The sequence below is a fragment of the Dreissena polymorpha genome, chromosome 7, assembly GCF_020536995.1.
Source record: "Dreissena polymorpha isolate Duluth1 chromosome 7, UMN_Dpol_1.0, whole genome shotgun sequence".
NCBI classification, from domain to species: domain Eukaryota; kingdom Metazoa; phylum Mollusca; class Bivalvia; order Myida; family Dreissenidae; genus Dreissena; species Dreissena polymorpha.
In genome coordinates, this window is record NC_068361.1 from 82,871,775 (window position 1) to 83,011,726 (window position 139,952).

The 139,952-nt window shown below is 36.6% G+C and overlaps 2 protein-coding genes and 1 long non-coding RNA gene across 3 annotated transcripts; all 3 read left to right on the forward strand.

Moving 5' to 3' along the window:
* Positions 1 to 15,389: 15,389 nt before the first annotated feature.
* On the forward strand, positions 15,390 to 18,320 carry LOC127839878 (uncharacterized). Its single transcript, XM_052368269.1, has 3 exons — positions 15,390 to 15,409; positions 16,642 to 17,046; positions 17,297 to 18,320. The coding sequence occupies exons 1-3, from the start codon at positions 15,390 to 15,392 to the stop codon at positions 18,318 to 18,320; spliced, it is 1,449 nt and encodes a 482-aa protein (XP_052224229.1).
* Positions 18,321 to 41,158: 22,838 nt separating this feature from the next.
* LOC127838093 (uncharacterized) lies at positions 41,159 to 48,885 on the forward strand. The gene is made up of 3 exons (XR_008029653.1): positions 41,159 to 41,439; positions 48,165 to 48,352; positions 48,636 to 48,885. It is a non-coding gene; the product is annotated as an uncharacterized LOC127838093 (long non-coding RNA).
* A 1,032-nt stretch (positions 48,886 to 49,917) lies between these two features.
* Positions 49,918 to 121,551, forward strand: LOC127839879 (discoidin domain-containing receptor 2-like). The gene is made up of 16 exons (XM_052368270.1): positions 49,918 to 49,966; positions 50,911 to 51,016; positions 79,577 to 79,718; positions 81,725 to 81,814; positions 89,863 to 90,010; positions 94,253 to 94,436; positions 97,073 to 97,416; positions 99,476 to 99,598; positions 100,958 to 101,278; positions 107,707 to 107,811; positions 114,375 to 114,541; positions 115,084 to 115,215; positions 115,753 to 115,880; positions 116,252 to 116,449; positions 119,556 to 119,790; positions 120,455 to 121,551. The coding sequence occupies exons 1-16, from the start codon at positions 49,918 to 49,920 to the stop codon at positions 120,785 to 120,787; spliced, it is 2,805 nt and encodes a 934-aa protein (XP_052224230.1). The 3' UTR covers positions 120,788 to 121,551.
* The last annotated feature ends 18,401 nt before the right edge of the window (positions 121,552 to 139,952 follow it).

Genomic DNA, 139,952 nt, shown 5'->3' on the forward strand with positions numbered 1-139,952 from the left:
AGTGGCTAGGTACGAATGAATACACTTCATTTATTTCATTGGCTGATTTGAGTATACCACCAGAACATTGGAAACATCCGCGTCTTTGTAACACTGTTTTACTGCATGAAACAATTTTATCTCTAATGAAAAGGCTTAAAGGGGCTTTTTCACAGATTTTGGCATATTTTGAAGTTTGTCATTAAATGCTTTATATTGATAAATGTAAACATTGGATCTTAAAACTCCAGTAAAAAATCAAGAATAAAATTAACAAAAGGAAAAACATTTAGCCGGTACCAGGGCTCAAACCAGTGACCCCCGGAGTCCTGGAGTTAAGTCTGAAGAAAAAACGCATTAGCCCTCTCGGCTATTCCGCCGGGTATACACAGTTTAAGTATTTAATACCTTATATAAGCAATTTTCGTAGTTTTGTAAATTTAAACGACAACAACAGAACTCTCCAAATTATTCAATCATTTCGCGTTGCAACGCTTTATAATTTTTAGGTTTTCAAATCGTCAAAAGATACATATAATGACTATATTGGACTATGGTAAATGTTCAGTAATACTGTTTCCTCACAAATATCATAACTAAAACGAAAATTTGCGAATCTGAAACATATTTTTTCAATTTTGTCAATTTACCAAACGGTGAAAAGATCCCTTTAATAGATAGAACAGTTTTACACTCAATTCTCGACATCAATACAGTTTGTGCGTGCACCTTTTATTTTCAGAGGATTGTCAGGGCAAATACGTTTATACTTAAAGGCTATGTTCTCATATTTAGTACTTACTGCCATATTCCTGTCAACATGTTAACATGTAAAAGTATAAAGAGCAGTGGAAGCGAGGCCTCACTTTAAAGCATTGCATTTCAACCCGCAAGGTATCGGGTCAATTCGCGGCCAGTGTGTGAATGTCAGAGTTTATATATAGGTCATTACCGGAGTTCGCGGCCAGTAAAATAATCGTTATATAATAAAGACGCTATCCGTGAACTAGGTGACCTGGAATTTTCTTTAGACCAGAAATGTGTAAATGAAGATATTCAGCAATATAATTATGGTATGTAAATAATAGATTCTTCATGTGTTTTCTGAACTTTTCAACAATACAATGATAAATATTATTTTTTATTAATTTAACAATAATTATTCCACCATATTGACTAATGTATTAAGCATGAGCGCGATGATTCTCGATACTGTTAATAATCGAATCAGATAGCAATGCCAGACAAACCACTAAAACAGGTTTGTTCGAAGAACGCGCCTATAAATACGGATACTTCGCGTGTGGCCGGTTGACTCATATGTTTTAATTTCACTTCCATTCTTCTTTTGGTTTTCTGTTTTGTATCTATAGGTCTCCCTTCTCAAAAAAGTGTGTGAAATGTACGTTTTAAGTACGTTTTGCGTGTGTTAAACGTAGCGGTATTGGCACTGCGTTTTTTGTGCGCTTTTTCTTACAGAGTGAGTTTTTAAGAAAAACAAACAAACAAGAAAATGTGCGCTTTTTGTGGATAAATGTGCGCTTTATGTGCGTTAAACGTGCGCTTTTTATAAGTGTGTTCAATGTGCGCTTTATGTGCGTTAAATGTGCGTTAAACGTGCGCTTTTTATATAAGTGCGTTTTTGACTACCATTTATGTGTGTAAAATGTGTGCTTTTAAGTGCGTTTAATGTGCGCTTTTTGTGAGTTAAATGTGCGCTTTTTTTATTTAAAAAGCGCACATTTAACTCACAAAAAGCGCAGTTATAACCCACACAAAAGCACACATGTGTGTTAAATGTGCGCTTTTATGTGCGTTAAATGTGCGTTAAACGTGCGCTTTTTATAAGTGCTTTTTGAATGCCATTTATGTGTGTAAAATGTGCGCTTTTAAGTGCGTTAAATGTGCGCTTTTTGTGAGTTAAATGTGCGCTTTTTTATTTAAAAAACGCACATTTAACTCACGAAAAGCGCAGTTATAACCCACATAAAAGCGCACATGTGCGTTAAATGTGCGCTTTTATGTGCGTTGAATGTGCGCTTTTTAAATAAAAAAGCGCACATTTAACTCACAAAGAGCGCACATTTAACGCACGTTAAGCGCAGTTATAACCCACACAAAACGCACAATTTACGCACATGAATGGCAGCAAATAACGCACTCACAAAAAGCACACATGTGCGTTAAAGGTGCATCTTTTGCCTTAAAAGTTGATTCAATTATATGCTGTTACAAGTTTTTTTAATTCAGATATGCAATAAAACCAATAATTATATAAACATATATATTTGTGTATTTTAATAATTACAAGATAATTCAATTTTATACTTTAATGTACACCAATATTTTTTAACATACATGAGTAATTAAATATCAATGGCAATTTGATGAAATAAATATAAACATAATTTAATTATAAATAAACAAAAAATAATAGCATACTATAATTACATGTACAGTATACACACAAGAACAGCTATACACATAAGAAAGATGCATATCAATCAAGGCCTGTCAGCATTTCTTTGAGGCGGCGGAGTGCAGCTCTCATCTTTCTCTCCAAGTCTGCCACCAGCCGGTCAAACTTCTTTGCAACTATTATACTGTCATGGCCTTTGCGCGATGCGTCTCGTGCATGATCTCATTTGATCAGGTCCTGAAAGATATTTTATAATGTAAGTGTTGAATATTGCTGTTATGGTACATGTAATCTTGTTGCTATAAAAATTATAAATTTAAATCAAAACTAGTTTGTTTGCTTGTTGTTTTTGGTTGTTTATTTTGCAATTTTAATCCCCTGATCACATGTGACTTAAAGCTTTTCATAAATAAATACGTTTGATAGAAAATACTGTTCGAAAATGTACCAAGATATGTGGTCTCATTTTGCTGTGTGGACTGGTCAGAAGTGTGACACCTTTAAAATGCAATAACCAGTACCCTGTATAGTTTTACCTCTAAACAAATCCAGCTTTTCTTGGTCAAGGAGAGGGCGCGGTTTTCCCACTCCTGTTCTCCTCATGTCGGCCAGCTTGTGCAGGGTAAAACCTCAGGTATTCAAGTCCATACATCAGGTAGTCTCTCTTTTGCTCCCTTTTTTGGCAGGCGATGCGATGATGCACATTCTTTACGAAGGATCTTCTGATCAATGTAAATTTCACGGTCACCATGGGGTTTAACCTTTAAATTTAAAAGTTCTCATTTAATATGGGGGAAAAATCTGTTCATTAATGACCAAAAATAGGTATAAATAACTTTAAGATGACAATAACCATAAAATGCAGCCGTCATAATTCAAATGGTGTTGTTTTTCTTTAAAATTGCATTACATTTACTCATCCTTTTACATTTCCCAGTGACAATACATAAATATGATAATGATCATAATTAATTCAATAAACTAAATAAAAAAGGGATGCAGAATTGAAAATACGAACCTGTTACAACAGACTGTTCTTCAGTATTCCAAAAATACAGGCAGTTGTTGAACTAGACCATATCACTTTATATGTCTTTAACCACCCACTTTTAATCTCCTTTGCAACAAACTTATTGTTGATTTACACATTGTAGTAAATACACATTTTTTTCATCACACAATACGTCATGCTGAAAGTATTTCAAGACACTTAATTCTAGCTTAAAGTCAGTTGCTGATGCTGCTTGTTTTAAAAAAATAACTTCCTATCTGTGGTTCTCAAATAGATGGTGCCTGAACAAATCAAAAGTATATCAACACCCCTTAGTTAGGCTTAGATGGAGGACTGATAGGGACTGGCTATTCTCTTATCTGATTCCATGCTGTGTCTAAGCCAAAAATTGCATAATTTGAGAAATACTGATAAGGCAGTCATTTCAACACCAAAATATTTATTGAATAACACACAGCACCCTTAACACATTATATTTAATTGTAAATATTTAAATATAACATACTGAATGGTTTTAGCAAATAATATTAATAGTATAAATATTATTTTAATTGCCTTTTAAAATGTATGTTTATGGTCAATGTGGTAGACATTAATTGTATTATGGTATAAATATCAGTATAAGAAAGTTCAAATACTTATTTATGTTGAGGAAATATTATTGATACTTTCAAGCCCGCATAATATTTGTTTTGACACTTTCAATATTTTTAATTAGTTACCCACAGTCTGATTCAGGTGGAAATTTTTAGAAATGTTTGAGATTAAAACGTAAGCAATAGGGTATGCATTAAAATTGTAAGATAAAGTATGTAAACATTACCGTAAATCCACGAATATAATACGCCCTCGTGCATAATACGCACCCCCGAGTTTGGTCAAAAATTTTCGGTAAAAATTGAAAATCCGAGTAAAATACGCACTAAAAAAAATCAGTGTCCGAAATTGGCCAATTCTGAAAAAATGTGTCAATATATTTTTGTGTTGTGAAAATAGCAAATCAATTTGGTGTTGTCAACTATCTGTTACCCCGGTATATTGATCGGGATGTGTTATAGTGCTGTTGTTATGACAGTTGCATAATAAATATCTGTTTGTTTATATTACCATTGATTGTTACCAATACACACGGGCCCCTTGCTGACATCCGGGTCAAGCAGTCATAATTACAAAAGAAAGAAGCAGAGACGCTGTTTTTTGTTTTCACATTTAATTCAATTTGACAATATTTGGGACGATAATAATTATAATAATAATAAAGTAATAAGAAGACAAAATGGTTACTTCCGTTTTTATAGTTGTCTAGATGAATTTCTTTTTCTTTTTTCGAGTTACAAACTCGATACTTTAATATAACTTAAAATACAATTAAACCGCTTGTGTTTTTCATGATCTAGTTAATTGAAATACGCTGCTGTCATTAAGGCTAGTTTGGGAGTAAAAAACAAATTAATTAATTACCACCTTTCAATTTAATGCGGCAATCGGCAGACAGGTGTAATAGACTCTATTAGCATCATAAAACTAATTATTTAATTACCACTCTTTACTTCAGATATGGTAAATATGCGGTAAAAAGATAAATAGTGGTCAGCTAAGAAATATTTACGGGTATTGTCTGTTGTTTTTTTTCATTTGCTAATCTCTTTATTCGACTTAGCGTCCAGTCGCTATTTTGTAGGCAGACGACGATATTTACTGTGTATTCAAAGTATACAGTGTCTGCGCATGGATGACCCAATATTATCCGATAGCTCCTCCCGTTCTCATGTTTCATTCGACAACGTCATTTCATGTGTAAGCGATCTCAATGTTGATTGGCCAGCTACCATGCGCACTTCAATAACAATAAGGTCAATCGATGTCTCATAATCGGGTACAGACAGGGTTTCGTTTACTGTTCGAATTGCGAACACTTTCATTAAAACAAAGAGACAAATATAGAAAACCAGTTTGATATAAATGGCGGATGTTTTCAATGAAATTTTACTAGATTTTCGCATTTTAACAAATAAGATTTTTATTGAGCCAAATTCTCAATATTTTCGCAAATGACTCAAATGGCCAACGTCAGTGCGAGCCCTGTTGCACCCCTTTGATGTAATGGTGTAGTTCAAAATGGCTGCCGCAAAGCGAATAAGAGCGATTAAGTTGAAAATTTTCACAGGAAAAATTTTGTTCTGCTCTAAACTCGTATATTATACGCACCCCCTACTTGAACAAAAAATCGGCAGGTAAAAAAGTGCGTATTATATTCGTAGGATTACGGTAAACAGGTTAATATGGACAACCAGTAATTATTCAAACTGCCCCTTATATTATTACAGGTTACTGAGATATATGTCTATGTTTATTCATTTGATGTAAATAAATTGTTAGAGCCTGCAACAATTTTGTTTCTTGATCAATTTCTGTACAACATTTGCTAAACGGTTGTTAAAACATTTTGTTTTTGCCCTGTCTGTTGGTCTGTTGTTTGGTTGGTCTGTTGGTTGGTTGGTTGGTTTGCGCCAACTTTAACATTTTGCAATAACTTTTGCTATATTGAAGATAGCAACTTCATATTTGGCCTGCATGTGTATCTCATGAAGCTGCACATTTTGAGTGGTGAAAGGTCAAGGTCATCCTTCAAGGTCAGAGGTCAAATATATGTGGCCAAAATCGCTCATTTTATGAATACTTTTGCAATATTGAAGATAGAAACTTGATATTTGGCATGCATATGTATCTCATGGAGCTGCACATTTTGAGTGGTGAAAGGTCAAGGTCAAGGTCATCCTTCAAGGTCAGAGGTCAAATATATGTGGCCCAAATCGCTTATTTTTTGAATACTTTTGCAATATTGAAGATAGCAACTTGATATTTGGCATACATGTGTATCTCATGGAGCTGCACATTTTGAGTTGTGAAAGGTCAGGGTCACATGAAATGTGACTTCTAAAGTGTTTACAAGGTTTTTCTTTTTTTTGACCTAGTGACCTAGTTTTTGACCCGGCACAACCCAGTTTCGAACTTGGCCGAGATTTCAGTGGGACAAAGCTTCTGACCAAGTTTCATGAAGATGGGACAAGAAATGTGGCCTCTAGAGTGTTTACGAGGTTTGCTCAAGGTCAGAGGTCAAATATATGTGGCCCAAATCGCTTATTTTATGAATACTTTTGCAATATTGAAGATAGCAACTTGATATTTGGCATGCACGTGTATCTCATGGAGCTGCACATTTTGAGTGGTGAAAGGTCAAGGTCAAGGTCATCCTTTAAGGTCAAATATATGGGTCAAAATTGCGCATGTAATGTCACTTCTGCAATATTGAAGCTAGCAATTTTATATTTGAAATGCCTGTGTATCTCAAGGAGCTGCACATTTTGAGTGGTGAAGGGTCAAGGTCAAGGTCATCCTACAAGGTCAAACATCATATAGGGGGACATTGTGTTTCACAAACACATCTTGTTTAGAAGTGTGTTAAACATGTGTCTTTTTAAAAACATCCGTTTAAAACAGATCATATGATAAAAACGCACTTTTGAAATAAAAAACTAACTTATGCTTAAAAAAGATGCACATCAAAATAGAAAAACGCACTTTTGTGAGAAAAAACCCACATCTGTAAACCTTAAAACACACTTCTTAGATAAAAGACGCACTTCCTAAATAAAAGACGCACTTCTTAGATAAAAAACACACACTTTGCTCTCATCTACACTCAAAAGCGCACTTACAGATGAAGAAAACACACGAGCAAATGTTAACGGACGGACGGACATACGACGGACAAAGACCGGTCACAAAAGCTCACCTGAGCAATCAGGTGAGCTTAAAAGATATATGGCGTTGATAGTTCAATGAATGAGATCAAGGATAGTGAATTTCTTTTTCTGTGCAGTTCTTAGCTGCATCACATGCAGTATGGGATGTTATGCGGAGTTTTCGTGGCTTATTTTACATTATTACATATTGCTGGTCATAAAAACGCACTTTTTACCAAAACACACATTTAGCGCACTTAAAAGTGCATTAATTGTGTGTTTTTTGTTAATATGTGCGTTTTCAGTGTTCAAAAGTGCATTTAAGTGCGCTTTTTGTGCGTTTTTTCTTTTCAAGTGCGTTATTTTATTGAAAAAGTGCGGTTTTTGTGTGTTTTCTTCATCTGTAAGTGCGCTTTTGAGTGTAGATGTGAGCAAAATGTGTGTTTTTTATCTAAGAAGTGCGTCTTTTATTTAGAAAGTGCGTTTTTTGTGTGTTTTCTTCATCTGTAAGTGCGCTTTTGAGTGTAGATGAGAGCAAAGTGTGTGTTTTTTATCTAAGAAGTGCATCTTTTATTTAGGAAGTGCGTCTTTTATCTAAGAAGTGTGTTTTAAGGTTTACAGATGTGGGTTTTTTCTCACAAAAGTGCGTTTTTCTATTTTGATGTGCCTCTTTTTTAAGCATAAGTTAGTTTTTTATTTCATAAGTGCGTTTTTATCATATGATCTGTTTTAAACGGATGTATCTAAAAAGACACATGTTTAACACACTTCTTAACAAGATGTGTTTGTGAAACACAATGTCCCCCTATATGATGTTTGACCTTGTAGGATGACCTTGACCTTGACCCTTCACCACTCAAAATGTGCAGCTCCTTGAGATACACAGGCATTTCAAATATAAAATTGCTAGCTTCAATATTGCAGAAGTGACATTACATGCGCAATTTTGACCCATATATTTGACCTTGAAGGATGACCTTGACCTTGACCTTTCACCACTCAAAATGTGCAGCTCCATGAGATACACGTGCATGCCAAATATCAAGTTGCTATCTTCAATATTGCAAAAGTATTCATAAAATAAGCGATTTGGGCCACATATATTTGACCTCTGACCTTGAGCAAACCTCGTAAACACTCTAGAGGCCACATTTCTTGTCCCATCTTCATGAAACTTGGTCAGAAGCTTTGTCCCACTGAAATCTCGGCCAAGTTCGAAACTGCAGGGTTGTGCCGGGTCAAAAACTAGGTCACTAGGTCAAAAAAAAGAAAAACCTTGTAAACACTTTAGAAGTCACATTTCATGCCCATTCTTCATGTAACTTTGTCAAAATGTTTGTCTAAATGATATATTGGTTGAGTTCAAAAGTGGTTCCGATCCATTGAAAAACATGGCCGCCAGTGGGCCGGGCAGTTTACCTTATTTGGCTAGAAGTCACAATTTTTGCCCAATCATCATGAAAGTTGGTCAAAACATTGGTTCAATTGATGTCTCGGACGAGTTTGAAAAATGGTCGAGATCGGTGAAAAAACATGGCCGCCAGTGGGCGGGTCATTTTTCTCTATATGTATATAGTGGCAGGTTTCCCTATTTGGCTATAGAGAAACCTTGTAAGCACTCTAGAAGTCACAATTTTTGCCCAATCATCATGAAAGTTGGTCAAAACATTGGTTTTATTGATATCTCGGAAGAGTTTGAAAACGGTCGGGATTGATGAAAAAACATGGCCGCCAGTGGGCTGGGTATTTTTCTCTATATGTATATAGTGAAAACATGTGAACACAGAAGAAGTCACATTTTTGGCCCAATTTTCATGAAATTTGCTCAGAACATTTGGTTCCTTGATACAAGAGTTGAGTTTAAAAATGGTTCTGGTCAGTTTAATAACATGGCTGCTGGGTGAAGGGCAGTTTTCTCACTATGCCCCCCCCCCCTTTCAAAGAAGAGGGGGTATATTGTTTTGCTCATGTCGGTCCGTCCGTCCACCAGATGGTTTCCGGATGATAACTCAAGAGCGCTTATGCCAAGGATCATGAAACTTCATAGGTACATTGATCATGACTCGCAGATGACTCCTATTGATTTTTAGGTCACTAGGTCAAAGGTCAAGGTCACGATAACATGAAATAGTAAAATGGTTTCCGGATGATAACTCAAGAACACTTATGCCTAGGATCATGAAACTTCATAGATACATTGATCATGACTCGCAGATGACCCCTATTGATTTTCAGGTCACTAGGTCAAAGGTCAAGGTCACGGTGACCCAAAGCAGTAAAATGGTTTTCGGATGATAACTCATGAATGCTTAGGCCTAGGATCATGAAACGTCATAGCTACATTGATCATGACTCACAGATAACCCCTATTGATTTTCAGGTTACTAGGTCAAAGGTCAAGGTCACAATGACCCGAAATAGTAAAATGGTTACCGGATGATAACTCAAAAACGCTTAGCCCTAGGATCATGAAACTTCATAGGTACATTGATCATAGCTCGTAGATGACCCCTATTAATTTTCAGGTCACTATGTCAAAGGTCAAGGTCACGATGACCCAAAATAGTAAAATGGTTTCCAGATGATAACTCAAGAACGCTTAGGCCTAGGATCATGAAACTACATAGGTACATTGATCATGACTCGTAGATGACCCCTATTGATTTTCAGGTCACTAGGTCAAAAGTCAAGGTCACGGTGACCGGAAATAGTAAAATGGTTTTCGGATGATAACTCAAGAACGCCTATGCCTAGGATCATGAAACTTCATATGTACATTGATCATGACTTGAAGATGACCCCTGTCGATTTTCAGGTCACTAGGTCTAAGATCAAGGTCACGGTGACCTGAAATAGTAAAATGGTTTCTGGATGATAACTTAAGAACGCTTATGCCTAGGTACAATGATCATAATTCGCAGATGATCCCTATTGATTATCAGGTCACTAGGTCAAAGGTCAAGGTCACAGTGCCAAATAACGTATTCACACAATGGCTGTCAAGGTCACGGTGACTCAACTTAGAAAAATGGTTTCTGGATGAAAACTCAAGAATGCTTACGCCTTAGGATCATGAAACTTCATAGTTATATTGATCATGACTCGCAGATGAAATAATGATGAAACTTGACCAGGATGTTTGTCTGGACAATATCTAGGTCAAGTTTGACATTTGGTAAAGATTGAATGAACCGACTCCTCTCAGGTGAGCAAACTAGGGCCATCTTGGCCCTCTTGTTAAAAGATATTTCTTGTTTACACTGTATTTGAAGAATTTAAAGGATGTTTCAAGGATATTTTTAATGTAACTGTTTTATTTATCAACTCTTTTTTAAAACACCTATAAAATGCTGTGTTTGTCAATTCATTTTTCACGGACCAGGGCTTATTGTATTTTGTTGTCACTATTAAGTCTGTGTTTTCTTAATTTTGCTTGTTTTATAAAAGCAGCTCAGGTTAATAAAAATGGCTTTGATTGTTTCTAATGAAAATCTTTCCAAAATAATAACAATATATTATGGGAAAATATTAAAGTTACTAAAGATTATGCGAGAGCTGATAATGCCACAGAAGTAAATCAGCTTGTTTATTAGTGTATATTCCTTTCATACCGAGCCTTTTTCCAACATAGATGTTAAGAAGAACTGCACTGTGGGAAAATGGGGCTTAATGCAAGTTTCCTCCCTTATTAGCCTCTTTTAAATGAAAAACGAGTCTAGACAGAAAGTTTTTTCCCTGATAAGCCTGTACAGACTGCACCTGCCAATCTGTTTCGACACTTTGCGAACATGCACTAAGCCCAATTTTCCCAAAGTGAGGCGCATATTAATATAGAATGTTTGTTTTGTGAAATAGTTTTCTGAGTACACTTCTGTGTAAGATGGCTGATTTGCCTGGAAATCTTATGTTACATTAGGTCCAGTTGCATTCCTCCATTTAATTCCTTACTTGCAGTCTTGTGGTTGTGTCTTCTTTATCTGTCATTTGTTTCTTTTTCCTCATTTGTCTTTGCCGGATCAGTGGCAGACAACAGTGACAGCTGGGGTGAGAGGGTAATAAATTCGCCTGATAGTAATCATGGACTGGGAAATGTTTTAGAAAATACCCACATTAAATATAGTTGCATGTAACCTCTTTAAAGGACAACATAATTAAAAATTATTGGACAATAACCAAGTCATTGTGATTTGTCTTTTTATGCCCCCCTTCGAAGAAGAGGGGGTATATTGCTTTGCTCATGTCGGTCTGTCGGTCGGTCTGTCTGTCGGTCCGTCCACCAGGTGGTTGTCAGACGATAACTCAAGAACGCTTGTGCCTAGGATCATGAAACTTCATAGGTACATTGATCATGACTAGCAGATGACCCCTATTGATTTTGAGGTCACTAGGTCAAAGGTCAAGGTCACGGTGACTCGAAATAGTAAAATGGTTTTTTGAATGATAATTTTAGAATGCATACGCGGCCAACAGGGCACACTCTGAACAATATTACTGAAGCAACTGGTCTGTAATCCTAAATCTATAATTATCAGTCCAATGAAACATCATCCTTTTAGTAAAATACAGTGGATCAGTAAAAATATTATCAGAATATGAGATTTTTTGTATTTTTTGTATATTAAATATTGTGTTAATGTTTAATTTTGTTGATTAATATAAATATAAGCAGGACAGGGGAGGTAATACACTACAGGGGAAACAAATGCAATAAGTTTAAATTTATTGTTACAGATTTGCCTCCCTTGTAATATATTTAAATTTTACCAAATGTAAGGCTAACTGCATTTTTGTAATGCATACTACTACTACTACTACTACTACTACTACTACTACTACTACAACTACTACTACTACTACTACTACTACTACTGCTACTACTGCTGCTGCTGCTGCTGCTGCTGCTGCTGCTGCTGCTACTACTACTACTACTACTTCTTCTACTACTACTACTACTGCTACTACTACTACTTCTACTACTACTACTACTACTACTACTACTACTGCTACTACTTCTACTGCTACTACTACTACTACTACTACTACTACTACTACTACTACTACTACTACTCTACTACTACTACTACTACTACTACTACTACTACTACTACTACTACTACTACTACTACAACTACTACCTACTACCTTACTACTACTACTACTACTTCTACTACTGCTCTACTACTACTACTACTACTTCTACTACTACTACTACTACTAACTACTACTACTACTACTACTACTACTACTTCTACTACTACTACTACTACTACTACTACTACTACTACTACTACTACTTCTACTACTACTACTACTACTACTACTACTACTACTACTACTACTACTACTACTACTATTTCTTCTGCTACCCACCACCACCACCACCACCACCACCACCACCACCACCACCACCACCACCACCACCCACATTGACAAAAAACGTATTCAGTGACAAAAAACGTATTCACACAATGGCTGCTACAACAACTTATAGCCCATATAGGGGGGCATGCATGTTTAACAAACAGCCCTTGTTTTCCATCAGATTCCAAGGTGCCTTGTATCAGTTATGTCCAAAGGTCAGAGTGTAATAAATTAGTTATATATTGTCCAACACAAAAAGCTCACATCACAGAAATTTGATGAACACTATCTCCGTACCTTAGGGGCCAATCCTCAATCTGTTGACCATTTGTTTTTTGAGCTTCATAAATCAGCACTGCCCGTATTTCCCAAACCTCTCTCCAAAAAAAAGGACTAGTTAGTATGCAAAATGACACTTTTCCTGTGGTCACTAGACGTTTTGCTTTGGTCCAATTAGACAGTCCCCAAAAGGTCACTCTCCACTATGTCCTCTGGCACATTTTGATTTAGACAGATTGAAAGCAGATGACAGTGATTTGTCATTGTCTGAATTATAATTTGATGACCTACCTGATGCCAATTGCCTGGATGTTTGGACACAATGGAGTGTCCAAACCAGCCATGGCACTAGTGGTTTTAGCCATTGTTTGAAAACTTAGTCCTGTCAATTTTTAATAATTTGATTTTTTATGCAGTCATGACATGCTGAAAGGGGATTTGAATAAATATGAATTAAATGACTTTCCCTGAAACAAATTATGACTGATTATTGAGACAGTGGCACATTGTCTCTGTTAGCAAGAGTTAGAGTGGGAATTAGATTGATGACTGAAAGGAGAAATAGTTTCTCTGTAAAAGTAGCCATGTTACTGTAAATCCAGCTAAGGAATTGTAAGCTCTCCTTATTTCTTCGGCTTATTGCTTTCCCTTGTTAACTATCTGACCGTTACTAATTATTTCTGCAAAAAATTTAGATTTCATGGAGTCTTGAAACTGGCTCTGTCAGAGATAATTCATTGTGTGTTTTTCGTTTTTTATCGAGTGCACCGGGATTGTCTCCCATATGGCCATCGCCCCCAGAAAGACGTGTTAGTTGGTTACGGGGGATAGTGCAAGATACAGGAGACACCCCGTTCCAGGGGTGACCCTGGGTCTTTTAGTGCCCGGTGTATAGCACCTAGTACACTGCACCTCGGTTTAACGTCTCATGCGAAAGACGAGTTAGTAGGTTAGGTGCAGCGGGGGATCGAACCAGCGATCTCTGGATTGTGAAGCCAGTGTGTTACCACTAGACCACGGATCCGCTACATCAGAGATAATTCATAATTATTAAAGATGTTTTTATGCATGGAAATGCCAACAATTAGTTCTAATTAATTTGATCAAACTGTCATCTTCAAATAGAATCTGTGTAATTCTGAGGAAAAAATTATGGCAGTGATTTGGCATTAACAAATGATAGAAAGTTGCAAGACGTTTTTATATGAGGCAAATATTTTCATTCAGAAAAATCCGTGGAAAAATATAACATCATTGGTTGTTTTTTGTGATGTTTTAATTGGAAATTCATCATTTTTTATATATACAGCCATTATAATGATACTAATTAAAAGTTTCCTTTAACAGAATACTTTATTCATTTGAGTTTAATTGTATTATCACTATGATTCCTGAAACTTAGGCATACTTATATTCGAAAGAGGGCAATATTAAGCAACCAAATGTGTTGTAAAATCAGGTGATTAACCCTTTCCCCAATAAGAAGCAAAGTGCAAAGGGCTTTTGCAATCAGCATAAAACCAGAACAGCCTGCGAGTAACCTTTTCAGGTTTTATGCTGTTTGCTGCTCATCAGTAACTTAGGGTTGGAAATGAAGCAATTCAAACTTTAGTAAGAAAGGTTTTTAATTAAATGTAAATTTTTAAGGGACTGCAAATGCGTCAAAATAGGTATCTAAGCGGCAAAGGTTTAAACCCCTGCGAAATGTTGTTCTGCAGTTCACGAATAATTCGTGAACAGTTCATGAACTGTTCGTGAACTGAGTTCATGAATTGTTCACGAATAGTTCGTGACCAGAAAATGAGCCACGTCTGTGAAAAGTTCTTGAAATTTTAGTTCATGAACTGTTCATGAACACTAATGGCATGAAGTGTTCATGAAATATTCTTGAAACCTAATGGCATGAAGTGTTCATGAACTATTCTTGAACCCTTATGGCATGAAGTGTTCATGAACTATTCTTGAACCCGTGTGGCATGAAGTGTTCAAGAACTATTCTTGAACCATTATGGCATGAAATGTTCATGAACTATTCATGAACATCAATTACATGAAGTGTTCTTGAACAGTTCATGAACAACACAATTCTTGAAAAATTATTCAGGGTTTTGCTGTTCACGAACAGTTCATGAACATTTTCCTTCTATTTTTCAATGGCTCATTGTCTGTTCACGAACTGTAAGTGAATAGTTCATGAACCATATTTCTTCAAGAGTTCATGAACTGAGGTGGCATGAAGTGTTCATGAACTATTCATGAACAAGAATTTGTCAATTTATGCAAAGGTTATCATAAGTGTTACTAAAGCTCAACAAACAGGTCAGGGTAAGAAGAAACAAGTCTTGTATTAGCACTTAACATATTGAAAGCAACATACAACAATAATTTAAATATAACACTAATAACTGAGATACAAGTGGTTTGATAATACTCTTTAAATTTCATAATACAACTTTGCACTATATGTTCATGAATAATTCATGTATTGAAAAGATTATGAATAGTTTCATTTTCAGTTCAAGAATCATTTACTAATCAATGGTTTCCCTGAAATGGTTACACTTACAGTGCCAAAGAACTTGAAATGGAACCAATGGCTGATCATTTCAGCCAGTAATTTATTAAAGACTTACATTTTCAAATATAACATAAACCATGTGCCTTCCGTTTCAACTTCCTGTGCACACAATATTCTTTCTTTTTAAAAACAGCAATGCAATGTACATTGAGTTCTTGATATCATCTTAAACTGTTCTTGAAATAAGATGTCCTTAAAACGTTCTTAAACTTGTCTTTTAAGTCTTCCAAGAACAATGACAGATCCTTTTAAGAACATATTGGATTCTTAAAAAGTCCATCATACGTTCAAAAACATTGTGTAGACCTGTTTAAGAACATCAGAAGGAAACATGTTGTTCAAAAAAGTTCTTCAAGTGTTCAAGAATAGTTTAAGAATAATTCAAGAACAGGAAAGGTCCTTAAAAAGTTATTGAAGTGTTCCTGAAGGCAGTTCTTGAACAGTTCTTGTACAAATGTTCTTAAAATTCTCTAGAACAGGTCAAGAACTCTAACTTACAGTGGTGAAAGTTCTATGCATATTCCTACTAACTTCACAGGTTTCACAAATCTACACGATTTGTATGCTAGACATTTCAATATTACTTTCAAAAATATGTATAAAACATCTAGCACAAAGGAATTCATGAATTATTCATGATGGATCCTTAAAGTCTGTCTCAGAAAAGTCATTAGAAATACTTGTGCATGAAATGTTCATCACTAAGTATTTATGGTTAGATGAAGAACTGTTCATGAACTTTGAAATGTTCAACAATAATTCATAAACAGTTCATGAACATGTCTTAAGAACAGTTCATGTCCAAAAGTTCATGAACCAAGCTCAGGAACTTTTTCAGAACCGTTCATGAACAGTTCTTGATTGGCTTGAAGTGTTCATGAAATCATGAACAACATTTCGCCGGGGAAGGATTGGTTTTAGCTCTGTCTAATCTGTAGTATCACAGTCTTTACAAGTCTTTATTCATATATTCATTTTGAAGCAGATTTAATTCTCACACAAAAAACTCAGTGTGTCAATGCATTCTTAAATCATTGTTTGGTCTAAATCTGTCAATTTTGTACATGGTGTGTTAATAGCTTTTAAGCTTAAAACAAAATGTTGGCCCTTTATATGTGAATGAAGCTATAAACTATACACAAGTCTATTGTGACTACAGTGTCTAATCAGATTTAAACCCTCTCTCTAACTACAGTGTCACTGCAGCTTAAAACCATCTATTTGACTACAGTTTCAATTCAGTTTGAAACCCTCTGTCTGACTACAGTGTGTATGCTTCTTCAAACCCTCTGCCTGACTACAGTGTCTGTGCAGCTGTAAACCCTCTGTCTGACTACAGTGTGTATGCTTCTTCAAACCCTCTGCCTGACTACAGTGTGTATGCTTCTTCAAACCCTCTGTCTGACTACAGTGTGTATGCTTCTTCAAACCCTCTGTCTGACTACAGTGTGTATGCTTCTTCAAACCCTCTGCCTGACTACAGTGTCTGTGCAGCTGTAAACCCTCTGTCTTACTACAATGTGTATGCAGCTGTAAACCCTCTGCCTGACTACAGTGTCTGTGCAGCTGTAAACCCCCTGCCTGACTACAGTGTCTGTGCAGCTGTAAACCCTCTGCCTGACTACAGTGTGTATGCAGCTGTAAACCCTCTGCCTGACTACAGTGTGCAGCTGTAAACCCTCTGCCTGACTACAGTGTATGTGCAGCTGTAAACCCTCTGTCTGACTACAGTGTGTATGCTTCTTCAAACCCTCTGCCTGACTACAGTGTCGGTGAAGCTGTAAACCCTCTGTCTGACTACAGTGTCTGTGCAGCTGTAAACCCTCTGTCTGACTACAGTGTGTATGCTTCTTCAAACCCTCTGCCTGACTACAGTTTCTGTGCAGCTGTAAACCCTCTGCCTGACTACAGTGTGTATGCAGCTGTAAACCTCTGTCTGACTACAGTGTCTTTGCAGCTGTAAACCCTCTGCCTGACTACAGTGTCTGTGCAGCTGTAAACCTTCAGTCTGACTACAGTATCTATGCAGCTGTATACCCTCTGTCTGACTACAGTGTGTATGCAGCTGTAAACCCTCTGCCTGACTACAGTGTCTGTGCAGCTGTAAACCCTCTGTCTGACTACAGTGTATGTGCAGCTGTAAACCCTCTGCCTGACTACAATGTGTATGCAGCTGTAAACCCTCTGCCTGACTACAGTGTCTGTGCAGCTGTAAACCCTCTGTCTGACTACAGTGTCTGTGCAGCTGTAAACCCTATGTCTGACTACAGTGTGTATGCTTCTTCAAACCCTCTGCCTGACTACAGTGTCAGTGCAGCTGTAAACCCTCTGTCTGACTACAGTGTCTATGCAGCTGTAAACCCTCTGCCTGACTACAGTGTATGTGCAGTTTTAAACTCTCTGCCTGACAACAGTGTGTATGCAGCTGTAAACCCTCTGTTTGACTACAGTGTCTGTGCAGCTGTAAACCCTCTGCCTTACTACAGTGTGTATGCAGCTGTAAACCCTCTGCCTGACTATAGTGTCTGTGCAGCTGTAAACCCTCTGCCTGACTACAGTGTCTGTGCAGCTGTAAACTGTGCAGCTGTAAATCCTCTGCCTGACTACAGTGTATGTGCAGCTGTAAACCCTCTGTCTGACTACAGTGTGTATGCAGCTGTAAACCCCCTGTCTGACTACAGTGTCTGTGCAGCTGTAAACCCTCTGCCTGACTACAGTGTCTGTGCAGCTGTAAACCCTCTGTCTGACTACAGTGTGTATGCTTCTTCAAACCCTCTGCCTGACTACAGTGTCTGTGCAGCTGTAAACCCTCTGCCTGACTACAGTGTGTATGCAGCTGTAAACCCTCTGTCTGACTACAATGTCTGTGCTGCTGTAAACCCTCTGCCTGACTACAGTGTGTATGCAGCTGTAAACTCTCTGCCTGACTATTCCTGCAACTCATGAGCTCCCAAAAAATTGTGGCCAGATTTTAAACGTGTTTAAAATTTGGCCAGGACCTCCAAGACTGAATTTAATGGCAGTTGACTCGTAACAGCGTGGTAGTGCATTCTTAGGCGTCGTAATGGAATCGTAGGTAATTCGTGACTCAATCGGGAAATCGGTGATCACATGATCTGTCTACCAATCAGCTACGACTTTGTCAAGACTCTCACTAGTTCACCACGAGTGAGTTGTGAGCCCACTAAGATTTTCGCGATTTAGATCAATATCAATAAATATTGGCGCCTAATTCATGGGTGCATTCGGTGAGGTCCTAGCTTAGTCGTGACCGATTTGCATTGTTTGTAGTACAGTCGCAGTAGATTCTTAAACATCCTAGTGAATTCGCGACCCTATTCGCAAGTCTTAAACCAAACTCCACGATTTGTCGTAACTCAATCTTACCAGTGTCGTAACTGAATCGTAGACTGTCACGAGTCTTCCCGATGCAATAAATGTGATAAATCGTAGCGAAGCGTGGGCTAAATGTTTTCGTTGTGGAATAGAACCATTACACCCTTCATAACTCTGTCATGTATCATACTTTTTGTGCCTGTAAGCCCTAATGGATTTGAAAGTGCACCCATGACAATACTGCTGTCTGTGTAAACTTGCTATATCACAATTTACAAGGCAGAGATTCCACAGTAATTACAGATCTACAAAGCTTGTACCAATCTGTATCAGAACAATCCCCAACAATCCTGCCTTAAATCAGCGCCTGCATATGTCGATATCACTCTTCCTGTCTTGGCAAAGCTGTTGGAATTGCAATCACAGTGTTTTAACACAGTCATGTTTTACCTCAGATCTTTTGTTCCCTTCTTGGGTGTGCTTTTTCAATCATATGAAGATATATGTTAATTTTGCCATGTTGAGCCCTTGATATATAGATGTGCTACCCAATTGGGCTTGGGTTTGGGCTCTCCATGTGCTCCAAGAGATGGCACCCAGGGGTCATGGTAACATCATGGTAACCTAAGTCTTTGTTTGTTAGAAGCTTGATAATTCCAAGCCTTTGTGGTGGTGTAAGGTTTCTGATTATGCAGTGCTGTAATTTCAATTTCACATTGGCTAAACCCATTTATGCCTAGCGTCTAGAAAAAAGGCCTTGGCAAACAGCGTAGACCCAGATGAGACGCCGCATGATGCAGCGTCTCATTAGGGGCGCGCTGTTTGCTTTAAGAAATTTCTGTAAGAAATATTCGAAACATAGAAATAAATATACTAGACATCACAAATTTTGGAAATAAATTGATCCAATTTTTAAGGATGGGAGAGTCCACTAGGCATAAATGGGTTAATCAGTCATAAATAACATAATCACAGGTCCTTGACTTTTGATGTGTGAATATTTTTTTCAAATGTTTGTTGAAGAAAATTCGTACAAATTGATGTATTTTGGTGAATGTCTTATCTTTTTCATGGTTGTACATATGCTGAATACAGGCAGGGGTTCCACTGGCCCAAAAAAAGTTGTCGCCACTTTTTTGTGGCGTGAATACTGTCGGTTATTCCGCCTTATTAATAAGAACAATCATTTTAAGAAACCTTACTACATTAATGTCATTGACTATATTATCACTTTAAAAAATATGTTATTTCATTAAAAAAACATAAGTACCTTCATAAGTCATACCTTCATAAGTCTTAATAAGCTTTATTTGTATATAAATAACATTTTTTTTCAACTTGATAAACAACACAGATAACCAAAATAATACAATAATGTTAACATCAATGTATTAAACAGTATGCTGCATAAATGTTTCGAAATTAATTATTTAAACATAAAATCACACCAATGTTCATCATTTGAAAGGGAATCAGAAAATAAAGCATCTCACTTCAAAGTGTTTAACAGTTATATTTGGTCATTTGGACATGATATACATCAGCTTCTGTTGTTAACAAGTTTTCTGTTAGTGGTGGATGATTTCAAGGTTCAATTAAATGACTGTTGTTCACGCCTTTTTCCTGACAGAAAGGCCCAGATAATTGCCACCATCCATTCTAGTTGCCTGAAATAACATAAAACATATTTTTACAAACTATCAACATCAAACCAACACATAAATGTCCCTTCTTTTAAATGTCCGAATTTAACATATCTGAAATATAGTACATCGAGTGAATGTTTTATATTTAATTCAGAAATTGTTGTTATCTTAATCAATTTATATCCTTCCCAGAACATTACAATAATGAATCTATTAAACAGAAATGCTCACAAATACCTGTTGAAACAAGTTTTTATTTGTTGATGTGGAGAAATTAAATGCTTTTGCCAGCCCCATGGTTTTGATTTTAACAAAGAAATAGCGGCCCTAATAATCATTATAATTATTGATCGTCATGAGAGTTTGTCCCCGTGTTACTTAACTTATTGCTCAATATCATAAAGGAGCCGTTAATCCGGTTAAAACTTGACAATAGCAGTAAAAACACCGTTTATAACACTTACACGCTTCGGTGATTTCTTATGCACTCTGCACTGTAGGTCGCTTACATCGTCGTAAATCAATATTTACAACTGACAGACGCTGGCCGCTAATGCTCGGTCACGTGCTTTCGCCTCGCAGTACATTTTCGGATAGGATTTTACCGATTTTTTGAAATTCGCCACTTAAAAAAATTTGGAGCCACATTAAAAAATTTAGCGCCATTTGGCGCCAATGGCGATCGACAGCGGAACCCCTGACAGGGAGTGGGGCATTTTAAAGGGGCATATCCCCCTTAAATTATGACATGTATTAAAACAGACGACAAACCATTTGCTGGAAAATTTGTGTATGTTTTCCTTTTATTAAGACAGACATCCAGATTTCTCATGTGAAAAATATGGTATATGACTTTGTTGCAGTTAGGTTCTTGACTACTTAGTATTGCACTTGCTTTTCTATTTCCTTGCAGTTGCAGGACCAACTCCCCCCTCCACTTATTTTTCCTGCTTTGGGCTACACTATCTTTTCTATAGATTGATTTAATGGGATTATCATTGGAAAAGTTATATGGTTTGGGCATGATTTATTTATTATGCCCCCCTTCCAAGAAGAGGGGGTATATTGATTTGCACATGAAGTCCGTCGGTCGGTCCGTCCACCAGATGGTTTCCGGATGATACTCAAGAATGCTTAGGCCTAGGATCATGAAACTTCATAGGTACATTGATCATGACTGGCAAATGACCCCTATTGATTTTATGGTCACTAGGTCAAAGGTCAACGTCACAGTGACTCAAAACAGTAAAATGGTTTCCGGATGATAACTCAAGAATACTTACGCCTAGGATCATGAAACTTCATAGGTACATTGATCATTACTGGCAGATGACCCCTATTGATTAAATTAAGTCACTAGGTCAAAGATCAAGGTCACAGTGTCTTAAAACAGTAAAATGGTGTCCGGATGATAACTCAAGAATGCTTACGCCTAGGATCATGAAACTTCATAGGAACATTGATCATGACTGACAGATGACCCCTATTGATTTTCAGGTCACTAGGTCAAAGGTCAAGGTCACAGTGATTCGAAACAGTAAAATGGTTTCAGGATGATTACTCAAGAATGCATATGCCTAGGATCATGAAACTTCATAGGTACATTGATCATGACTGGCAGATGACCCCTATTGATTTTCAGATCACTAGGTCAAAGGTCAAGGTCACAGTGACTCGAAATAGTAAAATGGTTTCCAGATGATAACTCAAGAATGCTTAGGCCTAGGTCAAAGGTCAACGTCACAGTGACTCGAAATAGTAAAATGGTTTCCGGATGATAACTCAACAATACTTATGCCTAGGATCATGAAACTTCATAGGTACATTGATCATGACTGGCAAATGACCCCTATTGATTTTCAGGTCACTAGGTCAAAGGTCAAGGTCACAGTGACTCGAAACAGTAAAATGGTTTCCGGATAATAACTCACAAGGGCTTACGCCTAGGATCATGAAACTTCATAGGTACATTGACCATGACTGGCAGATGACCACTATTGATTTTCAGGTCACTAGGTCAAAGGTCAAGGTCACAGTGACTTGAAACAGTAAAATGGTTTCCGAGGATAACTCAAGAATGCTTAAGCCTAAGATCATGAAACTTCATAGGTACATTGATTATGACTGGCAGATGACCCCTATTGATTTTCAGGTCACTAGGTCAAAGTTCAAGGTCACAGTGCTAAAAAACATATTCACACAATGGTTGCCACTACAACTGACAGCTCATATGGGGGGGGGGGGGGGCATGCATGTTTTACAAACAGCCCTTGTTTATTTTAAAATGTTCTCTAAAAATGTGTTCACAAAAAGCTGGAGTCTATCTTGACAGTTGAAAAATGAAAGATGATTTGTTCATTATAAGTGGTATAATGCAAATTAATTTGAGCATAAAATGAACCTTTAATTGAATGTGGCAATCTTTACCAAATTTTAAGAAATGAATTATGGACTTGTGTATTGTTTTATTAAATACTGCATGGTCATGCTCAGATTAGTCCACAGCGTGCATGGTGGCAAATATTTGGACAATGTATGGCAATCAATATCATCTAGGATTGTTTATCAGTTCACAGTTGACAGATATGAAGCCTTTTTGTTCAGAAGCGATTGCACTCAGTTAAGTAAAAAAGGTCAACTTATAAAGATGTTTGTAGTATGAATTGTATAAAAACAAAGTGCAATACATGTAAATGCTGTGCAAACAACAAAACTGTGAACTGTTGATCTAAAAGTTAATATTTTACAATGTGTTTTTTATTTTATTTTATGTAGGCTTAAAGGGCCATCAATAATTTTCATATCTTAAACAGTTGCTTTTCTTTGTTACTGTTAAGAGACACCAACAAAAAATTATATATTTCATTTAAATGACAGCCTGTGGAATTTAATGAAGATTTAATTATGACAGGCTGTCAAAACTGCAAAAAATAAAATAATCCAATTATTTAATGAGATTGTTTGGCCTGATGTAACAGGTATAATTGATAATGATTGCGGCACTGTTTTGATACCATCTCATGATTGGAAACATGTCAATATAGGTACCCTGGTGGTCTGCCATGCAATCAATTGATATCATTGTATTACATGCCACCCTATCAAAATGAACTGCCTGTCACAGCCAGCAAAATTTTTACGATTGGCTGACTCCTGTACCATTTGTCTCAAACCAATCGAGAACTGTGCAGCAAAGTACTTGAAGTGGATTTAAATCATTAAATACAAAATTACATGCATATATATGGGCATTTTGGGGGCTTGGTCAATATTGAAAAAAATGCATCATTTGGCCCACCCATTTTTAGCTCACCTGAGCACAAAGTGCTCATGGTGAGCTTTTGTGATCGCTTTTTGTCCGTCGTCCAACGTGCGTCGTCCGTCGTCAACATTTTGCCTTGTGAACACTCTAGAGGCCACATTTATTGTCTTATCTTCATGAAATTTAGTCAGAACATTTGTCCCATTGATACCTCGACTGAGTTCGAAACTGGGTCATGCTGTGTCAAAAACTAGGTCACAAGGTAAAAAAAAAGAAAAACCTTGTGAACACTGTAGAAGTAAAATTTGATGCCCAATCTTCATGTAACTTTGTCAAAATGTTTGTCTAAATGATATGTTGGTTGAGTTCAAAAATGGTTCCGGTCCATTGAAAAACATGGCCGCCAGGGGGCGGGGCAGTATTCCTTATATGGTTACTGAGAAACCTTGTGAACACACTAGAAGTCACAATTTTTGCCCAATCATCATGAAACTTGGTCAAAACATTGGTTTCATTGATATCCCAGACGAGTTTGAAAATGGTCCAGATCGGTGAACAAACATGGCCGCCAGGGGGCGGGGCAGTTTTCCTAATATAGCTATAGTAAAACCTTGTTAACACTCTAGAGGCCACATTTATTGTCCAATCTTCATGAAATTCGGTGGGAAGATTGGTCTCAATGATATCTTGGATGAGTTTGAAAATGTTTACGTTTTCTTGAAAAACATGGCTGCCAAGGGGCGGGGCATTTTTCCTTACATGGCTTTATTAAAACCTTGTGAACACTCTAGAGGCCACATTTACTGTCCAATCTTCATGAAATTTAGTCAGATGATTGGTCTCAATGATATCTTGGATGATTTTGAAAATAGTTACGTTTGCTTGAAAAACATGGCTGCCAAGGGGCGGGGCATTTTTCCTAATATGGCTATGGCTATAGTAAAATCTTGTTAACACTCTTAAGAGGCCACATTTATTGTCCGATCTTCATGAAACTTGGTCAGAAGATTCACCCCAATAATATCTTGGACGAGTTCAAAAATGATGCTGGTTGGTTGAAAAACATGGCTGCCAGGGGGCGGGGCATTTTTCCTTATATGGCTATAGTAAAACCTTGTTAACACTCTAGAGGCCACATTTATTTTCAGATCTTCATGTAACTTGGTCAGAAGATTTGTCCATATGATATCTTGGATGAGTTCGAAAATGGTTTCGGTTGCTTAAAAAACATGGCCACCAGGGGACGGGGCATTTTTCCTAATATGGCTATATATCATGCTTTAGTAAAACCTTGTTAACACTCTAGGGGCCACATTTATCGTCCGATCATCATGAAACTTGGTCAAATGATTTACCCCAATGATATCTTGGATGAGTTCCAAAATGGTTCTGGTTGGTGGAAAAACATGGCCGCCAGGGGGCGGGGCATTTTTCCTTATATGGCTATAGTAAAACCTTGTTAACACTCTAGAGGCCACATTTATTTTCCGATCTTCATAAAACTTGCTCAGAAGATTTATCCCACTGATATCTTGGATGAGTTCAAAAATGTTAAGCTTTGCTTGAAAAACATGGCTGCCAAGGGGCACCTTCATGAAACTTGGTCAGAAGATCCATCCTGATAATATCTTGGACGAGTTCAAAAATGATGCCGGTTGGTTGAAAAACATGGCTGCCAGGGGGCGGGCCATTTTCGTTATAAGGCTATGGTAAAACCTTGTTAATACTCTAGAGGCCACAATTATTTTCCGATCTTTGTGAAACTTGGTCAGAAGATTTGTCCTAATAATATCTTGTTATCTCAGGGCAGCAACTTTGGGCTTTTCAGGCCCTCTTGTTTTATTCATAATTAATTACCAATTACACTTACTCAACTGTGTTCTAATGCTCCATGGTTACATTGGGTCTGATAAATTGCTTAAATCTGGTAGGAGAACTTCATTATGCTAATGCTCTGTCTGCACTAGGGTAGGCTCTTTCTAGATATACAGGAAGCATTTGATCTAAACGGTTACTGGTTTGGGTTGAACACATGACTGTGCCTCTTTGGCTCCAGTTTTAGATCAGAGCCCATTTGGTAAATTGGGGGCTTTAATTGTGTGTTGATGTGTGAAACTGGTTAAACAGGTGTTATAGTAATATAGTAAATATTGTTCACAACTTGGGGTGCAAGTAGGTTGGGCTATATACAATATTCATGTACCCTTAATGATCTTGTAAAATGCAAATGAAAGAAATAACCATGTTCATTTTTGTAATTAAACTTGCTTGCAGCTGTAACAAGCATAATTATAGCAATTATACTCTCAACTCAATTTTGATAAATTGGAAAATTCCCAACTCTGCAATACCTTTCTAAACATTTTGATGCACAAAAAGATCTATAACAATTAATTTTTAGTTATAATTACATCATAATTGGCCATTCAAATTTAGTTATTTTATTTTTAAGGCATATTGCTCATTTTACAGATGCATGTTAATCTTTATTGGCATAAAGATATTTGTTAGTTTATTAAACAATTAAGTTGAAGCTGGGGAGAAACTTTGACGTAAAGTGTACAAAAAGCTACCAAAAACAAGATTGGTTGTGTATTTTTAACAATTGTCATATAAATCCTTTAGTCTGATATGTCAAACTGACATAGAGACAGGTGTAGTGTGTAACCCTCAATATTGTGGAATTGCTGAGATATAGTAGTTTGTGACCCACACCATTGTGGAACTCCTGTCAGATATACTCTTAATTGGTAGAATTTGTGAGGTAACATTTCAGCTGGAATTGATTCAATTGTTGGGAAAATTTTAAAATTACCAACATTCACTGCACAGCATTGTTAGTGTTAAATCTTACATAACTTTTTATGTCTATGACCACGGAGCGACGTATTGACATGAGTTGAAACAAGTATTTGACCCTTACTGTAGTCAATTCAAATATTATGCAAAAACTAATCATCTGATTTTATTGATTTATACGTTATCTTGTTGCTTATTTAACCTCTTTCAAAAAAATATAACTTTTAGTATATTTCCGTTGGATATATAGCGAGTTAAACACGAGAAATACACATTTTATGTTTTACCCACGCCCGTTTAACCTTGTCGATACTTTGTTACGTAACCAGTAGCTATCGATTAGCATACATCGAAGCGCCGAGGTTATACATTTTGATGTACCCACGAATGTCTTTTTTGTAATCTTACTTTTATTTCTCGGCCCATTTTGACAAATTATATATCATTAGAAAGCCTACATTTTGTAGTTTTCAGATATATAAATATATATGAAGTTTTACTTCTAATTTGGGCAGCCCGGCGAGTTATTAATTTAACTTTTGCAAATATCATACAGTTTTTGAATCTATATTTACGGTAAACATGGTCGTACTATAAACAGATTTGTAACGTTTATATTAGGAGTTCAGTTTTTAAAACTACATCTTGAAGAATTCTGTATATGATAGAAAAAATGGGTTTAAAAATGAAAGTAAATAAGTAATGACTTCGTACGAAAGTAGCTCGCGGTCATAACACTCTGAACTGATGCTACAAGCTATGTATAACCTCGGCGCTTCGATGTACGCTAATCGATAGCTACTGGTTACGTAAAAGTATCGACAAGCTATTTGCCAATACGGTCCCGTTTCATATCCGTCTCATCTAGAGTCCGTGCTATGACATTATGACATTTAGAAGGGATCCAGTCTAGAGGGTTGCCACTGAATTAATTGTAAGAATTACCTTTATAATACTTGATTTTGTATGCATTTATGACTTTTTCAATGTTATGCATTTTTGTTTACTAAAAAAATGAGTTTTAACAGTACATTAGTTGATGACAATCTCATTGAAGTGTTATCATTTTATTAATCATTTAACACAACTGCACGGTAAGGATGCATTGGTATACTTATGTTTTGTTCCAAGAATTTTGCTTGCGCTTTTATGTTTTTGTTCGAGAAAGGACCTTGAAACAAAATATTTGCGTAAATGCTTGCTCCCTTGCAGTTGTACAGAGCTGGCATATATTTATAATTGCAAATTGGCAAAAACTTTGTTGGGACATGCCCTTGTCATATATAACAGGGGTGGGGGTAATTATATAGTGCAACATTCATTCAACATCATCCAAATTGGTTCCCAGCAGTGTCAGTTGGGTGGAAGCAGATGTTATGCAACTGGCACAAACATGAATGCATCACTATTACTTACTTTTCTTTCGAAACAGCAATTCATTATGTTGCCACTTTTGCAGCAATACTAATTTTTCTTCCCATTTCTTAATGTCAAGTCAGCGGCAAATTCATCTGCCATTGTTGTTCACATTTTCCTGTTTTATGTGTGAAATGTCATGTCATACGGAACAAAAGCAGACAGTCTTGGTGTTCTTCTTTGCAGAAAGTATAATTGTTTTGTGGTTTTCATGTTGATTTCCACATAGATCTCCTGTAACCCCTCTCTTACAATAACTGTTAGATTCTCAAGGCACTTGTATGTTACATTAAGCGCTCACAAGTAATTTAGACATTGTGCAAAAATAACAACAACATATTTTATTTAATTTCTGAACATTTAAAAAATATTTTTTCCAGCTGATATAGAATAATAAATATTCACTTGGTTTTATTACCTGGAGCATTGCTTAAATCTAAATAAATATCTTAATATATATTATCCAAGTTTCGCTGATGTTAGCAAAATAACTGATAAAAAAATGTTCAAGTTTTATAATGCAAAACTTCATAAAAATACAAATGTTATTATATTTTGAGGAAGCAGTGTAAGAAATGCATTTTGTTATAAAAGAAATGTAAACCTTTATGTGATGGTAGTTTAAGATTTTATGAAATCTTTAATGATTGATTCGTGGTTGCTGCAAATTATTGATCGGGATCGAAATCAAAGATGGCTGTGATATCCCAGGAATTACCATCTCCCCTGAATACTGTAAGAGCTGCTAATGATCACTAATTAAGGTTGTCATGGGAAACATGTGTCCAATAAAATTATCACTTGTGACAATTTCAAAAGTGAGTCACAGATCGTGAGTGCAATTACAAATGTATTGGGTTTCATAACGTGCAATTAATTTCATGTATTATGTATCCTGATGGAAAGGGAGATGTAATGAATGAAAACAAAAAACGCCACTGAATGCAAAAAAAATGAATGAAAGAGTGTAAGGGTGATGTTGGATGCTTTGATGAATTACTGGACAATTTAAAGTCCTTTTTATTATTAACCCTTTGCATGCTGGTAAATTTGTCATCTGCTTAAATGTCGTCTGCTGAATTTGTAAAGTTATCATTTTCTTCGATTTTTTTCAAAGAATACTATCAGAATAGCAAACAGTTTGGATCCTGATGAGAGGCCACGTTCTGTGGCGTCTCATCTGGATCCAAACGGTTTGCAAAGGCCTTCAAAATTTGGTTCCAGCACTGAAAGAGTTAAGGGTCCATAGAATTCAGCTAGGTCTCTGCGGTAATTGTGGTGGTGGTGGTGTTTGAGGTGGGGGTAATGCTGGCTTGTTAGCAATAGATTCTTTGATATAAGAGTCCCCAAGGGCTTTGCAAAGGGACAAACTTGAAATTATTATTGAAAATCCTTCATGAAAGATTTATGAACCAGATTAATTGATCATGGCAGCTTTAAAGGCTATCAGATGATGATATACTAATTGAAGATGGCCTATCCATAATTTATGACTACAAGAAAGAATGCCTTGGTTTTGTGTCATGTGAATGTGTCTATAGAGTCATGAGAATTCATAGTCATGAGCATTCATAGTCATGAGAATTCAAAGTTAACAGATTCATGAAAGTCCTCTTAGTTTGTCTAATTACCAAGAGAACGCTTGTCCCTATAAGTTACCATTTGTTTCTTGAAAACTGAAAGATGCCATTAAGCTGTATTTTTTGACAGGTTCTCAAAATTCTATTTGAATTGTTCCTTACTGTGACATTGAAAAAGAAGCCTGTTTGGAATAAATGCATGTTAAACTACATATAAATATAGATAGCAAGCTTCTGATAACAGTTTCACAGATCAGATCACAAGCTTTTGATTTGATAAGTGGTCCCTACCCATATATTATAGATATTCTATATCATATACCGGTAGATGAAACATTTTTTTATGAAAACATGATTTTTATATTATCAGCTCAGAATAGACGTGTTTATTGCCGATATCTGAAATTGTCAGATATTTAATAGTCCATAATCTTGATACTGTGGGATTATGTGCTAATAAAACATGTCATAAAATCATTGAGTTGCAAATTTCAAGAATTAATTCAAGATTGTGTGTAATATAAAGTGACAATTAAGGATGAGTCAAGATCTGATACCCATACTTTGTGCTGAATGCTTTGCAACTGGGAGTGTGGTCTGTAAACAAGGGCAGATGTAGGGAGTGGGAGGGAGCTACCTAAGCAAGGGCAGATGTAGGGAGGGGGTAGGAGCTACCTAAACAAGGGCAGATGTAGGGAGGGGGAGGGAGCTACCTAAACAAGGGCAGATGTAGGGAGGGGGAGGGAGCTACCTAAACAAGGGCAGATGTAGGGATGGGGAGGGGGCTGCCTAACAGAGCCAGATGTAGGGATGGGGAGGGGGCTACCTAACATAGCCAGATGTAGGGATGGGGAGGGGGCTACCTAAACAAGGGCAGATGTAGGGAGGAGGAGGGAGCTACCTAAACATAGCCAGATGTAGGGAGGGGGAGGGAGCTACCGAAACAAGGGCAGATGTAGGGATGGGGAGGGGGCTGCCTAACATAGCCAGATGTAGGGATGGGGAGGGGGCTACCTAACATAGCCAGATGTAGGGATGGGGAGGGGGCTACCTAAACAAGGGCAGATGTAGGGAGGGGAGGGAGCTTCCTAAACATAGCCAGATGTAGGGAGGGGGAGGGAGCTGCCTAAACAAGGGCTGATGTAGGGATGGGGAGGGAGCTGCCTAAACATAGCCAGATGTAGGGAGGGGGAGGGAGCTGCCTAAACAAGGGCAGATGTAGGGATGGGGAGGGAGCTGCCTAAACAAGGGCAGTTGTAGGGAGGGGAGGGAGCTACCTATGCACCCTGTATTTGAGTTTTGCTTTGCAAAATCAGGGCTTAATGCATTGTCCCAAAGTCTCATCTCAGATTTGCCTGTGAAGTCTGTCCATACAAGCAGAAAGTGTTGTCCCTGATTAGCTTGTGCAGACTTCGCAGGCTAATCTTGGACAACACTTTATTCAAATTTCAAATTTTCTTAGATTGTGGCTCATATATGTATCTCTTGTAAAATGTCAATGATTCAATCTTCAACCCAATGCTTACAGTATAATAAATTATTATAATAACTGAGTTGTACCTGTACGAAAATATTTGGGCAGACTGCAACCAGATTATGTGCAGAATAAAATACACAAAATCTGTGTAGAATATGTGCAGAAAATATTTGGTGTCCATTTTAAATGAGTTGAACCAGATTTCTATTTATAGATTTTTTCAATATAAACAAAGAACGAATTCTGTACAGATTTTACGAATTATTTAAATTAAGCAGAATTTGTTCGAGGCAGAAAAAAATCTGGCAGAATTAAATCTGGGGAGAACCAAAATGTGAGAATAGAATTCTGTGCAGAATAAAATCTGTTTAATATTAAATTCTGTACAGAAAATTTTCTGTACAAAAAATGTATGCAGGAAGAAAAAGCAAAATAAACAGACCATTAATAAATAACATTTTTTTATGAGATTATAAAATGTAAACAATAAAATGTACACAATGAAATATACTGACAGTACCAATATTTTTGATGTTGATGAATTGATCACATTATGACAGGGTAAAAATTAAAAAATCTAACACCCCCTATTTTTAGTCTCAACTTTAACAAGACGATTTCATTTATTTCCTGGAGTAGTCTATTTGGAGTGTCACTGCCTTGTTGAAGGAGGTGTCATCTGGCACTGTTTTGCTGTGGTCTTTGCACCACATCCAGACATAACCTATCGGAAAAAAATAAATGTTTACACATTTACATATTTATATCATTCCTCAACAAGGGCACCGCATAACAGGTGCCAACGCTCAGCTGCGGGTGCAGTTTTGAATAAATAAAAGCTTGTCAGATATATATATTTATTTTTTTAGAGGCCACAGTGACCTTGACATTTGACCTAGTGACCCAAAAATGAGTGTACGTGTAGAACTCATCAAGGTGCATCTACATATGAAGTTTCAAAGTTGTAGGTGGAAGCACTTTGATTTTAGAGCAAAATGTCAAGGTTTAAGCACGTCAGAAAGGCTGACGCCGGACGGCGAGCTGGCTATGACAATACCTCGGGTTTTCTCTGAAAAAAGCCGAGCTAAAAAACTGATTCATGGTGAAACCAATTTATTCTAACTACTCAGTTTCAAACAGTAATGCCATACCTGTATTAAAGACATCATACATCAAGTGCCAGCCCAACAAAATTCACTTATAGCACAAACATCCAATTGAATTTCAAACCATTGTTTGATTCTAGTATTAATTAGACCCAAAGTTAAAATGCGATCCCAATAGTTTTTTGGTATTTAGTAAATGTTACTTTGACCTTGATCCGACTTAAACTGCAAACAACTAAATTTTCTACGTTTGCATTATTGTTTGATTTTGTTGGATTATTGGCTGTTGTCAACAGCATATCAACAATATGCCTGTCATATCATTAAGTTAACCAACTCAAAGTATCCTGGAATAGCTGGTTTACCAGGACCAAGTGCTTATACCAAACAGTGAAACTAATGTCAGTAAGTTGAGTAACAGACAACTGCACTACTTCATTCAGAGGAAGGGTGAGAATGGCTGTAAAAAGGATAAAGCTAACACACAATTTGTGTCCAATACCTCCATCCAAGCTCAAGTTAACCTTTTTTATGATAAATTTTGGGGGGAGCATATAGTCGCCGCTTTGTCTGTCTGTCCCTGTGTCCGTCCGTGCACAATTTTTGTCCGGGCTATTTCTCAGCAACTAATGACCGGAATTCAATGAAACTTTATGGGGAGCTTCAGTACCAAGAGGAGATGTGCATATTATCAGCGGGTTCTGGTCGGATGATTTTTCACAGAGTTATGGCCCTTTGAAATTTTCCATTAACTGTACATATGGTGCAATTCTTGTCCGGACTATGTCTCAGCAACTAATGACCGGAATTCAATAAAACTTTATGGGAAGCTTCACTACCAAGAGGAGATGTGCATATTATCAGCGGGTTCTGGCCGGATGATTTTTCACAGAGTTATGGCCCTTTGAAATTTTCCATTAACTGTACATATAGTGCAATTCTTGTCCGGGCTATTTCTCAGCAACTAATGACGGAATTCAATGAAACTTTATGGGAAGCTTCACTACCAAGAGGAGATGTGCATATTATCAGCGGGTTCTGGCTGGATGATTTTTCACAGAGTTATGGCCTTTTGAAATTTTCTATAAAAAAAAGTTTGTCCCCCCAACTACTGTGCCCTCAAGACGTTTGCTTTATCTGAATATATAGTGCAATATTGTGACAAAAAAAAACTTTGGGGAGCATCACCCGTCTCCGACGGTTTCTTGTTTATTTTTAGTGACACATTTGGGCTCTGTATGCAATCCATATCTTGGCCTCAATGCAAGGTCATCAATTGAGTCTAGGCAAACTTAAGTTATTGACCAGATACGCCCTACCCACATTTAATAATCTCATTTTTTTTATCTTCTTTGAAAACCTGGTCATAAATTTAAATAAAATTCCTACCACTGTTTCATAATGTTAAATACCTAGCAAAAAAAAAAAGACAAAATGTACCTTTGCAGGCAGAAATGATGACGGCATCAAGCACAGGCTTTATGTCATGCTTGTTCCCCGCCAGAACCTGACCTCTTGACCGTTCTTGTGTCTCCCTCGGATTTATGGCTGTTTAAAAATAAATGAAAGCATTCCACTTAACTAAAAAATATATTTTAAGACAGAAGTTGATCTAAATCAAAATCTGTGAACATTGCTAATCAAATGTTATATTGAAGCATTTGTCAAAGTTATGTATGCTTTATGATGATACAATCAATGTTTATTTCTCGAAAAGACTAATAAAAAAAGACTTTTATGAAAAAAACTTTTACTTTAATACCTTACATACCCGGAACTAAGTTTCACCATCAGGTAAAAGGCAGCACTGCAAAACTTGCCAATCCAAATCTTTTTATTGTGGTTGGATAATGTTCCATCAGTTGAACCATCTGGAAAATTATAATCATTTATCTTTATTAACTTGCCTGCTAATGCAAATAAAATGAGGGTCAAAGGAAAATATTGAGCTTACCAGTACCTAAGACCCAAAGTAACTCAATTGATTTGTGCAGTTTGTCACTTGTGTTCAGAAGATTTCATTATAGCAATACAAGGAAGAATTACCTTGGTGTCTATGTTTTTGTATTTATAGGAACCATTTCCGAACTTGGCGTATTACCATTAAAACAAATGTTGTTGTTTTTTTAAGATGAGCAAAAGTGCTATTATTTGAAAAAAATGTTCAAAACAAGTCTCATAAAGATTTGACATTAAATATTTCCACAACAGTGTTAAATTACATGGTAAATGTTTGAGGCACAATGGATAAAAGGCAATCACAAAAGCTTACAATAAGAACAACTTTGTGCTCAGGTGATCTAAAAGCCTCCTTTAGAGATCTTATATATACATACATAGACTGACATCATATAGCTCACCATGAGCATTTCGTGCCCAGGTGACTTAAAAAAAAAGTTCTGCTCAATAACTTAAGTTTGGATGGCGATACTGCATATATCATTTGTATGCAGATTCATTGCTTACATACAGACCTAGCATAGGAATTCATTCGGGGACCAGTCGTTTCAAGGTCAAGGTCATTGTTACAAAAACTAGGAAACTATGATTTATGCATTATAAGTTGAATATACACAACCAAAGTTTCAATTTTAAACAAATTTACAAAAAAGCCAAATACTGTCAACAGATTAAAGACATATTTTGATGAAAGAAAAAGCAAATTTTAACATACCTCTGGTAATAATAATTTTTTCCTCATAGTCTTCTGCGCCCCATTTCATGGAACATTTTGATTTTCTCTTGAAAACTTTGAATGTCAAGTCTCTGAGATTTTGTCACACACTTACAAGTGTACTATCCTTTTCAAAGTAGACTAAACCACCTTTTTAAAGTAGACTAAACCAAACATCTTTAAAAGCATATATATTACAACACTTTAATAATGTTATGTCTTAATTTCTTAATTGTTCCTATTTATAATGGTATTTTTATTTTTTTGTCACAAAATTTGTTATGTTAAAGCACTGGCATTCAAATGAATATTTTCATAAAACGAGAGCCAGGTAAAGTAAATGTGCTGAAATAGGAGTAAATTTATCACACCTGACCGCTGGTGTTTGGGTAAACTTGGGTAATTGGATCTCTCTCTATCTTGGATATCATTGAAAATGTCACTGCTGACAAACAGCAGACAAAATGTCCTAGCAATTTTCAGTATTTTGGGACAATTTATCCAGCAATAAGCAAAGAATAAAAACTTTGGAAAAAATTAAACCTTATTTCACTCCATTGTAGATTTTTCTTGAAGCCTGTTGGGTTAAATTGTAACTTTCTATGTTCCTTATGGTATGAACAATAGGTACTGCTGTTTGTTTTTTTTGCTAATAATATGCTGTATTTTTTGGTCATTTTAACTATTGTATGAATTGAACATAACTGTTAGTTTTCGGTGAATAGAGAAATGTTTCCTGCAATAAACAATAAGAAACTGAAATCAGAAGTCTGTTTCTTAAATTTTACAAGTCCCATTTTGAAATGTTGAATCTAAGTTTCTTCTAAGTCCAACATTCTGCCTCATTTTTCTACCAAGTACAGAAATTCTGCCTGGCTAAACTGCAAAGTGCTAAAAATCTGTCTTGTAAAAATCATAAGTGTTAAAATCCTGTCTTGTGTAATAATCTTTACAGATAAAATTCTGCTTCATTGTAATTCTGCTTAGAAAATCTGTACAGATTGCAAGGTATATTCTGTGTCTGTGTCCTCTTTGTACAGAAAAAATGAATTCTGTCTTGATTCTGGGCAGATTTTGTACAGACTCTATACAGAATTTGCATAGAATTTTTGTACAGGTATGAAAGTTGTAACATTATTAACATAAAGAAGTGAAACTCCAGGTGCTCCATCATTAACATTGTCATGTTGTCACACATGTCTTAACGAGAGCGCCGATGGCGCTGAAAGCATAGTTGCAAGATACAGGGAAGATGCTGCTGAAGTAAATGTTTAGGTCAAAATATACTAAATAGTTTCCTTATATGTTTCGATGTAAAAGCGACAACTTTGAGCGAAAATAAATACAACATTTTGCACATAGAGACCCCCATAACCATACCTTTTCTTGACGGGCATTCTTAGCTGAATCGATTTAAGCAATAAAAAAGATTTGTCATGTTCAAACCAAAAACAAATTCGACTCAAATCAAAATCGACTGTTTTTGCGCCTTTTTCGGCCGTTTTCTAGTGGATTGTAACCTTTTGCAGTGCCATTTTTTACTTTAATCTCCAACTTTATCCTATTTCAGGGATTAAGTAGTGAACACCTATGCTTCCCCTATCAATATCTCCAAACGATAAAACCAGAACAAAGTGTACAACATGCCTTCGAGGAAAATATGATGATTTGTTTAGAAAGTACAGCCCTTCATGACTCGATTATTTAGTATATTGTAGCCTTAACGATTGCTGACATCACGAGTCGCCCCCCTTGTTAACAAAATGCTATATTTTTAGAAACGGGAATTCCAAATAGTGACGAATGTGAATGGTTACAAAATGACATAACTATGAAAATAAATACGTAGAATTACATTATTTCACGCATACCATTATGCAACCATCCGTTTTCTTTTCCGACTTGATACATTTACAGCTTTCCATTTAATATTTTACAGACACAGCACTCGTCCAGAATTCACGCGAATCCATTAAATCCGATGCCACATTTAAACCGTTAACTCTACTCGTAACGTAAATTTCTGGCTCAAAGTAAATCATTTTAACTTCAATTAACACATCTCTTACTTTTAAACTCTACTTCATCAAATCCATAGAAAGGCACGTCAGAATCCATGTCATAAATCAGAAAACATTCATCGTACTCCGCCATTTTTTACACATTTTCAAAGAATAAAAGTGCTTTATGCCCCACTTCCTGCTGAGAATATGTTTTAATTTCTATTTATAATTAACCGATGAAATGTTACATATACTTTAACCAGGGCCTTATTAATTCAGTTATGTAAACATTTGACCTCTCACAGAACAGTAAACGAAGGAAATAGAAATTGGGATCCCAGATAAATTAGGTGTGAGGTCACTATCAACAAGAACAGAATTGTTTTACGAACGAAATTTGTTTTAGGTTATAAGAAGATTTTTTGACATAAAACGGTCTTAGAAAAATTCACTAAAAACGGTGTCAGCAATATTCTTGGAAGAAAACGTTAGAAAAACGTTTCCCCCAAAAAAATTGTGAGAATTACCATATGCTAAATTAAATAGATATTTCGTCTGATTTTTGATCAGGTAAGGCTTCATAAAGGGTAACCGACCGATGTGGATTTTCAAAATGTGGTATATACCTTAAGCATAGGTGCAAGCACCTATGCTAAAAAAGGAAAAACAGTTTTAATTTCGATGAAATGGTCATAGTTTTTCAATTGTTCAGTTCTTGTTTTAAAACCTAAATGTCGGTTCATACATTTGCCTGCAAATCTGTTTTTCCATGGTTGGAAAATGCTGATATGTGCCACCCATTCTACCTGACCTGACACAGAATCTGCAGCTGGTGTATGATGTGAATGGTTGAACAGGATCAGACACAGGAAGTGCCATGATTTTAGTGATATTCTGACAGTTGAATGCATAATGTGAGGCATTAATTTTTTAACCTCCAGTGACTTTAATAGCAAAAAAAGTAGATATCATTTCTGCTCTCCTTGATCCTGTTGGGATTTCAATATTAGTGTAAATGCAGAATATGTAAAGGATTTAAAATGTTCTTGCCATCAGAGAGATAAAAAAACAAATTTTGATGATTATTCTGCTTATATATGCAGAGTAATGTGCAGTGGTTAGGTTTTTACAATTAAGTGTCAAGGTCACCAAACAGCACATTAGACCAAAGCCAAGTACAGTAAAATCACCACCCTGCACACCTGTGTCAATTCCTGTCAACTCGATATTGACTCAGTAAACCAAACTACAAATAGGAGATATGTTTAATGTACCAAAACAACAGTACACAACCGACCATAAATAATTTTAAACTATTGTCAATGACAAAATATGTTTATTTCATTCCACATTACATAATTTTGATATGCACAAATACATGATTTGATCAAACACACAACATAACGACACAGCATTTCAAGTGAAAAATGTGTCATGTATCATTCAAAATAATGTTATTTATAAACATTTTCTCAGAACGCAAGATACATAATTATACATTAACTGGTAATTATTTTGAAGCATTTAGCATTCTGTCAAAAAAAACTGACAGATCTATAAAGTCTGTAGATTTATTAAAATCCTTTCATTTGCAAAACACAAAATGTACTTTGAAACATTTGTCTTGGGTATCGTTAAAATCATCTTCAGAATGTCATCAGACATAAGCACTGACAGTGTCAGGGCGATTCCAGATATTGCAGGTGACATTCTATTTTTGTTGGAGATGACAAAACGAGATGGAAACCAAGCAAATATAGCAATTAATTATTTACATGCTGACGTCTACAAATCTGCTTAATTTGTTGCATTTAAACAAACCTGTGGTCTGATAATGTATTCCTTGTCATGCACACTATTTGTGTTGCAGTCTATTTTAGCAACAGCACTTCATAAATACGTTATTTAAAAAAAAAAGGCATTATAACATCTTTTAAGGAAATTCATACATGCCATACGTCCCGGATTGTCCGGGACAGTCCCGGAAATGAAGAACTTGTCCCGCTGTCCCGGAAATCTGTCCAATGTCCCGGAATTTACAAAATCCATATATACATATACCTTATCTTAGGCTTAACTGCACCACGAATCTGTGTATATCTGCAGCGTCTCCATGACAATGCCTACCCGAATAGGCAGACTACGCTACTTGTCAAAATCGATCAATTAACAGGGGTCCTGTTATCATATCGATTGTCTCACGTTCGCGGTCAAACCGAAAAGGCGGCATTGTTTAATGTGGTTGTTAATTGACTTTAATCTACTACGTCATTATTTCCCGCTGCGTAAGGGCATAGGATAGTTGTTCACACTTCTGAAGTCCAACATCGCTGAGTAAAAAATTAAAAGCAGTTTATGTTCGCTAATGTGTGACTGTCCGGATTTTAAGTTGACGATCTACCGGTACTGTTTTGTTGTATTTGTTTTATTGTGATTGGTTGTATGTATTGTGAATTGATCTGAGTTGACGATCTAACGGTACTGTATTGTTGTATTTTTTATTACTGGTATATAAATGTTATAAATGAATAAAGGCGTATCAACAACTACACGTTACACACCGGTCTTAATAACAATAACGCAGTGACGTCACCATCTATGTTTAGAACGCTTACACTGAAAACACGTGGCTTGTATCTAGTAACGGAAGTAGCAATGTTTAATTTGACGTTAATAGATCATGTGTATTTCGGATAGGCTTTCGAACTTTTGCAATTAACGATGCGGAACAAAAAAAAACCTGCCAAAAAGGCATATGTCTATAAATATCGCTACATTTTATACATGTCCCGGAAAATCGGCAAAAGTCCCGGACAATTTAACTCAATGTCCCGGAATTGGTCTGAAAAATTATGGCATGTATAAGAAATTACTTTTATCAGATTTTTTGAAATGCATTTTCAAATTTCATGTTTCATTTTGTAATGTCAGCATACTTGCAAAAATTGAGTATTCTTCAATTAATGGTACATTTTGTGTGGTTGCTAAAGTCAAATTGATACAATGTCGAGACTGATATTACAGATCGAAATAATAATTATGAAATTCAACAAGAACGAAACATGGAATATACTTAATGTTTATAATTATCAGACTCTTGATTAGGTCCTCCAAAGATCATTGTAGAAAATATTCTACTATTCCCTGGCATCCCCAAGGATTTCTAAACAATCTCTTTGAATTATCAATTTTCTTTGCATCATTTTGTGACTCTTTTGGGTATAACATGATACTTTTGGGTAAATTTGATGGAATAGGTCTTTACATAATGCAGCCATTGGCAAGGACCAAACATGGAAACAGCTAATTTGTTGTTGGAGTTAAGTCAGATGGAATAATGGACAGTGGCATCACTTGCCATTTGCAGATGGACATAAATTGTCTGCTTTGGAAAGGGCATCATTTTAAACCAAATTTGAAATTTATACTTTTTTCACATCACAGTCTAATAAATTCAAATTTTTTCCACATAATTTTATTTCATTAACAAATCTATGTTGATAACTTCAGTTTTTCTTAATCATTCATATTTGCAGTAGCTAAGCAACAAATCACATTCTGCTGTTTATTCTAGGATTTAAAAAAACATTAAAGGATGTCATGCAATGTCTGTAATTTACAATTAATCTCCTCCTTGCTGCCACTTGGAACATGGCAAAGATTTAAGAGGGCTTACTGTCAGGATGAGGGGAGGACAGCAGAGGAAGACAGAGTGTGATAGAGGATTTAGTTGAGTGTGACCTAACAATGGCAGGGGTTTCAGTAGAGTGTGGTCTGTAATAGAAGATTTAGTGGAGTGTGGACTGGCATTGGCAGGGGGTCGTTGGCTGTCATGAAGGGGCTGGAAGGGGAATTAAGAGGCTGAAAGCGTGTGATGTATGTGGTATGCCATTCTTCTTCTTTTTTATGCCCCCCTTCAAAGAAGAGGGGTATATTGTTTTGCACATGTCGGTGGGTCGGTCCGTCGGTCGGTCTATCCACCAGATGGTTTCCGGATGATAACTCAAGAACGCTTAGGCCTAGTATCATGAAACTTCAAAGGTACATTGGTCATGACTGGCAGATGACCCCTATTGATTTTCAGGTCACTAGGTCCAAGGTCAAGGTCACAGTGACTCGAAATAGTAAAATGGTTTCCGGAATATTACTCAAGAATTCTTACGCCTAGGATCATGAAACTTCATAAGTGCATTGATCATGACTGGCAAATGACCCCTATTGATTTTCAGGTCACTAGGTCAAAGGTCAAGGTCAAAGTGACTCAAAACACTAAAATGGTTTCCATATGAAAATTCAAGAATGCCTATGCCTAGGATCATGAAACTTCATAGGTACATTGATCATGACTGGCAGATGACCCCTATTGATTTTCAGGTCACTAGGTCAAAGGTCAAGGCCACAGTGACTCGAAACAGTAAAATGGTTTCTGGTTGATAACTCAAGAATGCTTATGCCTAGGATCATGAAACTTCATAGGAACATTGATCATAACTGGCAGATGACCCCTATTGATTTTCAGGTCACTAGGTCAAAGGTCAAGGTTACAGTGACTTGAAACAGTTAAATTGTTTCCGGATGATAACTCAAGAATGCTTATGCCTAGGATCATGAAACTTCATAGGTACATTGATCATGACTGGCAGATGACCCCTATTGATTTTCAGGTCACTAGGTCAAAGGTCAAGGTCACAGTGACTCGAAATAGTAAAATGGTTTCCGGATGATAACTCAAGAATGCTTAGGCCTAGGATCATGAAACTTCATAGGTACATTGATAATGACAGGCAGATGACCCCTATTGATTTTCAGGTCACTTGGTCAAAGGTCACAGTGATTCGAAATAGTAAAATGGTTTCAGGATGAGTACTCAAGAATGCTTACGCCTAGGATCATGAAACTTCATAGGTACATTGATCATGACTGGCAAATGACCCCTATTGATTTTCAGGTCACTAGGTCAAAGGTCAAGGTCACAGTGACTCGAAACAGTAAAATGGTTTCCTGATGATTATAAATTCAAGAATAATTAGGCCTAGGATCATGAAATTTCATAGGTACATTGATCATAACTGGCAGATGACCCCTATTGATTTTCAGGTCTCTAAGTCAAAGGTCAAGGTCACAGTGACAAAAAACGTATTCACACAATGGCTGCCACTACATCTGACAGCCCATATGGGGGGCATGCATGTTTTACAAACAGCCCTTGTTTTGATTCCATTCTTATGGGGCAGAATGCTGTAATGAAGATTAATTAGGTACCAAAATACATGCATGAAATAGTATTTCAAATCGTACTAAATTTCTGTGAAGTGTACATAGCGTTTGCATTTAATATTTTGCAAGGAAAGGAGTTAATATTATGAGGACACAATTTGGAGACGCTTTACTATGCCATTCACAGGCAGGCAAAAATATTCATTTGTAAACATTGAAAGTTATATATTTTCATTTACAATAAATCATCCATCTTCTAGACTTATCAGGAAGAAAAAAAAATGTGCCCATTTTCAATACATATGAATGGCTTCTGACTGTTGGCAAACACAATTAGTGTTATTACAGACTGATAGTCAGCTGCCAAACAACACTGGTCAAGTGTCCAAAGCTCCTGGGCCTGACCACAATGTGCCACTTGACCTCTGTCCATTTCCATCTTTTATTCATGATTTATTCATTGTCACACTTTAAATCTTCCATATTTGCATTCACATCACACCCAGCACGTGCAGGCGCCCTTTGAGTTTTATGACAGCATTTAAATGACAATATGGGAGACTTAAATCCTTCCAAAGCGCCTGCCATCCTCACTTTGTTAAATTTTGACCAATGGTCACAACAATTGAGCCCGGTCAATTAATTGTGGCCTATTGCTGTTCACAGTGGCTGGACACATGGGGGACAAATCTGGTCGGGCAGCTAATGAATGATGGAAAAACTCAAAAGATGGCCAATTACATGACGGAGGCTGTCAAACTTCCCTTTAAAATAGCCTTGAATTTTATTGCTGTGTGCACAATGCATTCCAAATTCCAAATAATGTGTTACTTTCATTTTGTGCAGCAATTTTTGTATGATAATACTGAGGTGCTGTCCATCATCAGGGTATTGTATTTCTAAAATGTTATTATTGGTTATGTTCTAAACCATTCCAATGACTTCTTCAGGTTTCTTTACCATACCAAGATATTTTGTGTTCACATTTGAACCCAAGACTAAGAAATAGAGATCATTTAAAATTTTACACAAAAGAACACAATTTGTTCTTTTGTGTGAAATTTCTATTTAATTTATTTGATTTAATCACAGTTTAGGTCAGGATTATATTGTATATTAAGGATCTGCAAGAAATAGAGCTTTAACATTAATCAGTGATCATGATTAAGAATAGTAGCAAGTGTGATAGTGACCCTCATAAATCATCTAGGGCCAAATATAAATGCAGGTCCCAAGGGGCTAAATGAAGGGATATGCAGATTCCCTGACCCCATACTGGCCCTGGGGTCAATGAGTAGTTTGTGGAAAATCAATATATGGAAAGAGGGAGGAGGAATAGTAATGAGCCTAATGGAGCCATTTCTAAATACCAGGACAGTCAGTCAAGATGGATCATTGGCAAGTCTTGGAATAATTTTGTTAAATGAGCTTGCAAAGTTTGTAACCAATAAACCAGTCCATCATCAAAAAAGCAACAAAAATCGGCCAACCATCCAGTTAACCATTTCACCAATTAACCAAGTCCAACCAATCAACCACTTGTTAAAGACACCAATTTAGCAACTGTGGCAGTCAACCAAAGTCCATCACACTTAAATGTCCACCCATCATCAAGTCAGCAAACCAATAACCAATTTATTATAATCCCATCCCATATGCTTTAAGGTGCAATTAAGTGACTCAACCAAGGACCAGAATAAGGCCAAGTGTTACTTTTACCAGAGGTCAATATGTCATATGAATGAGTCCAGGAAACTGTTGTTAACTTTCTGCAAGTCTTTAATTTTCATTTGGTGACATTTTACTTAGTGTGTTTTTAACTGAAAGTTTGTCCGGACCATAACTATGTCATTTATCGTTAGATTTTAAAATGACTTGGTACATTTGTTCATCTTCATGGCACGGTGTGTCGTGTGAAAAATTATGTCGATATCTCAAAGGGCAAGGTCACACTTGCAGTTCAAAGGTCAAATGCTTGTCCGGGCCATAACTTTGTCATTTATTGTTGGCAAATTTGTTCACCACAGGAGGGTGTGTCGCGCGAAAGAATTATGTCGATATCTCCAAGGTCAAGGTCACACTTAGAGTTCAACAATCATAAATGAGCTTGTCCGGACCCTAACTATGTCATTCATTGTAAGATTTTAAAATCATTTGGCATATTTGTTCACCATCATTGGACGGTGTGTTGTGCGAAAGAATTACGTCAATATCTCCAAGGTCAAGGTCACACTTTAAGTTCAAAGGTCAAAAATGACCATAAATGACCTTGTCAGGGCCATAACTATGTTGTTCATTGTGAGATTTTAAAATCATTTGGCACATTTGTTCACATCATTGGACAGTGTGTGGCGCGAAAGAATTGCGTCAATATCTCCAAAGTCAAGGTCACACTTTGAGTTCAAAGGTCAAAAATGGCCTTAAATGAGCTTGTCCGGGCCATAACTATGTCGTTCATTGTGAGATTTTAAAATGATTTGGCGCATATGTTCACCATCATTGGACGGTGTGTCGCGTGAAAGAATTACGTCGATATCTGCAAGGTCAAGGTCACACTTTGAGTTCAAAGGTCAAAAATGGCCATAAATGAGCTTGTCCGGGCCATAACAATGTCGTTCATTGTGAGATTTTAAAATCATTTGGCACATTTGTTCACCATCATTGGACGGTGTGTCGCGCAAAGAATTACATCGATATCTTCAAGATCAAGGTCAAACTTTGAGTTCAAAGGTAAAAAATGGCCATAAATGAGCTTGTCTGGGCCATAATTATCTAGTTTATTTTGAGATTTTAAAATCATTTGGCTCTTGTGTTTGCCATCATTGGACGGTGTGTCGCGCAAACAAATTACGTCGATATCTCCAAGGTCAAGGTCACACTTTTAGTTCAAAGGTCAAAAATGGCAATAAATGATCTTGTCTGGGCCATAACTATGTCATTCATTGTGAGATTTAAAAATGACTCTGTACATTAATTTTGTTCACAGTCATTGGACGGTGTTTCATGTGAAAGAATTCAAGAGTTCAAAGGTCAAAATTGCTATAAATGATAATGGCATAATAATTCTTAAAAATCGCCATATATTCTCTTGTTTTGTGAATACAGTATGAAAAATAGTCTATGTCAATGCGTCATGTGGGGGTATACGTCACGTCTGTGACAAGGCTCTAGTTTTCATTAGTCGTCGGTTATTAGGCACTAATTCTGCTTGCAGCAAGCTCCTAGCTAACACAAGTAGCTGAATAAGCAATGATTGCTATTATTATTATGCCCTCCTTCAGAGAAGACAGGTTATATTGTTTTGCACATGTCGGTCGGTCCGTCCACCAGATGGTTTCTGGATGATCGCTCAAGAACGCTTAGGCCTAGGATCATGAAACTTTATAGGTACATTGATCAAAACTCAAGGTCACAGTGACTTCAAATAGTAAAATGGTTTTCGGATGATAACTCAAGAGTGCTTACGCTTAGGATCATGAAGCTTCATAGGTACATTGATCATGAATGGCAGATAACCCCTATCGATTTTCAGGTCACTAGGTCAAAGGTCAAGGTCACAGTGACTCGAAACAGTAAAATGGTTTCCGGATGATGACTTAAGAATGCTTACGCCTAGGATCATGAAACTTCATAGGTATATTGATCATGACTGGCAGATGACCCATATAAATTTTCAGGTCACTAGGTCAAAGGTCAAGGTCACAGTGACTCGCAACAGTAAAATGGTTTCCTGATGATAACTCAAGAATTATAAGGCCTAGGATCATGAAACTTCATAGGTACATTGATCATGACTGGCAGATGACCCCTATCGATTTTCAGGTCATTAGTTCGAAGGTCAAGGTCACAGTGACATATAACGTATTGGCACAATGGCTGCCACTACAACTGACAGCCCATATGGGGGGCATGCATGTTTTACAAACAGCCCTTGTTATTATTAGCATTAGCATGCAATGATTGCTTCTGTCATCTTTAATATTGTAATATCATTAATTATGTACTTACTTGGAATTAATAGTGCTGCATTATTGCTGCTCTGATCTTTTATATTGTAATATCATTAATTATGCATTACTGGGTACTAAGTGCTGCATGACTTGCAAACATGTGCAGCGAGGAAAGAAGTCTTTTTACATTTAGGGGTACTTGGAAATTGCAGCGCTGGTGCTTCTCTTTGTTTGTAACCATGGAGACTTTATGCAAACCAACTTGTGACACTTTGTTTTGAGTGTTTAAACAGATTAATATTTATGCCCCCCTTCGAAGAAGAGGGGGTATATTGTTTTGCACATGTCGGTCGGTCTGTCCGTTGGTCCGTCCACCAGATGGTTTCCGGATGATAACTAAAGAACGCTTAGGCCTAGGATCATGAAACTTCATAGGTACATTGATCATGACTGGCAGATGACCCCTATTGATTTTCAGGTCACTAGGTCAAAGGTCAATGTCACAGCGAGTCAAACAGTAAAATGGTTTCCGGATGATAACTCAAGAATGCTTACGCCTAGGATCATGAAACTTCATAGGTACATTGATCATGATGACTCGAAATAGTAAAATGGTTACCAGATGATAACTCAAGAATTCTTACGCCTAGGATCATGAAACTTTATAGGTACATTGATCATGACTGGCAGATGACCCCTATTGATTTTCAGGTCACTAGGTCAAAGGTCAAGGTCACAGTGACTCGAAACAGTAAAATGGTTTCCCGATGAAAACTCAAGAATGCTTAGGCCTAGGATCATGAAACTTCATAGGTACATTGATCATGACTAGCAGATGACCCCTATTGATTTTCAGGTCACTAGGTCAAAGGTCAAGGTCTTAGTGACTCGAAACAGTAAAATGGTTTCCAGATGATAACTTGAGAATGCTTACGCCTAGGATCATAAAACTTCATAGGTACATTGATCATGACTGGCAGATGACCCCTATTGATTTTCAGTTCACTAGGTCAAAGGTCAAGGTCACAGTGATTCGAAACAGTAAAATGGTTTCGGGATGATAACTCAAGAATGCTTATGCCTAGGATCATAAAACTTCATAGGTACATTGATCATGACCGGCAGATGACCCCTATTAATTTTCAGGTCACTAGGTCAAAGGTCAAGGTCACAGCGATTTGAAACAGTAAAATGGTTTCCTGATGATAACTCAAGAATAATTAAGCCTAGGATCATGAAACTTCATAGGTACATTGATCATGACTGGCAGATGACCCCTATTGATTTTCAGGTCACTAGGTCAAAGGTCAAGGTCACAGTGACAAAAAACGTTTTCACACAATGGCTTCCACTACAACTGACAGCCCATCTGGGGGGCATGCATGTTTTACAAACAGCCCTTGTTCATAATTCCCTTATAATAGTATATACTATCAGACTGACATCTACATCATAACCAAAAATTATGACAAATTTGGGGATTTATTGAATGTTTTTACACATTAATTATCTTTAATAAATATTCCAATCCATACTTTCTCAAGTGCATTACAGTGCTAATTAATGTACACCATCATACATGGAACAAGAGCATGACCATTGCATTAATAGATTCAATCACCTTTGGAAATCTCTTCTGTCAGGAATCATAACGAATGATAATGATTAACAAATTATGACAGAAAACTGTACAAAGAAAGGATGAAACACACTGCTATGAGTTGAAGGTCTTAATTGATTACTCAATTAAGACAGGTTCAGGAGTCTTTGATCTGAAATGGAGGGAGTGTTTGAGTCCAAGGTGATGCCATATGGTGAGAATTAGATCTTAATGATTAGGGCCTAAAGTGGACAATAATGAGAGAATGAAATTGTGCCTTTTGAAACTGTACATTGATGTTGAACCTGACTTGCTAAATAAATAAAAAGCCAGAGGTTTATTTTGTTGCTTGTTTATTTTCTTTTTGTCATGCTAAGGATGTTGCATTATTGTCCCCTACCAGTGAAACCGGAGGGGACTTATGGTTTGCCCTCTGTCCGACAGTCAGTCTGTCAGTCAGTCAGTCAGTCTGTCACACTTTTCTGGATCCTGCGATAACTTTTCACACTTTTCTGGATCCTGCGATAACTTTAAAAGTTCTTCATATTTTTTCATGAAACTTATTACATGGATACATGGCAATATGGAGATTATGCATGTCATTATGCCCCCCTTCGAAGAAGAGAGGGTATATTGTTTTGCACATGTAGGTCGGTCCGTCCACCAGATAATTTGCGGATGATAACTCAAGAACACTTAGGCCTAGGATCATGAAACTTCATAGGTACATTTATCATGACTGGCAGATGACCCCTATTGATTTTCAGGTCACTAGGTCAAAGGTCAAGGTCACAGTGACTCAAAATAGTAAAATGGTTTCCGGATGATAACTCAAGAATGCTTAGGCCTAGGATCATGAAACTTCATAGGTACATTGATCATGACTGGCAGATGACCCCTATTGATTTTCAGGTCACTAGGTCAAAGTCACAGTGACCGGAAACAGTAAAATGGTTTCTGGATGATAACTCAAGAATGCTTACGCCTAGGATCATGAATCTTCATAGGTACATTGATCATAACTGGCAGATGACCCCTATTGATTTTCAGGTCACTAGGTCAAAGGTCAAGGTCACAGTGACTTTAAACAGTAAAATGGTTTCTGGATGATAACTCAAGAATGCTTACACTTAGGATCATGAATCTTCATAGGTACATTAATCATAACTGGCAGATGACCCGTATTGATTTTCAGGTCACTAGGTCAAAGGTCAACATCACAGTGACTCGAAATAGTAAAATGGTTTCCGGATGATAACTCAAGAATGCTTACGCCTAGGATCATGAAACTTCATAGGAACATTGATCATGACTGGCAGATGACCCCTATTGATTTTCAGGTCACTAGGTCAAAGGTCAAGGTCACAGTGACTCGAAATAGTAAAATGGTTTCCGGATGATAACTCAAGAATGCTTATGCCTAGGATCAAGAAACTTCATTGATACATTGATCATGACTGGCAGATGATCCCTATTAATTTTCAGATCACTAGGTCAAAGGTCAAGGTTGCAGTGACTGGAAATAGTAAAATGGTTTCCTGATGATTACTCAAGAATAATTGAGCCTAGGATCATGAAACTTCATAGGTACATTGATCATGACTGGCAGATGACCCCTATTGAGGTCACTAGGTCAAAGGTCAAGTTCACAGTGAAAAAAAACGTATTCTCACAATGGCTGCCACAACTTACAGCCTATATGGGGGGCATGCATGTTTTAAAAACAGCCCTTGTTTTATTTTGTTCCTACGTCAATTATTCTGGTTGCTATGGCAACAAATAAAAAAAACAAAAAAACTATTTTGACAATGGTGGAGTTTCACCGGTAGGGGACAATATTGCTTGGCAATCTCTTGTTTAACCTGCCATGTGTCAGTTATTTGTATTTTATTTGTATGTATAACTATTAAATAATGTCATTATTATATTTTAGTATTACATAGCATGTTTATGACAATATTCACAAGTATATAAATGCTTAAAACATCTCTATTATGTTGGTGTTCAACGGGGATATGATTACAATCTCATTTACATTATTATACCCCTTCTCTGGAGATTTACTAACTAGACAAGATGACTATAATGTGGCAGACTTTTCAGTGTACATTTTATAGTAAAGACTGTCATCAAAATGAGACAACTAGCTCTCTATACCCAGCATTCACACACTGTTAAACCCACATTCATCAGTCAGGGAAATGTCTTCAGTAATAACATGTTTGAGACAGGGTAATAACAAGTCATGTCACATTCCATCACCCAATCTACTTAAAAACTTCCAACTCTTGCATCATGCTGTAGGTATAGGATTTCCTATATTGCATTCACTGGCTGTGTGCTATACTGGTCCTATGTGAGCATGTCCCCTAAATCTCATTCATGCTTCTGATCCATGCACATAATGGTTGATAAGTTAGCTTGGGTCACTGGCAAGATGTAATGTGCTCAATTCTGATGACAGCCTGGGTGATGGAATGAGGAACCTGCTCACACAAAGGACTGGGACCAGTGTTAATGAAACTGGTAAACAAATGAATGAGGCCTGCTAATAAGTATCATTTAGAATTGCTGTAGTTTATTTAGGAGACATATGACTGGCAGTACTAAAAACCAATTATTTAAAATTGACACAACAAGCTCTAACCTATTTTACAAACATTTTTGGACTTTAAAAAACTGTCTTTTGAATCGTTGTTCAGTTTCATGGATGCAAGAATTTTTGTTGATTTTCCAGTATACGATATCTTTTTAACATCAGGATATAGCTGCTTTGTTTAAAAACTGTAAAACAAATCTGATCGATACAGGGAGGTCACAACTCAATTGATATTAAATTTTGAACATTTAATTGAGCCTCGCTCTGTGAAAAAGGTGTCTAATACATGTGTGTAAAGTGTCGTCCCAGATTATCCAGTAAAGTCTGCACAGGCTTTAATCAGGGACAACTCTTTCGGCTTTTATTGTATTTTTCGTTTAAAGGAAAAAGAAAGTCCAGTTAAATGTCCTTTCTGATTAGCCTGTGTTGACTTTACAGCGTTATCTATTACCACACATGCAAGTAACCGCATTTGTTCAGAGTACCGCCGGCTCATGTTCTGGCTATTGAATTATGTCTTCAATATTATGCAAGTGCTGTATAATGCTTGGATGTGTCTGTTGCTATTTCCAGCTTAATGTCATGACCCTCTGGGCAAGCAGTCCGGCGCCATTCCTGACCCTACCTTCACACTATATATATGTAATAGTGAAGTGTAGCACAGTATATAATAGTATAGTTATACATGGCGCTGTATTACATGTTTCTGGTCTATTTCCAGCTCAATGTCATGACTCTCTGGGCATGCAGTCCGGCGCCATTCTTGACCCTTCCATCACATGATATATATATGTAATAGTGTAGTGTAGCGCAGTATATAATAGTATAGTTATACATGGCGCTGTATAACATGTTTCTCATCTATTTTCAGCTCAGTGTCGTGACTCTCTGGGCATGCAATCCGGCGCCATTCCTGACTCTGCGATCACAGCCAGCTCTTCTTTCGATGATGACACCGTCGGACCGAAGTTTGCAAGGTGAGATTTAACTATTAAGTGAGAATATTTTGTACGTGCAAATGGAGTTAGCAACTTTCAATTGTTTCCCAAAATATTTTCTAATACATGTATACTAATGTTTACTAACATGAATCTGGAATAGATTTACGTCTCTAGTTGAAGAGTATTCATACTGCCTAAACTCCATATGACTTTCTGCTTTTGAATTAAAAAGAACAAAATATATTCTTAATATGTTTTAGTATCATTGTTTTAAAAAAGTTACGCATACAATCAAACAAATATCATATTATAAATGTATATTATATCAGCCTGTTATTAACGTAGCACATTTACGGGTACGTGTATGGAACAACGCTATTTAGAAACAAAGCATTCATAAGCAGTATGCCCATCGCTGAAATATTAAACAGCACAACATGTATTTTTTATTCGCTTTTATTTTTTATGTTTCCCAGTCTATACTGGGGGACATAATATTTTTGCCCTCTCTGTTGGTTTGTTGCTTTGTTGGTTTGTGTGCGTCAAACTTTAACATTGGGCCATAACTTTTGCAATATTGGAGATAGCAACTTGATATTTGGCATGCATGTGTATCTCTTGGAGCTGCACATTTAAGTGGTGAAAGGTCAAGGTCATCCTTCAAGGTCAAAGTAAAAGGTCAAATTTTGCAATATTGAAGATAGCAACTTGATATTTGGCATGCATGTGTATCTCTTGGAGCTGCACATTTAGAATGGTAAAAGGTCAAGGTCATCCTTCAAGGTCAACGTTCAAAGGTCAAATATATGGGGGGGACATAGTGTTTCACAAACACATCTTGTTATTTAAGAATTACATGATGTATAGATACAAAGTTTTATATTCCATCAAGTGAACATAGCACATTTTGTGATGCAGCTGTTCCAGCCATACTAATACAGTATCTACACAAACGCCAGATTGTGTACAAAATGTCATCTTTTACTCAAATCAATTAACGATTGAGTCGACGATATGTTTGCAATTATAGCGAACCTTTAATCAGGTGCTCATAATCGATTAACAGCTCTATGTGACCCGAAGGGAGTTCAAGCCAAATGAACAAAAGCACATGTGAAAACTGTGACCGAGACTTCGAAAATAGTTTGAGCCATCCAAGAATTCGACCCTCGCAAATTCGAGCCAGCAGACATAAATTTATATGAATATATAGCAATAACAAGGGCTGTTTGTAAAACATGCATGCCCCCCATATGGGCTGTCCGTTGTAGTGGCAGCCATTGTGTGAATACGATTTTTGTCACTGTGACCTTGACCTTTGACCTAGTGACCAGAAAATCAATAGGGGTCATATGCGGGTCAGGATCAATGTACCTATGAAGTGTCATGATCCTAGGCAAAAGCGTTCTTGAGTTATCATCTGAAAATCATTTTACTATTTCGGATCACCGTGACCTTGACCTTTGACCTTGTGACCTCAAAATCAATAGGGGTAATCTGCAAGTCATGATCAATCTACCTATGAAGTTTCATGATCCTAGGCCTATGCATTCTTGAGTTATCATCTGAAAACCATTTTACTATTTCGGGTCACCTTGACCTTGACCTTTGACCTAGTGACCTCAAAATCAATAGGGGTCATCTGCGAGTCATGATCAATCTACCCATGAAGTTTCATGATCCTAGGCGTATGCGTTCTTGAGTTATCATCAGGAAACCATTTTACTATTTCGGTCACCGTGACCTTGACCTTTGACCTAAAAATCAATAGGGGTCATCTGCAAGTCATAATCAATCTACCCATCAAGTTTCATGATCCTAGGCGTATGCGTTCTTGAGTTATCATTCAAAAACCATTTTACTATTTCTGGTCACCGTGACCTTGACCTTTGACCTAGTGACCTCAAAATCAATAGGGGTCATCTGCGAGTCATGATCAATGTACCTATGAAGTTTCATGATCCTTGGCCCAAGCGTTCTTGAGTTATCGTCTGACAACCACCTGGTGGACGGACCAACCGACAGACCGACCGACAGACAGACCGTCATGAGCAAAGCAATATACATCTTCTTCTTCGAAGGGGGGCATAAAAAATCGTTGCTTAGGGGAGAGTTCAAGCCAACCTCAAAATCGCGCCAAGCGAATTCGAGCCATCAGGTTTCGACTGTATTTGATATAAGCATGAACAGCAAAGAAAATGAAAGTTGTCTATGTCTCCCATAAGGTGTTACTGAAACTTAACATTTTATAAAGTTTCCCAGTAATTGCATTGATCTCACTTCAAGATATACAAACCAGATAAAACTTGAGAAGAGGTTATTCATTTTCTGAAATCCCCATGAGTGAATTTCTTAACATTCAAGCACAAGTCTTCATAAACACAGGCTCATTATTTATTGTGTAGAATACTGTACTTGGGTAATAAAACCAACAGATTTTAGCACACTGTTGTTGAACAAAACATTTGGAGAGTAATTTATGACAGTTTTATTCAAGCAGAGCACTGTTCTCACAAGTCAAGTCAGGGTGTTCACTTCAGGACACACTTCTCGCTTCTTAACTTATCAATTTCTTTTTATAGTGAATTTTTTCGGCGTAAGCTGCATAAGCCAGCTTTTCACCCTGACTTGACCTTTGTAAGTGTCCAATAAAATTCAAATAAAATTTCCCGCGGCTAGGTACGAATGAATACACTTCATTTATTCCATTGGCTGATTTGAGTATACCACCAGAACATTGGAAACATATCCGCGTCTTTGTAACACTGTTTTACTGTATGAAACAATTTTATCTCTAATGAAAAGGCTTAATAGATAGAACAGTTTTACACTCAATTCTCGACATCAATACAGTTTGTGCATACACCTTTTATTTTCAGAGTATTACCAGCGCAAAAGCGTTTATACTTAAAAGGCTATGTTCTCATATTTAGTACTTACTTCCATATTCCTGTCAACATGTTAACATGTAAAAGTATAAAGAGCAGTGGAAGCGAGGCCTCACTTTAAAGAATTGCATTTCAACCCGCGAGGTTTCGGGTCAAGTCGCGGACATTCAGAGTTTATATACAGGTCATCACCGGAGTTCGCGGTCAGTAAAATAATCGTTATATAATAAAGACGCTATCCGTGAACGAGGTGACCTGGAATTTTCTTTAGACCAGAAATATGTTAAAAGAAGATATTCAGCAATATAATTATGGTATGTCAATAATAGATTCTTAATGTGTTTTCAACAATACAATGATAAATATTATTTTTAATAAATTTAACAATAATTATTCCACCATATTGCCTAATGTACTAAAGTGATATTATGAGCATGTAACAGTTTATAGGTGTCTATCGCAACCGTTGATTATTTTTGATGTTTCTACTTCATATACACTTATAGTAATTAATGCAGCATCAACATACTAAAACAATATACCAGAAAGAGAAAAATAATGCATTTGAATATTAACCGTACTTTCGTTTGACAACTGATCATGCGTTTACGAGTTGAACCTAAATTTAGTTTTAGTGCAGATTTGTTCATACGACACAAAGACACAATATTGTTTTACGGATCATTTCGGCTTACAGGACTGGGTGGGTCACGAAAGAATATCGAATATAAAATATATTTTTATAAACAACTGGTAGCAAGGTGAGTTGCAGATAATTGATCAGTAACCACATTTTAACTAACTATTTTGACCTGTTAATTCTTTTCAGCTCAATTCAACAGTGCAAAATGCCCATAATATCACTTTAAGCATGAGCACGATGATTCTCGATACTGTTAATAATCGAATCAAATAGCAATGCCCGACAGACCACTAAAACAGGTTTGTTCTCGTGTGGCCGGTTGACTCATATGTTTAAATTTCACTTCCATTCTTCTTTTGGTTTTCTGTTTTGTATCTATAGGTTTATGACCAGCAATATGTTATAATGTAAAATAAGCCGCGAAAACTCCCCATAACATCCCGTACTGCGTGTGATGCAGCTAAGAACTGCACAGAAAAAGACATTCGCTATCCTTGATCTCATTCATTAAACTATTTACGCCGTATATCTTTTTTAAAGATATTTCTTGTTATGAAATTCCTTCTGTCAAAAAATGATGAATGGTGGTATTGTGTAATTAAGATTCTGCTATTTATGTTTTTTGATGACATGTACAGCTTATTTATCCTGCTAATGGTTCCTATAGGAGATCAGATGTTAGTAGTTGCTGACTGCCCTATCTGTCAGTCTGTTGGCACTGCTTAATTTAAGAAGCATGCAGTTTTCTACCTTCCTGATATTTAGTTTTTTTCAAACTGAGATCTGTTCCTAAGGATCAATATTTTTGGAATACCAGGGGCAATGTCAGTGTTCAAACAATGTATATTAATTACTGAATTGCTGGTATTTAATTGTTTTATAGTTAAGATGTTGTGTAAACAGAAGTCAGTTGATACATTAGTATTACTTTCAGTACACACACATTTACACAGACTAAATTTTTGCAGTTTTCTCGCTTCTTCTGTTCATCGCTATTGCGCTTACTCCACTGGTATAGTTATTCTTTATATTTATTTTCTGGATGATTTTTGAGCGTGCTCCTTTATTGTTTAACCATTGTAAAAGTTTCATATGAGTGCATCTTTGTATTCTTTATTATAAATTTTCCCACTTGGAGCAGTAGTATATAAAATAAAGCTCTCTCTCCCCCTTTATGTTGTTGGGTCTTTCATTTGAGTAGCCCCTTAAATTCTAGAGCTATATTCAGTGATTTTATTTCTGTGGGCTGGATATTAAACTTTGAAAAGTGGCATTTTATATTTTGCCACTCATGATAATATAAGATGGTTTGATTTTGATCTATGGTTCACTGTCGGGACAGGGACAGTTGGATGCTGACCCATGCAGATTGATTGATTTAGGGCATCTGATTGTAAAATGATTTTTGACTGCTGAAGTTGTAAACCATCTGAAATGTGCATCATTGATGTTAATGGTAGTCATGATAAACATTGCCCTATCACCCAAATTTGATACATTTCATGCCCGAGGATACAAATGGAAGTTGGCGAACTCATTATTATAATAAAATATAATACATTCGTCTTCATATATCTGCTATCTTTAGAGCTATCACGTCTGTGTTTTGAAGTTAAGGATAGTTTTTATTCTTGTAATAAAATGGTATAAAATGTATTAAGTAGGAAGGAGGTGGGAATGAAAACAGCGGTAAAATCTGTTTGGAATTGATGGTTATGTCTCGGTCTCAAAGGACTGTTTGTGTTTTACTGTGAGCTAGGTGCTCTCACGTTATCTTGATTACGTTATTGTCAATTTTATCCATCAAATGATGGTAATAAATTGCGTTAAGGATGGCCTTTATTACAAAACCAACCAAGATTGAGATGTGTTTTGCAAAAATGAGTCTTATGAGATATGCAGCCAGCGTAACTCTATACCAGTCTGCGATTTCGCTCAATCTGGCCAAGGGTGGCTATTATTACAAAAACAAAAAAACTGAGCCATATCTTGCAAAAATGTGTCTTATGCCATATGGCACCAGTGTAGCTCCCGACAAGCCTGTGAATTCCCTCATTTTTGAGCCACAGTATCCACAATTTGGGAATTCATTAAACTTTTTTCTAACGCAAAATTTTGATTCAATAATTTGAGTCAGATAATTATACAAAATAATGTCAGTATAATAATTATTATGTGACAGTTGCATTTTAGTACAATCTAGATTTCTATACCCTTATTATTTTTCCTTGTTTTGATGTTGGATGCATAATACTATAGATTTTTCTTTTGCAGATAATAAAGAGCTTTTTGTCAGTGACAAAACTAAATAAGGAAAACTTGGGAATGAGTACGTAAAGGGCTTCAATTTGGCCTTTGAAAGACATAATTGGGTTCAGCCAAAAGTGACAGACTTTCTACACTATGTAAATGAGTCACAATGCAATTGTGGAAATTGTCATTATTGTCTCATTGGGTTGTTCAAATTTTAGTTTTGCACAGAGGAAAGAAATAAAACATCCATGGTTAGAAAGGACAATTAAAAATGTACGAGGAATAAAACAATAAAAATGTATACAAAATTAGTAGACAGTAAATATTCTCTATAAAGGAAGTGAATTTCATTGTAATTGTTGTTTTGAATTTCCTTCAGTAAATAAAAAAACATTTTGTTATTAAGAGACATGGGGGTTCCTAATGGATGAATAATTAAAGACCAAAGTTGTTGCTATAGTTTCCACGAAGTCACTGGACATGAAGATGCTAGCTAATGAGAATTTAATGCTGCCTTGGAATAAAATTGTTCAGACAAGAGATAATTTGGCATAATAAATTTTTTCTTGATCACTATAAATTACTTGTAACACTTGAAGACTTTACTAAGCATTGACAAAACAAATGTTCAATTATTCTTTCTTTAAATTTTAAATAATGTTGCTAACTTGTAAGGCTCTTTATGCTGTTAAAACTATGCACATTCGGGTGCTTTTGCACTTGCAAATGATATTTTATAACATCCTCTGCTAAATCTGGCCTCGAACATTGCATTTGCCATGTTTTGGACACAAAAGGCTTGTTTAAGCTTAATCAATAATTTTTTTAAGTCAAGTCTATCAAGTTTAAGAATTTCCAGGAAAAGATTCCCTTGTTCCTTTTGTGTTTACCTTGATTGACACAATCAATAATTAAGAGATCTCAAACTTCAAAAGAGCAGCCATCTGTATAACCTTGATCAATGCAATCTTCCAGAGGTTTGAGTAATGAAGGTGATTTAGAAGCTTTTTTTAGGTGATTAAAGCTTCCAAATGACTTGATTGCTGGATCAGCTTCTAAGTAAAATGATTAATGGGTTACGTTCTACTGATCACTGATGATTTATTTTGATAAAAAAAAATCTATTTCAAAAATAATATGTATATCATATTCAAGAAAGTGATAAAGAGCTAAAGTGATACTGCAATTTTTACCACATTGTTACCTGGTAATGATACAATCTTAAACTTTTATCTTCTAATTGCGCAACACTGAAGTGCATACAAATACATCTGTTGCCTGTTTTATGGAGTACTAAAATTTCAAACAGATTGGTAGATTTATTAATTACTACATTAATCTTAATGATCAATCATAATTTCAAATGTTTTTTGTCACACCTAAGCCCAAAGCCATTATTTTCATTCTCTGGTTAGAAATAAAACTGATTTGTACCATTTGTACCCACAGCTGTGTCCACAGAACCTTTCCAGAAATTTTGAGGTTTATAGAGCTGTGATGTCATTAGTTCTGACTTGAAGAATTATCCTGCCATCAGATAATCTGATCCATTTGTTTTTGAATTCCCATAGGGTCACTCTAACCACACCAATTTATTTTTCGTCGGCACAAAATTTCGCCCTTTTCATAAAAATGACTATTTCGTCCGCTCTTAAATTCGTCCATTTCTGGTTTTGAAAAAAAAACGTCCGATTTGTTTGTAATACATGTAATACGCGGTTACGAAAAAATCGTGCTGGGGAAAGAGAGGTGACACTTGGTAGTCACTCGCAGGAGGTGGGCCTTGTTTGGCATATGCCAATTAACAAGTCTGTTATTTTAGGTGATAGTAACTGTCCCTTATTATTTTATGTCATTGACACGTTCTTTGTTATGATGTCAGGTGTTGATCACACATCGTCATATTTTAATTGCGTTTAATAGTATTGTCTTTAATCCGGATTCGCCGCGTGTAGGCTGTATAATCTGCAACACCCCTGAAAAACACAATACACACAATGGGTAATAAAGTTATTAACAATTAGCGCTAATCAACACTATTTTACCTAAACGAAGTCGACGCATTTGATACAGCCTTATTGCATTCGCGTTTTACAGGAAATGTCAGTTGTCAGTACACTGTATAATGAACACCCCTTTGTGTCAAAACCGGATTTAACTTGAGTGTGAATAGTCGACTGTTTCATGTTCTTTGTATCAATACCATCTGTGTATCTGTATTATAAGTATACCAGTCAACAAACAAGGTGCGCGCTTCCGCATATGGGTATTCGGACGTTCAAAAAATTGACCTACGGTTTAGCGTTCATGCCGTCGAACGCATTAAGCAATATAACTCGTTTTTTTTCACTATTTCTTTATTTGCAAAAAATACTAGTGGCTTATAACTTACCTTGCAAACTTTTTTTCTCGCATTTTGCGAGTATGCGAGTGTTAATTTCGAGCCCTGTGTATATGCGTGGATTACGCTGGATTTAAATGCCTCATGCCTACGGTAATTCAGTCTTATTGGTTTCAAATATGGGACATGAATGTTCGTTAGGATCTTGAATTCGTCCATCGGTCGAAGGACGAAAAAGGCGAAAATTAATGTCGGACGAATAATAATGGTTTCACAGTAGCTTGTTAATACCCATGACATTAACATTTTTGCATGGAATGTGCTAATGGGTCACAATTAATTTATAGTTAATAAAAAATGGGAGTTTTCAGGAAAGGCTCAAGTGGCCTTTATCAGAATGGTGAAAGAAATATGGCCGCCTGGAACCTGTGGCAGATGAAAGAACTGACTCTCATTATCTACAATTATCTACACCATGTCTCTGGAGACAATTCAGTTTTGTTTCTTGCCGAAAATCAGTTCACACCTTTGACAGTGGGAATAAACTTCCAATGAGGTTCAAGATGCCAGAAGTGTGGAATAGTGTGATGTTTTTGAGTGGAAATTCCTTTAGTCTTTATTTTTTACAGTAATAATAGATAATATTATGGGCCGTGTCATGCAAAAATGGGTCTTTTACCATATGCCTTAAGCATCTGCATAGTCTGGTCAAGAGCTACCTTGTCCAATAATGTGACCCCAAAACCTTAAGTGACTTCATAGGAGACAGCCCCCTGACCAGAGTACACATAGGAGACAGCCCCCTGACCAGAGTGCACAATTCTGCAGGCTAGTCTTGAGCTACTCTTGTTATATATGGCATAAGACCCATTTTTGCAGGATGTGGATCATATCATTTCTAGCATACACGATCATTAAATCTGTCAACATGTTGTGCTTGCAACTTCACTTTTTTTTTTTTTTATAACATAATTGGTTTTATTTTATAGCAGTTATTACCTTCATGCATTGGCAGATGATTGATAAGACATGGGTCTGCATGTTGAAGATGCTTTCTAACTGTTTTGTCTAATCCTTATGTGCATTCTACTTAGATACACACTTCAGTTTACCACCGAAGCCTCATGACTGTTGGTTTTATGAAAAGGGTTTATGAAAGCATTGTTCATGCAATTGTACCAAGTGTAAACTGAGTTCTTTTTTTCCTGGAATGCAAAGTCACATTTAGATGTGTTATGTGGATGAGACTCATGGGAGAAGTAACAGAATGAAGCCCATGTATATGAGTCTGTGGATGAGACTCATGGGAGAAGTAACAGAATGAAGCCCATGTATATGAGTCTGTGGATGAGACTCATGGGAGAAGTAACAGAATGAAGCCCATGTATATGAGTCTGTGGATGAGACACATGGGAGAAGTAACAGAATGAAGCCCATGTTTATGAGTCTGTGGATGAGACTCATGGGAGAAGTAACAGAATGAAGCCCATGTATATGAGTCTGTGGATGAGACACATGGGAGAAGTAACAGAATGAAGCCCATGTATATGAGTCTGTGGATGAGACTCATGGGAGAAGTAACAGAATGAAGCCCATGTTTATGAGTCTGTGGATGAGACACATGGGAGAAGTAACAGAATGAAGCCCATGTTTATGAGTCTGTGGATGAGACTCATGGGAGAAGTAATAGAATGAAGCCCATGTATATGAGTCTGTGGATGAGACTCATGGGAGAAGTAACCGTATGAAGCCCATGTATATGAGCTTGGTTTCCCCAGAGACTGGCCTCTGCTACTAAAGGCACATGCATCAAGCCTAGTTTTTATCAGAGACTTGCCTCTTCTTCTAAAGGCACATGCATCAAGCCTAGTTTTTATCAGAGACTTTCCTCTTCTTCTAAAGGCACATGCATCAAGCCTAGTTTTTGCAGAGACTCGCCTCTGCTACTAAAGGCACATGCATCAAGCCTGGTTTCCCAGAGACTGACCTCTGCTTCTAAAAACACATGCATCAAGCCTGGTTTTCCCTGAGACTGGCCTCTGCTACTATAGTCACAAGCATCAAGCCTGGTTTTTCCAGAGACTGACAGGCCTCTGCTACTATAGGCACATGAATCAAGCCTGGTTTTCCCAGAGACTGGCCTCTGTACTAAAGGCACATTCATCAAGCCAGGTTTTCCCAGAGACTGTCCTCTGCTACTTAAGACACATGCATCAAGCCTGGTTTTCCCAGAGACTAGCCTCTGCTACTAAAGGCACACGCATCAAGTCTGGTTTTCCCAGAGACTAGCCTCTGCTACTAAAGGCACATGCATCAAGCCTGGTTTTCCCAGAGACTAGCCTCTGCTACTAATGGCACATGCATCAAGCCTGGTTTTCCCAGAGACAGGCTCATATATGTTTAATTCTCTGTTTTGTGTTTAATTCTTTCCTTGTTTACAAACATTTGGCATCCTAATTTTATTGAAAACCATCAATGTTTGTATTTATCGAATAGACATACCCATGTCCTTCAGTGACATAAGCAATGCTTTTAATGTCTGCAATGTTCTTCATTGACCTAAACAATGCTTTTGATGTTATTAAAAGATCTAAGAACAATCCTATGACATGGTATCTGCATATTTGCACCTCTGTGCCAACTATTATGTCCCAAATGTTATTGATTCTGCCTTGGTTATCTTGCTGTCCCATCTGGACTAGGGTACAATACGGTTGGGCCGAAGGCTTTGTGCCCTTCTTTATTCATTATATTTGTCCTAAGTTAATCAGAGGTCTACATTTGGGTTGTTTGAACTCTTGAAAAGATTTTTTAAGTTATCAAACTGATTGCTTAGAATTAGTTCATGTAGATGTTGCGAGAATTGTGGGTAACATTGGGCCACACATTTTACAACATGCATCTATAGTTGTGACGTTTCAATGATAATTTTTTATGGTGTATACAAGGAAAACATGACTTTTAGAAGATACATTTTACAGTCTATATTTTATGGTTTGTAATCAAACATAATGAATGTCATCATTTCTTACAAAAATAACGGCTGGTTTTCCTTGCCTATGATAAAAATCATAATTGTTGGTGGGACATTAATTTTCATTGATATTGTGACTAATGTACGATTTTTACACAAACACATCTGTAAATTATGAAATGTCATCCCCTTTTTCCATAATTAAAAATCAAGGAACATATCCATTTTTACAGTCATTTTTATTTAAAACGGCAAGATTAAATTTGGATAAACATAAATTATTTTACAGTATTTACTTATTCACAAAGGCCGGATATTATATTGTATATAGGCTGTATGGTGCAGGTTCCTTAAGGTAAAGGTAAGTATTAAGTAAAAAAAAGTTTGGCTTTAAACCACTTGTTTGAAATAACTCATTTATATTATAGATTTTTTGTGTTTTAAGATGTTTGAGGCATTTGTGCTGGAAATAATATGTGTTATTGTTGTTTTTGAATTGGCATTTATTTGGTCAGCATATGGTTTGCATTAACATTGTGGTGGTTTGTGGTTACAAAAGGTGAGCAAAGGTAAAAATCAACGGATTGCAAGACATTTATTGTGTTCTTTTATGTGGTACATGTATACCACATACGTTTGTTTGTTAGTGATAAAGTCATAAATTGTAACAGAAGTGTTGCTTGTAAGTATTCCTGTATTTCACTGTGCTCTTTTATGTTTTATCTTTTATGATCATTGAAGGATCACACCCCTGTGGTTTGGTATGTTTCTCTTTGGCGAGGTGCAGCAGTTCATTAGTCCATTTTTATGTCCCCCACTATAGTTGTGGGGGACATATTGTTTTTGCCCTGCCTGTTGGTTGGTTGGTTGGTTGGTCTGTCTGTTGGTCTGTTTGCGCCAACTTTAACATTTGCAATAACTTTTGCAATATTGAAGATAGCAACTTGATATTTGGCATGCATATGTATCTCATGGAGCTGCACATTTTGAGTGGTGAAAGCTCAAGGTCAAGGTCATCCTTCAAGGTCAAAGGTCAAATATATGGGTCAAAATCGCTCATTCAATGTACACTTTTGCAGTATTTCAATATTCAAGATAACAACTTGATATTTGGCATGCATGTGTATCTAATGGAGCTGCACATTTTGAGTGGTGAAAGGTCAAGGTCAAGGTCATCCTTTAAGGTCAGAGGTCAAATATATGTGGCCAAAATCGCTAATTTTATGAGTACTTTTGCAATATTGAAGATAGCAACTTGATATTTGGCATGCATGTGTATCTCATGGAGCTGCACATTTTGAGTGGTGAAAGGTCAAGGTCATTCTTCAAGGTCAGAGGTCAAATATATGTGGCCCAAATTGCTTATTTTATGAATACTTTTGCAATATTGAAGATAGCAACTTGATATTTTGCATGCATGTGTATCTAATGGAGCTGCACATTTTGAGTGGTGAAAGGTCAAGGTCATCCTTCAAGGTCAAATATTTGGGTCAAAATTGCTCATGTAATGTCACTTCTGCAATATTGAAGCTAGCAATTTTATATTTGAAATGCATGTGTATCTCATGGAGCTGCACATTTTGAGTGGTGAAGGGTCAAGGTCAAGGTCATCCTTCAAGGTCAAACGTCATATTGGGGGACATTGTGTTTCACAAACGCATCTTGTTTGATGTGGGTATTCCTAACTAAAGTACTAACAACAATATGTGTTTGACAAAAACACCCCCAAGTTGCTGGTGCTGCATTGCCCATTTAATAATTATGACAAGGTCATGCCAAATAACGATGTGTCTTTGAAGGGAGTATACATTTGCAACAAAGGTTATGGTATCACAGGGCTGTAACAAGAATTTTTGTTGTAAAACAGAAAATAATATCAATATAATCTGTCACAACTAAGGCCACCCATAACCAATTGTATGTTTAATATGACCAGAATGCAGATCCAACCAAATAGTTGTAACTATTTTGTTAGGTCTACATAATAATTTGTTTTGGCCGATTTCATATGGGGACATTTTGGTCTTCACACTCTTGACCAGTCTTTTCCACAACACAATATTTCATAGAAAGTACCTCTTCAACCAGCTGTCACTCTCATTGTTATATTGCTTATGAAATAATGAGGGCAGGTGTTATATGAATGAAATCAAATAATATGCATTCATTTCCTTTAATTTTCATAAATATCAATCAATAGATCATATTCATGTAAAAACACTATTATAAAAAAAATCACCTACCTACCAAACCACCTGCTTTGCTACAAAGTGTGATATGCGTAATTCCAACTAAACTGTTTTTTTTTTCAGGGTTGCCCAAATAGTTTGAATTATTTGAATGTTAAATTAGAGCAAATAGATGATGGTGGATGATATGTGTGGATTGGAGTTGGTCATATTAATAACAACTGTTTAGGTATCAAGGTGTTGTTTCAAGCTCTGAAGTTACAAAATGAAACTTCAATATTTAGCTTAACAAGAAAAAGCTTATGTAAGTGTGTCAGTCCAAAGTAGGTCAAGGTCAAAATAAAGTGACATAGGAAAATAGACAGAGCCAATAGCAAACAACTATTTAAGTATCAAGATGTTGAAGTTATGGTGTTTGATGAAAAGCAGATGCATGGCTAGGAGAATCTCTTTATGCCTCCAACATGGAGTTGAAGGATGCTACCAAATCTCTGCACCCTCTAACACTGAAACCTGGTTCTTGCAGTTTGCATCGGAAGTAGCCTATCTGGGGTCTCTGTCTTATCTATTGTAGCCCACCTTTGCGGCTACTCATCACTGTGGCGTTGAGTGACATGTAACCTCTCATGAAGACCCATCTATCAATACTTAATATGCACAGGGAGATATTTGTGTCCATTCTCATTAAGATCTGACAGATAATCCCAGGCAGATGATTTATGGCTCAAAATGCATGGTATTTGTAAATCACTTTTCAAATAGATTTTTAAACAATTATTTTCCTCCTCAAGTGACCAAAATGACCATATTTGCAAAAGTCATTAAGCTAAGAATGAAAAACAAAGGTAATTGATCATTTTCACTTTTGTCCGATCTACAAGAAAAGTGTTTCAAAGTTTGTTTTGGCAGCCTACGATACAGATTGTTTGATGTTATAGATTGGAAGCATTGAAAGGCGAAATGAAAACAGTAGTTTGTGATTTGGGGTGTCAAATGTGATGAATATTTCACCTGATACAGTCCGTCAGTGATTGATCTATGCCAGAATATCAGGATCCATCTTTGACTGGACCTTAGTGTGGGGGAGACATGTGCACATATAATCACTTATAGCCAGACTTGCATACTTACAAGACATCCCCCCCATCCAATACCCACAAAATCTGAGTCTGATTAATTATGTGGGCGTTCTCTGGCGTAACCCTTTCCCAATCAGAAGCAAAGTGAAAATGGCTATGTGCAAACAGCATAAAACCTGCAGTCTGTTCAGGTTTTATGCTGTTTGCTGCTCATCAGTATCTAAGGGTAAAAAATGAAGCCTTAGAAACTTAAATCTAGTAAGAATGGTCTTTAAATAAATTTAACTTTCTAAGGAACTACAAATGCGTCAAAATACGTATCTAAGTGGGAAAGTGTTAATGCAATGTGCTCAAAGTGTCATCCCATATTAGCTTGTGCAGATCCTTTTATTGATTGTTTCATGTAAAGGAGATCTCATCTTAATGAAAATCCACTGTAGGCGGAACATGTCGTCCTTGATTAGCCTGTGCACGTTGCAAATAACATAACACAATAGTCAACACTAAGACAAGAATGTTAGGATAAGCCATGTAGGCATGCTGTGGTAAAGAAAAAACATGTCCACTTTGTAAAGTTGGACTTCAGATTGATCTTTTGTCTCCTGTTGTTTTCACATCACTTTATATTATTGAACAATAATTTTGTATGGCCATAGATGTCAGCTGATGATTCCTAACTGATTATATCTCCTATTGTTTTCCCATTTACCTTTCTTTGAACACTGAGTGTGTAAAATATGTTCTTCAAATAAAGTTCATCTATGAAACCAATTAAAAGATAATTGAAACACATTGTCAAGGCAAAAACAATTGCAGATTGTTGTCCATTCCCTTTTATTTCAAGGATGAATTGTAGAAACCATTAGGGGAGGTAATTAAGCATAGAATACGAGTGATGACATATTGGAATCCATGAAATGCTTATCAGCTGACTGCAGGTTGACAGCTTGTGATGGATTGGTTTTCTGCTCATCTGGAGGCTCTACAAGCATCTTGATGATCATGATCATAGAAATGGATAAACCTAAAAATAAAACTATAATCAAGGGAGACTACTCATTTAGATAAAAGCGTAGAAAGATTTGGGCAAGGTCTTCGTTAAATTGGTTCACAGTGATTAAAAAGATATTGCTTTGTCAAGAGCAATTTGTACAGTGGCAGTCGCTGTAAACAGAAATTCAACATTTTCCTTCAAACGGAATGAGAATTCTTTGTGTGCTATAAAATATGTGGGGTAATTACAAATTATGTTGTTGTACTTGAAACCCCAATCATAGAAAGAGAAAGTTGCTGCTGTCAATTTTGTTTTAGATCTTTAGTTAATAAACACAAGCTTGACGGTGAACTGAAAATAATAAGAAATGTTTGAGGAAAAAAAATCATTTGCAAAGAAGACCTCATTTTTTTTTTTAAAGAATTCTAAAAACAATAGAATAGTTACAAAACTCTTTGAAATCAAAATTGTGTAGTAAAGAGTTTTTGACTGTGTATACTCTTTTCTTTGAATATGCTTGAGAAAAAAGAAAATAATTAGAGTTGAAAAAATTGATGGTTTATATAATTATACCATGTAGATATAAGACAATAATTGTTCATACTATGACTTTCAATAAAACAAAGTCTAAGTAAGATATTTGCATTAGGATATGGGAAAGCAATGTTTATTCTTTTTGCTAAAATTGTGTTGATTCTTACTCCATATTCATAACATTTGCTGCAACTGCCATAATTAAATGTGTCAGTTATGCGTATGCATTACTTGATTATCAGCTAGAAAGGGTTTTATATTTTCCATCTTTAATTGAAAGTAGACACAGCAGAGTTGATTTGTGGAAATGAAGCAGCAAGTTTATCTGTGATGGCATATCAGATGCACATACAGTTATACATTCAAGAGTTGCGCTTATTAAAGGCAGGCAACAACACAAGTCTATGATGGTGATACAGTGCACAAATGTTTGATGTAAAAGATCACATAGATTTTAGATGACATGGATAAAGATAAGAAATAATATAATAAACAGCTTCTTACAGTAGAACATATCGATACTGTATGGGTTGGGTATATTGAGACTTAAACTGGTCACACAGTGCACAAATTTTAGGTGTAAAAGATCACATAGATTTTAGCTGCCATGGATAAGGATAAGAAATCACAAAATAAAAATCAAAGCGCTGAAGTCACTGAAGTTGTTGGCTGTTGTCGTCCTTGATAAAGCTTGTGCCCATGGCACAGGCTAATCATTGTGCACAGGCTTATCATATTTGACATGCATTAAACCCCATTTTCCCTGAAAGCAGCCAATATTTACAGATTTCAATGATAAACACTAGACTGGCCAATGGCATCTTACAAGCTGGTAAATACACTCACTGAGTAGTAGAGCAGACGCTCCTAAGCATTCGTCGTCTGCAGTGCAGACAGGCAGTGGTAATCGTTCCTAGCATAGTGGGTTATGGTTCTTAGCATAGCTAAGGCTTCTAAGCACATACTGAATTGCAAAACATGGTCTGTAAATTTAGTCGGCAGCTAATGCGACCAACTAAAAACACATCTTATCATAGAAATATTGAAACTGGGTGGGAGAGGTATGTTGAGACTGGTTGGGTTATATTGAACCTGGGTTAATTTTTGGGAGAGATATATTGAGACTGGTTGGGTAGGTAGGGACTATATTGAGAGAGAGTAAGTGGGTGGGGTATATTGAGATTTTGTTATATGATGGGAACAGGGATCATATTTCTTTCGGTTTTGTCGGTCCTAGACCGATTGGGGTCATGAAAGATTGATTAAAAATCCCAAACATTTCTAAACATTCTGTTTGCTAAAATTCCCATGTCATGAAATCGATTACACAGTGCACATGCTAACACACCCTAATTACATTCTTATCTCGATTAGGTGTGACAAACCATTCGCTGCAGTCTCTAAACTGGTCAGGACCAGTTTAGTACACGTCAGCCGACAAGTATCAGAGTATGACTCCAAGCAGCAAAGATTCGCGCGGTTGTGTATTAGTCATGCGTGAATAACCCCGTGTCAATATCAATCAATAATTTCACTGGCTTATACCTAGCACAATGTGTACTCGTCCCCTGGCTCGTCAACGATAAAATCGTCGACAGATACTTTTGAGATGAAAACCTTGATGTAATCCTCGTGGAAATTGTGCATTTCATGCATGAAACAGTAAACTTTTATATAAACAGAAAATATAAACAAAGAAGAAAATCGGATATTCTGCAATAATTGTGGGCGGACCTTATACACTGAAAGCACGCGGTGTAACTAAACAAAGCATGCCGATACATTTTCCTCCAGCGTAATAATCCGGCAATAAATGAATGAAAGTCGCGGATCTGATCGACAGAACAGCCGAAGTTTATTTTTATTCGACAACAAACTATAACGTACACAAATTGTTTCTTAACTATTTGGTTTTGTTATTGTCAGTAGCCAACCTACGCACAGACATTTGTTTGGTTCACTGCATGTTTGTAAGCTATTATCGTGTCGACAACAATTTAAAACATCGGTATAGACTTACACAGATTAATAATATAATTGACAACGATAAAAAAGTCAGATGAAACAGCACACAAAACAACAATGAAATAGCAAATGATAAAACCAAGTGAGAAAACTCGTATGTTCCGTTAAAAATAAATGCCTAAGGGAATTTAACTTGTACATTTATTATACCACCTTCATTTATGGCAAAATCAATGGTATATATTTTAACGTAATTTGTCATGATTTCAAATATAAATTTTCGGACACTTTTTCCCCATTAAAATCCAGACCGATTGATGTTGCGGGAAAATATGATCCCTGGATGGGAATAAAAAGACGTTAATGTGTTCTATGGTAGAAGGTTGAAGTTAGTCAGTAATAGTTATATTTAGGAAAGTGTATCAAACTGCCACTGTAAATCAACAATATTGTAATAAAGTTTTTGATATTCAAACTTAAGCCAAATTGGACTCCTGTTCCCTATCTTCACTTACTTTCATTATATTATATAACCAGCTCATATGAACACATTATATAACATTAATGTAGCATTATAAAATTTGTCAACAAATTTAAATGTCATATATACGCTGTTTTAGATTCTTATAAGACAATAGTCACATTGTCACTTGCTCATTTTTCAGTCGAGTTTTAGGTTTCCTTTACATCGTCTGAATTTGCATGAATTCCTCATGTAAAAGCAAGCCGAGACATATTAAATATATTTCATCACACATAATTGGTCTTTCAGTTAAGGGAAGATTTTAGGGCGACAGTATAGTGAGGGCTTTCTATACTTGGGCGCCAATTTTGATAACGTTGAGGAGTTAAATATGTAAATTGCTGATCATTTTAAAGATACAGATGAGTTTGAGGAAATATTGGTTAGGGACTAAAAGGGATTTCAACTGAAATGGAATTTCAGAAGCTTTTTGATTGAAATGATTGTGTTGCCATGAATATTTGTTGTTGTTGTTGTTTTATTCAGTAGGCTGCAGCTAATGTAGAAAGAACTGTGCAACAATGGGTTCGAACGTCTGTATTGGTGTATAAAAAAATTGGCAGCTATGTTCAAACTCCTTGAAACATCTACCGGTAACTTTTATTTGTCCATGTCTTCAAGACACATAATTATAGATTCTACCAGTAGATTCTTTTCTCCAGGAATTCACATTACAATTAAAATTGCTTGTTGTAAAGTGTTTGTTAACATGAATTTCAAAAGATTTCAAGACTCAATTTTGTATTGTTGATGACTGTTTGGTTTTCAGACAGAATTGGGTGCTCAAAAGACAATTAGTAGGTTGGCAGTGAACAAACAGATATGTTAGATTAGAGGAATTCAATGAAATTGTTGGCGACTCTTCAATACAAATAAACAATTGAGCAATGAAGTATACAAGACAGGATATTTGGGTTTTGCGGATGTATGTGCAGCCAAAACAAACATTTTGCACCATTATGTAATTATTGTTTATATAATGTGATGATTTCTATTAAAAGTATCAAGAGCTGTAATCAGCAATATTTTCTCCATACTGAAATGTTGCAGCAGGTGAAAAAAGATAATACTTGAAGGTTTGAGTTTTGATTCTTGAGAGCTCTTAGGAACACTTTGAAACTCTGGAAACCTGACCAGCATACAAGGAACAGTTAAATGTGAGATGTTCTGAGATAATATTCAAAGCTCAGTATATTAAAGTCTTGATTTACAAGCTTGCATGTAGAGTAATGTGGCAGTTTAGAGAAGTTATTGCTCCGCTTTTTGTAGTTCCAGTGCATTTTTCATCCAGCTTTACAAAAACAGATAAGAAAGCCAACACATTTCATGCAAGTTCTATGTTTATTATGCTCCCCCAAAATTTGTTTTCGGGGGAGCATATAGTCGCCGCTTCGTCTGTCCGTCCTTGTGTCGGTCCGTCCGTCAGTGCACAATTTTTGTCCGGGCTATTTCTCAGCAACTAAAGACCGGAATTTAATAAAACTTTATGGGAAGCTTCACTACCAAGAGGAGATTTGCATATTATCAGCGGGCTCTGGTCGGATGATTTTTCACAGAGTTATGGCCCTTTGAAATTTTCCATTAACTGTTCATATAGTGCAATTATTGTCCCGGCTATTTCTCAGCAACTAATGACCAGAATTCAATGAAACTTTATGGGAAGCTTCACTACCAAGAGGAGATGTGCATATTATCAGCGGGTTCTGGTCGGATGATTTTTCACAGAGTTATGTCCCTTTGAAATTTTCTATAAAAATATTCTTGTCCCCCAACTACTGTGCCCTCAAGACTTTTCCTTTTATCTGAATATAAAGTGCAATAATGTGACAAAAAACCTTTGGGGAGAATCACCGGCTCCGACGGTTTCTTGTTAATTTGAGTGCTCTGAGAAAATGGGGTGAAATGCCTGTGCAGACTGCACAGGCTGATCTGGGATGCACATACATCAAGCCCCATTTTCACAGAGCAAGGATTATACAGCCCTTTGCAAGTTCTATGTTCATATTACAATTTATTGAATCGGTATCTAACTTAATTGTCTCACTTTAAGAAGATATTTGTCTCTTTTGAAATTAAAAAGTCTATTAATAGTAATACAAAAAAGAATTTATTGTAAATTCAGATATGTTTGTCTAGTACAAAACCATATCCATAGAGAATACTAGGTTAGCGTTGAATACAGAGTTAATGCTGCGAGGCTTAGAACACTGGGAGCGCGAGCCTTGGCGAGCGCTTTCGGTGTTCGAGCCGAGCAACATAAACTTCTCTGTATTCAACGCTAATCCTTGTATTCTATTATCCCATTTGATTTTTTTCAACGTGACATTTAACATAAATAGATCTAATAACCTTAACAATAATTTTAATTCAGTCTTAAAAGCGCTTAAAATCTAACAAATGTAACCATGCGTAGTGATATAAATGTATTTGTTCTGGTACGCAAAATAGTCTTTAAAAAATTCACATACAAACTGTAAAACAAGTAAAAATATTACCATATGCTTCGATTCAATTTTACGCAGTATCCGAATTGTAACACATTACGACCGCAAAAAGAAGATTTTACTTTACTATAATTCATTTTATTTTCGAAAGAAAATGATCAAAATCCAATATGGCGGCGATTGCTTCCTGACATAATGATGTCGATTTCAACATACATGTACACCGTCGATGACCTTGACAATTTCGACGAGTAAACAGACAATTGCAGCGACTGACACTTTATTTGACCTAATATACAGGGCAATACGTTTTCCGACTTCGGACGACGAATTTAAGTACGCGCAGAACGTGTTTTTTATATAATGTTATGGGTATGCCGTGTGTGATCAGGTGCATCAATGGCGTCCATGTTAAAATCAAATTTTTTCCCAAAAACAGGGAACGACAAAAGTAAAAAAAAAGCAAAACACGTTCGAACTAGTATCTTACCTTTAATTATCCTTTAAAATCCATCTAATAATCCATTTAACTCAATAATTGACTATTTTGCATCTAGGGTCTTTAATAATTATTTTAGCATAGTTAAATAAAGACCCTTATGCCATCCTATCACTATATTCAAATGAGTTTACAAACTCAATAAACTTTCTTCTTTGTTACACGCTACGTCATGTACTCTACATTACTGCTGTTAAAATGAACCGGAGCAGTTTATCAAATATTAATAGCTGTTGGTAAACTTGGTTGCATTTGCAGATTTCTGCATACAAACATAATTATGTTTAAACTTGCACACTTTTTTTATTTGTCTACGGTAAATGCGCTTATTGTACAAGAAAATAATTTAATATATAAATACACAAAGAATGAAAATATTCCATTACACAACAAATAAATGAGTGGATAATACCCGTGTACAAAATGCGACGCTCCGAATTCCAGTGTGGTGCTATTTTTACCATCTTATACTTTACACAGCTCTATGCCTAACGTGAATTAAATCGGAAAGCAAATATTGCAGATTATTTATGAATTGTGCAATATATGTATGGCTTGTTGTACATTCTTAAATCTCAAAAGTATATGCATGGGTTATAAACAATGCACATTACACGAAATAAGGAAAATGTGATAAATTGACAATTCAAATATGTCGATATATAGTACATCAGGGATCATATTTTCCAGCAACATCAATCGGTCTGGATTTAAATGGGGAAAAAGTGTCCCAAAATTTTCATCCGAAATAATGACAAATTACGTTAAAATACATACCAATGATTTTGCCATTCATGAAGAGGGTATAATAATGTACAAGTTAAATTGCCTTAAGCATTTTTTAAACGGAACATACGAGTTTTCTCAATTGGTTTTATCATTAGCTATTTCATTGTTGTTTCGGTAACTGTTTTATCTGACTTTTCATCGTTGTCAATATTATTAATCTGTGTGAGTCTATACCGATGTTTTAAATCATTGTCGACTCGATAATAGCTTACACACATGCATTGAATCTAACAAATGTCTGTGCGTAGGTTGGTTACTGACAATAATAAAACCAAATAGTTGAAAAACAATTCGTGTACGTTTTAGTTTGTTGTAGAATAAACCACGGCCGATAGTTAAGATGCGTAGGGATAAAATCACGAGTGCGAAGCACGATTGATTAAAAACCACGCATCTTAACTTCCGTTTGTGGGTTATTCAACAACAAACAAAACTAAAGATTTATACAATGTATATTATTTTTATTGTGTCGTGAAGTTCCGCCCATAAAAATAACTTTCGGCTGTTCTGTCAATCAAAACTGCAACTTTCATTCATTTATTGCCAGATTATTACGCTGGAAAAAATGTATCAGCATGTTTTGTTTAGTTACAGCACGTGCTTTCAGTGTATAAGGTCCGCCCACAATTATTGCAGAATATCCGATTTTCTTCTTTGTTTATATGAAAGTTTACTGACTGTATCATGCATGAAATGCACAATTTCCATGAGGACAACATCGAGGTTTTAATCTCCGAAGTAACTGTCAACGATTTTATCGTGGACGAGCACACATTACGGACCGAATAGTGTGCTAGGTATAAGCCGGTGAAATTATCGATTGATATTGACACTAGGTTACTCACGCTTGACTAATACACAACCACGCGAATCTTCGTTGTTTGGGGTCATACGCTGATGCTAGTCGGCCGACGTGCAATAGACTGGTCCTGACCGGTTTAGAGACTGCAGTGAATGGTTTATCACACCTAATCGAAATAAGAATGTAATTAGGGTTTGCTACATGTAGCATGTGCACTGCGTAATCGATTTCATGACATGGGAATTTTAGCAAACAGAATCGGACCGACTCTTTGGGATTTGCAATCGGTCTTTCATGACCCCAATCGGTCTAGGACCGACAAAACCGAAAAAAATATGATCCCTGCAGTACATGTACATGTGAAATAAGTTGCGTTTATAATAAATCGTCAAATTTGTTGGGGGGAAAATGATGCAATAAGTGTCATTTTCAGCTGATTCATCATTATACGGATGGCGAAAAATTATGTCATATGACTAGATTTTAAGGTTGAAGGTCGTATAATTTTGAAGCTAAAGTTTTTTTTCGACTTTATTTCTTATGAAAAATCATTCAGTGGTAAAGTAAAAAATAGTCCGTGCACGCGACAGGTATATCCCACAGTGTTGAATACATGCTAGTATATTTCATAAGGTGTTATACCATCAATGTCGCGTTGAAAATGGGATAAAATTGTTTAGCTTAGTATGTCTATATTTTAGTCAATGTGAGCAATAATAGCAGATGGGAAAAAATACCAGAAAGGCATATGTACATCAAAAGGGTGCTAGGTCATAAAATGAACATATGCCATTTTATTAGCAATAAATTCCAACGAAATGTAATCAAACAGTGGTTACAATAACAGTTATGCAATAATAAAAGAAACATTTTATTTCTGTAACTTATAAATGTTATTTTATTATGTGTGATTATTTGTGTGTGGGTCCATCTACCACAAATCAGAAGCAGAGTGAAAATGGCTATGTGCAAACAGCATAAAACAAGAACAGCCTGCGAGTAACTCGCAGTCTCTTCAGGTTTTATGCTGTTTGCTGCTCATCGGTATCTAAGGATTGCAAGTGAAGCCTTTAAAACTTGAATCTAGTCAGAAAAATCTTTAATTATATTTAACTTTCTAAGGTACCACAAATGCGTCAAAATATGTATCTAAGTGGTGAAGGGTTAATTAATTGTTGAAACTTTAATTATAATTGTATATCTGATTATGACTAATTGCGCCCGTAGAGGGTTACCACTGGTAACCCTCAACGGGCACAAGTCATAACATGATATACAATTATACTGAGTACTCGGGGAAAGTTGTACTCATGTTTCATGTATTTCGTGAAAATTGTAGTCATGCTTCACATATTTAGTGAAAGTTGTACTCACAGTTTTTAATGCATTTGGTGAAAGTTGTACTCATGTTGCATGTACATGGTTAAAGTTGCACTGACATGTTTCATCAGCAATGTACATTTTTAGGAGCTAATTATATAGTGCACTGAAACTTTTTAGACACAATTTCTCAAATATTGAAGACAAAAGAACGAAACATTAAGCTGACAATGTTACTATACATAGTATACCGGTGAAACTCCACCATTTTCAGCAATATTTCTAGTCTATTTGCAAACATAGCAACCAGAATTCTTGACGTAGGAACAAAATGAAATGACATGCATTATCTCCATGTTGCCATCTGTCCATGTTTAAAGTTTCATGAAAAGATATGAAAAACTTTTAAAGTTATCGCAGGATCCAGAAAAGTGTGACAGACTGACAGACTGTCACAGACAGAGCGCCAACCATACACTGTAAGTCCCCTCCAGTTTCACCAGTTGGGGACAAATAACAGCTCCTTAAACACTTCTAACAGTTTTCACTTTGTCATAAAGTGAGTGGCATTCTGGGAAAACGTGGCTAAATGCATGTGTGTACAGTGTAGTCTCAGATGAGTCTGTACAGTCCACATAGGCAAATCAGGGACAGCACTTTTCACTGTTATTGGGGGAATCGTTTATGTACAAGAAGTCTCTTCGATTAAAAATCTATTTAAGGCAAGAAATTGTTATCCCTGATTAGCATGTGATAACTTCACAGGCTAGTCTGGAACGATACTTTAAGCACATGCATTAAGCACGGTTTTCACAGAGCACGGCTCGTGTGTTTATGATATAACTCATAACACTGCATGTTGGGATTCCGCAATATTGGCAGTGGGTGGACATAATTTCTGATTCTGATTATTCACATGTTGTTATAGCCTGTTGATTCTCTATTACTTAGCAAATAGTTAATTACCACATTATAAATTAATAATCATGTTCTTTTGTCATTGTAATGGAATTCTTTCAACTGTCATTACGATTAACGTCATACAAATGGCAGTTTTGAAGAATTTGTAGAATTTCAAACCTCATGGGTGTAATTTGGGATTTTAAAGTGTTATTTTACATTTGAATAGACATTTTCCATCATTTATTATAGGTCATTATGAATTTGATTGACAGTCTTTAGCAGGTAATATATTGAGCTCACATGTGAAAGTAAAATATTGATTACAATTTAATTTGATATGGTATAATAATGGCTTCATTTTTCCATTAAAAACTATTTATTATGTAGAATATTAATAATTTGCAATAACTTTTTTATTTAGGTCAGATCAGGAAATCAATTACACTTCAACACCGTTATTTCGAAGTCGTCGGGACCGTTAAAAAAACTTCGGATTAACGATTATTAGAAATAAACATTTGACTGAAGACATCTTTGATTCTGTAAAAAATGAAACGTTATGGAATTCACATGGTTCGGTTACACGCTTACTGAAAAGCGTAAATTAGTCAGAAAGCAATAGTTTTCCATTTGTAACAAACGGAGGAATAAAACGATTATTTTTCTTGTTTTTATTTTTGTCTTATTACAGAACATATAAAATATAATGAAAAGCACAAATTATCAGACAAACATACATATTAATACATTTTCGGAAATTAATTAACATTTTTTTTTACTAATACGCGATGTCTCTCTGAACACCGGCGTTCGCGCAGACGACAAAGGTGTAATTATCGGCTTGTGACGAGCCACGACAAAGGTGTGAAATTACGCTCAGTATTTTGCAGTTTTAACTTCAGATTAAAGATTGTTAATAAGGTGCAAATTATAGTGTTGGGACCGACTGCATCACTTCGAATTAATGATTTCTTCGGTTTAACGAAGTTCGGATTAACAATGAAGTTTTACATTAAACAAAGGAGAACCAATATCGGGACCCGCAAAATACTTCGAAACAACGGTGACTTCGGATTATCGGTGTTCGAAATAACGGTGTTGAAGTGTATAGATGACCCTTGCTCTGTGAAAAGGGGATTTAAATAATAATGCATTTGTGCAGTGTCATACCAGATTAGCCTGTGCAGTCCGCACCAGATAATCAGAGAAGACACTTTCCGCTTTTATTGTATTTTTCGTCTAAAGTTAGTCTCTTCTGAGCAAAAAATCCAGTTAAGGCGGAAGTGTTGTCCCTGATTATCCTGTGGGGACTGCACTGGCTAATCTGGGACAGCACTTTGCACACATGCATTAAACCCCATTTTCACAGAGTACTGCTCAAATATTAAATCACCAGAGGCTGAGTGGTCTCATTACTGGACCGGGAGGCACAGGCTGGTCTGGTGTAACTCTGGCGGCATATTTTTAGTTCACAATCTACTTTTTTTTTCACATTCAGCATATTTTGTCAGACCAAAGTCGTTTATTATATAATTCTGATGAAAAATGGAGGCTTTTACAAGTCAAAAAGCAACATTTGCTATTTTTCCGAGACATATTCTCAGTTACTGTAAAATCATTATTATTTGTGGCACAATATTTTTTTTTTGATTTGGTGGGTTGTCCAATGCGCAAAATTATCAAAAACACATCGGAAGACAGCCAATGTGAATTCCCCTTTTTTTCCAAAATCAGAAATCTTCAAAGTTATGCGTCCACATAAGTCTTTTTTTAAAACAAAATTTCAATCTGACAAATATAAATGATTTTACAGTATCAAAAAACAACAGAAGTGCCTGAGTTTGACAGAATATGAACCCTGGTATTTGTGTTAATGTCACTGGGAGATCACAGACATTAACCTCCTTTTGATTACTGCTAATGACCCCCACAGCAGCTTTCATCAATCTCACTTCAGTGTTTCTTTGGACATTTTTTTGTTGCCAGCTGTAATGAGCCTCAAACTGTTGCTGTTAGAAGAAACAATACTAAACACTGTAAACAGTTTAATATAATATTACACTGCTAAAATAAATCGTGTTCTGGGAAAACTGGTCTTAAAGCATTTGCAATCTTAACATGCTAATCAGGGACGCCACTTTCATGGAATTGTTCGGTTATAAAGGAAGTCTCTTCTAAACAGAAATCAAGTTCAGGCAGAAAATGTTGTCCCTGATAAGCCTGTGCAGACTGCGTTGGCTAATCTAGGACGATACTTAGCACACTTGCGTTAAGCACCGTTTCCCAGATTGAGACTCGGGTTATTAACCCTTTGCATGCTGGGAAATTTGTCATCTGCTAAAATGTTGTCTGCTAAATTTCTAAAATTAGCATTTTCTTCGATTTTTTTCAAATAATACTATCAAAATAGCAAACAGTTTGGATCCTGATGAGACGCCACGTTCTGTGGCGTCTAATCTGGTACCAAACTGTTTGCACAGGCCTTCAAAATGCGGTTCCCGCACTGAAAGGGTTAAAAAAGTTTCATTTTTTACTGCTTAAAAAGTGATGCATTACCGGTATGTTGTTTTTGATCCTCATTATTGCTTGCATTTGTGAACATCTGTACATTCAAAGACATTTGAACTTATCTCTCAAGAGCTCTTGAGTTTAATAGCTTACATAATTGAAACATGATTAATTACCTCTTAATGTGTTAACAAATTCATTTTGCACATAATTTCTGCAAACAGTTCTTATGACAGAAACCCGGGTGTTAAATTATTTTTTTGCTCATAAGCAAAGAATTTTGATGTCTATCTCACATATGGTGATTTTTATATGTGAAACACGAATATAAGCCCAGTTGTGCAATTAATTCCGACAACAAATGTTTGTGTTTTGCTTTTACGGCTTTTTGAGTGTGGCTGATTGCTTGGGGTAATATTCAATATATTTGAAGCATTATAAATAATAGCCAACACTGATGTTATTGAAATAAACAGTCTGATGAATGTTATTGTTGGTCAATAAAATGGGCATAAAGTTGGGTACATAAGATATTGGCTGTAGGACTTGAGGCTGTTGTTACTGTTATTAAATAGTACTAAGTTTATATCAGTGCTGTTTAATGTTACCAAAAGTCATGATGAGCAGAGTCATATTTGGATGTGCTTGCTTGCTGGTTAGGAAACCGACCTGACCTTTATCTTTAATAGTTCCTAGGATACTGACCCCTGACCTCTACTTGTGTGTTTGGTGCTAGGAGACTGACCTCTGTGTATGTTTCAAGGATACTGATCTCTGACCTGTATGTGTGTTTGTTTCTAGGATACTGACCTCTATGTGTGTTTGTTGCTAGGATACTGACCCCTAACCTCTACATGTTTGTTTGTTTCCATGATACTGACCCCTGACATCTATGTGTGTTTGTTGCTAGGATACTGTCCCCTGACCTCTATGTGTGTTTGTTGCTAGGATACGTACAGAGACGATGGGAGGAGCCTGGTGTCCCAAACCGATGATCAGCCAGAACTCATATGAGTACCTGCAGATTGACCTCGGCAAACTCTCCGTGGTAACCATGGTGGAGATCCAGGGACGCTTTGGGAATGGCCAGGTTTGTCAAGTAACATAGCTGGCAATTTTGTATTTGTCTGTGCCTAACTGTTTATTACAATTAGTAATAATGAAATTAGTTACCATTTGTGTAAACAAGAAACATGGTGGCCATGTTTATTTGCATTTAACTATAGTAAATATTTTTTATTCAAAGATACATTTTATTTTTCAGTAAGAGGTTCAATCACATTCCAGTAGTTTTCAATTTCATGCTGTTAGAGTAAAAGCTTGCCAGTCTTGTTTAACAAAATGCTTAGATAAATCTATGAACATAAATAATAAAAAAAATGTCAGAAAAGGATTGGGTGCAGCAAGTATGAAAATAATGAGTTTGCTGATATATAACTAGATACAAGCTATTAGTTATAAAAGACAAGATAAAACAGCAGTGGTCTTTGCAGAACAATATCTTATTTAGGGTTTTATCATTGTACAAATGCCTTGTAACCATCTTGCATGCTATCAATGCAATAAAACACAAATGTGCTAGGATGTGATAGCCATTTTCACAACAATCAAGAAACTATTGTTCCTAATTATTCCATGAGATAAATTTCTTTGGTTATTGCTGAATAACTGCTCATCAAATAAGTGCCAGACCTTTGAGAATAGTGTTCGTCTGCAAAAAGTATTTAGTAGTTAGCAATAATTTATTTTAACTAGATTGTCATATATTGATCACCTTTGTAACCAATCAATTATAATGAAGAACTTCCAAAATATTCTCCTGGGTCATCAGCTCACAACAAGAAGATTGTTTTCAGCTTTCATGGTTTGGCCTGAAAGACACTTCTTGTGTGTTTTCATATTACCATACTTGTATTGTGCGCAACTTTATGCAGTCTGTTTAGGTTTTACACTGTTTGCTGCTCATCAGTAACTAAGGGTTGGAAATGAAGCCTTTAAAACTTGAATCTAGTAAGAAAGGTATTTAATTAAATGGAACTTTCTAAGGGACTACAAATGGGTCAAAATACATATCTAAATGATAAAGAGTTAAATCTGTCCTGCACTAAGACTGAGAGATAAGAGGCAAAATACTGGGAATGTGCAAGCTTTTTTTATTACTCCAAATAAATTGGAAAGTTTAGATAAAACAATAACATTTAATTTTATTATTCATATCTAGTTTCTGTGAAAACAATTTTAAACATAATTTTAATACATTTTCAGCATGTGTAACTTTGAAATGCATGTTTTTTGTGAAAAACAAAATCATTTTATTTCAATTGCTGGGATAAATTACAGAAATTAACAAAACTACCCATAATTCACACCATTCTTATCATGCGACATATTTTCCACTTATCATTAGAGGCTCTACTTACAAATAGTCCAGATAAGCCCAGTAATTTATGACTTCCATGAGGGCTCCAGATTCCATAAAATAATAACTGCCCCCTTTGAGGTTTAAAGCTCATTGTCAACTGGTTATCTGGTTTATGAGGGGAGCAGCTAGTTATGATAGATTCCAGAAAATAAGTTGTTTACAACAGCACTATTTCTCGTACTCTGGCACCTTAAAATGTTAAAGTAAAAGATTTACCAAAAAATATTAGAAAGAGAAACATAATTACATGAAATAGTTTAAACTATCAGGGACCTTTATTGTTATAAAGTTTATAATAATGTTAATACACAATTATTATTCTATTCTTAATCTCTTGGAAAAAGGCAAGGCAGAGGTATTTTGTTTTGCATATTTTGGAACGATGGCAAGACCAAATCTTGTAGGAGTGATTTCTAAAGAGTTCATAGGCCTGGGACCTTCATAACTAGGTTAGGCAGAGGTCATTGTGTCCATAGAGGATGGAGGTCAAAGTCAAGCTAAAAATAATTAAATAAAGAAACAGTCACATACTCTTAGGGAGGAGATTGTAAAACATTGACATTATGCTAATGTTTTCTGGTTGAAATGTAAAATGTATTTGAGATCAAATATGGAAAAAGAAAATGATGTAAAAAATTAATGGTTTTCATAATAACGCAACATTGTGCTTGCAGGGTCAGGAGTACACAGAGCAGTTCCTGTTGGAATATCAGAGGGAGGACATGGGCGAGTGGATGAGATTCAGGGACAAGCAGGGAACAGAGGTAATGTCTACAATAGAATAAAACAAGCAGGTAAAGGAAGCTATGTATACAATAGCATGAAACAAGCATGGACAGGAAGTTATGTCTTCCATAGCATGAAACAAGCAGGGGAAGGAAGATAATGTCTACAATAGCATGTAACAAGCAGGTGACAGAGGTAATGTCTACAATAGCATGCAACAAGGGGGAGAGGATGTTATGTCTGCAATAGCATGCAACAAGCAAGGCCAGGAGGTAGTGTCTACAATAGCATGTAACAGGCAGGGCAAGGAAGTAATGTCTTCCATAGCATGTAACAAGCTGGGTCAGGGAGGTAATGTCTACAAAAGCATGTAACAAGCAGAGGCAGGAAGGTATGTCTACTATAGCATTTAACAAGCAGGGGCAGCAGGTAATGTCCATTATAGCATGTAACAAGCAGGGAATGGAGGTAATGTCTACAATAGCATGTAACAAACAGGGGATGAAAGTTATGTCTACAATATCATTTAACAAGCAGGGACAGGGGGTAATCTCCACAATAGCATGTAACAAGTAGGGGCAGGAGGTAGTGTCTGCAATAGCATGTTACAGGTCATAATACACCAAATAGTTTCCCTATATAATTCAATGTAAAAGCGACAACTTTGAGCGAAAATAAATGCAACATTTTGCACATAGAGACCCCCATAACCATACCTTTTCTTAAAGGCCATTCTAAGCGGAATCGATTTATGCAATAAAAAAGATATGTCATGTACAAAGCAAGAAAGAACTTGACACAAATCAAAATCGACTGTTTTTGCAACTTTTTTTTTCGGCCGTTTCTTAGTGAAATGTAACCTTTTCTACTGCAATGGTTTACTTTAGTCTTCAAGTGTATCATATTTCAGGGATTCAGTTGTGAACACCTATTCATGCCCTAGCATTATCTCCGCAAGATCACACCCCAATAATGGTAAAAAGTGTCAAACATGCCTTCCTGTCAACTATGATATTTTTTTAGAGAGTACAGCCCTACATGAAGCGATCATTTAGTGTATTGTAACCTATAAGACAACGTTGACTGTTAACATCGCGAAAAATAAGCACTTCTCGATACTTATTAACCTATTTTCTATGTGCATGCCAATTTTCAGACCGATCTTTCACGTAGAAATGCTTGAAAATGCATTTTATTATAACGCCTGATAAGCCATGTGGCTTTCGCGTTCGGAGCTTTGATTTATAAAGGGCGTTCAGGCGCAAAACGATTACCCTAAATAATTACAATCGGTCAAATTACTGGAATATTGTTACAAGCTATGTAGAAAAAGAAGTAAACAACTATTAAAACGTGTTCATGAGCTCTTTCAGCACAAATTGTTGCGATTTGAGATGCTCAAGACGAGTTTTTGTATGTTTTTTTTTCTTATTTTCCTCTGAAAACGTATTTTTTTCTTAAAAACTCACGATGCTCCTTAAATTCGCGAAACAAACGCATTTATTCCGTGAAATTTGCCAAAACGCGTCATATGCCACTAAAAAAATGATGATTTTCTGTAAATACAGCTCCTTTGTGACTAGGCCTGGTTTTGCGTTTAGGTCATAATACACCAAATAGTTTCCCTATATAATTCAATGTAAAAGCGACAACTTTGAGCGAAAATAAATGCAACATTTTGCACATAGAGACCCCCATAACCATACCTTTTCTTAAAGGCCATTCTAAGCGGAATCGATTTATGCAATAAAAAAGATATGTCATGTACAAAGCAAGAAAGAACTTGACACAAATCAAAATCGACTGTTTTTGCAACTTTTTTTTCCGGCCGTTTCTTAGTGAAATGTAACCTTTTCTACTGCAATGGTTTACTTTAGTCTTCAAGTGTATCATATTTCAGGGATTCAGTTGTGAACACCTATTCATGCCCTACCATTATCTCCGCAAGATCACACCCCAATAATGGTAAAAAGTGTCAAACATGCCTTCCTGTCAACTATGATATTTTTTTAGAGAGTACAGCCCTACATGAAGCGATCATTTAGTGTATTGTAACCTACAAGCAGGGAACAGAGATAATGTCTACAGAAGCCTGTTACAAGCACAGGCAGGAGATAATGTATACAATAGCATGTAAAAAGCAGGTGACGGAAGTTATTTTTACAAAAGCACGCAACAAGCACGGCCAGGAAGTTATTTCTACAAAAGCGTGTAACAAGCAGGGGCAGGAGGTAACATCTACAATAGCATGAAACAAGTAGGGGAGGGGAGGAGGTTTTGTCTATAATAGCATGTAACAAGCAGGGGTCAGAGGTAATGTCTACAATAGCATGTAACAAGCAGAGGCAGGAGGTAATGTCTACAATAGCATGTAACAAACGGGGGTCAGAGGTAATGTCTACAATAGCATGTAACAAGCAGGGGTCAAAGGTAATGTCTACAATAGCATGTAACAAGCAAAGGCTGGAGGTAACATATAAAATATGCATGAAACCAGCAGGGGCAGGAGGTAATGTCTACAATAGCATGTAACAAACGGGGACAGGCAGTAATGTCTACAATAGCATGTAACAAGCAGGGGCAGGAGGTTATGTCTACAATAGCATGTAACAAACCGGGACAGGCAGTTATGTCTACAATAGCATGTAACAAGCAGGGGCAGGAGGTTATGTCTACAATAGCATGTAACAAGCAGGACACGGAGGTAATGTCTACAATAGCATGTAGCAAGCAGGGCCAGGAAGTTATGCCTACAATATTATGTAACAAGCTTGGCCAAAAAGTTATGCCAACAATAGCATGTAACAAGCAGAGGCAGGAGGTAATGTCTACAAAAGCATGTTACAAGCAGGGGCAGGAGGTAATATCTACAATACCTTGTAAAAAGCAGGAGAAGGAGGTTATGTATACAATAACATGTATCAAGCAGGGGAAGGAAGTAATGTCTACAATAGCATGTAACAAGTAGGGGCAGGAGGTAGTGTCTACAATAACATGTAACAAGCAGGGGCAGGATGTAATGTCTGCAATAGCATGTTACAAGCAGGGAACAGAGATAATGTCTACAGAAGCATGTTACAAGCACAGGCAGGAGATAATGTATACAATAGCATGTAAAATGCAGGTGACGGAAGTTATGTTTACAAAAGCATGCAACAAGCACGGCCAGGAAGTTATTTCTACAAAAGCGTGTAACAAGCAGGGGCAGGAGGTAACATCTACAATAGCATGAAACAAGTAAGGGAGGGGAGGAGGTTTTGTCTATAATAGCATGTAACAAGCAGGGGTCAGAGGTAATGTCTACAATAGCATGTAACAAGCAGAGGCAGGAGGTAATGTCTACAATAGCATGTAACAAACGGGGGTCAGAGGTAATGTCTACAATAGCATGTAACAAGCAGGGGTCAAAGGTAATGTCTACAATAGCATGTAACAAGCAAAGGCAGGAGGTAACATATAAAATATGCATGAAACCAGCAGGGGCAGGAGGTAATGTCTACAATAGCATGTAACAAACGGGGACAGGCAGTAATGTCTACAATAGCATGTAACAAGCAGGGGCAGAAGGTTATGTCTACAATAGCATGTAACAAACGGGGACAGGCAGTTATGTCTACAATAGCATGTAACAAGCAGGGGCAGGAGGTTATGTCTACAATAGCATGTAACAAGCAGGACACGGAGATAATGTCTACAATAGCATGTAGCAAGCAGGGCCAGGAAGTTATGCCTACAATATTATGTAACAAGCTTGGCCAGAAAGTTATGCCAACAATATCATGTAACAAGCAGAGGCAGGAGGAAATGTCTACAATAGCATGTTACAAGCAGGGGCAGGAGGTAATATCTACAATACATTGTAAAAAGCAGGAGAAGGAGGTTATGTATACAATAACATGTAACAAGCAGGGGTAGGAAGTAATGTCTACAATAGCATGTAACAAGCAAGGGCAGGAGGTAATGTCTACAATAGCATGTAACAAGCAGGGACAGGAGGTAATGTCTGCAATAGCATTTTTGAATCAGTCTGTGTTTATGTCACTATGTAAGCAACTTAGGTTTTGTTTAACTGATTGTGTTTCCCAAAGTGTAGGACATGCATTGAACAAATTCCATAAAACTTTAGTAGGTATTATATAATGGAAGGAGGACCCTTTGCCTGTTAATTTTTTGTTACTAGAAATGCCTTCCTTTCAGTTTGTATGCAAAGACAGGATTATCAAGTTTAAAGACTATTGCTCTGATCAAAATTGATATAAGAACATCCAAAGAACATTAACAAAAACATTGCAAGATAGATGGGTGGTTCTAATGTATTTCGTTATCGTTCTGTCTGCATGGGAAGGGTGAAATCATTTGATTAATTGTTTTTGTAGAGTTTGCAGAGGAGAAACAATTGACCCCCTCCACTGTCTATGTCTGTCTTGACAAACCAATGCAGATTAATTGCTGCGCTTTATGTGTTTACTTGCACAGTTTGTTTCAAGTATATTATGTAACATGGAAAAAACAAGTTGTGTTTTGTGGTTTTCACCTATTATCCATGTTTATAGAAGCAGAAATTTTGTTGCAGCTTTGATCAAGATGGTAATTGATATTGCTGCAACCAAGATGTAAAATCTTGTGTTTGTACAACGTCTATATTTTATACATTATCATTACAATAATTGACATGTTTTGTTAGTTATATTTGTTTTCCATTGTTTTACCACTGAATGTGTTCAGATTGTTATAAATGCAGAGTTTAAAACCACCAATATTAGTACCTACCATGTGTGTTTAAAAAACAATTATATATGAATCTAAATACCTCGAATATTTCTAAATACCTCAAATAATTATATTACAGCTTATTCTATACTTATCTTGTATGTTAAATCATTAATGTAAGATGGATAAACAAAGAATACAAAATGAAGACATTAAAATAAACAAAATGATGTCATGGTACTGAACAAGTTTGCTGTATTCAACAATGTTGAAATACACCCGTATTTAAAAGAGGGTCTAGTATTTAATGTTAATGCAGGTGTGATAATGGGATAAATGATAAATAATTATTATGTAGGTTGTTACTTTTTTCCATTAATAATCTATTAAATGAGGAAATGACCATGCTCTAATCCTCTTCGAATTTCTTTTATAAATAATTGTCTGATCTCTGGTGCAGTTCCCATTACTGTTATTTTGAATGCTAATCCACAAAGAACCAAATAAAGACTTATTGACAAAATAACAACAGTAACTTCTCGCCTATTTGCCCTGATAAAGTTTTAGTTAGAATGCAAATAAACAAACCAGCACTTAAAGAGAGTATTTTGATTGATGTATGGAATGCATTAATATTATTATAGGAATGAAATCTGTGAAAGCATGTTTATAAAGCAAATAATTAACTTTAGAGATAAGAGGTTTGTACAGCTAAGAAAAAAGCACTAAGGCGAAGTGTTGAAAAGCTAAAATATGTTTGTATATCATTTTTTATATATTTTAATTAAAGATTGGGTAAAAAAACAACAACGGAATCATGTGTATTTAAATTGTAATGTAAAAAAGGAAGGTTTAATTTGTTAATTTGTATGATCTGTTTTATTATTTGCATGTTTGATGCTCATTTAAAAAAAAGCAATTATATGGAAATGCCCAAGTGGACTGGTGGATAGGTCACTGGTAAATATAACAACTTAGTCTCAAGCATTATTTTTCTGGGATGCTGCTGTAGTATTACAAACAAGAAGTGAGTAAGTCATGAATCAATCTGGAGCTGTATGTTTGAGAATAAATACTTACCAATTCCTAAACATGATTATTAATGAGCAAAACCAGCAGATTTATCATTCGGAATTGCGCAGGTTATTGTACCTGCATTGCTGAGGATGCTCCAGGATATATTCCTTATCCCTTTCCCCTTCAGAAGCAAAGTGAGAATGGCCATATGCAATCAGCATAAAACCTGAGCAGCTTTCCAGTAATTTGCTAGGACAACACCTTATGCACATGCATTAACCCTTTCAGTGCTGGAGCCGAACAAGGCCTTTGCAAACAGTTTGGATCCAGATGAGACGCCACATAACATGGCGTCTCATCAGGATCAAAACTGTTTGCTATTTTGATAGTGTTCTTTGAAAAAAATCGAAGAAAATGCTAATTTTAGAAATTCAGCAGACAACATTTTAGCAGACGACAAATTTCCCAGCATGCAAAGGGTTAAGCCACATTTTCCCAGAGCGCGGCTTTATTTGATTTTCTACGGACTTCACAGGCATCAAAGTTTAGTGGTAGAGGGATATTGGCCTGTTGAATGGAATTCTGAGGGACCAGACTCTGTCATAATTAGGCATCCTCTATCATCCAGGGGAAATAAAACTGAGAATAAAAATACTGTTAAGTTATTTTTGGGAAATATCTGTGACTGAAAAACTGTCCAGAGTTAATGACTTAATAGTTCTTGTATCCCACAATTGTGCTGTTAAACCGCTGTTATCTATTGCTTGGTGAACCAATTTCATACAAAATAATAATTAAGCCTTGTGTTGGGTAAACAGGCTTTAATATGTGCGTTAAGTGCTTAACCTGTTCAGTCTACCCAGGATGATGATGAGGGACAACACTTTCCACTTCAGGGACAACACTTTCCACTTTAGGGACAACACTTTCCACTTCAGGGACAACACTTTCCACTTCAGGGACAACACTTTCCACTTCAGGGACAACACTTTCCACTTCAGGGACAACACTTTCCACTTTAGGGACAACACTTTCCACTTCAGGGACAACACTTTCCACTTCAGGGACAACACTTTCCACTTCAGGGACAACACTTTCCACTTTAGGGACAACACTTTCCACTTCAGGGACAACACTTTCCACTTTTAAGGAACTTTCTTCTTATCGAAAATCCAGTTTAGGCAAAAAGTGTTGTCCATGATTAACAGACTGCACAGGCTAATCTAGGACAACAATAATCACTATATGCATTAAACCTGTTTTTCTCAGAGACAGATCAATTGTTATTATTAAATCATTGCTGAAAGCTGATACCTCAGAAAACAAAGGGTGTGTTGGATGCAGATGTCTTAGATGTGAGCTGAAAGAATTTGGATAGAAGTGGAATTAAAAGTCAATATCTTATCACATGGGAAACCAACACATGTAGATCTATCACATATAAATCACAGGAATTTGTGAAAAGGTGTGTCTTATTGCTGATTGGCATCCATGAAAGGTGTATAAACTTATAAAGTGTGATGGGGTGTGAAAGGCCAGGGCCAGATAAATGACATAATTATACCACAAAACTTCACTTTTTTGTTCCTTTTTTTAAGTATGTTGTCTATGTTTATAGAGGAGGTACCGATAGTAATTGATGATAAAAAATGTCCTGGTAATTCATCATGTTATATTTAAAAACTGTCTGAGGATAAAGAAATTTGCTTTCCCAATTAAAATACCATTAATCAGCTGTTTATTTTATATGATAGGTGCTGATAATTCACCTGAGAAAATCCTGGGGCTTATCAGTAAAGACTTGAGAAATTCCTCAGGAAAAGGCCCCTGTATTGGAGTTATCTGATGTTATACAACACAGATTTGAGGAGATTTATTTTAGATAATGCCACTCATTTTTACAGACTTTGTAAAAATAATCTTCTCTTATTGAATATGCACCTGTGTGGTAACAGTGGCCCTTGAAAATGCTTCAAAATGATAAATTATTTTGAAAAAATAGGAATTTGAATTTAGTGTTCCATTAATTTGCAGATTTATAGGAACTTGTATTTTGAAAAGTGAAATTAGTCTTTTCTTTTTTTAAGTTATTTGAAACATGCTGATTATAACAATTTTTAATGGTGATACTGTATGAATGCAGTAAGGTTGTTCTGTAGGTTTTGATTATGCCACACTTTGAAGAAGCAGGGATGTAATTTGCATTGCAACTGTCCGTCTGTCAGTTGGTGGTCCATTTTGTTTCTGCAGGATATCTAGAGAAAGCTTATGACTAATGTATAAATATAAATGCAATTTTTTAAATGTATTAATTTTAATATAAACTAGCAATACCTCACATAATCTGTGTTTGTTTCAGTTGTTCAAGGGCAATGAGAACACGTACCTGACAGAAATGAGGGAGGTAACTCCGCCAATAATAGGCCGCCGTGTCAGGTTCATCCCGTATAGCAAGACTCTCCGTACCGTGTGCATGCGGGTTGAGATATACGGCTGCAAGTGGGAAGGTACAATCTTAATATTGTGTCATGCTTTGAGAAAACCAGGCTTAATGCACGAGCGTAAAGTATGAAGCCAGATTTAGCCTGCGCACTCTGCAGGGGCTAATCTGGGACCATACTTTTCACTTGTATGGAATTTTTCATTATTTCGAAGTCTTTTCCCAATGGAAATACAGTCTAGGCTGAAAGTGTTTTCCCTGATTATCCAGCTCAGAGTGCACAGGCTTAACCCTTTGCATGCTGGGAAATTTGTCGTCTGCTAAAATGTTGTCTGCTAAATTTCAAAAATTAGCATTTTCTCCGATTTTTTTTCAAAGAATACTATCAGAATAGCATACAGTTTGGATCCTGATGAGACGCCACGTTCTGTGGCGTCTCATCTGGATCCAAACTGTTTGCACAGGCCTTCAAAATTCGGTTCCAGCACTGAAAGGGTTAATTTGGACGATACTTTACCACATGTATAAAGCCCAGTTTTCCCAAGGCAAGACTATTTTTTCTTAATGTCCTTAAAAGGTTTTCTGAAGTATTTATAGGTTTTGAGAAAAAGAAGGAATGCCATGGTTTATAGGAGATGTCTTTGTAAGAAACATGCTGGTCTTTTTTCTTCAGTCTATTTTGTATATATTTTTGGCCATAAATGAGGACATATTTATCTAATATGATATTATGAAAACTTGTCAGTATTATGATGATTGTATTTATTTTTCTCATGTAAAAATATAAAATATTTTTTTCAAACAAGTGTGGTCTTTTTTGAAAAAAGCCTGCAGATTATTTCCATTGATTTCGTTTTTTTTCTTTTACTCTCAATGCTATTGGCCTTTTGATAACAAATCTGATAATGCATTACCGGTATTTCTGTCACCATATGCACCATATAACTGTTGTTTTTTTAAATTAGACACTCAAAAAGCTATTTATTAAAAGTTTTGTACACAAATTCTAAAGACGTCTGCAGACATTAGATTATATTACACTCATACATTTTGTTTCCTGCCGTGGTTCATTGGAAAGTGTAGTTCCTATTTCTAAAGAGTTCATTATTTTTCTCTTCGGGTTTAAAAGCAATTAAGCAATTATTGTGTGATTATTTCCTGCATCCTATGTGTGTCTGCAACTGAAAGATAAATGTTTGGGGTGCGTTTAATGAAGAACGGCGCTTTTGTCATAATTTAACGTCCGAAACCCTGTTTTCCGAGGTTGCTAGCTTTGTGGCGAATTTTACTTTCTAAGAAGTTGCAAGAGCATATATTTTTGACTGCATTTATTGAAAGAAGACAGATATATCGTTACAATGATACAGGTCTTGCAAAATTTGATACGTGGGCAATACATGAGAAAAATGCTTTGAAATTTGGCAGTTTTATAATGAGAACGTATGGGAAATGGAATTAGTGTAATTCAATGATAAGTAAATATTTTTTGTCTCAAGTGCAGTGTATCTTTGCTCAACAACCTTTAATTTATGATAATTTATTAATCGCAATTCTTATCCACAATTTCAATGCACAGACAACGTTCTTGACTTAAATTTGTTAAGTGCAACAAAATTAGCAATATATACTGTTTCACTATAATCCTGAAATCTACAATTTATGGTATTACAATCTGTGAACAGCTTTGTTAGGTTTTCTTCTTAATGATGTGATTTCTTGTAACTCTGCTGTATTATCATGAACTTGGTCCTGACGCCAAATAAATTTTATTTCAGATTGCACAATTAGCCGTAGTAAATCTTGCAGCCATAGGATTAAGATGCTCTTCAAAACTAAATAATTCTTTCTGACTGAACAAATTGTGTACAAGTTACAGAATTGTTTACAAGATCTGTTTATATAATAGTGTCTGGTATCATGTTTTTCTGCAAGAAAGCCCTGTTTTGAGTATGGTTTTATAACATCTAGCTTAGTAGTTTCGAACCTTAAAACACATTTGTAAACACAGATTGATGCATGAAAGAAAGCATTTGTTTACAGAAAGAGATGTTTCAAGGAATGTAATCCTTCTTTCATGGGCAGCTCTTACATTGTGGGTATTTTGTATGAGGTGTGGGTATCATGGTCATAATACACCAAATAGTTTCCCTATATAATTCAATGTAAAAGCGACAACTTTGAGCGAAAATAAATGCAACATTTTGCACATAGAGACCCCCATAACCATACCTTTTCTTAAAGGCCATTCTAAGCGGAATCGATTTATGCAATAAAAAAGATATGTCATGTACAATGCAAGAAAGAACTTGACACAAATCAAAATCGACTGTTTTTGCAACTTTTTTTTTCGGCCGTTTCTTAGTGGAATGTAACCTTTTCTAGTGCAATGGTTTACTATAGTCTTCAAGTGTATCATATTTCAGGGATTCAGTAGTGAACACCTATTCATGCCCTACCATTATCTCCGCAAGATAACACCTGAATAATGGTAAAAAGTGTAAAACATGCCTTCCTGTCAACTATGATATTTTTTTAGAGAGTACAGCCCTACATGAAGCGATCATTTAGTGTATTGTAACCTATAAGACAACGTTTACTGTTAACATCGCGAAAAATAAGCACTTCTCGATACTTATAAACCTATTTTCTATGTGCATGCCAATTTTTAGACCGATCTTTCACGTAGAAATGCTTGAAAATGCATTTTATTATAACGCCTGATAAGCCATGTGGCTTTCGCGTTCGGAGCTTTGATTTATAACGGGCGTTCAGGCGTAAAACGATTACCCTAAATAATTACAATCGGTCAAAATACTGGAATATTGTTACAAGCTATGTAGAAAAAGAAGTAAACAACTATTAAAACGTGTTCATGAGCTCTTTCAGCACAAATTGTTGCGATTTGAGATGCTCAAGACGAGTTTTTGTACATTTTTTTTCTTATTTTCCTCTGAAAACGTATTTTTTTCTTAAAAACTCACGATGCTCCTTTAATTCGTGAAACAAACGCATTTATTCCGTGAAATTTGCCAAAACGCATCATATCTCACTAAAAAAATGATGATTTTCTATAAATACAGCACCTTTGTGACTAGGCCTGGTTTTGCGTTTAGGTCATAATACACCAAATAGTTTCCCTATATAATTCAATGTAAAAGCGACAACTTTGAGCGAAAATAAATGCAACATTTTGCACATAGAGACCCCCATAACCATACCTTTTCTTAAAGGCCATTCTAAGCGGAATCGATTTATGCAATAAAAAAGATATGTCATGTACAATGCAAGAAAGAACTTGACACAAATCAAAATCGACTGTTTTTGCAACTTTTTTTTTCGGCCGTTTCTTAGTGGAATGTAACCTTTTCTAGTGCAATGGTTTACTATAGTCTTCAAGTGTATCATATTTCAGGGATTCAGTAGTGAACACCTATTCATGCCCTACCATTATCTCCGCAAGATAACACCTGAATAATGGTAAAAAGTGTAAAACATGCCTTCCTGTCAACTATGATATTTTTTTAGAGAGTACAGCCCTACATGAAGCGATCATTTAGTGTTTTGTAACCTCATCACAGGTTGTTGTTGGTGGGTTTGGAGTTTAAATTGCTGGCATTTTGTTGGTGGGTGGGGCATGATTTTCCAGGTATTTTGTTGGTGGGTGGGGCATGATTTTCCAGGTATTTTGTTGGTGGGTGGGGCGTGCATTCCAGGTATTTTGTTGGTGAGTGGGGTGTGCATTACAGGTATGTTGTTGGTGGGTGGGGCGTGCATTACAGGTACTTTACAGGTATTTTGTTGGTGGGTGGAACGTGCATTACAGTTATTTTGTTGGTGAGTGAGGCGTGCATTTCAGGTACTTTATAGCTATTTTGTTGGTTGGTGGAACGTGCATTACAGGTATTTTGTTGGTGGATATGGGCGTGCATCACAAGTATTTTGTTGGTGGATGGGGCGTGCATTACAAGTATTTTATTGGTGAGTGAGGCATGCATTACAGGTACTTTACAGGTATATTGTTGGTGGGGGGGGTGCATTACAGGTACTTTGTTGGTGGGTGAGGGTGCATCATAGGTATTTTGTTGGTGGGTGGGGGATGCATTACAGGTATTTTGTTGGTGGGTGGGGGATGCATAACAGGTATTTTGTTGGTGGGTGGGTGTGCATTGGGGTATTGTTGTCCTTAACTTTGTTTTTTCAAATCATTGGATCAAATTGTTACCTGTCCTCAGGGAAACTTGTTTATATGTACATTGTTTTCTATTTCAGACAGTGTGGTGTCATAAAGCATGAGTTCTATATATTCCAGATGGTGTGGTGTCGTACAGCGTACGTCAGGGAGACCGACGTGGCTCGGAGCTAGACTTTGTGGACTTCACGTACGACGGCATGATCCAGGAGAACTTCCTGTTGGAGGGGCTGGGTCAGCTGACAGATGGGGAGATAGGGGACTACAACTTCAGGCTCGACAACGAAGATCTGCGGATAAAAGGGTATGAGATTGTCGCTTTACAAAGGCTTTTTTAAAACCTATTTATTTTCGCTTGTTTTCATCAAGAGCGTAAGGCTTATTGAAATTATTTTGAGTATGTGTCCTGGGTAGAACCTGCACTTAATGTTTGTGTTGAGATCTAAAGAATGATCCCACAGTGGGGATAGAACCCATGACCTCCCGGTTGCTAGGGGGACACCATATCCACTACACCACGGCAACCTTACATTGACTTGAAACAATAGTCATGTATGTCAGTGCTGCTTAGGTTCTTTTGTTGTAGAAACTCTCTTAGTGCTAAAAGCCAACTTGAGTATTTCATATCACAAGAATTATGTTATATATGACAAAAGATATGTATGTTATTTTCAATTGTTTATAGAAATATTTTAAGTGAAGCAGTGTGTATAATGCTTACAACTTTCATGTCATCTTTCAACTACCAAATTCAAAACAATAAAGAATGCAGATTCAAAAATGCAGATTCATGCATGTGTTGTAGTTCTGGCAGCTGAATTTTATCATCACTGAGAGTGTCTTTTGTGTAATAAAGAGCTGAGCGAATTCATAATGGCACAGGAATAAAAGAATTCCTTCAAAGATGCACATTATCTCTGTGATACTTTTATTTTCATACATAATTCCAACATCTTGTTAAAAGTTGTCTGAATGTTAGAAGCGCAACGTAAACAAATTTACAAAGCGAATTTCCTTCTCAACACATTCTATGGAAAACGTATATTGCACTGCAGTTCTGCACTAAAATACCTGTTAAGAGATTCATATCTGTATAAATTCAATGCGCTAGAGAGATGTTGGCAGATAAGTAACTTTATTAATAGCCATTGAAACTGGTAATTGGAGGGATTTACCAAAAAATATCACTCCGCAAGGTTCTCTAATAATCTATTAAAATTTGTTTTTAACTTGGATTATTAAACCTTTGCATTTAAAAAATAAATGTGACCCTTTAATATAGCACAACTTATTGCATTAATCAATCCGTTGTTGTTAATTGCTTTCAGTATACAGTAACTACAGGTTCCATGTATTGTGTCATGGTATCACTGAAACTTTCATTTTATAAATGGTCTGCTCTCGGTGAAAAGGGGGTTAAATGCATGTGCACAAAGTGTCGCCCCAGATTAGCCTGTGCAGTGTGCACAGGCTGTTCAGGGATGACACTTGCTTCAGGCTGTTCAGGGATGACACTTGCTTCAGGCTGTTCAGGGATGACACTTGCTTCAGGCTGTTCAGGGATGACACTTGCTTCAGGCTGTTCAGGGATGACACTTGCTTCAGGCTGTTCAGGGATGACACTTGCTTCAGGCTGTTCAGGGATGACACTTGCTTCAGGCTGTTCAGGGATGACACTTGCTTCAGGCTGTTCAGGGATGACACTTGCTTCAGGCTGTTCAGGGATGACACTTGCTTCAGGCTGTTCAGGGATGACACTTGCTTCAGGCTGTTCAGGGATGACACTTGCTTCAGGCTGTTCAGGGATGACACTTGCTTCAGGCTGTTCAGGGATGACACTTGCTTCAGGCTGTTCAGGGATGACACTTGCTTCAGGCTGTTCAGGGATGACACTTGCTTCAGGCTGTTCAGGGATGACACTTGCTTCAGGCTGTTCAGGGATGACACTTGCTTCAGGCTGTTCAGGGATGACACTTGCTTCAGGCTGTTCAGGGATGACACTTGCCTTGCTTCAGGCTGTTCAGGGATGACACTTGCTTCAGGCTGTTCAGGGATGACACTTGCTTCAGGCTGTTCAGGGATGACACTTGCTTCAGGCTGTTCAGGGATGACACTTGCTTCAGGCTGTTCAGGGATAACACTTGCTTCAGGCTGTCCAGGGATGACACTTGCTTCAGGCTGTTCAGGGATGACACTTGCTTCAGGCTGTTCAGGGATGACACTTGCTTCAGGCTGTTCAGGGATGACACTTTTGCTTAAACTGGATTTTTGCTGAGGAAAGACTTCCTTAAAAGAAAAAACAAACAATAAAAGCGAAAAGTGTTGCCCCTGATGTGCATATGGGGACTACACAGGCTAATATGGGACGATACTTTACGTACATGCATTAAACCTCCTTTTCACAGAGAAATGCTCAAATGCTTCAAACAGTTGTTGAAGTGAGATAGATGTTTAAAAGAAAAAAAAACAACCTTAACGTGTTATGTTTAATAAATTATAGAGTAGTTATTGACCTTGTGCCAATAGTCTCAATTTTCCATGGTGTTTTTTTTTAAATTCACAACACAAAATACCAGCAGTATGTTTACACATTATAATTACAAACAATGAAATCAGTCTAATACTATTAACACAGTTTATGTAGCAAATATTTTAATATCCTTTCCACTCAGAAACACAGTGAAAATGACTACATGCAACCAGCATTAAACCAGAACATCTTGCACACAATTTGGCTGTTCAGGTTTTACACTGTATGTTTGCTGCTTATCATTAACTTTCGGTTTGAAAAGAACCCTTAAAAAACTTGAATCTATTAAGAAAGGTCTTTAATTAATTTGATTTTCTAAGGGACTACAAGCGTGTCAATTGTGTATCTGAGAGGTAAATGTTTATTGTTGAAAACATTTTGTTACGTGAAAAAGTCCCGTCTACTTGCAGATATGAGTGGGTGGGCTGGCGTAATGACACACAGGACTTCCTTGGCCCTCTGATCATCACGTTCAAATTTGACCAAGTCCGCAACTTCAGCAAAGTCTTCATCAACTGCAACAACCTTTTCTCCAAGGACGTTCGTGTTTTCAAGGTGGCGCTGGTTTACTTCAGCGTGGGTGGGAATCTCTACCAGAACTCGCCGGTGAAGTATGACTTTATTCGGGACGACGTGGTGGAGTATTCGAGACCCGTGATGATCAAACTCAACAACAACGTGGGCCAGTACGTCCGTTTGCAGTTGTACTTTGATGCCAAGTGGATCATGATCAGTGAGGTGCAGTTCATATCAGGTATGCAACCAGGAATATCGACATATCTTAAGGTGCAGTTCATATCAGGTAAGCAACCAAAACTATTGAAATACTTGAGCCTTGCACTGGGGAAACAGGGTTACATGCATGTGTGTAAAGTGTTGTCAGAGATTAGCTTGTGTTGTCTGCACAGGCTAATCAGGGACAACACTTTTCGCTTTTATGGAATTTTAAATTAAAAGAAGTATATTCTAAAAGAAATACAGTCAAGGCGCAAAGTGTCGTCTAAGATTAGCCTGTGGCTAATCTGGGACTACGCAACAGGCTTATCTGGGACTATGCAACAGGCTAATCTGGGACTACGCAACAGGCTAATCTGGGACTACGCAACAGGCTAATCTGGGACTACGCAACAGGCTGCAACAGGCTAATCTGGGACTACGCAACAGGCTAATCTGGGACTACGCAACAGGCTAATCTGGGACTACGCAACAGGCTAATCTGGGACTACACAACAGGCTAATCTGGGACTACGCAACAGGCTGCAACAGGCTAATCTGGGACTACGCAACAGGCTAATCTGGGACTATGCAACAGGCTAATCTGGGACTACGCAACAGGCTAATCTGGGACTACGCAACAGGCTAATCTGGGACTACGCAACAGGCTAATCTGGGACTACGCAACAGGCTAATCTGGGACTACGCAACAGGCTAATCTGGGACTACGCAACAGGCTAATCTGGGACTACGCAACAGGCTAATCTGGGACTACGCAACAGGCTAATCTGGGACTACGCAACAGGCTAATCTGGGACTACGCAACAGGCTAATCTGGGACTACGCAACAGGCTAATCTGGGACTACGCAACAGGCTAATCTGGGACTACGCAACAGGCTAATCTGGGACTACGCCTGTGGCTAATCTGGGACTACGCTTTATGCACATGCATTTTCCATTGGTTCCAGTGCTCACCTCTATTCAGGATTTTTATTCAATAAAGAGTTATTGATTGCTGAAGCTGTTTTTCTCATCAGTAATTTAATACTTACCACAAATTAAATTGAATTTACTTTGGAAATGTTATGTGCATGTTTCATGAATTTTGAAGTGGAATTTTTAATGTATGTCCATTGATACAAGCAATTTATTCCAATGTTTTTTCTTTACTGTCAATATTTAAAAAAACACATGTTCATCAAATAATTTTTATTAAATTTGTCTTAACTTGAAATTCTTAAACCTGAAATACAGCTGTTTAGCAAAACAAAAAAATAAAATTGATTTGACATAAATGATATAAATAATAATTTATAAAACAGAAATTTAAAATCTATTGATGATTGTTTCATTATATATTCAAACTGAAAAATCATCAACAATAAATAATCAATACTTACTACTGTAAATGTAATATAAGGTGACCTTTGTGTAATGGATATGGTGTCAACCTAGCAACCAGTAGGTCATGGATTTAATACTCACTGAGGAAGTGTTCTTTAGATCTGCTGGAAAGACAGTACTGGTTCTACACAGGAAACATACTTAAGAGTGTTCCAATAAACTGTAGGCTTTAGATGCAATTGAGCTAAAATAAATAGGTTTATATTAATAATGTAAATGTACATGTGCCTCGTGCTTCGCTTGGTGGAAAGGGGGTTTAATGCAAGTGCGTAAAATGTCATCCCAGATTAGCCTGTGCAGTCTGCAGATGTCATCCCAGATTAGCCTGTGCAGTCTGCAGATGCTTATCAGGAACAACCATTTCTGCCTAAACTGGAATTGTGCTAAGAGGAGACTTCGTTGAAACAAAAGATACGGTGAAAGCGGAAATTGTCGTCCCAGAATATCCTGTGCAGACTTAATCTTGGATGACACTTTACACAGAAGCATGCATAAAACCCTCTTTTCACTGATCACAGCTAAGAAAACAGTATATACAGTTAGTCAGAATATTCTGCAATGTGAGTCAAATTAATGTAAATAGAATAAAGTACATACACTTAGTCAGAATATTCTGCAATGTGAGTCTATTGAATGTAAATAGAATAAAGTATGTACATTTAGTCAGAATATTCTGCAATTTTTGTCCAATCAGAGCCTGCAACTGGCAACTTCACAGAGGAGGTTCCCCCCGCAACCTTGAAACCCCCGCTGGTGCCTCCCAAACCAGAGGACAAGTACTACGAACATGAGCTGAACATTGGCAAGGATGGCAAGGGTGAGTGGTGATGCATTACCTTACTTAACCATATATTACGCACAAACATGAATAATACACGCGTACTTTTCAAATGACAAAATGGAGGAAAAAAATTAATTGAAGTTCCGCCCCCTTGGTGCAAAACGGTACCATGTGACATTGAAATTAGAAGGCACATGGTACCTTTTTGCTCCAATTGGGCAAAACGTTTTAAAGTAAAGAAAACTGTCAAATCTGCCGCCATTTTAATATTGCACAATCAGTTCTATCAATGTATAATGCGCTTAAACTATTTTAATGGAAATTTGGGAATATAAAACTGTGCTAAATATAAGGCAAAGTACAGTAACAGGTATTGCAAGGGCATATGTGAGTGGTGATGTCCAGTCTTTTTATGTCTACAGAAAAGCTGTGTTGTAGCGGGTACTCTAAGAAGCAAAATCAGTGTTGTCTCCTAAAGTGTATGCAGGTCTTGTAGCGGTTACTCTAAGAGGCAAAATCAGTGTTGTCTCCTAAAGTGTATGCAGGCAATAGTTTGAGAGGTGTTGATGTAAGGATTTCTTAACAATAGGGATGTGGTAATGTGTATAAGTGTCCAGCTCCTGGTATGTGTTATGCAAAGAAACACTTTAAACAGATGTTCAAAGAGAGCTTTGTGCTGATGGTCTGATCCTATCAGTTTCCTGTTGCCATGTTTGAATTGTTATAAGTAATGATTATATAATTATAAGTCAACCTCTCTGTATAATCTACTTACAACTCATATACCGCTTGCAATTCTGCAAGCTTATTATTTTGCTTATTAAACAGCCATTTTACTCGTTTAAGTGTTGTAAGTAATGGATTCCAGGAAGGAGGTTTGAGCTCACCTGAGTGTGTCGTTATCACACTAAAGACCTCATTTTTCCTCCAATCTTAATGAAACTTACTCAGAATGTATATCTTACAAAAATTAAGTTTAAATGTGGGTCCCATGATTCCAAAAAATAGGTCACTTGGTCAAATCTTAGAAAAGGCATTGCATGTTATCATTATAGAGGCCACATTTATGACTCAATCTTGAAGTGCCTTGGTCAGAATATGTATCTTGTTCATACCTAGGTCAAGATTGAATCTAGGTCACATGTGTCCGGAAAAAAAGGTCACCTGGTCAGGTGAGCACTTCATGGCCAGTATGTGCCTCTTGTTTATTGTATGTGTCGAAATGTGAATGCTATATTAACATCTTATATTAAATTCTGTATATAAAATGCCTACTTACTGTAATTATTCTTCAACAGGTACACATGCAGGCAAATAGAACCAGAGAATATGAATTCAATGTTCACATAGTGCTCAGTATATTAACTTCATACTTACTGCCATTCTTCATCATAGGAACGCATGCAGGCAATGTAGAGCCAGAGAAAGCTCCAAAGCAGCAGACGCCAGGAAGTGACATCATCGGTATCATCATCGGTTCCCTAGCAGGGCTCATTGCCATTCTCATCGCCATAGTGATTTTTATTGTGTGCCGACACCGGCGGAATAAGAACAACAACCGGCGCATGAAGACAGCCCTTGCGGATACACACAACCAGATCACCCTTAATATGTCTGACCTGCAGGGGACACACACCAACGGCAAGGTGCTCAACGGAAACATGTACAACGGGGTCCCTCTCACAGAGCTCGAGTCTGACAGGGAATGCTGCAGCGGTAAGACATAAACAAAGCCTTGCCCTGTGAAAACAGTGCTTAATGCATGTGCATTATGTGTCATCTCAGGTTAGTCTGTACAGTCCCCACAGGTAAATTAGGGACAACACTTTAAGCTTAAATGAAAATTCTTTTAAGTGATGCCTCTGGTTAACCGAAATCCAAATTAGGCGGAAAGTGTTGTCTCGATTAGCCTGTGCAGACTACACAGGCTAGTCTATGACGACTTTTAAAGCACATGCATTAAGCCCAGTTTTTCCTGATTCTTATCTTGGCTACACTGGGCCAGTAGTTTCACATCTTCTTAAGGAACACTTTGGGAAATTCTTTAAATTGAACAATACCTGCAGCTAGTTCATGTTTCATTCTTTTTACAATATCAAGTCAATATTGCTGAAGTGGTTAAAATTTTTTGTTATAAGAAAATAATGGTTTTCTTGTAACAAAAAATATGATCTGAAATGTCCCCCTTATTACATTTTAAGTTAAGAATTTCAGAAAAAGCTTAGTGAATACTGACCATGGTAGACATTGCCTAGTAGGAGCAAACAAGCTTAGTGAATACTGACCATGGTAGACATTGCCTATCTGTAGCAAAAAAGCTTAGTGAATACTGACCATGGTAGACATTGCCTAGTAGGAGCAAACAAGCTTAGTGAATACTGACCATGGTAGACATTGCCTATCTGTAGCAAAAAAGCTCAGTGAATACTGACCATGGTAGACATTGCCTAGTAGTAGCAAGAAGCTTAATGAATACTGACCATGGTAGACATTGACTAGTAGTAGCAAGAAGCCTAGTGAATACTGACCATGGTAGACATTGCCTAGTAGGAGCAAGAAGCTTAGTGAATACTGACCATGGAAGACATTGCCTAGTAGGAGCAAAGAAGCTTAGTGAATACTGACCATGGTAGACATTGCCTAGTAGGAGCAAGAAGCTTAGTGAATACCAACCATGGTAGACATTGCCTAGTAGTAGCAAAAAAGCTTAGTGAATACTGACCATGGTAGACATTGACTAGTAGGAGCAAGAAGCTTAGTGAATACTGACCATGGTAGACATTGCCTAGTAGGAGCAAGAAGCTTAGTGAATACTGACCATGGTAGACATTGCCTAGTAGAAGCAAGAAGCTTAGTGAATACTGACCATGGTAGACATTGACTAGTAGGAGCAAGAAGCTTAGTGAATACTGACCATGGTAGACATTGCCTAGTAGTAGCAAGAAGCTTAGTGAATACTGACCATGGTAGACATTGCCTAGTAGGAGCAAGAAGCTTAGTGAATACTGACCATGGTAGACATTGACTAGTAGTAGCAAGAAGCTTAGTGAATACTGACCATGGTAGACATTGCCTAGTAGGAGCAAGAAGCTTAGTGAATACTGACCATGGTAGACATTGACTAGTAGTAGCAAGAAGCTTAGTGAATACTGACCATGGTAGACATTGCCTAGTAGGAGCAAGAAGCTTAGTGAAAACTGACCATGGTAGACATTGACTAGTAGTAGCAAGAAGCTTAATGAATACTGACCATGGTAGACATTGCCTAGTAGGAGCAAGAAGCTTAATGAATACTGACCATGGTAGACATTGACTAGTAGGAGCAAGAAGCTTAGTGAATACTGACCATGGTAGACATTGCCTAATAGTAGCAAGAAGCTTAGTGAATACTGACCATGGTAGACATTGACTAGTAGTAGCAAGAAGCTTAGTGAATACTGACCATGGTAGACATTGCCTAGTAGTAGCAAGAAGCTTAGTGAATACTGACCATGGTAGACATTGACTAGTAGTAGCAAGAAGCTTAGTGAATACTGACCATGGTAGACATTGCCTAGTAGGAGCAAGAAGCTTAGTGAATACTGACCATGGTAGACATTGACTAGTAGTAGCAAGAAACTTAGTGAATACTGACCATGGTAGACATTGACTAGTAGTAGCAAGAAGCTTAGTGAATACTGACCATGGTAGACATTGCCTAGTAGGAGCAAGAAGCTTAGTGAAAACTGGCCATGGTAGACATTGCCTAGTAGTAGCAAAGAAGCTTAGTGAATACCAACCATGGTAGACATTTCCTAGAAGTAGCAAGAAGCTTAATGAATACTGACCAATGTAGACATTGACTAGTAGGAGCAAGAAGCTTAGTGAATACTGACCATGGTAGACATTGCCTAGTAGTAGCAAGAAGCTTAGTGAATACTAACCAATGTAGACATTGACTAGTAGGAGCAAGAAGCTTAGTGAAAACTGGCCATGGTAGACATTGCCTAGTAGGAGCAAGAAGCTTAGTGAATACTGACCATGGTAGACATTGCCTAGTAGGAGCAAGAAGCTTAGTGAATACTGACCATGGTAGACATTGACTAGTAGTAGCAAGAAGCTTAGTGAATACCAACCATGGTAGACATTGCCTAGTAGTAGCAAGAAGCTTAGTGAATACCAACCATGGTAGACATTGACTAGTAGGAGCAAGAAGCTTAGTGAATACCAACCATGGTAGACATTGCCTAGTAGTAGCAAGAAGCTTAGTGAATACTGACCATGGTAGACATTGCCTAGTAGCAATAAGCTTAGTGAATACTGACCATGGTAGACATTGCCTAGTAGTAGCAAGAAGCTTAATGAATACTGACCATGGTAGACATTGACTAGTAGTAGCAAGAAGCTTAATGAATACTGACCATGGTAGACATTGCCTAGTAGGAGCAAGAAGCTTAATGAATACTGACCATGGTAGACATTGCCTAGTAGGAGCAAGAAGCTTTGTGAATACTGACCATGGTAGACATTGCCTAGTAGTAGCAAGAAGCTTAGTGAATACTGACCATGGTAGACATTGACTAGTAGTAGCAAGAAGCTTAATGAATACTGACCAATGTAGACATTGACTAGTAGGAGCAAGAAGCTTAGTGAATACTGACCATGGTAGACATTGCCTAGTAGCAATAAGCTTAGTGAATACTGACCATGGTAGACATTGCCTAGTAGTAGCAAGAAGCTTAATGAATACTGACCATGGTAGACATTGACTAGTAGTAGCAAGAAGCTTAGTGAATACTGACCATGGTAGACATTGCCTAGTAGTAGCAAGAAGCTTAATGAATACTGACCAATGTAGACATTGACTAGTAGGAGCAAGAAGCTTAGTGAATACTGACCATGGTAGACATTGCCTAGTAGTAGCAAGAAGCTTAATGAATACTGACCATGGTAGACATTGACTAGTAGGAGCAAGAAGCTTAGTGAATACTGACCATGGTAGACATTGACTAGTAGTAGCAAGAAGCTTAGTGAATACTGACCATGGTAGACATTGACTAGTAGTAGCAAGAAGCTTAGTGAATACTGACCATGGTAGACATTGACTAGTAGTAGCAAGAAGCTTAGTGAATACTGACCATGGTAGACATTGCCTAGTAGTAGCAAGAAGCTTAGTGAATACTGACCATGGTAGACATTGACTAGTAGTAGCAAGAAGCCTAGTGAATACTGACCATGGTAGACATTGCCTAATAGTAGCAAGAAGCTCAGTGAATACTGACCATTGTAGACATTGCCTAGTAGGAGCAAGAAGCTTAGTGAATACTGACCATGGTAGACATTGACTAGTAGTAGCAAGAAGCTTAGTGAATACTGACCATGGTAGACATTGACTAGTAGTAGCAAGAAGCTTAGTGAATACTGACCATGGTAGACATTGACTAGTAGTAGCAAGAAGCCTAGTGAATACTGACCATGGTAGACATTGACTAGTAGTAGCAAGAAGCTCAGTGAATACTGACCATTGTAGACATTGCCTAGTAGGAGCAAGAAGCTTAGTGAATACTGACCATGGTAGACATTGTCTAGTAGTAGCAAGAAGCTTAGTGAATACTGACCATGGTAGACATTGCCTAGTAGGAGCAAGAAGCTTAGTGAAAACTGGCCATGGTAGACATTGCCTAGTAGTAGCAAAGAAGCTTAGTGAATACCAACCATGGTAGACATTCCCTAGAAGTAGCAAGAAGCTTAATGAATACTGACCAATGTAGACATTGACTAGTAGGAGCAAGAAGCTTAGTGAATACTGACCATGGTAGACATTGCCTAGTAGGAGCAAGAAGCTTAGTGAATACTGACCATGGTAGACATTGCCTAGTAGTAGCAAGAAGCTTAATGAATACTGACCATGGTAGACATTGCCTAGTAGGAGCAAGAAGCTTAGTGAATACTGACCATGGTAGACATTGCCTAGTAGTAGCAAGAAGCTTAATGAATACTGACCATGGTAGACATTGACTAGTAGTAGCAAGAAGCTTAGTGAATACTGACCATGGTAGACATTGCCTAGTAGGAGCAAGAAGCTTAGTGAATACTGACCATGGTAGACATTGCCTAGTAGGAGCAAGAAGCTTAGTGAATACTGACCATGGTAGACATTGCCTTATAGTAGCAAGAAGCTTAATGAATACTGACCATGGTAGACATTGACTAGTAGTAGCAAGAAGCTTAGTGAATACTGACCATGGTAGACATTGACTAGTAGGAGCAAGAAGCTTAGTGAATACTGACCATGGTAGACATTGACTAGTAGTAGCAAGAAGCTTAGTGAATACTGACCATGGTAGACATTGACTAGTAGGAGCAAGAAGCTTAGTGAATACCAACCATGGTAGACATTGCCTAGTAGTAGCAAGAAGCTTAGTGAATACCAACCATGGTAGACATTGACTAGTAGGAGCAAGAAGCTTAGTGAATACTGACCATGGTAGACATTGCCTAGTAGGAGCAAGAATCTTAATGAATACTGACCATGGTAGACATTGCCTTGTAGTAGCAAGAAGCTTAGTGAATACTGACCATGGTAGACATTGACTAGTAGTAGCAAGAAGCTTAGTGAATACTGACCATGGTAGACATTGACTAGTAGGAGCAAGAAGCTTAGTGAATACTGACCATGGTAGACATTGACTAGTAGTAGCAAGAAGCTTAGTGAATACTGACCATGGTAGACATTGACTAGTAGTAGCAAGAAGCTTAGTGAATACTGACCATGGTAGACATTGACTAGTAGTAGCAAGAAGCTTAGTGAATACTGACCATGGTAGACATTGCCTTGTAGTAGCAAGAAGCTTAGTGAATACTGACCATGGTAGACATTGCCTTATAGTAGCAAGAAGCTTAATGAATACTGACCATGGTAGACATTGACTAGTAGTAGCAAGAAGCTTAGTGAATACTGACCATGGTAGACATTGACTAGTAGGAGCAAGAAGCTTAGTGAATACTGACCATGGTAGACATTGACTAGTAGTAGCAAGTAGCTTAGTGAATACTGACCATGGTAGACATTGACTAGTAGGAGCAAGAAGCTTAGTGAATACCAACCATGGTAGACATTGCCTAGTAGTAGCAAGAAGCTTAGTGAATACCAACCATGGTAGACATTGACTAGTAGGAGCAAGAAGCTTAGTGAATACTGACCATGGTAGACATTGCCTAGTAGGAGCAAGAATCTTAATGAATACTGACCATGGTAGACATTGCCTTGTAGTAGCAAGAAGCTTAGTGAATACTGACCATGGTAGACATTGACTAGTAGTAGCAAGAAGCTTAGTGAATACTGACCATGGTAGACATTGACTAGTAGGAGCAAGAAGCTTAGTGAATACTGACCATGGTAGACATTGACTAGTAGTAGCAAGAAGCTTAGTGAATACTGACCATGGTAGACATTGACTAGTAGTAGCAAGAAGCTTAGTGAATACTGACCATGGTAGACATTGACTAGTAGTAGCAAGAAGCTTAGTGAATACTGACCATGGTAGACATTGCCTAGTAGGAGCAAGAAGCTTAGTGAATACTGACCATGGTAGACATTGTCTAGTAGTAGCAAGAAGCTTAGTGAATACTGACCATGGTAGACATTGACTAGTAGTAGTTTGCTAAATAAAATAAAAAATAATCATGTTTCACAAAAAGACAAATAATTTATATTTGAACAATATCCTGTTTTGTAACTCATGATTATACCAAACTAATCATTACCATGAGTCCTTATAAGGCTTTGATGAGTTGTATGCAAAGATGGAAAGAATTTCTACAATCAATGTTTCTTCATTCTATCAAATTGTTTAACTTGACTCATACAATCATTGAGACAGATATCCATAGAAAAAAAACATTGTGCAATCCATGGTTCCAGACGTAAAGCTTTCCAGTTAATGCAAATATTGTACGATATCTTAAGACTTGCGTTTGTTTAAATGGCATTTTTTTCTATTTCAACTTAAAGTTAGGTTATTTAATTATTTCAGAATCAAACATTTTTTAATCTAAGTACAATCTTAGTACTTGTTTAGAACAAGAACTAATTTATGGTGAGTATAAATAGTTGTATCCAACAATATCTTATGGAGATATGTTTTTGACTTTAACATTTACAGGGCGCCCAAAGCACAATGGTCATCGCGAAACGAAGGACTCAGTTATCATAAATAGGGGCAGCATGGCCCCTAATTTAACTGACCTCCCAGAATTACCTTCACCAGGTATAAGACTGGTTCTGCTGGGTGCATGGGGGTTCAATACTAATCTGACTGACCTCCCAGAATTACTTCACCAGGTATTAGACTGGTTCTGCTTGGTGCATGGGAGTTCAATACTAATCTGACTGACCTCCCAGAATTACCTTCACCAGGTATAAGACTGGTTCTGCTGGGTGCATGGGGGTTCAATACTAATCTGACTGACCTCCCAGAATTACCTTATCCAGGTATAAGACTGGTTCTGCTTGGTGCATGGGAGTTCAATACTAAACTGACTGACCTCCCAGAATTACCTTATCCAGGTATTAGACTGGTTCTGCTTGGGGCATGGGAGTTCAATACTAATCTGACTGACCTCCCAGAATTACCTTATCCAGGTATAAGACTGGTTCTGCTTGGTGCATGGGAGTTCAATACTAAACTGACTGACCTCCCCAGAATTACCTTATCCAGGTATTAGACTGGTTCTGCTGGTTGCATGGGAGTTCAATACTAATCTGACTGACCTCCCAGAATTACCTTATCCAGGTATTAGACTGGTTCTGCTGGGTGCATGGGAATTCAATACTAATCTGACTGACCTCCCAGAATTACCTTCACCAGGTATAAGACTGGTTCTGCTGGGTGCATGGGGGTTCAATACTAATCTGACTGACCTCCCAGAATTACCTTATCCAGGTATTAGACTGGTTCTGCTTGGTGCATGGGAGTTCAATACTAAACTGACTGACCTCCCAGAATTACCTTATCCAGGTATTAGACTGGTTCTGCTTGGGGCATGGGAGTTCAATACTAATCTGACTGACCTCCCAGAATTACCTTATCCAGGTATAAGACTGGTTCTGCTTGGTGCATGGGAGTTCAATACTAAACTGACTGACCTCCCCAGAATTACCTTATCCAGGTATTAGACTGGTTCTGCTGGGTGCATGGGAGTTCAATACTAATCTGACTGACCTCCCCAGAATTACCTTATCCAGGTATTAGACTGGTTCTGCTGGGTGCATGGGAGTTCAATACTAATCTGACTGACCTCCCAGAATTACCTTATCCAGGTATAAGACTGGTTCTGCTGGGTGCATGGGAGTTCAATACTAATCTGACTGACCTCCCAGAATTACCTTCACCAGGTATTATTTTGGTTCTGCTTGGGGCATGGGAGTTCAATACTAATCTGACTGACCTCCCAGAATTACCTTATCCAGGTATTAGACTGGTTCTGCTGGTTGCATGGGAGTTCAATACTAATCTGACTGACCTACCATAATTACCTTCACCAGGTATTAAACTGATTCTGCTTGGTGCTTGGGTGGTGAAGGGGACACAGTCTTGTATGTGAACTAAAGGATTAGAGTGAGATGCTTGTCATGTTAATATTATATTCAAAAAGACATGAATGGGTTATTTACGTAAAAAGAGCCATAATTTTATCTTCCCAATCTAACATGTATTCAAAGTTTTTGAAAAATAACACAATATTGATCGCACTAAATTTATAGTATTACAGTGTAAAAATCAATGTAAGAATTGTTTGGTATAAAGTAATATTTTATAAAATTGTTTAACAATGTCGGTTAAAGCCAAAAATGGCAATCCATTCAGCTTTAAAATTGAACATTGCCATTCTTTTTTTTTATTCCTTGCCTGACATATTCACAAAGACCTGGCAATAACAATGGAAACTTGTAGTGTGCTTTGAAAGCTATTCAAGCTCAGTTATTCAACCTCTTGCTTCATTTCCTTTCACATCTTTGCTAGAAAGAAGTCAATACACCTGCTTGATTATTGTTCAAAGAGCATAAAATCTTCCATAATTCTTTCTAAAAAAGTTGCGAAAAGTGTGAACAATATGTAGTTTTTATGCTCCCCGAAATATTTTCGGTGGAGCATATAGTTGCCAGTTTGTAGTTCCTTCCTTCCTTCTGTCACACTTTTTATGCCCCCCTTCGAAGAAGAGGGGGTATATTGCTTTGCTCATGTCTGTTTGTCTGTCGGTCGGTCCGTCCACCAGGTGGTTTTCAGACGATAACTCAAGAATGCTTGGGCCTAGGATCATGAAACTTCATAGGTACACTTCAACACCGTTATTTCGAACACCGATAATCCGAAGTCACCGTTATTTCGAAGTATTTTTCGGGTCCCGATTGTGGTTCTTCTTTGTTCAATGTAAAATTTCATTGTTAATCCGAACTTCGTTAAACCGAAGAAATCGTTAATTCGAAGTGATTATGTCGGTCCCAACACTATAATTCGCACCTTATTATCAATCTTTAATCCGAAGTCAAAACTGCAAAACACTGAGCGTAATTTCACACCTGTCGTCTGCGCGTTGTGTGTCAAAGCCGATAATTACACCTTTGTCGCCTGCGCGTAGCATTTTAATTTTATAATGTCGTCAAAAGCCGACGACGAGGCCGACAACACATGAATGAACATGATATCTAATCAACGTGTGACCACATGCATCAACGACGTAAGGCAGTTCTGCGAGCAAAACACGGGCGGAAGCCAGTTCTTCAATTTCCTTGACAAATTGGAGAAATATGTTACACGCGTCCAGTTTAGTGCTGCTAACGCCGGTGTTCAGAAAGACATCGCGTCTTATTTAAAAAAAAGTGAATTCATTTCCGAAAATGTATGCATATGTATTTACATGTATGATGCGCTATGCATTATATTTTATATGTTCTGTAATTAGAGAAAGATAAAAAGAAGAAAAAGAATCGTTTTATTCCTCCGTTTGTTACAAGTAGAAATCTATTGCTATCTGACTAGTTTACGTTTTTAAGTAAAACAATTATTAAAAGTACAGTGTGACCGAACCATGCGAATTCCACAATGTTGTATTTTTTCAGGATCAAAGAAGTCGTCTGTCAAATGTTTATTTCGAATAATCGTTAATCCGAAGTTTTTTTAACGGTCCCGACGACTTCGAAATAACGGTGTTGAAGTGTACATTGATCATGACTCGCAGATGACCCCTATTGATTTTGAGGTCACTAGGTCAAAGGTCAAGGTCACAGGTGAAGGTCACAGTTACTGGAAATAGGCATTTTATCTGTCTGTCAGTCGGTCCGTCCACCAGGTGGTTGTCAGACGATAACTCAAGAACACTTGGGCCTAGGATCATGAAACTTCATAGGTACATTGATCATGACTCGCAGATGACCCCTATTGATTTTGAGGTCACTTGGTCAAAGGTCACAGGTGAAGGTCACAGTTACTGGAAATAGGCATTTTAAGGATTTATCAGGGTTCAAACAAGGGAAACAACTACCGTTTATGCATGTTCTTTATGTTTCAGCATTTGCCTCCCTTAAATTCATTTAAAATCTCATTTTACAGCAGAGATTCCAAATCTGACCTGTAAATGAGCCCCATATTTACTGCCAGTGCTAGGTTACCTTTTTCCATTTGATCATTCTTAAGTAATTTTATTGTATTGCTACGTTAGCGTTACCACCACCACCACCACCACCACCACCGCCGCCGCCGCCACCCCCACCGCCACCACCACCGTTGTTCACAGTGACAAAAAAAGTATTCACCCAATGGCTGCTACTACAACTTATAGCCCATATAGGGGGGCATGCATGTTTTACAAACAGCCCTTGTTTGAAGTTTCTCATAGCACCTTCATTTCTTTACCGATCTCTTTCATGTTTGGCATGTAGGTACCTTGCATGGACCTCTACCTTTTGATGAGGTTTGAGGTCACTGGGTTCAAGGCCAAGGTCACCGAGGCCAATAATAGATTTTTCCGTCACACTTTTTTGACAGTTTCTTACAGCACCTTCAATACTTTACCGATCTCTTTCATATTTGGCATGTACGTACCTTGCATGGACCTCTACCTTTTGATGAGGTTTGAGGTCACTGGGGTCAAGGTCAAGGTCACCGAGGCTAATAATAGATTTTTCCATCACACTTTTTTGACAGTTTCTCATAGCAACTTCAATACTTAAACCGATCTCTTTCATATTAGGCATGTACGTACCTTGCATGGACCTCTACCTTTTGATGAGGTTTAAGGTCACTGGGGTCAAGATCAAGGTCACCGAGGCTAATAATAGATTTTTTTAGGTGGTTATTAACACATAGATTGACAAAGCGCATCATCGGGGAGCATCCATCAGTTTCACTGATATTCTTGTTTTTATAATTTAATCTGCTTACTAGAAATTCATTTTGCTCTAATGCATAATAATGTTGACAAAGTTATGTAGGTTACCTCCACTATGTAACAACCCTTTGACCTAATTTCAGCCTTTAAAACACCCCACCCACTTTGGAAAGCCTGCTTTGGCTCCAGTCACATCAAGTCATTTATAACATTACTGGCTCATTTCTCAACAGGGATTTTTTGTCAAAATTACAGCCTGTTACAGGCTGTTTCCCAATTGCAAAAAGAATACATTTTTTTCCCAAAACCTGACTCAAATTTCCCCCCAAAAAGCCAACCTTAATTAATAAACTCAATAATTGGTTTCTGGAGTTTATAACAGAGCCATATAATTTTGTAGCACTTTGTTGTATACATTTTAAAATGCAGTTAAACATGCACTCATAATCAATTGGAATAATGGTAGATATAATCATATTAATAATGTTCCATTTTTCATGGTTTATAGCGCTATTTTTCCCAATCCAATGGCACAGGCTGTAAAATATAAAGCAAACATAAATCACTGCTCAACTAAAGTGTGCTGGGCCGCAGAGCTGAGTTAGTAGAGTGCTGGACTACAAATCCATGGATTGCGGGTTCGATCCTCTGCTAACACATAACTTATGTTTGATATGCAATTTTACTCCTATCCCTAATTCAAATAGGGGATTTGTTAGTTACTGGTATAAGTATGTGAACTTATGCTTGCATTTACATTTTCGTTTTGCTTCATATAATAGTTCTTTTCCTTACTTACAACAATGTTTGATTTAAATGTTTGTTACAGTTTGTTTCATTTCAGTAAATAGTTTTTAGAAGTGAGAAATTGTTACTGAACTTTAAAAAACGATTTCTGTGATAACTATTGAGTTAAATATGTAAATGTTTTTCTTATTTATTAATTATAAAGTTCAGATCATAATAATTTTGAGTCATGAATGGCTGATGTCTGCATTGTATGCTGCATGGGAGGTCATTGAGTGTAGGATTGACCTCTGTCAAAATACATCTTGTTTTACCGAGGCAATGGACTTAAAATAAAGAATATAATTCCTTTATAAGCCTGTTTCATTTGAAGTATATTTTGTTTTTGTTTTTCAAATAAATTGAAAATCCCAGTAATGCTTCATATTCCAGCAACTTTCAATTACTCATAAAAATTCATTTACAATTGAGTTTATAAGTGTCACTATGACTTAAGTTCAAAAGCTTTGTGGCTACAGAAAAAACTCTGAAATTAAATAATGGACAAAGCGAGTAATTAGGTCTAAGCATTTAAGATTTGGTTTTAATTGATTCAATAATTAAAATGAAAACCAACATTAATCTCAAGTTTTATTAGCCGGATTTTTTTCGAAAAAATCTCGGCTTATAGATTGATGTTGTCGGGCGGGCGGGGGGGGCGGGCGGGCGGGCGGGGTGGCGGCGTGCTCGAAAATGTTAAAGTTCTTATTTCATGGTATAACTTTGGTATGCTTGGACCTAGAGTCTTCAAACTTGACATGAAGGTTGGCCAGGATTAACAGATGACCACTGGTCATTTCAAGGTCATTCATTTGAAGGTCAAGGTCACTGTGACCTTCAATATAAAAAATGTTAAAGTTCTTATAACTTTGGTATGCTTGGACCTAGAGTCTTGAAACTTGACATGAAGGTTGGCCATAACTAGTTAGTAACCACTGGTCATTTCAAGGTCATTCATTTGAAGGTCAAGGTCACTGTGACCTTGAATGTAAAAATGTTAAAGTTCTTATTTCATGGTATAACTTTGGTATGCTTGGACCTAGAGTCTTCAAACTTGACATGAAGGTTGGCCAGGATTAACAGATGACCACTGGTCATTTCAAGGTCATTCATTTGAAGGTGAAGGTCACTGTGACCTTCAATATAAAAATGTTAAAGTTGTTATAACTTTGGTATGCTTGGACCTAGAGTCTTGAAACTTGACATGAAGGTTGGCCAGAACTAGTAAGTAACCACTGGACATTTCAAGGTCATTCATTTGAAGGTCAAGGTCACTGTGACCTTAAATGTTAAAATGTTAAAATTGTTATAACTTTGGTATGCTTGGACATAGAGTCTTCAAACTTGACATGAAGGTTTGCAAGCACACTTAGATGACCACTGGTCATTTCAAGGTCATTCATTCTCATGTATATGCATGCATTCAAAACATAACACAAGGTTTGCTCATGCCTTGAAAAGTACTTACATTTCATTTTGACCTTTGAACAATATTTCAGTAATTTAAGTATTGCATTGACAAAAACACGAAAGGTACTTTCCTGTCATTTAAATCAAAAATCCGGCTTCAATGCGGTCATCTCCGACCGCGGAACTCTTGTCATAGTCATTGGCCCAGGTTTGACAATCATCTCAATATTGCTGTTGCCTTCTGTAGCAGAAAGCCAGGATTACGCTGTCCCCGATGTCACCAAGTCAGCCCTAATGACCTTTCCACAGGTGCGCAAGCAGAACAATCTCGACAAGCCGTCCCCACAGTATGACGCCCTCTACGCTGCAGCCGACATTGTCAGCACCCAGGTCCCCAATATACCTTCACTACAGGCAAGTATAGCAGACATTAATAGTGTTTCTCATACGTTTGATTGTTTCGTGCTTTGAAACTTGTCATTGACTTAAAATATTAGCAGTTATCACAATTTGTCTTGTTTTCATGAATAATTATGAGTTTTTATTGGTCATGATTTAATTTCCTGTATAAACCCTCCATGTGGGCAAGAAATGGTTGTGTTTTTTCTTCTTTTATCATCAAAATACATGTGTACACCAATCAACTATGATGTGATAAATAGAAAACTATATAGGTATAACCTTTTAAACAAAAGCTTGAGGTTGAAGTTTATTAAACTATTTTGTAAAAAACAACAATGTGAATTCAACTCCACACAGACTACTTAGGGATGGCTCTTTCTGTCTAGACTGGATTTTCATTTAGAAGAGACCTACTTTAAGCAAAAATTTCATTAGAAACGGAAAGTGTGATCTCTTATTAGCCTGTGAGGATTGCACTTGCCAACTAGGGACAACACTTTACGCACATTCATAAAGCTCAGTTTTTCCAAAACGAGGCTCATATTATTTTACAGGGTGTGAGTGGTAACAATGTGTACGCTGTTCCCAATGCAGAGCTGCTTCTCAGCATTGATGTTTCTGTCAATGAATTCTCACGCGAGAACCTACGCTTCATTGAAGTGTTGGGACAGGGGCAGTTTGGAGAGGTAGGCAGGGGAGAGCACTCTTACTGTGTTTGTAAGGGAAGAGCACTCTTACTGTGTTTGCTAGAAGAGAGCACGCTGTGTTTGTAAGGGGAGAGCACTCTTACTTTGTTTGTTATCTGACTTAAACTCAAGGATTAAGGAGTATAAAACTATCCTATACATTTTTGATTATCTGACTTTAAATTTCTGAAAATGTGTTAGACAATTTTTTTGTTAATATGCAAGGGTCTATCATTTTCATTGAAACAGATCAATCAAAGTAAATCATTTCATAATATTATTGTTTAAGAAACAAATAACAAATACATGTATACTCAAAATATTGTTCAAGAGCAGAAACAAACTTGTTACCGGCAATCAATTTAAATTACATTTCTTTTAATCTCTGTGAATGTATAAAATGTGCAATAATTTGATACTGTTGTTTCCTTGAGAACATGAACATTTTAATATGCCCTACATTTCTGTTTATTCTTTGTTCATCCATTCTCTGGTAGGTTCACCTGTGTGATAACTTATCAATCTATTCTCATGTAGGTTCACCTGTGTGATGCAGTGAACATGAGCCACTTTGTGGAGGAAGACTATATGATGAATCGCACACTGTCCAGACCGTGCCTGGTGGCCGTCAAAATACTCAGAACCAACGCAGAGGACAGAGCCAGGTTGGTAGGCCCACCTTAAAATGTTCATTAGGTAGACACACAGTCTGTTTGGGTGGCAGGGGATAAAGCCAGGTTGGTAGGCATACAGTCATTGTGGAGAGGGAGGGGACATATCAAGGTTTGTAGACAAACAGTTGTCTTTGGATGGGAGGAAACAGAGCCAGGTTGGTAGGTGGCTGTACTCTTAAGGAGGGAGGTGACAGAGCCAGGTTGTAAGGCACACTGTCATCTTGGGGAGAGAGGAGTTAGTAGACACACAGTTGTCTTGGAGTGTGAGGGGACAGTGGCTAATCTGGGACAACACTGTATGAAAATGCATTTAGCCTTCTTTTTATAGTGTGTGGCTTAAATGTTTATTACATGACTTCCAGAAAGGACTTTCTGAAGGAGATCAAGATCATGTCCCAGCTACGGGACCCTAACATCGTGCGTGTTCTGGGCGTGTGTACGGGGGAGGAGCCATTGTGTATGATAGTAGAGTACATGAAGTATGGAGACCTCAACCAGTTTCTGCTGGACCACGTGCTGGAGACGCCTTCCGCACAGGCTATCAACGCTAAAATACTCAGGTGAGTCATTGAGATGAATTCTGTGCAGGATATCACACTAAATACTCAGGTGAGTCATTGAGATGCACTCTGTGCAGGATATCACACTAAATACTCAGGTGTTTCATTGAGATGAACTCTGTGCAGTATATCACACTTAATACTCAGGCGAGTCATTGAGATGAGCTCTGTGCAGGATATCACACTAAATACTCAGGTGAGTCATTGAGATGCACTCTGTGCAGGATATCACACTAAATACTCAGGTGACTCACAAACTGCTATTGTTTAACAGACTACACTTATATTTATATCAAGTCGATCTACTTTCAAAGAAATCAATTTGTATATAATAAGCATGCACCCTATAATGCACCCTATTCAAATCAATACACTTATAATCAAAGCAATCCACTTATAATTCACTTATTTTCCACTAATTAACTTAGTAACCCACTTAAATTCCACTTTAATCTGAGCAATGCACTTATAATCCACCTTAAATCTAAGCAATTCACTTTAATTCCACTTTTAATCTGAGTAATCCACTTAAAATCCACTTTGAATCAAAGCAATCCACTTATAATTCACTTATTTTCCACTATTTAACTTAGTAACCCACTTAAATTCCACTTTAATCTGAGCAATGCACTTATAATCCACCTTTAATCTAAGCAATTCACTTTAATTCCACTTTTAATCTGAGTAATCCACTTAAAATCCAATTTGAATCAAAGCAATGCACTTATAATTCACTTTAAATCTAAGCAACCCATTTAAAATCCATTTTTCATCATATCAATCCACTTATAATCCACTTTGAATCAAACAATACACTTATAATCCACTTTGAATCAAAGCAATACACTTATAATTCACTTTGAATCAAAGCAATTGGCTTATGATCTACTTTAAATTCAAGCAATCCAGTTATAATCCATTTATAATCAAAGCACTGCACTGCATCTTCAACTGTTAAGATTTTGATGAAGAGTAATCCTGTTCTGTTATCAATAAAACGGTTTGCCACTTTTTGTCCCCTACCGGTTTCACCGGAGGGAACTTATGGTTTGCGCTCTGTGCCTCTGTCTGTGAGTCTGTCTGTCTGTCACACTTTTCTGGATCCTGCGATAACTTTAAAGTTCTTAATATTTTTTAATGAAACTTGAAACATGGATAGATGGTATTATGGAGATTATGCACGTCATTTCATTGTGTTCCTACGTTCTGGTTGCTATGGCAACAAATATATATTTTAAAAGATCTGACAATCATGGTGGAATTTCTGACAATGGTGGAGCCGGTAGGGGACATATATTGCTTGGCAATAGTCTTGTTTAAATAGACCTCTGTCTGATTGATTCATTCAGAAAAAAAAATACTAGTATGAATTGTTCACTGATATTGCACTTTTACTCCATTTCTGTTTCTTGTGAAGAGTATAAGTAATTACTGTGTACAGTCCATCAGTCTTCAAAAACTCTAGTGAGTTGTGAACTAATGTGAGGAGTCGCGACAGCTCAGTCAGGGAAAAATGAATGGTTTAGACAGTGCCACAATGTTGACCACAGCTTCAGTACTCATGGCATTACTATAAATATGTGTTGTCTTGAATTACATATTTTTTAAGTTATTTCACTTGTTATCCTCCAGTGATTATTTTAACTGGGAGTCCCGGGTCCTGGACTCACAAAAACCTTTGGGCATGCAAAGTTTCTAATTATGTGAGTCACAAAAATGCATTAAAATTTCTAAAAAATTATAATGTAGTTTAATATTTGGACTCGCTCTTTCCATTCGGGGACTCATAGATTAGCAGCTTATCGAGTCCCTGGACTCTGATGAGAAAATTTGTAAAAATTCCTCATTAACTCCTCATAAAATCTTCTGAGTATCTTAAATCTCCTTCTCATGCACTCTTCTGAGTATGTGTTTCTTATCTAAGCATGAGGTGCTTATGGTGAGCTGTTGCAATCAATCTATGTCCAATGTTGTGCATCGTCTGTCTCGCATGGTGTTGGCAACGTTTAGCTAGTCATTATTTTAGAGGCTACATTTCTTTTATTAAATCTTGATTAAACATAATCAGAATAAGTATCTTAGAAATGTCTATAATGTTTGAAAAATCTGGGTCACATGCCTCCAAAAAATAGGTCGCAATGTCAAATCGTACAGTCGAAACCCGATGGTTGGAACTCGCATGGCTCGAATTTCCGGTTGGCCCAAACTCTCATCAAAGCACCGATTTTTTATTGCTATGTATTCATATAAAATTTTGTCGGATAGCTCGAATTTGCGAGGCTCGAATTATCGGATGGCTCAAACTGTTTACACAGTCCCGGTCATAATTTTCACACGTTCTTTTGTTCGGATGGCTCGAACTTGCTTCGGGTCGCATAAGCTGTTAATCCTGACTTAAAAGGCACGCAAATAATTTATATAACACCTGTTGCATAACATCGACTCAATCGTTAATTGATTTGAGTAATAGATGATATTACATAAAATATTGGTAGATTAAAGTATTAAGTATATATTTGGTCTTATTAATTGAAAAGAAGAAAGTAGTACGGAGTTTAAGCAATATGTGTTCTCTATATCTGGAAGTAAACAAAAGTATATTAGAAATTGGATGGCTCGAATTATGGATGGCTCAAATTTTTGTTGCCGGTCCCGACAAGTTCGAGCCATCGGGTTTCGACTGTATTAAAAAAATTCTAACAACTCTAGAAGCAACATTTATGATAAATCTCTATGAAACTTGGTCAGAATGTTTATTTCTACAACATCTAAGCCAAGTTTGAATCTGGGTCAAGTGTGTCAGAAAATAAGGTCACCTGCTGTGATCTTTAAAAACCCATAGTACCACTTTAGAAACCACATGTAAGACCCAATCTTGATGAATCATGAATTAAATGTTTATCTTGACAATATTAAGGCCATGTTGGAATCTTTGTCAAATCGGGTCTACAACTATATCACCTGGACAGTCTTCAACAATTGAAGTACTTTGACTCCAGGTGAGCACTTCAGGGCCATCATGGCCCTTTTGTTCTTTAAAAAGATGCTTTTGAAAAAAATATAGTATCAAATATTGTTAGTACGTACTTTGTATCGCACATTTTAGCTACGGGTGCCTGATCTACATGGCGTCCCAAATTGCCTCTGGCATGAAGTACCTCGAGTCTCTGAACATGGTGCATCGTGACCTCGCTGTACGCAACTGTCTTGTTGGCATGAACTTCACCATCAAGATTTCTGATTTTGGGATGAGTCGCATTTTGTACAGTGCTGACTATTACAAGATAGAGGGGCGAGCTGTGCTTCCGATACGATGGATGGCATGGGAGTCAATACTACTGGTAAAGTGACATCAAAACTGGAATGAGACTCACATGATTAACCTCTGTCATGTGGGGAACATAATGATAAATGAATATTTTCCTGCGTTAAATGGTTAAACTGGTGTAAGTGCTTGCCATTTCATGGCAGGTACATAAGTTTTAAATGTGAACCTTGTTAAAAATTAAAAAAAGGTTCCATGTCACTGGTACTTGAATAATACTCAACACATGTTTGAAAACATTGAATCAGAAAGTTATGTGCAAATAAAATTTTGTTAATTCAACTTGTAAATTGAAATCAGAAAATGGCAATGATACCGGTGCTTTAGATTTAGTTTTACAATTTCATTAAGGCAGGAGCAGACTCGTCTGTGACATTTCAAATCCTGTCATAACAAATATTTTTAAAACACATTAGTTTTAAGTACAAAATTATTTTTTAAATATTGGAGTAGAATGGTTTTACGGATTTAACAAACATTATTATATTTATTAATCCAGATTGTAGAAATTTAACAAACTATTTTTATTTAAATTTGAGTCCATACTGATATAGGCCCACTTTTTTTACATCATCACAATGATTGGAAACGACAGTGCAAGGACAAAACATTAAGAGTATTTGAGCAAAAATTCACCAACATTTACTAGGTGTATAACTTTGTTTGCTATATTTGTTTAGGGCAAGTTTACGACAAAGTCTGATGTCTGGTCATTTGGAGTGACGCTATGGGAAATATTGACTTTTGCCTGTGATCAACCGTATCATAATTTAAGTGATGATCAAGTGATCGCCAATGCGGGACATTTCTACAGAAGCGACGGACAGCAGATGCTTCTACCACAGCCCATTGTTTGCCCCCGTGAGATTTATGACATGATGGTCGAATGTTGGAACCGCTCCGACTGTGAGCGACCCACATTTAAAGACATTCACATGTTCTTGTTACGAAAGAACATGGGATACAATCCAAAAGATGAAAAGATGAACCAATTAAAAGTTCCAGTGTGTTAGTTACAGTGACTAAATATCGAAGTTAAACTGTGACAACTAAGCTATTGACTTATTCTGTTCTCTGCCAAGAATTGTCAGCAAGATAAAGCTTGAAGCCTTCATCACTTCTTTTAGTGTCCCATTGTGCTATTTACTGAGAAATGTCTCAGTCCACGACTTGAGTAAATAATAACTTATATTATAACTTCCTTAATTTATGCTAACTGTTATATTTATATTCTGTTATATTTATATATGACCGGTTTATAATTTTCAAATTAAAAAAAAAACTCTGCAGTGTTTTCAATAAAGTGTAAAAATTATTAAGTTGAAAGAATTAAGAGTATGGTATTTTAGCATATATATTATTTGAAAGAAAGCTTGAAGCCTCCATCACAGCCCATGGCTTGAGAAAATAGTAACTTTTTGAATTTGTGCTAACCATTTTATTATTAAACGTCAGATTCACATGTCTATGTTTTAAAAAACTCTGCACTGTTTGCAATAAAAAACACAAATACTTATGTTATAATAAATTATAATAAAAGCGTATACATATAAGGGTATTTGCAAAACAATTTTAAAATGACGATTTCATACCTAATAAATTGTTACATTTATATTTTAGCAAGCTGCATTTGCTACATTAGTACATCCAGGTCTTACAATAAAGTCATTGTTGATAATTAAAAGAGAAGGAAAGTGTCAAGGATTTCTTCTTTTAAAAGTTTGAAATTAATAAACAGTCTAAGAAACTTGTTGACAGTTTGACCAAAAAACAATTCTTGAACAATTAACTGTCCTAGATTCAAGGGAATATAAAGCATGTTAACAACGCTAAATCGCTTATGAATAGCAATCAATTGCATTCTGCACAATAATGTTTTGAGCTAAATGTATATAGATGTCATTCATAAAGAAATGAAAATTTAATGGAAAATTCAAAATATCTTGCCGTTTACAATGACCCTGTGCTAGATTTTTGTGCTTGATTTTATAGCTGATGTTTAAACTTTAACATTGATGTTGAAAGTCTTAATTTATCAAAACACAATCGTACACGACTAAATATAACATTATATGTGTTTATTGAAGTTCGTAAAAATGTGAAGTTGAAATGTAAATTGACTTTAAATATTAATTAACTGTCTTGGAGTAGCAATGTTCAACTGTTTATGCAAGAATAGTATTTACGGGATACATAATGCTTAGAATACTTCAAAATCTGACGAAGATTGTTCATGTTCAGCCATGTATTACACTAATTTTATTATTCTTTGTATTTTTTACATTGTCATTGAACAATTGTGTACAATAATACCAGTTTAAAATGCTAATCAAATTGCTATAAAGTAATTATTTGTTACCGGTTTCTAATGCCATTTTTGTATTGTTGTTGTTGTTTTGTTTTTTAAGTTCATAATTATTCTTTAGATGTTTTCATATTGACCTTCAAAATGATTTGAGCCGCGTCATGCGAAAATGGGTCTTATTTAATGTGCGCCAGAAAAGCCTGCTTATTGGTCACTCTGGTCAGGAGCTATATGTAAGCCAGCTTATTGGTCACTGTGGTCAGGAACTATATGTAAGCCAGCTTATTGGTCACTCTGGTCAGGAGCTATATGTAAGCCAGCTTATTGGTCACTGTGGTCAGGAGCTATATGTAAGCCAGCTTATTGGTCACTGTGGTCAGGAGCTATATGTAAGCCAGCTTATTGGTCACTCTGGTCAGGAGCTATATGTAAGCCAGCTTAATGGTCACTGTGGTCAGGAGCTATATGTAAGCCTGCTTATTGGTCACTCTGGTCAGGAGCTATATGTAAGCCAGCTTATTGGTCACTCTGGTAAGGAGCTATATGTAAGCCAGCTTATTGGTCACTCTGGTAAGGAGCTATATGTAAGCCAGCTTATTGGTCACTCTGGTCAGGAGCTATATGTAAGCCAGCTTATTGGTCACTCTGGTCAGGAGCTATATGTAAGCCAGCTTATTGGTCACTCTGGTAAGGAGCTATATGTAAGCCAGCTTATTGGTCACTGTGGTCAGGAGCTATATGTAAGCCAGCTTATTTTGATCAAAGTGCTGTAACATAATGTGTGTTGTACTTTACTTTCATAATCTTCAGTAAAAATTTAGAGGATAACAGTGATATCTAAGACGTTTAATCCATAAATATCTCATGATTTCACATTGAAGCTTCTTTCATGTTATTACCGGTATATGTGCATAATATTTCATTCCATTCATATTTCACATGTCAGCTGTAAATATCATTTACATTTTGTACATATATATAAGCTGTGCTTAACCCTTTCAGTGCGGGAACCGAATTTTGAAGGCCTTTGCAAACAGTTTGGATCCTGATGAGACGCCACAGTATGTGGTGTCTCATCAGGATCCAAACTGTTTGCTATTCTGATAGTATTCTTTGAAAAAAAAGAAAATGCTCATTTTAGAAATTCAGCAGACGACATTTTAGCAGAAGACAAATTACCCAGCATGCAAAGGGTTAAGAAAATCAGGGCTTAATGCATGTGCATAAAATGTTCCAGATTAGCAAGTGCTATAATCAGGGAAGACACTTTCTGCTTTTATGGTAATTTTAGTTTAGAAGAAATCTCTCTTTAGTGAAATTCCTGTTTATGTCTGAGCTGTTGGCACTGATAAGCCTGTGCAGACTAAACAGAGACAAGAATTTATGCAAATACTTTAAGCCCTGAGTGCAGCTGATATTATATGTTGGAAGTCAAAGTGAACAGTTATTTTCTTTGAGGTTCCATTGTAATGAATGAATAAAAATCTTGCTTCAAACTTTGATAATAACACATGGCTCCACTTGCAAACCTGAAATGCTTTTTTATTTAACCTGTTCACAGGTTGTTAATTTGATTCATATTTATGCATTTTCATTTTAGTTTAACTCACAAGATTGTGTGAATTTGTATAGATCTGAATTGGTGTGTAAACAGTTTCTTTTGGCACATAGGCACATGGAGCAAAGTGTTCATAGAACAATTATATCTAGTCAGATGTAAGGTGTATGAGTTATTTTCGTGTTCAAAGTGTAATATATGCCTAGCCTAACCCTGTTGTGTTTGATTGTTTCCACGCCAGTGATGTTAAATGTTATCACTTGGATGATTTACAGCAATTGAACACTTTTGTCATCTACCCATTCATATTGAATGAAGATTGTTTCTAATTATGATCTGAATTACTGTTACATTTAGAAAGAGTTAATCGTGTTATAGTCTCATTATTATGTGTACATGATGTTGTTATTTTGTGAACATGAAAATGATATGTGAGTTAGAACAGGAATACAAACACAAGCTTATTTACACGTGTCTTTACAATCTCAGTTGCACATTTTGCAATGGCATAAATATTATGTGCATAATCAAGTGAGTTTTATGAACATAAAAACGTTGGTGTTGTTCTTATTTAACTTTGTATTATATATTATGGTACCAGATACCTATTCATTCTACTGTAGATGCAATACACCTTGAAAGCAAAAAGCATCTAAATAAATATTCTTACATAGGTCAATTAAGTATATAAAAATCATATATATTTATTTTGCTTATTAGGGGTATTCTTTATAAACTTGTTTTATTTTTTTTATAATACCTGTTTAATGTATATTGGTATTACAAATACATGCATAAAACGCGATACAAGTAATGTTCAGAGGTTACTTATATAAAAATTATACAATAAGTACAATATTTTATTACAAGTTCATTTTTTCTATGTGGTATTTCTGTTTGAATGATTGTAATGATTGTGCTATTTGTCATTGTATATGATACAAAATCTAATTTATATATATTTTAATAAAAACTAAAAACATTTGAACCACATAGATGTGTTGCTTGCCTGTTATGTTTTTTAGGTATTACCTCATCTGTGAAATGAAGTTTTCAACAAAGTCATCAAATCTAGCCAATAGTTGCTTTGGCAAGAAAGTGTTCGAAACAGAAAGGTGCCCCAACTCCCTCTGCTCCCTAATCCCCGAAATATGTTTGGGAGCATAAATATCGTAGCCCTCTCACGCATGAAAACTTAAACTAAAGTATCAGTTACAGACTTATATAAAGATGAGTATACAATAGACATGACAAGAAACGATAGTGAAAAGACGGGGCTTTTTCACATCGGTTTTAGATGAGGATATTACACATAGAGAATACTAGGTCGGTGCCGAATAAAGCAAAGTTTATTTTGCGAGGCTTAGAAAATCTGAACCACGAGCCTTGGCGAGTGGTTCAGATTTTCGTGCCGAGCAAGATAAACTTTGCTTTATTCGGCACCGACCTAGTATTCGATTTATCCCATCAATTTTCTTAGTCGTAAATTATTTCTTTAAAAATAGAATAGGAAAATCGAACTAGACGGAAAATCCCAAAGATATTTTAAGCAAACATTGTTTCATAATTTAAATCGTGTCGAGCCTCATACATTACAAAAAGATCAGTAACTAACCTGTTTTTCTGTTTATCATACCTCTACGTCCCCGATTTTTAAGAAATATTGAAAAAAAGACACTAAACAACTGCATCTTTAGCGTGAAACTTGCATTGTGTCGTATGACGTGTTAATAATGACGTCACGAGTACGCGCACTTAATATTTGTTAATAATGTTTATTTGCTTTTTGAGTTGCACTTTGTGTTAAAAATATTTACATCTTGGTATCAAATTGTTTGTTTTGTTGAATCTGATTCGATTTCACTAAAAATGATTACTTTTTAGTTGATTCCGAGTAATATGAACATTCTTCGCCGCGCGTGACAGCTTTATTTCAGCACTGCTGAAATAGAGGAAAATTTATTCCACAGTGGCTTATTTCGACAATGCACGTCTGATGATGGGATAAAACCAGATATTAGTGCTCCTCAAGATGTGCCATGTTTTGATTTTTTAACAATTACTCCTAAAATTGTTGAGAAAAGGTTGAAAAATTTAAATATTAGTAAATCCTCGGGGCCGGATAAATTGCACCCAAGTTTATGTCATGATTTCCGTACAGTTGTGGCTAAGCCATTGTCAATTATCTTTAATAATTCATGGACTAAAGGTGAATTGCCAACCGAGTGGAAATGTGCGAATATAACTGCTTTGTTTAAGAAGGGTGATCGCAAAGATGCGGGGAAATATAGGCCTGTTAGTCTGACTTGTATTTTAATATGTAAAGTTAAGGAGACTATTGTCAGGGAAGAAATTGTGAAACATATGAAAGTGAATGGGATAATGTTTTGTTCTATATAAATGACATACCCTCGAGTATATCAAATGAAAGTAAAATATTTTTATTTGCAGACGAACCTAAAATCTTTAAGCAAATAATGAATTTAAATGATTGTGAATTGCTTCAAGCAGATATATTTGAAATGAAAGAATGGTCAGATAAATGAAAGTTATAATTTCACCCAGACAAATGCAAAGTGGTGAGTATTGGTAAAAATAAAACTAGTGGCATTGAAAACAATTTAGACAAAAACTTGAAACCTATGGCATAGTGTACTGAAGAGAAAGATATAGGTGTTGTTATTGATATCAAATTAAAATTTAAATAAAAAAGTTAATGCAGCAAATTCAATCGTTGGAGTAATTAGGCGAACGTTTGAATATATAGGTAAGACAGATTTTAAAACTCTGTACACATCGTTAGTAAGACCTCATTTAGAATATGCGAATCCACGTCTGAAAAAAGACATTGAAATGTTAGAAAATGTTCAAAGGCGTGCAACGAAACAAGCATCTAGTTTATCTGAAATGTCATATGAGGAGAGATTGAATGACCTGAAATTACCTACTCTTGCTTATAGAAGATTACGAGGAGACCTCATTGAAGCATATACAATAATTACTATTAAATACGACCCAGCCGTTTCAAACTTATTCGAGAAAAACACTAGTCAATCAACAAGGGGATATGAGCATAAACTTTTTAAATGGCGATCAAGACTGGATGTTTGGAAATATTCGTTTTGTTACCGGATTGCGGACATATGGAACAAATTACCCGAACATGTAATATCCGCTAAGACGGTACACTCTTTTGAAAGACGATTAGATAAATTCATAAGCGATCAACCCATAAAATATCAGTACACGGAGTGTCTAAAATTAAATAGAGGTATTCAGGATAATTCCAATGATGAAAACGAGGAGCTAGCATTAAAGGATTGGTACACCAATCTCCTGCTAGAAAGACATTTGTTAGTATCTGTAAATAATGAAAGACCTCACGAAGAAGCTAGCGAACCCTTGAATCATCAGTGCATTCTACCGGAAAATTTATTTGTCTAAATGTTCATACAAAAAAGGTCAAATTAAACACAACACATAGTATAGTTGTTTTCCAATTTAAATACAGTTCAAGCTGACATATAGCTCACCTTAGTAACGCGTTCCCCTGACTATTGCGGCCAGTCTTGATTTCACGTAAATTTGATTTCAGTCACGAAAATCAGTCTTTCCAACGCTAGAGAATAAGGGTAAGCCGCCAGTATATTTCGCATCGAAAGACTTCGTTCACATGTATTAAGCGGTCACGAGGCAGTCCTTAAAAGGGCAAAAAGTAAACACTCACATCAGTCGGAGTTGTTGTCTGTTACATCTGACGTCATGTGCAACCTCCGTGCAGAGATTTGATCAAATCCGTGCCTTCATTAAAAAACACGTGATGATAGCAACGCGATACAATAATTGTACCGTTGTTTCATTTACTTTTTTTTATTTAGGTAATTCATTTTTTATCATGAGCCTAAACTTAAACACTATTTAAAAAAATAAATGATTCTACATTTCATCATGTAATACATAAACAAAAACATAAAATCCTACCAAATCTCTTGTGATGTTGATTTTCTTTTGATTGCAGGAATATTCTGGTTCCCGTCTTGCTAATACTTTAGTACTTCAGGCAACTGTGGAAAATGGCAGCTCACTACGTATGTATTAATTATCGTAAAAATATTAAAGTTTGGAGTAAGTGAAAATCATTAAAGCTTTTGTTAAGGTGTAGTTATAGGTATCGATCCGTCTATTGTTTGTTTTTTTCGAATCACTTATGATTTATTTAAAAAATGATATTATGTCATGTTTACCCAATTCGGACACAGCGTCTTTCGGATAGTTACCGTAATTACTCTATGTTTTCGGACACTTAAAAATAATTAATTTTTTTCGTGTCCGAAAACTTAGATCCGAAAAATATTAACCAAATACAGGTGTCCGAAAACTTAGAGTCGAAAATGGAAGTGTCCGAAAATAGCGTCAATTGTATCAACGACTACCGGTAATAGCACGCGCTTGTAAAATACCATGCCGTATAGTATAAATTACAGTTATATATGTTTGCACTGCATTTTAAATAATTGTAAATGCTAAATTTATTTGACAGAAAGTTACGTCAAGGTTGTACTTTGACCAACGAGTTCAAAAATGAGTATGTGATGTACCGATACACGCTTGTATGATCCTGTAATTAACGCAATAAAAAAGAAGCAAACTATGAATTCTTTGTTTGTTCATTTCCGATAGTTGTTGTGTAACACCTTCCATTGTTCGTAAAACTTGTAATAGGGTGCATCACAATTTGAAACATTTAGTATTTGTCACAGTTATTTAACTGAGAATTGGTAGTACCATTGCGGTAGATAAATGAACTGTTAATTGGCACTACCCCTGGTAATTGTCATAACGCTTATGCTATCGGGCGAAACCATTGTTTTATACCGGTTTACAAGGTTATTTACCCAATAACGCAAATGTAATGGTCCATTGCCCTCAGGCATGCACCCGCAATGATTTATGATGTTAATCTGGTTGTAAAACCCCATGATCGAAGTGTCATTAGATATCGAAAAAAGGTTCGAAATTTGGTAAAGTAACGCTGTAAAATATACTGTCCGAAAACTTAGAGACATAAATAACGGACGAAAACTCGTGTGTCCGAAAATAATGAGTCACGAAAAATAATTATTTTTGCTAAAAAAGGGGGTGTCCGAAAACTTAGATTGTCCGAAGACATAGAGTAATTACGGTACTGTGTACACACTTGCACAAGAGAATATCTGTTCAATGTACGTAATGTATATGATGGATATTGTTTTGGTCAACAATAGCAAATGCAAATTGTATATATAAATTATATATATATATATATATATATATATATATATATATATATATATATATATATATATATATATATATATATATATATATATATATATATACATCATTATCATTATTGTCGGATTCAAATATATCTTACCAAGAAAGGGTAAATACTTTAATAAATCCATGTATGTTGATTAACTCAGGTTATTAAAACATGCATAACAGCATACCTTGCGATGGATCTAATCACAAAAACAGCAACACTGATCTTATCTTAAATTAAAATCATAATATTTAATCAGAAATATGATTTAAAATGATTTGAGCATGTTAAATGAATGACCAGAGAAACCTAATCAATTTCTTCAAAAGTACTTTTTACATTACATTACAATAAATTGTTGAAAGTATGATATGTGCTTTATCTAGTGACTTTACAAATTGCCTTATTTTTTCAGCACATGTCCAAGAAATTGGACGAGCTGGAAGAACGGGCACAGATGCACAGGCCATCCTGTACTTCAACCAAGGAGACTTGGTGTCATCAGCAACAAGGAAAGACATGAAAGAATATTGTTTAAACAATTCAATGTGCAAACGTATAATAATAAATTCATTCTTCGGATTCCACACAACGGTTAAACCACTTGTATGTTGCAGCGTTTGTAATTCTGATCTGGAAGGAACTGGAACGGCAGTTTGGAAATCTAAGAGTTGTTTGAACAATGTACTGCAGTTCTTTACTGACTGGATACGCTTAAGTGTGCCAAATAGGATATTTTCTTTAAAAAAACAGAAAAATTCTTAATAATGATTATTTGTTAAAGATGCTGTTATTTTATATTGTGAAGTAAATAGTTCCATCATTATCCTAAAATATTGACTTTGACTTACCGGTCCTGGGGGCCGTTTCATCAAACATCATGTGACAGATTTAGAATATGATGCATATTTCAAATAAACATTATTTCTAAACATGAAATCATAGAATTGCTAATTTCGGTTAATTGATACATGTCATAATGTTCTTACCCATGGTCCAAATTTTGAGTGCATGTTGTTTAACAGCTTTTATATGTTCAATTGTCCAGTTTTAATTGTATATTTGAATTGTCGTACGACCTTTGATGAAACATTCCCCCAGCATCTTTAAAGTTTTTGCTTCATTATGATATACCGGGAAATATGTACGAACTTTTTTCTTAAATAACGTGCTATAAAACGAAAAAAAAAATGAGTTAACAATATCTCTTTCTGATCGTTTCCAGGTAAACATAGCCATGTAAGCAATTAATATGTAAAAAAGACTCTAAAAATAATAAGTTGTATCCTATTTTACACCTTTAAAGTACATGAAATTACACCAAGGGAAACACAAGTCTACAATTCATAGAAAATGTTGACTTTGTGATTTACTTAAAGAATCAATTATGTATAGATACTACATTTCAGTATATGTGAATCATGTAATGTAAAATTATATTATTTCAGAGCAATAACTGTTAAAGGTCAGTTTTTAAATATTTATCGAGCCCCGTGATCTAGAGCCCTATGTGTCGTTGGGTAAACCATCAAACAAGCCAACTTTAACTGTCATTTTTTATCCTTGGCTCCAAGAGTCCTTCGTGCTTCGCTACAAATTCTAGTGGGGAAGCAGTCAGTTGCTTGCACAAAGAGGTCAGTACTTTTGATGCAAGAAATGCTGGCTAAGTGGCCTTTCCATGTGTATTTTTTTGTTTTCTTTGTCCACTTATATGCTTAACAATACGTTGGAGATTTTGTACTAACATAAACTAAGGTCTTAAAGAAATTATGTAGTGTTAACTTTGCATCATGCAAACTAAATCGAACAGTAGAAAATTCTACACTCCCAATATGGAAATATCTCATGTCACACGGAATAATTGTCACACATGTTTCACTAAGATAAACCAAAGGGATTGTTAATTATAACTTAAACATTGCGTTATAAAGGTTTATCCGAAATCCGTTCTCTCCGAAATATAGCCATATATCATATGTCTATGTATTGAGGTTAGGCGTAAAAAGCAAGAAAAATCAATCTCGCCAATATATTAATTATAATAAAACGTACCGATTATCACAATGTGAACTCCTTGCTCCGAAAATAAATTAATTGTCCATTTCAAAGAAGGGCAGGTAATCCAGACTATTGCAGGGATTGTATGTGATAGCAGGAAACGACAACTCTGATTGGAGATTGGTCAATTTGTCTAGACTGTGTCTAATTTGCGGCTGAAGAATCAGACTGCAGTAAATGTCTTTGAAATGATAAATATTCTCCACCGTAAGAAAACCAATACTTTTGTGTTTAAAAGGTTTGTTTTTGCGAGATAAATATTAGAAAATCCTCCAACTATTATATGTAAGAGTTTGTATAGGTCCCTGGAATATGAAACATTTTTTAAGTAATTGTGCCTCATTACACACTCATTAATCAACTAGATGGTTTACTATGTGAGCGTTTTTCTCCTTCAACAACACCAAATCTAGATGATACTTGTTTCAGCTTGCAAAACCAAAAAGTGAGACCAATTTTAGACTGAGAAGTTTCTCTTAATGAAGCATATCTTAATTATTAAGTTATGCTTCTTTGAGAGAAACTTCTCAGTCTACTTTATACGATATAGCTTTCATATAGTATTCAATGTCAACATTGTAACTTTAAGCGAACATAAATGCAACCTTTTGCAAGTACATCCTGTCTGAACTATGGTATATCTTTTCTTAAAAAAACATTCTAAATAGAATTGATCGCCGTGGCGTAGTGGGTATTGTCCGCCTATAGGGAGGTCAAGGATTCAATCCGCGCTGTGAGAGACCCCACAACTAAAAGATACCATGTATTCTAGTTGGAATTATCCAAATCCCAGCTATTGACCCTTCAGATCGCTGGCAACTGGTATCAATATTTTACATTGAAACTGTGCCGCCCGGATTTCCAGGTGGCAATTTAATTGATAAAATTAATTAAATAAACATAAACTAATTTCTGGAATTAAACAAACACAAAAATATAATAAATGTATCATTTGTGCTAAAATTGAAACAACTAACTTGATGCGATGTGCTCGCTGAATAATGATTGATTTTAATCCACGATTCAAACACGTCGACGGGTCACGAATATGTGTAAATTTTTGCGATGGAAAACGCCGAGCATCCCGAATTAGAAAATATGCTTATGTATAAATCGACTAGCTCCTGATTCCTCGGCAAAATAAATCTCGTGTCTAATCAACCAATCATGCTATACCGACAACCTCTGGAACTTGGTATTCATGTATGTGAGTGAGTGAGTCCGTGTGTGAGTAGGTGAGGGAGTGGCTGAAGAAGTGAGTGAGGGAGTCAGTGAGTAATGGAGTGAAAACGTGATGTAGTGAGTGAGGTAGTGAGTGATGAAGTGGGGAAGTGAGTGAGGTGGTGAATAAAGTAGTTTGTGGGTGAGTGAGTGCGTGAGGTAGTGTGTGGGGAAGTGAGTGAGTGAGTGAGCGCTGTGAGTGAGTTAGTGAGTCAGTTGTTGAGCGAGTGAGGTAGTAAGTGAGATAATGAGTTAGTGAGTGGGGGGCTGTGTTGAGATTGAGGTAATGAGTGCGTGAAGTGAGTGACTGAGTCCGTGAGTGAGTGAGAAAGTGAGTGAGTGAGTCCGTGGGTGAGTAATTCGGTGAGTGAGTGAGTCCGTGGGTGAGAGAGTTCGAGAGTGAGTGAGTCCGTGAGTGAGTGAGTGTGTCCGTGAGTGAATGAGTCCGTGAGCGAGTGAGTCTGTTGATGAGTGAGTCCGTGAGTGAGTCCATAAGTGAGTAAGCCACAGTGTGAGTGAGACCGTAAGTGAGTCCGTGAGTGAGTGATGTATTGAGTGAATAATAGATTGAGTTAGTGAGTGGTCGAGTGAGGTATTGAGAGGATGAGTATGTGAATGAGTGAGTGAATTAGTGGGAGAGTGAGTGAGTGGCTGGATGAGTGAGTGGGTGAGTGAGGTAGTGGGTGAGTGAGTGAGGTAGAGAGTGAGTTAGTCAGTAAATGAGTGAGTGGATGAGTGACTGAGGTAGCTAGTGAAATAGTGAGTGAGTGAGGAGTGAGTGAGTTTTGTGAGTTAGGTAGTGAGTGAGTGGTGAATGAGTATGGTAGCGAGTGAGGTAGTGAAAGAAGTAGTGAGTGGGTGAGTGAATGAGGTAGTGAATGGGTTAGTGAGGTAGTCAATGAGTGAGTGGGTGAGCGACTGAGGTAGTTAGTTAGGAAGTAAGTGAGTGAGGAGGGAATTAGGTTTGTGAGTTAGGTAGTGAGTGAGTAGGTGAATGAGTATGGTAGTGAGTGAGTTATTCGATTGAGGTAGTGAGTAAGTCCATGAGTGAGAGAATCCGTGAGTGATGTAATGAGTTGGTGAGTGAAGTAGTGGGTGAATGAGTAGGAGAGTGGGTGAGTGGTGATTGAGTGAGGGAGTGAGTGAGGTAGTGAGTTGGTGACTCCGTTAGTAAGTGAGCCCGTTAGTGAGTGAGTCCTTGAGAGAGTGAGTTCATGAGTGAGTGAGTGAGTGAATTGGAAGGAGAATGACAGAGGGAGCCCATTATCGAGTGAGTCCGTCAGTTAGTGAGTCCGTTTGTGAGTGATGTATTGAGTGAATGAGGCATCGAGTTTGTGAGTGAGTTAGTGAGTGGATAAGTAAGTAAGTGACGGAGTGTATGAATTGGAGAAAGAGTGAGTGGCTGGGTTAGTGAGTGGGTGAGGTAATGAGAAAGTCCGTGAGTGAGTGAGTCCGTGAGTGAGTGAGTCCGTAAGTAAGTGAGTCTGTGATGGAGGCAGTGAGTTGGTGAGTGAAGAAGTGAGTGAATGAGTGAGTTGATGAGTGAGAGAGTGAGTGAGTGGTGTTTGAGTGAGTCCGTGAGGAAGGTAGTGAGTTGGTGACTCCGTGAATGAGTCCGTTGGTGAGTGCGTCCGTGAGTGAGTCCATGAGTGAGCGTGTCGGGGAGTGAATATAAGTGAGTGGTCCGTGAGTGACTTGTCCGTGAGTGCGTCCGTGAGTGGGTGAGTCCGTTAGTGAGTGAGTCTGTGAGTAAGTAAGTCCGTGAGTGAGTGAGTCCGTAAGTGAGTCAGTCAGTGAGTGAGTGAGTTATTGAGTGAGTGTGTGAGTGAGGTAGTGATTGATTGAGTAAGTCGATGAGTGAGTGGGTCAGTGAATGAGTGGGAGCATAAATAAATGAGTGAGTGAGTGGGTGAGTGAGTGGGTGAGTGAGTGGGTCAGTGAGGTAGTGAGTGGGTGAGTGAGTGAGGTAGTGAGTGGGTGAGTGTGTTAGTGAGTGAGTGAGGTAGTTAGTTGGTGAGTAAGTTAGTTAGTTGGTGAGAGTGTAGGTGAGTGAGTAAGTGTGTGGGTGAGTGAGTGAGTATTTGGCTGAGTGGGTGAGTGAGGTAGCGAGTGAGTGAGTGGGTGAGTGAGTGTGTTGGTGGGTGAATGGGTGAGTAAGTGAGGTTGTGAGAGGATGAGTGAGTGAGCAAGTCCGTGAGTAAGTGAGGTAGTGAGTGAGTGAGGTTGTGAGTGAATGAGTGAGTTGATTAGTGTATGAGTGAGTGAGGAAGTATGTCCGTGAGTGAGTTAGTGAGTGGATGAGTGCGTGGATTGTTGTGTGAGTGAGTGGATAAGTGAGGTTGGTGTATGAATGAGTGATGTAGTGAGTTAGGTAGTGAGAAAATAAATGGGATAGTGTGTGAGGTAGTGAATTGGTAAGTGAATGAGTCCGTGACTGAGTGAGTCCGTGAACGAGTAAGTGAGTGATTCAGTTAGTGAGTGATTTCGTGAGTGTGTGAGTACGTGAGTGAGTGAGTCCATGAATTAGTGAGTGGGGGAGTGAGGTAGTGATTGAGTGGTTGAGTGAGTGGTTGAGTGAGTGAATGAGTCCGTGAGTGAGTCAGTGAGTGAGTGAGCGAGTCCGTGAGTGAGTAAGTCTGTGAGTTAGTGAGTCCGTGAGTTGTTGAGTGTTTGCGTGATTGAGTGAATGAGTGGGTGAGTGAATGAGCGGGTGAGTAATTGGGTTAGTGGATGAATTAGTGAGTTGGTGAGTGAGTGACGTAATGAGTTGATGAGTGAGTTAGCAAGTATGTGAGGTGGTGAGTAAGTGAGGTAATGAGTGGGTGAGTGAGTGCACCGTGAACGAGTGTGTCCGTGAGTATGTGAGTTGGTGAGTGTTTGCGTGAGTGAATGAATGGGTGAGTAAGTGACTCAGTGAGCAAATGAGTGAGTTGGTGAGTGAGTGAGATAGAGTTGATGAGTGAGTGAGTTAGCGAGTCTGTGAGGTAGTGAGTGAGTGAGTGGGTGAGTAAGGTAGTGAAGGGATGAGTGAGTGGGTGTGTCGGTGAGTTTGTGGGTTGGTGTATGCAGTGAGCTAGTGAGTCCGTGGGTGAGTTTATAATCATCATGAAGTTATATTTATTATTTATTAAAATCCACGAACTTGTGATTAAAGCTGTCTCAAATAGTTTTTAGTTTACCTTACTGCTAACAAATAATTGTCTTAACAAGTGCTTGTTAATTTCGTTGTAGTTTTCTATTGCGTTTTGCCAAGCGATAGAATAAAAAATGATTTTAAATATATGTCCTCTAATAGAGTAATAAACACGTTGCATTATAGAGTATTATGTCCACGTATATCATTTACTATATTTTTAACAAGCAGAACATCATACTCGGTTGAGGATAGTTGGATGACAAAAATGAACGGCAACTATATTTGAAAAATGTATCAGATCTAAAAATTGAATTAGTTGTCTCCCTTTGTCTGATATCTGATTTCACTAAAAACACACGAATAAATCTGATTGTCCATCAATCTGTTTGATCCGAATGTCTGCGTGCTCAAATTATGCAATTTAATTATTAAGGCGTGAAAGTACTAAACGCAATATGACACAGAAACGGGGCTTAATGATTGTGCGTAGAAACTTTTTGTATTTGGAAACAGTTTTTTGCCCAGAAGAGACATCCGAAAAATACCCTATAAGCGGAGTGTCGTCCAAGATTAGCCTGTGTGGACTGCACATATATACAAATGCATATGGGACGACACTTTCCGCCAATTAGGCCACATTTTCCAAGAACGCGGTTTATACATAATTTGATTAATGCCTCACAAGGACTACGTGCCGCCGGTACTTTGTTAACTCAGGGACCTATATGTTTGTATAGATCCCTCATAGATTCGGTGCAAAGACTAAGAAGTGCAAAGGCGGTAAACATGTAGACGGTATGACACGGGTATATAGTCTATGCATTCATATTTTACATTATTCTAGCCCTACCTATATATGCTGCAGGTATTTCGATAAAAACAAAAACAAAGACTAAATGTACTCAAAACAAAATACAGTGGGTTGCTTTTAAGTCTCACATTTATAGTTCGCAAAAAATCAATATCTGAGCTGAGGCAATGACAAAATATTGTAATCATTGACCACCGTCAATTATAGTTTTATTATTGTATGTTGTCACACTGGGTTTATTGTCGGCCATGGACTATAAACTAGTTTGGGCAAATATTTAGTATAAAATTACAGTTTTCTAACTGCGGGTAAACCCAAATATACGATCAAAGCAGAGTTCATAGTGGACCTTTCGCACGGAATATCTGACCGTTTACCGTGGCCAGTAGTACAAGCAAAGATTGGTGGTGAAACGGAATATCTGACCGTTTACCGTGGCCAGTAGTACATGCAAAGATTGGTGGTGAAACGGAATATCTGACCGTTTACCGTGGCCAGTAGTACATGCAAAGATTGGTGGTGAAACGGAATATCTGACCGTTTACCGTGGCCAGTAGTACATGCAAAGATTGGTGGTGAAACGGAATATCTGACCGTTTACCGTGGCCAGTAGTACATGCAAAGATTGGTGGTGAAACGGAATATCTGACCGTTTACCGTGGCCAGTAGTACATGCAAAGATTGGTGGTGAAAAAGTTAAATAAAATCACATAGAATTCATTTAATTGTTTTCTAATCACTCAAAATGAGATAAAAAAAACTACCAAAAGCGAATTTTAAACGTGCACATCTCTACATGTTTTTCCTTCACCTCGAATGATAAATTATGTTGTCTTACTGGCTACTGTTATAAGTTCTTCGAAACATGAGTTTGTTCAAAAATGTGAAAAATACATCTTAACGATAAGGCGATTAACATTTGTGTCTGATAATACGTAAGTGTTTTGTAAGTTCCATTATTGATGTGTGTTTTGTGTGTCGGTGCATTCACAGATTCTTTTGATGGTTTTTCGAAAAGTGAGGGGATTTATTCACGTCTTCTGTATGGAACCAACGTATTTTGCATGTGTGTGGATTTTACTCTGTGGATTTATATGGCAGATGACTGCCCTGGATCTTTGTAAGTATCCTCGTGGTTATCATACTAGTGTTACATAGTTGTTTTAATTTGAACATGGGGGTTTGCAGATGGTTGGAAAAGAACATTATACTAGTATGCTTTGATTTCAAATAATGACATTATAATATATGTTGTAATAAAAGTATGTGTGTCCCACGAATTGTCCCCTACTGTAAATATATATACATTTATATTAAAGTCCTTTGATTATATATGTAATAAAAAAATCCTAAAAAATCTTTATCATATTTTACCTCATTTTAAATATTGTAACAATGTATGTTTTTAATGGAACTGAACAAATTTAATAAATTAACTTAAATTAATAAATTTTAATAAATGCATGATTCCTAAGAAATATGTCGTACCATTTTCTCATTATTGATGGTTAATCTAATGAGAACATAAAAGCAGTAACTGTATATGTTCCATATATCCATAAATCACCAAACTGTTACCCAAAATCATTTGAACTAGCAATAAATTGATGACATTACTATTTAAGCGGCTTATTTGCCTTCAAGTCAGATAATTTGAAATGGCTGCAAATACCTATCAAATCAATACATTGGTTTGTAAAATACATTGCAAATGGAATGGTTTGGTATCAATTTGAAGGTATATTTGTAAGCAATAAGAAAAAAAGCCATTTTTTGTGCTCTACTTTTTCGGTTGATGGTTTCCGGCTTCGAAAGTAGGTCATACTATTTGAGCCCAAAATGGTCGCCTGCACAGATGTCAAAACCGGTGTGCCTATTCTAATGTGAATATTTTGAGTTACAACGTTTAGAATATAAGGAAATCCGTTTTTTTCAAATGAGTATGCATTTATCTTTCCAATGATGTATGATGATATAGTGGGTCATTGCTTGATCATGGTAAAAATTGATATCGAACATCAACTAATTTATATGTTATATAGAAGGAAATTAATTGCGCATGCGTAACCTGTAAAGATGCGCGCGCATGTAATAGTGACCGCTAGAATGTTCATTTGTAACATTTGTGCAAGTTTTACAAAGAAGAGATTTCTCTATTATATAGTTAGGTTAAACGCACGATTCGTTTGGCAGGTTACAAGCGTGTGTCTTGTATTAATAATCACATCTTGAAAAATATAAAAATTAAATGCTATATTTATGATCAATGTTTAGAAAGATGTTGTCTGTAATAAAGGCAGATATAACTATATATAATGAATCTCAATGTGTGAAATTCTTTACAACAAAAATGAATTTTGTATATAAGAGCGATTTTTTCCGTACATATTCTTAATTGTAACGATTCGTTTGGCAGGTCACGTGTGTTTTTTTATGTATTATTAATATCATCTTAAAAAATACAAAAATTAAATGTTTGGGATCAATGTTTTGCCAAAAAAATTCTGTGATATAAGCAGTTACCTTAATATAAGATGTACCGGGGTATCTCAATATGCAAAATGCTTTACAATAAAAATGAATTTTGTATAAAGTATAAAGAAACGAATTGTTCGTGTCCAACTTTCGCAGGGAGACAACTCGCATACTTAATAGTAACTGATAAATATTTATGGAATTTATCTTGTGTTATTAATTTTTATTTCTATTGACATTTATCTGCACAAAAATGTTCGGTATAATATAAGAAATAGAAAACCTCACTTCAGGCACAATCGCAGAATAGTGACCAGCCAGGCAGCCCCAAATAGTATACGGACCGAAGCCTGGCTGGTAACTGTTCTGCCATAGGGCCCTCAGTGAGGTTTTCTATTTCTTAAATAGAACCATCATTATTCGAGACAGGCCGCCTAAGGCCGAAGTAATAAGCCATTTGTCGCATAGCAAGATTGATTATAAAGTTATCAAAGTAAATATAATAAATACTGAATAAATATTATACATGTATTATATATCAATAGACTAAATTCTGTAAACATTGAAAGTATAAACAATAAGAAAATCAGTTGGCAAATTCTATCTATAACCAATATTGAACAGAAAAAGATACAATCTGGCATCGGGGTGCATGGAAATATATTCAGTCGTAAGATAAATACACCAATGACGAGGTATTGTTTAGATTGGCATTCAGATATGAAGGCCATGATGGAAGTGCACGATAAAACCCGTCGCGAGTTGTAGTCGTACGTAACATACGGACGAATATAGCTTGGGATCGGTGTCTACATATTGACAATCATAATTGAACACGAAAGACCTAAACGATCAGATAGGTAGGGCAGTGTACCTTATAATTATATCAAATTAATTAATCAAAGGATACATGTTTCCGTATGATGCCAGATGTCCAGTTTATACATCTCGGCCTATAAAATGCATAACCCAAGACATGACAGGACACTAGTGTTAGGAGGTAGAATAGGTTTTGTTATGTTATTTTATAAGTCTTTTGAAATTATTAATAACTTAAGATTGTAAATTAATAGAACTTTGTATCAAATAAAATTAGTGTTATGAATTGACTGAGTTGTGTTATCATACTTATAAAGTTAAAGTATAGCTCTACGCTACACATTTAAATAGCACCACTGTTCTACACGACTGGTCATATATGAACCTCGTTCTGGTATTACTAGGCTAAATGCATGTGCGATACGTGTCATTACATATTAGCCTGTGTTGTCCACACGGGCTAATCATAGACAGCAATTTCCGCTTCTCA

Coding starts and splice junctions, on each gene's coding strand:
- LOC127839878 (XM_052368269.1), top strand. CDS start 15,390: ATGGCTGATCATTTCAGCCA. Junction 15,410..16,641: donor ATGGCTGATCATTTCAGCCA/GTAATTTATTAA, acceptor GTCTGACTACAG/TGTGTATGCTTCTTCAAACC. Junction 17,047..17,296: donor CCTGACTACAGTGTGCAGCT/GTAAACCCTCTG, acceptor GTGTGTATGCAG/CTGTAAACCTCTGTCTGACT.
- LOC127839879 (XM_052368270.1), top strand. CDS start 49,918: ATGAGGAACCTGCTCACACAAAGGACTGGGACCAGTGTTAATGAAACT. Junction 94,437..97,072: donor GAAGATCTGCGGATAAAAGG/GTATGAGATTGT, acceptor GTCTACTTGCAG/ATATGAGTGGGTGGGCTGGC. Junction 99,599..100,957: donor CATTGGCAAGGATGGCAAGG/GTGAGTGGTGAT, acceptor TCTTCATCATAG/GAACGCATGCAGGCAATGTA.